Here is a 144,179-nt window from a genome sequence, read left to right as displayed (position 1 = left end):
ATTCAACAAGAGAAAGCAATAGGAAATGGAAAGATGATCCTTTGAACACCAAATCTATTCAAGTGAAATAGGAAAGGAGATAATTAAAAGAGGAGGAAAAGAGGAAGTAGGATGAGTTGCTTAGGAAGCAGCATGAAGAAGAAGAGGAAAGAAGGAGATAAGGAGAGGAACAACAAAGGCAGTCCTAGGAGGAAGAAGCAACACAGAGACTGGAGGAAGAACAATTGACTTAGGAGATAGAGGAAGAGTTGGAGGAAGAGGATACCATCCATGATGAACTAGGTTCTCCAGAAGAACCTCCTCTCACGGGTGGTCATCTCCCATTCAGTGAAATCGGAATAACACCTCCACCTGAAGATAAAGTCATGGATATGTGCATTGTCATGTTTGATCAGCTTAAGAAGAGGATCATGCAGCAGAAGCGTAGATACTTCCCAAATGATCCTCAGAACCTAGTCTAAGTATCTATAGAGAAGGTGATAACTTCCAATACCAGAAGGAATCTTAGGGCAATCATGGTGGCAAATCTTGCTTTTTTTGCAACAGTGCATAACAATTTTGAATATCTATTAAATGAGAATGCATGATTAAGGAGAAATCTAGTCGCAGTGAAGCAACAGGCGGAACACCTTGTTGTAGAGAATTAATAGTTATCTTCGCAGAGCTTCAACATAGTAGAGTGGCAGTCATCCATGAAGGAGGAACTAGGGCCATTGTAGGACACCATGGCACGATTGTATGATGAGAAGATACTTCTACAACAAGTGGTGGCTCCCCTTGTTGGCATTAAAAGGAAAGAGAAAGAAGTCTTGAAGCTCTTGAAAGTGGAAAGCATAACAGTTGATCAACTTCAAGAATGGGCTGCCAAGTATCTGAATGCTCTCTCATAGTTGGTTAAGAAAGACAGGATTGTCATTGAAATGGATTAAGTACAGCTGAGACTCCACCATCAGAACTACAACCATCTTGGAGAACAAGTGACTAACACCATTGCCACTTATGGTTGTTTGCACAATGGGTTTGAGTCTCTAGCACAAAAACATGGGATGCCTTTAGTAGGATCACTTGAAGAAATTAGAGGTAGGGAAATCATCTTCCAAGAGATCAGGCAATATATAGAACATATCAAGCAAGCATTAGAATAAGAAGGCTTGGAGATCACCAAAGACATTATTCTACAATATGCCATCGCACTAGTCAAAGCTCACATGAAACTCTCATGGCTATGGAATAATGTACAATCAAGCTCCAAGACCATACTAACAGAGGCACTAGAGGTGAAAATGTGATATGCAACGGACTTGCTGTTTTGGGTCAGAGTCATCTCCATGGAGTTCAAAGCATAGCACACATACATCACCAATGAGCTCCATGAGGAAGCAATTGATTTGCCAATTTGAGAAGACTTTGTCCTGTTGACCACTAGAGTGGCACCTGATGATTATATGAAGACTCCATGCCCAAGGATGATCCAGAGGACACTTGTACCATCAGATATCATCAGTGAACAGAGTTTTTTAACTCTACTTCTATCTTCTCATCATCTTTCTTATACCCAGATTCCACACCCTGCAGGGAATTGTAATAAGTGATATTAATAATGATGAGTTTTTGAATCTGTATCAGGACTAGGATGTTGGGACTCGATCAACAAACGAGTACACCTTGGAGTGTTTTCTTTTATCCGATTAATTATCCCTTCTTTTTTAGAGGCGGATAATTTTCTAGGTTTTTTCACTCATTTTTTACCCCAAAGCCGGGGTGACAGTTTGAAGGTTGAGCCCCTAACACATCTTAGTGTTTAGAGTTGATGTATACCACCATACTAGATCACACAAAAAATTTCGTAGAATTTGGCTAAGTCTAAGTAGGATTTTTTAATAATTAAAAATTTCTAGCAAAACGGAATTTTTTAATTATTTTCTATGTAATGGTATAAATAAGTGGCCTTAGGAAATGTCTGGGGCATGTGACTACTCGAAATTCATCCTCAGAGGCCTAGCATTATTTTAGGGCCCACTTTGGTGGTAAAAAATTGACTTATGGTCCCTCAAAAGCCGATTTTTCAAATGACAATAGGAAAAATGAGGAAAAAAATTCAAAAGAATTAATAATTGGAAAAATTTATAAATTTTTCCAAAGTCAAAATAAGTCAAATTTTGACATGGAAATTATGTGGAGAGTCAAGGGTGATGTAGCAGCAATGTGGGGCCCACCACATGAAGCCACAAAGAAAGTCAAAGTTCCAAGTCAAATAAAGTCAAAGAGGGCCCACGTTGAGTTTATGAGCCACATCGAATTGTTAAAAGTGGTGATTTATTTCAAAAGGACGAGAAACTCAAAATATTAAAGGTGGACACATTAAACTAGTTCCAAAATTAAGGGGGGACAATAAAAGTGACATGGCAGATCTTGTCCCCACTTAAAATCACACATTGGCAATTTGTTAGTGGAGTACGCATCAGCCAATTTCAACGAATGCACAGGCAGTTAAAGAAGCATACGTAGAGCTAGAGACTCATGGATTAGTGGGGGACAACACCACCATGTGTTAAGAGTTTGTCCCCATTCATTGGCACACATTGTAACACATGTAGTTGACAGCCAACAAGGGGGACTATGCTGCCAGTTTAAACAGTGAATGCAGCCTTCAATTCAGCCTGCTAGAGAGCACGTAAAGAAGACTTTAGTGCACACGTAGCTCAAGAAAAGACAAGTATATGTGGCAAAAAATTAAAGACGGGTTTGGAGGAAGTTGTCTCCTCTCATCTCTACTTTTTTACACGCATGTAAGCAACACATGTTTGAAAGCTTCCACACAGTCACCATAACAGCTACACGCAGATCTTCTACAACAGCTTACACAGCAGTTGGTTGGCTTGACTGTTTGAGGTGTCAACAGTAGTTTAGAGGCAGCCAAACACACAACAGATTTGAAGATATTTGATGGACAGTCAAGGAGTCAAGGTTGCCACCTACAACCAGTCATCTTGCCACTTGTGATTTGATTTTCTACATTAGGATTGTCAATCCATCTCCACTTGTCATTGGAGTTTTCCTTGGGATCAGCCATTTTCTTATTTATAGGAGTCTTGAGCTCTCATTTGAGGATATATAGAACGAGTTGTTGGGCTTGCGGAGACTCTGCTGGATTTTGTATTCATCTTTCATATAAATAAATAAAAGTCTTTGGGGTTACTAGCTTCTCTTGTGGTGCATTCTTTGGTTGAAGAGGTATACCTGCGTCATTTGATGTTATTATTCATTTGATCTTTCATTCCTATCTAGTTGCTTTTTTTGTGCATTTGCCTGAGGGCGTTATTGTCTAGGGAGGAGAGATTTGCAGCTATATCAAATCTCCTTTGGGCATGGTATATTTTGTGCTCTTGTTGTAGCTTGTTATTTTCAGTTGAATGACAAGCTCAACTTGGTCTCTATATGCCAAGTCTCTTTTGCACTAACAATTGGTTTGCATGCATTTTTGTGTTCAAAGGTTATGTTGCCAACTCTATTGGAGTGTGAGGACTTCTTCGGTTGGAATAGTCACCTCCAAGGATATCAAAGATCCCACAAGTTGTTCAAGCCAACAATCTCATAAGACATCAAGAGATTTATTTAAGAGGGGGTTTCATGAGCCCTTTGCTTCTTTTCTATCTTGAAAAAATATCATATATTTTATTCTTTCATTTGTGTGCATATTGGTTTTATCTAGCATTTGAGGCCCTATTTCTTTTGCATGCTAACTCTTTTGCTTGCTTTCCTACAGGTGTTCTTGGAGGCAATTCAAGTTTGAAGAAAGAGAGTTGAAGCATAAGCTAAGTAACCCTTTTCCATTTGGAAACCCAAGTCCAAGGTTATTTGGGCTTTCATTTGAAAGCATTTCACTTCATTCTAAGCAAAAAAAAACAATTTCATTTCTTAAAGAGCAATACTTTGAAGGCACTGGTTGTTTATGTATTTCATGCTTATCTTATGTGTTTATGGTTATTGCTCATATCAGGTTTGCTTATAAATCTTAAAGAAATAATCTATTTAACTCTAACAATTCTCCTAGAAACTCACATCTTTTTTAACTTAACTTTTCATTAGGGACCACCCCCCTTAGCTAACCTAGGAGATAGCTCAAACAGAGAGAGTCAGGATTAGTGTGACAACCCCTTCTTTGAGTTCCCTGCCACCAACCACACCTTGTGGGGTTAAAGGCTTTTCTCACTGACTTGTAGGTAGGTGTAGGTGGCAGGGTCAACATCTTTGGCGCCGCTGCCAGGGACAAGCTTTCTTGTACCTGGGAAATCGACTAACCTTTTGGTTTTAGCATTTTTGAACTTTAGATTTAGATTCTTGCTCAAGTGGCGACTCCACTCAATCCAAATTTTGCAAGAGTCTCTACTAGGAGAAATTCAAGTGGTCTAGTTAGCCCCTCTCCTGATCCTGAAAGGGTTTTTAGAGAGAGGTTGAATAGACTTTCTCATAGTAGAGCTCTTGCTAGTCTTGGGCAAGAGGCTATTTCTGATATTCATTTGCTTTTTCAAGAACAAGTAGAGCCTAGCATCATGAATGATCTTTTTGCTCCTTGTGACTTCACTAACATAAATGGCTATCCTCACAATATCCCTGACAAGGCTATTGAAAAGTTGCCTTCCTTTCAAGGTAACAATGCCATTAGTGCTACATCACATGTGAAAAATTTTAATGTTTGTATCTTTAAATGGTGCAACACTGCTAATTATGAGGATGTGAAGATGAGGCTTTTTGTTTTATCTTTAGAAGAGGATGCTCTTGATTGGCTCACTAAGCAACCTGCTAACTCATGTAACTCTTTACAAGCCATTCTAACTGCTTTTTTAAAGAAGTTTGGAGAGAAGAAGGAAAATATGCATTTGATCAATGCCATTAGCAACACGAAGAAAAATGAGAATGAGACCATGGAGGAGTTTAACAAGAGATTCAATGAATTAGTAAAAATCATGCTTGCTACTGTTAAACCTCCTGATGAATTTCTTTTATGCTCATATCTAGATGCTTTTGGGGTTGACATTGCCTATGAGTTGAGGAGGAAGGAGCCTACGAAGTGTAGCTCAATCTGAAGCCTTGAAGATAGAAAGGGCTAGAAAGCAATCAGGAAAATCTGAAATTCTTGGTTTCAATAGAGGGCCATCGAAACTGAATGATTCCAAAGGCAAGGCCAAAGAAGAGACTACACATGATCCTATTAAGGAGTTAACCCAACTCATCAAGAGTATGGAGGCAAATCACACCAGTCAAATGAATGCTATCCAAAATCGATTAGTGGCCATGGAAAGAAATCAAGGTGGGAGATTCCCAAATAGAGGAAATGATAGATGGCAAAAGAGAGGACCTCCCAATGACCATAGGCCACCTAATCCACTCGAGTCTACAAACTTAGTTGATGATTCCATGCCTTATTGTAGACCTTGCGATGACATACATGATGAACTCACTTGTCCTTATGCAAGAAGGATCCTAGAAGGAGATATGATGGGAACAAGTGAACAAATCAATGTAGTTGGAAAAGAGCATCATTTGTCCTTGGAAAATTGGATGGGAGTTATGGAGAGTAGTCAAAAGGTAAATAAAAAGTCTCCATCCTCATATAGTATAAATAATTTTGAAGATTTGGATAGGATGACTGAATTATATGGAGAGAAGGCTTCATCAACTCAAATTTTAGAGATAGCCAAGAATAAGGAAAGGGGAAAGAATAAAGAAAGAAATCATAGTAAAACTTTCACTCCACCCACATCGAAGTTGAATATTGAATCGGGAGGATGGATTAATAATGCTAAGATTTTAGTTCCTGTCACTGAAATCATGAAGATTCCCTCCCAAAGATATAAATTGTTGAAAGCCATTGATGCTCCCAATGGAAAAGAAATGTCTAATTTTTCTAAGGATAGATATGAGGATACCCCTATCACTCTGCAAAGTAGTGATATGTGTAGAGATAATAGAGACCAACAACCTTTTTTCATAATTATGTTGGTCAATGGAATGCTTTTACACAATTGTATGTTTGACTCTGGGGCATCATCTTGTGTCATGACTAAGAAAGTCATGAATCAGTTAAATTTGAGGATTTCTAGACCCTACCACAACATTTGTGCAATGGATTCAAAGATCATTAAAGTGTGTGGTTTGATAAAAGATCTTCAAGTCCACTTAGTTGTACATCCTGACGTTATGATCACCATGGATATTGTGGTGATTGATGTGCCTAATGCTTGGCAGATGTTATTGTCTAGAAAGTGGGGAGCTGATATTGGGGGTAGTTTGCAAATGGATTTAAGTTATGCTACCATCCCTAATAGTGAGGGAATCATGGTTAGATTGGATAGGGAATTGGAGAGAAAGTTTCATATAGAAAATCCCAAGGAGCCTCATAATGAAATTGTGTATGAATCTGATAACTTGGGAAACTATGTTATCCTGGCTAATTATTTTCCTCCTTTGGAGGAGGAGGTTGATTGTAAAAAAGATGGAGTTTGGCACATGAATTTTGATGGTGCCCATTCTAGGTATGGTAAGGGTGTTGGAATTGTCCTTACCTCCCCTCTTGGTCACATATTCAAGTTTGCCTATAGATTGGAATTCGATGCAACCAACAATGTAGCAGAGTATGAGGCTCTATTGTTGGGTCTTGAGTTGGCAAAAGACTTGAGGATAAAGTTGCTTAGTATCAAGGGGGATTCTAATCTAGTCATTCTTCAAACTAAGAATCAATTTGCATGCAAGAATGATAGATTAAAGAAGTATCGAAATGTTGTTTGGGATAATATGGAATATTTTGATGCATTAGACCTTCAAGCAATTCCTAGGGAAGGAAATAAACAAGCTGATGAGCTGGTTGTTGCTGCATCTACATTTCAGCTTGGAGAGAACTTGGTGGACGATAAAATTAAGATGGAAATTATCTTTAGGCCATCAGTTTTTGATAATCTAAAGCATTGGCAAATCTTTAATGATGAAAGCCAAGTGGTTTGTTTTTTAAATAACATGGAGGAATTTTCTGAATTTAAGGCTGGCTACAAAGAGAAAGGATGTGATTATGAGGAGTGTAATGTGGTAACAAATCCCACTCCTAGTGAACATGTAGCCTTGGAGCAAGGGTTTGACAAACATGATGCATCAAAGAGAAAAGATGATAAGAAAATTGACCCAGGGGAATTCATTGAAGTGAATATTGGTACCCCTCATGACCCAAAGGTTATTAAAATAGGCAAGGGTACCAATGAGCAAGAAAGGAAGAATTTGATAAATTTACTTCATGAATATAGAGATGTTTTGGCTTTTTCATATGATGAGTTGAAAGGTTATAGGGAAGATGTTATGGAACATACTATCCCTCTTAAGGATGAAAATGCCAAACCCTTTAGGCAGAAACTTAGGCAAATCAATCCTAGGTTAGCCCCCTTAGTACAAAAGGAATTGCAAAAGATGCTTCAGGCTAGTATTATTGCTCACACTAGGCATTCCACATGGTGTTCAAACTTGGTTATTGTGAGGAAGAAGAATGGATCAATCAGGCTATGTGTAGACTTTCGAAATCTTAATTTAGCCTGTAAAAAAGATAATTACCCTTTACCTAATATGGAAACATTATTGCAAAGGGTAACAGGATCTGGAATGATGTCTTTGTTAGATGGATTTTCAGGATACAACCAAGTCTTGGTGAAGAAGGAGGATAGACATAAGACAACATTCACCACACCATGGGGTACTTTTGAATATTTGAGGATGCCTTTTGGATTAAAGAATGTTGGAGCAACTTTTCAAAGGGCTATGGACTATGCCTTTAAGGGTCTAATTGGGAAATTTATTGAGATCTATCAAGATGATTTAACTATTTTTTCTAAAAATGAAATTTCCCATATAAGCCACCTAAGGAAAATTTTTGATAGGTGTAGAGAGTACTGAATATCCTTAAATCCTGCTAAATCTATTTTTGGAGTGACTGAAGGGAAGTTGCTTGGTCACATCATTTCAAAGGATGGGATCAAGATTGACCCTGAAAGAGTTGAGGCTATTCAAAAGATTCCTTTGCCTCATAATATTAAAACCCTTCAATCCTTCTTAGGAAAGATTAATTTTCTTAGAAGGTTCATTTCAAATTATGTTGAGATTGTCAAACCCATCCAAACCCTCTTAAAGAAAGATGTTAAGTTTGTTTGGGGAAATGAGGGTAGAAAAGGCTTTCGAGAAATAAAGGATTCTATTATCAAAGCACCTGTTCTAATAAGCCCTAATTATTCGAAGGAGTTTTTAATTTTCTCTTTTGCATCCGAAGACACTATTGTTGGGGTGTTGCTTCAAAAGAATAATGAAGGGCATGAGCAGCCTATTGCTTTTATGAGTAGGTCCCTTCAAGGGTCTGAGTTGAAGTATAGCACCATGGAGAAGCAAGCTTATGCTTTAGTCAAGTCTCTTAAACAGTTCAGAGTTTATGTGGGGTATTCTAGGATAATTGCATTTGTTCCCCACTCTGCTGTAAAGGATATTTTAGTCCAAGTTGATTGCTTAGGAACTCGAGCTAGGTGGGTCTCAAAGATTCAGGAGTACGATTTGGATATTAGACCTATCAAGCTTGTGAAAGGCTAGGGATGGGCCAAAATCTTGACTGAAGGAAATGAGAAAGCGATAGGAATGATTTGGAATTAACTTCATCAGAACTTCAAAGATTGGGTCAACTTGAATGGTATAAAGACATTATTTATTATTTGCAAAATTTGTCATGTCCTAACCATTTAGTTGGCCATAAGAGAAGAGCATTAAGGCTTAGAGCAACTAAATATTGCATTATGAAGGATGGTCTGGGTTGGAGAAATCCGAAGGGGGTAATACTTAGGTGTGATGATGAAGTTGAAGCCAAAAAGCTTCAGTCTGAGTTTCATTCACGATTTTGTGGAGGGCATTATGTTGCTAAGACTACTACCCACAAAATCTTGAGAGTTGGTTATTTTTGGCCTTCTGTTTTTGTTGATGTGCACAAGTATGTTAGAGGTTGCCAAGCTTGTCAACTATTCGCTGGGAAGTATAAGTTAACCTCTTTTCCTCTTCAGCCTGTGGTCATGGAGGCTCCCTTTCAACATTGGGGGCTAGATTTTATAGGGAAATTTAATGAAAATTCGAGTAATGGCTACTCATGGATTATAACTGCCACTGATTATTTTACTAAATGGGTAGAGGCCATCCCTACAAAACACGCCACCGACAAAGTAGTGATAGATTTTCTTGAAGATAAGATTATCACTTGTTTTGGTGTCCTTGCCAAGATTACCACCGACAATGCCAAGGCTTTTAGCTCTGCTGAATTCTCATCATTTTGCTTTAAGTATGGCATTGTTTTATCCCATTCATCAAACTACTATCCTCAGGGTAATAGCTTAGCAGAGTCTAGTAATAATAATTTTATAACCATAATCAAGAAGATAGTAGGGGATAACAAACAGGCATGGGATAGTAAAATTAAATATGCTTTATGGGCTGATAGGATTACAAAGAAGAGGTCTACTGGGAACAGTCCCTTTGAGTTAGTTTATGGCTTGGATGTTACCCTTCCTGTGCATTTGAGGTTATCAGCTTACCAATTGCTACAAAGTTTTACATCTGATAAAGATGTTGTGCAATGCGAGATTGACCAAATTGTAGAATTGGATGAAACCAGAAGAAGAGCATTTGAGCATTGTTTTAAAAATCAATCTAAAGTAAAAAGAAATTTTGACAAATCATCTAGGAATAAAATGTTTTCCAACAATGATATGGTTTTGCTGGGATCGCAGGAATGAAAAGCCAGGAAATCATGGTAAGTTTGATAGTTTGTGGCTTGGACCATACATTATCAGGGAAGCAACTGGACAAAATTCCTAACATTTGAGCACTTTGGTTGGAGAACCACTCAAGTTACCTGTGAATGGCCAATTGCTCAAATTGTTTTTGAAGATTCTTCAACGAAAATCACATAGAGAAACATTAGTCGACGCGTTTCGAACCAACCAATGTGGTTCATCGTCAGGACAAGTTAAATATTGTTCTACAAAGAAAATATCTGATGCCATGGGGCATCTTTTTGTATCATATTTCTAACCCTATCTCATGTCATTTTTGTTTAATTAGTTTTATTTCATGATAAATTGTCATTTATGCTCCTAGAATAAATTTACATTTCTTCGTTCTGTATTTTATTTCATTTGATGATATTTTGAATGGACACTGTTGATATATCTCTTTTGTAGGTTGATGCAGATTCCAGGTTCTTGCACACTATCACTTTGTATCTAGCATGCATCACCATATGGAGCCAAATGTTGACCATTGGAGTGGCACCTAATGATTATATGAAGACTCCATGCCCAAGGATGATCAAGAGGACACTTGTACCATCAAATATCATCAGTCAATAGAGTTTTTAAACTCTACTTCTATCTTCTCATCATCTTTCTTATACCCAGATTCCACACCCTGCGGGGAATTGTAATAAGTGATACTATTAATGATGAGTTTTTGAATCTGTAACAGGCCTAGGATGTTGGGACTCAATCAGCAAATGAGTACACCTTGGAGTGTTTTTTTTATCCAGTTAATTATCCCTTTTTTTTCAGAGGCGGATAATTTTCTAGGTTTTTTCACTCATTTTTTACCCCAATTTGGCTAAGTCTAAGTAGGATTTTTTAATAATTAAAAATTTCCCGCAAAATGAGATTTTTTTAATTATTTTCTATGTAATGGTATAAATAAGTGGCCTTAGGAAATGTCTGGGGCGTGGGACTGCTTGAAATTCATCCTCAGAGGCCCAACATTATTTTAGGGCCCACTTTGGCAGTCAAAAAATGACTTATGGTCCCTCAAAAGCCGATTTTTCAAATGACAATAGCAAAAATGAGGAAAAAATTCAAAAGAATGAATAATTGGAAAAAATTATAAATTTTTCCAAAGTCAAAATAAGTCAAACTTTGACATGGAAATAATGTGGAGAGTCAAGGGTGATGTAGTAGCAATGTGGGGCCCACCACCTAAAGCCACAAAGAAAGTCAAAGTTCCAAGTCAAATAAAGTCAAAGAGGGCCCACGTTGAGTTTATGAGCCACATCGAATTGTTAATAGTGGTGATTTATTTCAAAAGGACGAGAAACTCAAAATATTAAAGTTGGACACATTAAACTGGTTCCAAAATTAAGGGGGGACAATAAAAATGACATGGCAAACCTTGTCGCCACTTAAAATCACACATTGGCAATTTGTTAGTGGAGTACACATAAGCAAATTTCATCTAATGCACACGCAGTTAAAGAAGCATACGTAGAGCCAGAGACTCATGGATTAGTGGGGGACAACACCGCCATGTGTTAAGAGTTTGTCCCCATTCATTGGCACACATTGTAACACATGTAGTTGACAGCCAACAAGGGGGACTATGCTGCCAGTTTAAACAGTGAATGCAACCTTCAATTCAGCCTGCTAGAGAGCACGTAAAGAAGACTTTAGTGCACACGCAGCTCAAGAAAAGACAAGTATATGTGGCAGAAAATTAAACACAGGTTTGGAGGAAGTTGTCTCCTCTCATCTCTACTTTTTTACACGCATGTAAGCAGCACATGTTTGAAAGCTTCCACACAGTCACCATAACAGCTACACGCAGATCTTCTACAACAGCTTACATAGCAGTTGGTTGGCTTGACTGTTTGAGGTGTCAACAGCAGTTTAGAGGCAGCCAAACACACAACAGATTTGAAGATATTCGATGGACAGTCAAGGAGTCAAGTTTGCCACCTACAGCCAGTCATCTTGCCACTTGTGATTTGATTTTCTACATTGGGATTGTCAATCCATCTCCACTTGTCATTGGAATTTTCCTTGGGATCATCTCCCATTTTCTTATTTATAGGAGTCTTGAGCTCTCATTTGAGGATATATAGAATGAGTTGTTGGGCTTGTGGAGACTCTGCTAGATTTTGTATTCATCTTTCATATAAATAAATAAAAGTCTTTGGGGTTACTAGCTTCTCTTGTGGTGCATTCTTTGGTTGATGAGGTATACCTGTGTCATTTGATGTTATTATTCATTTGATTTTACATTGCTATCTAGTTGTTTTTTTTGTGCATTTGCCTGAGGGCATTATTGTCTAGGGAGGAGAGATTTGCAACTATCTCAAATCTCCTTTGGGCTTGGTATATTTTGTGCTCTTGTTGTAGCTTGTTATTTTCAGTTGAATGACAAGCTCAACTTGGTCTCTATATGCCAAGTCTCTTTTGCACTAACAATTGGTTTGCAGGCATTTTTGTGTTCAAAGGATAGGTTGCCAACTCTATTGGAGTGTGAGGACTTCTTCGGTTGGAATAGTCACCTCCAAGGATATCAAAGATCCCACAAGTTGTTCAAGCCAACAATCTCATAAGACATCAAGAGATTTATTTAAGAGGGGGTTTCATGAGCCCTTTGCTTCTTTTCTATCTTGAAAAAATATCATATATTTTCTTCTTTCATTTGTGTGCATATTGGTTTTATCTAGCATTTGAGGCCCTATTTCTTTTGCATGCTAACTCTTTTGCTTGCTTTCCTACAGGTGTTCTTGGAGGCAATTCAAGTTTGAAGAAAGAGAGCTGAAGCATAAGCTAAGTAACCCTTTTCCATTTGGAAACCCAAGTCCAAGGTTATTTGGGCTTTCATTTGAAAGCATTTCACTTCATTCTAAGCAAAAAAAAAAAAACAATTTCATTTCTTAAAGAGCAATACTTTGAAGGCACTGGTTGTTTATGTATTTCATGCTTATCTTATGTGTTTATGGTTATTGCTCATATCAGGTTTGCTTATAAATCTTAAAGAAATAATCTATTTAACTCTAACAATTCTCCTAGAAACTCACATCTTTTTTAACTTAACTTTTCATTAGGGACCACCCCCCTTAGCTAACCTAGGAGATAGCTCAAATAGAGAGAGTCGGGATTAATGTGACAACCCCTTCTCTGAGTTCCCTGCCACCAACCACACCTTGTGGGGTTAAAGGCTTTTCTCACTGACTTGTAGGTAGGTGTAGGCAATAGGGTCAACATGTCCTATTATCAATTTTGTCCCATATAGTCATTGTCTCATAGGTAATTTGTCTTTTGTAATAAGTTGTATGTAATGAAGTCCAAGGGGCACATGTGGAAAAAAGCCACGTATGGAAGGTAATAAGTCATGTAAAAAATATGAAAAGCCATAGGAGTTGGAGAGTCATGAGGAAGCTCAAAAGTCATTGTCAATTGTTATAAATAACTCTTCATAACTCTAGCTAAGGGCTTGGATTCCTGGATTCTTGCCTTGGCTTCTCTTGTAGTACATAGGAGATATATCATTATTTGAAGACGCAAGTTATGGCTTTATGTTCCATTATTGGATCTAGTGCTTCATCTATGTAACAATGTACTTGGGACCTTTCATTTATAATCAGAAGCTCTATGAGCCAACACTTCTTCATACATGTATCGTGGACGTAGTAGGACTACTCTTGTTATGTTTACGATATATGTTGGTTTAATTACATACTAAGTTATTGAACTATTTTTTTGCTTAGCTATGGTCATCGTTGAATAAGTGTTGTTATAGATTTCATGATTGTTTTTTATTATGTAGACTAATCTGTAGGTAATCATCAAATGTTTCTCTTCATTCCCGAGTCCCCCTTTAGGATAGTACTACTACTTTTCTAACCAGAGGCTTGTTCTCCTTTACCAGTCATGGAAGTTCCCCATGCACTTTACATTTGGTGTCTCACAAATCTCACATACTTTCTACCCCAAAAAGGTGTTGCAGTTTCTTGTGTGCGTTTTGCAGCTAAGGCATATCTATGAAACTTTTCCAATGGTAGTTATACCATACAGTGGGATGGGACTCCTACACCAAACAATGTGAAGTTTAATTGGGACTTCACATTGGGGAGACCCCTTACATGTTGGCGACATCCAACACTGTCAACACCTACACATTTCAAAGGTCTCTTAGGTCATGTATGAATAGGAAGAGTCTTCTAATTTGTCAGTTGTAACACATTGGTGACAAGAGGAAGGAGTTCACTATCTTTTTCATTTTTCTTTTTCTTGTTTGGAATTTTACTACTACTAAGGAAGAGTAGTATTGTTGTGGAATTGATGCTCATGATGATGAAATTTGCTGGTTTATGAGGTATTATGTGTTTTTATGAGATTGGTTTTAAGTTTTCATCTTTTAATATTTGTTTAACATTGAAATGTTATGTATTTTCTTGAGGTATTATCATGGCATGTTAGCACCTGGGTGGATCTTAAATATTGAATGCTAGTAGAAAGGCCCTAGTTGATAGTGAATCCCATAAGTTCCTTCATTCTCTTAAACCCTAGAATTCTAGTCACCATTTTCATGTGTGTTGGGAATTCATTTTTAGGACTTTTCCAATCGATGAGTGGCATTGAAACCCTAGATCTACTTAGACTTCATTGCCAAACAAGAAATAAGAACTAATCCTATTTTTCTCCATTCTCCTTACCTATTTATCTTCAAACCCTAACTAGGTCACTTGACCTAATCTTAAACTTAAAACCCTAAAAAATATGTACAATATAGAAAAACCCTAAAATAGACCTTGCAAACCCTAGGTGTTATCTCTTTATCTATCCCTTGGCAACATTTAAACCTAATTACTACTAAAATAAGGTCATCCAACCTTACTTATAGGGTTTTAACCAAGAAACTACAAGTTTCAACTATTAAAATTCAAATTTGATCCATCCCCTTGTTCCCAAACATTCTTGGTGTGCATTTATTTGAGGCACACAAACCCTACCTTTTACCCTATCAAATCCATGGAATTTGGAGCATTCTTGAACAACATACATATATATGTGTGTGTGTGAAACAACAAAAATATTTGACGGCATTAATGTTACCTATGAGTAAAAAAATACTCTAAAAGTTAAATAATTCAATTTGGCCTTGAAATTGAGGTTGGGCATGCATTTTTGTGAAGCAAGGCAAAATTGCCTTGCTTCACAAAAATGCATGCCCAGGCTTCAATTCCTTGCCAATCTGAATGATTCAAATTTTATACTATTTAATTACTAATTTTACACACTAATTTGCTTCTATTAAGTTTGTGTCATTCACAAATTGTTTACACCTTTGGTGAGACATCGTAAACTACGATTGTTACAACACTTTCATTTACATTAATTTTTACCTTCATATTTGTAAATTAGAAGAAAAGAAATAGCTATATTAATGTTACTTATGAGTAAAAAAATACTCTCCAAGTTGAATCATTTAATTTGGCCTTGAAATGAAGGTTGGACGTGCATTTTTGTAAAGCAAGCCAAAATGGACTTGCTTCACTAGAATCCACGCTCAATCTTCATTTATTGGCCAATCTCATTGATTGAAGTTGTAAATTGTTTATTTAATTATTTTGCACACTTTTACATTGTTATATCTTTACTTTAAGCTTAAATATTTATACTTCAGATTTCGTACAACATTATAAGTTTTGCTTCGACTTTCCTTATGTGAAAGTTGTGTATAAGCGGGAAACATAGTTATGTTGATAATTTGTCAAACAGGATGCAAGGTTATATCCTAAGGTTAGGAATTGTCCAGTCATGCCACATTTCATATTTCATTACCAAGAGTGTAATTGGTTTGGCTTAGGAGTGCATATTTGTTCCAACTGTGATTATTGGAAGGCATGATTAATTTTATTTTGGCAGACTTAGATTTTAGTGTATAGCATTTCCTTTATGAAAATGACTATGATATGTTGCATAAAATTGTTTTATATTTAGGTTGGAATGATCATTATCGCATAGGCAATTAAGTATAGGTCTTGTTGTACATTTATTTGAGGCACACAAACCTTTACTTTAACACTACAAAATCGATCCAATTTGGCATATTCTTGCACAACACAAATTTCTATGTGAATAATTCATGTTAATTATGAGAAAAAAGTACTCTCCAATCTGAATCATTCAATTTGGCCTTGTAATGAAGGATGGGCATGCATTTTTGTGAAGTAGGCCAAAATTGTCTTACTTCACTAAAATACATGTCAAGGCTTCATTTATTGGCCAATCTTATTGATTCAAATTGTAGATTGTTTATTTAATTATTTTACACACTTTTGAATTATTATATGTTTATTTTGATCATTAAATAATTCTACTTCATATTTCATACAACATTCAAAGTTTTGCTTCAACTTGTATTATGTGAAAGTTGTGTATATGTTTTGCTTCAACTTGCATTGTTATTTGTTAGACTTGATGCAAGGTTATATTCTAAGGTTAGGTATTGTATAATTATGTAGAATTTATGGATGGTATTGCACTCCTCAAAAGCTCAATCAACTCTCTGATATCTTAGGCTTTAGCTGTGAAAAGGACTGGAAGACTTTTAAATACCTTGGTATTCCAATATCTCTGAAAGGGACCACTACTAAAGACTAGCATAACATAGTTTCAAAAATCATAAAAAAGAAATGGTTTCCTAGGGTGTTAGTTTGCTAAATTTGGTTGGCAGAGTGGTCTTGATAAAATCCACCCTGTCTGCTTTGTATATATTCTAGGGCTCAATCCTCTTTTCCCCTAAAGGAATCTTGGATCAGATTAGTAGGTGTATAAGAATTTTTTTGTGGAAAGGTGGAAAAAACAATGAAAAAAATTCAACTTAGTTAATTGGAGCATGATTAAAATCTCAAAAGAGGAAGGGGGTCTCGGTTTAAAGGACCCTGTTCGCATGTAATTAGCTTTAGGTAAACCTAGTTTGGATACTATTAACATAACCCTCTAAATGGTGGTCCCAAGTTCTACAAATGAAATATCTCCCTTTCCTTAAAGAGATCCTTCAACAGTACATCAAGAACACAAGATGGCTTCCATAAGTGCTAAGATCATCTTCACAAAGTCTTCCGACAAGATCACAAATGAAAGGTTCATCCTCTCACTATACCACATAATCAATCAGATCTTGAACCAATACATATGCCACAGATCTCAGAGAAATATATAAGATATCAAACCAATATATATGCCATAGATATCAGAGAAATAGATTAGATCTCAAACCAATATATATGCCACAAACCTTAGAGAAATAGATCAAATCTCAAACCAATATATATGCCACAGATCTCAGACTTCAGATCATAAGTATTAAGAGTATATCTTGAACCTCTGACTTCATATCACAAGTATACTGAGCAAATCTTTAATCACTGATTTCAGATCATAAATGTAATGAGAAAATCTTACAAAGCTTGGACCACTTAACATAGAAGAGCATATAAGTAATGTATGTGTGTTTGAATTACATCATCAGGAGAGAAAATTAACCTATCTATATAGCGATCATGTGATCTGAATGAGAGAGTTTTGAGAACTCTAGGGAATAACAATTAAGTGATTTCTCTTATATTAGTAACTGCTTGTGAATGTTTTTTACTTCTTTAGATTAGGATCTCCTTTTAGTTAGGTTATTAGTGTTCTTCTTCATCAGTCATCTACCAATTCATAAACCATAAACAGACACAGAATATAGGCTATCAGGCAGGGCCAAAACCTCTCCCACTTGAGAGGAAAACTTGAACAAATTCTTCTTCTTAAAGAGATTCCAATTGATGAATACCAAGATCAAGACCCTTGACCTATTTGCCACTCCAAGACCAAGACACAAGATCCTTAGTTAATGATAGTCAACCTTCTGCTCCTTCCTCCTTCTTGGCTTCTTCTTCAACCTTGGCTTCCTTCTACTTTAGACATTTGACCTTCTTGAATTAGGCTCGCAATCTTTGTCCTTAATTTAGAACATTATTGACTAGCCCTTCTTCCACTTTGGCTCCCTAGGAGGACTGCACTTCTCCTCGGCTTCTACTACTACAACAGACTTCTCCTCGACCTTCACTACTGCAATAGACGTCTCCTCAAACTTTACTGCTGCAACAAAATTCTCCTTGTCCTTTCCTATTGCAACAAACTTCTAGCATGTATAAAGTTTTTCTTCTCTTAAAACAATCCCAAAAATTACCCTAATAACCTCGCTCTTCTTTCTTCGATACTTTGTAGGTTGGGAGGCTTCTCCTTTTACCCTTTTTGCACTTCTATTTAATGTCATTGTTCCACTGACATTATGTCTCATAAGTGATGTCGAGCAACCCTATTTATAGTTGTTTCCTCCTTAAATAAGCCGACATGACTGCAAGTTGGGTCGACGTGTCATTTGATGGAGATATAATTATCCTTCTTGAAGCTGACTTGAGGAGGAGACTTTGCTTGGTCTTGAAGGGCCTTCCTATATATTTAATTACTCATACAAAAGTGTAATATGCCGAAGAAGGGTCCTTCATACATGATATAGAATCAAATTGACTTTTATGACTAGGTGACAAAACCTAAAGGCTCACAATGGGAGCCATCACTAAAACAAAATTCCTTGCTCATGAAACCCATGAGACAAGCATTACAATAATTTTATTTGTCTTCTTTTTATCAATTACATAAAATCATAATTACACATGTCATAATGAAGACCAAACCTAGTTACACTTTTCAAGAATTTTTACAAGAAATGAGGGAGCAAAATAGGACATTAAACATGAAGCTAAAAAGGAAGCTAAAGTGGGCACTAAAAACAATGCCATAACGAGGAGAAAAATAGTACGATACACAAGAAGCTGTACATGAAGCTATATCAGGACCTAAAGAAGAGGTCAAACTGGGCATTTACATTGCCACTAACGTCGATGATATTTAGTGCCAACTAACTGTGATCGACGAAAAAAAGGCCAAAAATAGTGCCATCCCCATAAATAACATCGAGTTTTTCAAAAAGGTGGAGAAAAATACACTAAATAGTTAGTGGAAGTGAAAAAGGGAGATAAAGAGGAAGCTAATCACAAGGATTTATTGTAGTGACTGAAGAGATTGTTGAAGGAACCAACACGAATATGAGAGGAAGATATAGGCAGAGAGGCAAAAAGTCTACAGAGGAACCTCCAACCTCCACACCTAGGACTTGGTCGAGTTCATATTCCACTCAAAGGAAGATAAATGCTACATCAAGTGGGAGACTGAGTAATGATAGGCTCTCGGGTGGCGGAGACGAGCAGGAGCCCCCTTGCAAATTCACCCCAAAGATAGCACACACAACTCAATCAACCAAAGTCAAAGGTCACAAAGAAACACCAAGCATAGAAGAAATTATGGACATGGAAGTTGAGAGCAGTAGACCACCTGATTGGGTTACTACCCTTTTAGCTGAAAATCAAATAATAATGGAACAAATTGTTGAGGAAGTCATCACTTTCAATGACCGCCCTATCACATTGGAAAATGCAAGCTATAACAAAGGTAGTAAAAAAATGAAAGTTGAAAGAGTAAAGGTTCATAACAAAAAGGTTATTGATCAAATATAAAGGGATATTGATGTCTATGAAGTTGGAGTCATTGGCCTCATTGAGTTACATGAAAGAACTAGAGAGTCATTGAAACATTGTTATGGAACAAGAAGCTAAAATCATGAGGCTCAAAAGAAGAATAAAAGAGCTAGAAGAAGCTTTAAATCTAGTTCCTTTTTATGACCCCACTTGTAGTACAAGCACCAACATAAACAATTTATACCTTTGACACACCCCATAGATTTAAGAGAGTGGCTCGCCTCCAAAATAGTGTAAAATAGTGTATTATGAGTAATATAAGCAAAATATTGAAAATTATTGAAGATGCATGGGAAGTAGCTTCCCATATGAGGAATTTAGCACAAAGAATTAGATGATGTGTTGACTAGGTTAAAAATGACCATAGGCATGACAAGCATTTCATGGATAATGACTTATCTACTTTTATTTAGAAGGTTGATTCACTCTATGAAATACATAGAAGAGAGCAAAACTCCTAGGGGCTAAACGAATGAAGCAGATCAAAGTTGGATGGCATGCAAAAATCAGAGTAGTAGAAGCGATTGTTTTTTAATCTAACAGGATAAATGATAGAAGAGGTGATGCCTTTTTGAAGGCCCTTAAAATTATTGATGATTGGTAGGGTCCACACTTTACAAATGACGTTGGTTTAATTACGAAGGACGAGTTAACAACTAGATTAAACACTTTAAAAGAGTTAATGGGAGCAGACTTTGATAATATAATTGATTTTACCGAGGAGAAAATTACCAAATGATTAGTTAATTTTGCTAATGTCGATGAAGATCATGTTGTTTCGATTATGCAATTGGACGAGGAGACTCAAGAAATTGAGGAGGAGATATTCAACCAACGTGTCAAAATGGACATTGTAGCTCCTCCGATGAAAGATTACATTCAAAATTTCCTAAAGCAATTCCTCCAAGAAATCATTAATCCAAGTTGACTATCAACCAATTATGTTAATGACTTCACAAACAACAATAAATGGCAACTGAAATTTCAAGAATAATGATCCATCCTTTCACATTTTCTGAGTGTTCTTAAATATTGGAGTGTTTGCTTTTCTTCTTTCCAGTCTTTGATTATTCAACTTTTTTTATTGTGTAATGTATGATTTAAGATGATCATTGACTGTAGTTTCTCGTTTTCCTTCCAGGTGCCTTATTTACATTACGGTTCATAAGAGCCCAATCCCAATCCTTGTTGAGAAGAATGCATTTACTTTTTCAATTAAGTATCAAAATTTTGATATAAAAAATGGGCATTATTTAATATCTAAATTAGGGGTTTGGGTACCTATTTTCCATTCTAGTTCTAGTACTTTGGTAGCAATACTACTATGTTGTTTTATTGTTTGATTACTCCATTCGAGTATAGTCTTCATGTTTGATATGTTCTCACTTTGTTAAACAATGTTGAGAAGAATTTTGAGACAATGTTTTTTATGAAATCTTGTATTGGTTTGAATCTTATTCCATTGGTCAGAAGTTTTGAGTTTGTTAAACAATGTTGTGAAGAATTTTTATAACATTTTGTATGAAATCTTGTATCTCTCTCAATGATATTGCGTTGGCCAACAATATTAATTGAACATGAATTTTTCAAGTTCTACTTACAGAAAATGAACTTGGATTTTGATGTTTCCTGGTATCATAGTGTGGCAAGGTGATGTAGTTGTATAAGGAAACTGCTTACAAAAATCACTTAGTTTGATGGTTGTTGGTAATCATGGTTTTCATATTTACATAAGTTTCTATTTCTATCTTTGTTAATTCACAATGTCATTGGAATTGTGATTTCTCCGTGTGTTATGGGCAAGTAGATAGAAAAATTGATGGGTTATAATTTGACTTACTAAATTTGCTAAATTTGTTGTATGATGTTAGAAGGAATGCTTATTATGTCACTTTCTAGTTTCTTGTTTTTTATGATATGATAATTCTTGTATAGTTGGGTATTTTCATTCTTGGTAGTTGCCAGCAATTTCTATGTGGTTTCCCTATGATATGTTTGGAAGTTATATATATGAAAATTATTGTCTGGTTTCCACTTAATGTATTTAGAAGCTCTGTGTATGAAAATTACTTGTTACACACGTTAAATTATTAATGAAAGTCAGAAAGTTGTTTAGTTTCGAGTTCCAAAATTCTTTCTTCTAAATGAGAAATAAAGTCTGCTTTGATACATAATTATTGAAGTAAAAATTTCTGTTAGTTGTGAAAATGAGACTTGATAATAACCTATATTTCCTTGAATAATGTCAAGTTGTATAAGTCTTCTACAATCACATTTTAACCTCAAAATTTTATAAACAATTTTGGAAAAATCAACGATTAAAGGTTTTTAGTCCTTTTAGATAGCTTGAAAATTTAAATTCCAGTAAGTAATTTCTTTCTATTAGTTACTTGGATTCTTATTATTTGTTGACATAATCCAAATATACAGAGATTGTTTGTTGATAGATGTAGAAGCTAGTCCTTGCCTTTACAGCATGATTAACATATTGATCCAGTAATAATGGAGATCCATATACATAGTGATAATTGTAATTAGTAGGGTCGAATTCCACTGGTGTGAAAGCAATGTGTTGCTTGCTTTGCAAACCATTTCTCCCACACAACAATCGTAGGTCAAGGATTTCTATGTCATTTAAACAGTTTCATGTCCACAGGATTGCATGTAAGCACTTACAAGTTAACAATAAGACAATGGGGCGTTGTTAACAATAACTGCAAGATAGGAAATTCTTAGGATAAATGGAAAATTTGGCATTGCACAAACATAGCTTTATAGTGTGTTCCTCGAAATCATGCCCTAAGTCCCTCGCTTCAAAAACCTTACCAACTTTAACACAATTACCTAAGAAGACATGCATTTTTACAAGATTATGTGTCATTGCATTTAAACTTTGTGTGAAGTTGAAGTTTGTACAAATGAGAACTCCTACGATTTGAAATCTGTTTGAAACAAAGACATGCGCGAAACTAAAGTATGTGTGGAACTGTGAAGATAAAAAGGTAAGTTCCATTGTTCCGCACAAGGTGAACCCAAAAACAAATATTGAATCAATCATATTGGAAAAATGACAAAGATTTTATTTCCTACCTTACCCTTCTTCTCTATGTTTTGCCTATGTTTAAAACCATTAATTTATGGTTTTTCCTCATGTATACAATTTATAGTTATATCCTTTTGAAACATTGCAAAAAACACAAAAAAATTAAGTCATTATGTGTTACATGTTGTACACTTTTCCTATGATCCCTCTTCTAGAACAATTACATAGTGATATGGCTTCTAACTTTAAGCAATTTGATTCCTGAAGAGTGTGATCACAACCTCGATCACCTGTTGATTGACTGACAACATTCAAAGTTTCAACATTTTAATTTTCTAGTTACTAAAAATAAAAAATAAAATAGCGAAATACCTTGTGTCTTTTTATGTGTCTATATTGAAGAAAAATCTGGTCAAAATGTATGAAAATTGGGATAAAGGAGGGAAAGTGAAACCAAAATAGTCTTTAACTTGACACATGTATTACCTCCGCACATGCCTTCCCTTCGCACATCCCTTTCACTAGTTTAAGTTTTATGGCAAGATGACAATCCCACATTTTGTATAGAAGTTCCTAATAAAAATGTGGACTCCTCTCATTTTTATTTCTTATCGTATCATTCCTCTATATCTTATGCCTATGTTTAAAACCCACTTTTTATGGCTTTTCCTTATATGTATAAAACCCATGGTTATTTCCTTTTGAAACATTGCAAAAAAACAAAATAAATAATTGATTCTCTTACATGTTGTACACTTTTCTCATTAACGATGCCTCACTCTCCTGTTGTTAAGGTTTAAAATCTTACATGTAGTCCCACAGTGACACGTGAGTATTTAAGTTAAATAACATAGCAACTTTCATCTCCCTCCATTTGTTAGTCCACAAATCACGATTCTCGACACTTCTAAATCACACACTACAATAACACATCAGTGAATCACTTCCATGATGACTTGGCTTTAAACTCCACATTTAACACTGCCAGGCGTTCTTATCATGGGATAACAAATCACTAGTTGGCATACAATATCTATAACAGTGGCAATGGGAATCTCAAAATTAGTTAAAAGGTGAAGAACATTGATTTTTGCGTATCCTTTGACAAATTTGTTTCCTTATCCTGCCATGCCACTTTCACAAACTGTTACAAATACAACCAACATCTCACACCACGAACTAGCATTAATTGTATTTAATTACCTGTAATCATGTGATTAGACCTTAAGTCTCCAATTACCAAAGTCACTTTTGCAAGTATATTGTCTTTTCAAGGTTCATTGTTCTCATCAACGTATAGTTAGGATGCCACCTTGCATGTAATGTACATCATTTGAGTGCTTAATGATGTTTATTTAGAAATGATATATCTCGATTGCCTTGTTTGCAAATTTTAACTTCATTCTATTCTTCTTTATGAACTTAGCACTCTCACTCTGCGAATTTTCACAAAGCTGGAAACGTGGGCAAGCAACTTAAGAAGATACATAAAGCCCCACAACCAATAGTAGAAGACCCAGATGATAAGAATCCTAACTCTGGCCAGCGATCTGATACTGTCATTATAAAAATAAACGTTGCCACCTCTTCCTAGTATAACATGCATAAACTGCTCGAGGATGAAATTGAAAGAAGTTCAGAAGAAATAAAGCTAGGTGAGCCCACTCCTGGTACCTCTTTGCACGATGTGGCAAAGTCAACCCTGCATAAAATTGTTGCACAAACCATAATTCTTCTACATATACATGATTTTTTAGGTTTTAAATCATGTAGGCGTGCCTATGTATTCCATATGCAATGCTGGAGGCACAATTATGGGCTCTTTTCATCCCAAAAGCCTTCAAGTTATGTATAAACTTCTTGAGCCAAAACTCTAATACAATGCAAAATCCATACATGAATTCAGTCAAAAAGAATGTGTTGAGTTTAAAAGGAATATGTATGAATTTATTAAACCCTAGAGGATTAATGAACGAAGATTCAACGAAGAATCTTCCATACAATATATCATTGCCCCGTTAAATACAAAACAAGCATTTGGTGCCTCTATGCTTTGCAGGTTTACGGCAAAAAAAGAGTTAACACATTTTCCTTTATAATGGGTTTTGCTCATTCAGAGGGCTTCATAAGGTTTTTCTTTCAATTGGGCAACTATCCTCTCTGACAATATATGTAAGCATGTTAGCACTTTCAGAGTTTCTAAGACTGATAAATTCAATCCTCCCTTTTATATTTCATCCTATATTATGGATGTCATTTGATTTTCAACTTCTTTTCCTACCATGGAATGGAAATGGACACCCTCTAAGCCACTCCCCATTCACATTTACCATTCAAAACTTTGGGAAGAAAATTATGGTGACCACTTCTATGCCATCTGCCATTTTGTTATAATTCCCATTTATGAAAAGTTGTTTCGCTCAAAACCTCATTGAATCTTGAAAGAGGCAAAACTTAGCTTTGGTCTAATTGGTGATTAGTTTTTTGAAGAATTCTTCTCTTATCTGAGAATATATGTTTGTCAAGGAGCACCACATGCCTTGGCCCTTTTTTTCATGACAAATTAATCTATAAAGAGATATCTTACTAGATAGTCGACACAATCTATGACCTACATAAAAACTCTAAGAGAATTTGGCCTATTTTTTCCCATACGAATTGGTATTTATACCTTAGAAAACATTGCACATGCCAAGAAAGAATTATTGACTTTCAATGTCATTAAGTTAGCCCAAATTCCTTTAAATCATGATGACCCTTTAGGGATTGTAAGTAACCATTGTGTTAGAGTCGTTGTGAGAAAGTATTTATATGAAAAAGTCTCCCTATGATGATATCTTTCACAGAGTCCAGTCTTATGAGTAGGCTTGCTAGAAGGCTTGAGAAATTTCTCCTGATCAGTACCAACATTTTCTTGCATTCATAAAAGAAAGAAAGGAATTATTTCCTTTGACTTTACAAAAATCAACTGGGGAAGCTCATACTGCAGAAGCCTCTTCATCTGAAACTCTTGTAGTCATCCCTAACAAAGGTTTAGAAGACATTGAATAAGTGTTTGTAGAAGTTGTTGATGACCTCCTTAAAAAGGGCATTATTGAAAAAGGTGTCACTGCAATCAAAATGCATGAGCAAATACATGTATTCTTAACAACTACAACAAGTGTTCCTTGACAACACAAAGTTACCAAAGCTCCTCCTTAGACTTCCACTCTTAAGCAACATGCTCAACAATGGTTAGATACCCATTTCCATACCAAGACTAGTTTGGTTGCCTCCAAAGTCTTGTTGGAAACTTCTATTAGTATTGTTCCCACTAACAGTTCATAGGAATTCCTAAAAAATACAACAAGTGTTCATGTGCAACACAAAGTACTCGAAGCTCCTCTAGAGACTTCCACTCCTAAGAAACATGTTCAACAACAATCATATACCCTTATCCATACCGAGACTGGCCTGGTGACCTCCAAAGTCTTATTGAAAAATCCCATTACTACTGTTTCTGGTAATAGTTCACAGGAAAAAATATTGGTCAATTCACTATCACCAATAGAAATTGATTATATATCTCCATTAGATTTATATTTCAACCCACAAAAGGACATTGTCATTAAAAGAAGCATAAAGAAGAGAATAACTGACGAAACATAAGTTCCTTCATAGGCAGTATGGGATGGCTCACAATTGAATGAAAAACAAGTAGTTCAAAAATTAGCTCACCCTATCAGAGTATACAGAAATGCCAATGTTTGCCATGTTACAAATCTGACGAAGATTCTAAAGCAAAAGGATGTTATAATCTTGGAAGTGGAACAATAATTGTGACAATAAGGAAATCAATTTCGAGTGCAGCTAAACTGTGAGAATATGAAGCTGAAAAACAACACATTAAGAAGATGGAGGAGTTGCACTAGAAATTGAAAAAGGAGACTGATAGACTACAACAACAAAATGATGCTCAATTGTTTGAATTGCAATTGAAAATTAAGAAAGCAACCAATAATGTAGTCAATTTGGAAAAGTTTAGACAAGAAGTCATTGCTATCAATCAACAATCCCTCCATTTATAGGAGCCGTTTTGTAATAAGCTAAGTCTAGCTCAAGCTCATTAGAACCTCACAAATAAATTGTTGAATAATATGATTGATAATGAAATAAAGTATGAGGAGGCAGATAAGCAACTCACTGAGCTCATTGTTTGGTAGAATAATGACAAGAGAACCAACCTCAACCTACCTCGAATTACTATAATACAAAAGAAAACAATCTTAAAAGCCTGAAAGGATCACTTGCATAGGTCTAAGGAACTGATTAAAATTGCTCGACAAAGTTGTTCTCGATTGATGCATTCTACAATGTAGATAGTTAAAGATATAGGATTAGAATCAAAGACTTCAAAGGACAAGTCACTAGAAGTAGATGCACTGAAAAAGAAGGCAAATGACTACAAACAAGAACATTAAAGTAAAATTGCACAAATTCAATACATTGACCTAGATTGCATTTGGAGATATTTGGTCAAACCACATAGTTATTTTCTAATGGCCAAATTAGTTATTGAAAGAATAATGAAAGAATTGCTAGCTATTGAGGCACATGTATTTGAGTGCCAAGCCAATGTGCAACTCAATCCTCCTATGTAGCTTGCATACCACCAATAGCTTGCATACCACCAATAGATCTATTCACAATGACAATCTTCCAATCAAGCTTCTCTAAGCATTAGCCTGATCGACCGAAGGCTTATTTTATTTGAAAAAAAAAAATCCTTTTACTTTCCCATTTTTATATTTTTAAGTTCTTAAGTTCGTAAAACTTAGAGAGTATCTTTATTCTATATTTTGTAATATCGTTTAAACAACAAGATGACTTTGAACAAGGAGTTCTGGTTTTTCAAGAAAGTAGACTTCACACCGTTGAAAGATTCATATTTTATTTATTTATTTATGGGCCATTGTGATTGATAGTGTATGATTGAAATTAGTTGCGAGTGATTAATTACTTTTGTAGTTTAAGCATTAAGACAATAATATGTGTGTGAATGTTGTGTTTGAGGGAATTATATTTTCATTTACAGTTGTTTTCTTTCAACCACTAAATTGGGTAGATCTACACTGTTTTGCTAGTTACGTGATTCATGTGAATTTGAAACAAATTTACTGCTTTTGGCTTCATGTTTATGTTGCATGTTTTTCATCCATATGCTATGTTTCTTTTTGCATGTGTTTTAGGTGCATATACTCTACAACAAAATTTGTAACTAGTCCATTATGAACAAATTGCAACCAGGGACTCGCTGCTTTGCAACTATTTCCCTTGTTTTTGTTTTGTTTTGTTTTTAAACAATGAGAAAACTTATCATAATTCAATTGTCAAACAAACAATGAGGATAACGGTCACTGGTTGCTATCCACAAATGTAGGCTGACACATCACTATTATTCAAGGAAAACCACACTAACTGGAATTATCCATTGGTGGTCCTAAGGGGGTAGACTTTCACTCCTGCTAGATGCCTTTGGGTCTTGGGCCGTTAACCTATTTCCTTATGTCAGAGGAAGATGAGCTATTAACCTATTTCCTTATGTCAGAGGAAGATGAGCTGTTAACCTATTTCCTTATGTCAGAGGAAAATGAGCTCTTAGCCAAGCAGAAACACTTTTAGGGAATACTCCAATCCTTTTTATTTAATAAGTATCATATTATGTAAAATAATTAGTTAATTATTTATAAAAAAAACATTTTTCATTTTGTCAAATATTTTTAAATCTCAAATTATTATGTGAAAATCCTCAAATTGTTAAAGCTAATATTCACAAGTGGGTGGGCTAATTTTCTATACTTTTTCCAAAAAAAAAAGGATTAGACAACTTCCATTTATATAAAATTATTAAAAATTTAAATATTTTTACAAAAATACCAAACATTTTATAATTAGATATGAAGCACTAATAAAATTTGCCAAAATTTCTAAACTTTGGAAAAAAAAATCGCCAAAGAATTCTAAACTTTGAAAAAATAAATTTATCCCTAAATTTCTCTCTATTTCGTTTTTGAAAAAAACAAATTCATAATTATTCTCTATTTTCATATTTAAAAAATACGAATTCATAATTAATCAAAGCAATTTTAAATATAACTCCAAAACTATAATACGCAAATATTTTAACAACTCAACTAATTACCTGTAATAGAGAATACAAAGTTTAGGTAACCGCAATGTAAAATAAAATGTTTAATTAATAGAGAAATTTGAAATTGTGATGTTTATGGTCCAAATGATTCCACGCACTCTCAGGTTCTGAAAGTCTTGAAAACTTACATCTAAATTAGTTTCTCGTTTCTACTAGATGGGCAGACAAATCCTCGCTGTAGATTAATCATTCCCTCGGGTCATTTCTTCATCTGAACTGATCATGGAGGCCTGCGCCAGCGTAGTCCCTACAATCTTCTTTAGAAATTCAACAAAGCAATATCTAAATCCAAGCTGCCCATCTACTCATTCAGCCATTTTCAACAAGAATAGTCTTTCAACTTCACCATGTTGCTTTCTTTGCAGTTGTTCTTCAGCGTCTCATTTGGTGTCAAGGCGGAGAGTACAGACTGTAAAACCCATTGGGGCTTTGAGCAGTTCAAGAGGAAGTCTCTCGGCATCATTGGACTCGGTAGGCACATCATCTAGCCTATGGATGCCCAGACCGGAGGACCTAGATACAACCAATATGCTTCTCAGACAGAGGATTGTCTTTTTGGGCTCCCAGGTTTGTTTCTCAGCTCCCTGTATCATTAGGTTTTCCAGAAGAAAAAATCGCTTCTCAGATGAAATGGTCAAGTGGGTTTGTGACAATTTCTGCAACACAAAGCAACCCACATCCCGATTCAACACAACACATTGTAGGCCCTAGCAACTTGGGTATTCTGAAACCTTATGAGTGACATTGTCAGTTCATGGTCTAGAGCTCAATTCCCATGCAAACAATTTAATTGCATACATAAGGTAGAGCTCAATTCCCATGCAAACAATTTAATTGCATACATAAGTTGGGGCTCAAAACTATTTGCGAAATGCTACATGTAATTTTTGGATTACCCAGATGGCAATTTTGGTTGGATTCGCATTTCACCTGTAGGGATGCTTTAAGGCTTCAACCCATGGATGGATGTTTTCTGCAATGATTCTATCCGGTCATAATTCTGGGTTTTGTCTGGTTGGTTGCATTTGCTAAATTATTTCCATGTAGTCATCCTATTGCATATACACAACATGGCTCTTGATAGCATGGTTCGATGCCATCTCTATGGCAAAAGGTGAATGTGCTGGACGATTTAAAATTGCTACTTTATTGCCTTGGAGTATCTGAGCTTATTGCAGCCACTTTTGGTTGTTGATGTTGTGGGCAGGTAGATGATGTGAGTGCAGATTTTATTATTAGTCAACTCTTGCTTTTGGATTTGGAAGACTCAACGAAAGACATAAAATTATTCATCAATTCTCCAGGAGGTTCTGTTACTGCAGGTATACAAGGCTTTTTATTCAGTTTAATTTTATACCATACCATTTCTTTAAAGTTTTATGTTTATTTTTAAACAGAAACAAAATATTTTAACACAATTTGCTCAAGATTACGGAAGAGCCATCTCTGGTTATACCCATAGGGTGTTTTACATCTCATACCCAAAACTCTTTGGATTTCATTGCTGTACTTCTTTAAACTTGTTTCTAAAATTTAACATCTGACTTCCTAACCTGCTTAAGAGATCTATTCCTGCGATTCTCATCAAAACTTTTTTTGAATTAACAGACAATTTGAGCTTGCTAGTGATTGTGGCCGTCTGGAGGCTGCTTTCAACAAGTTTAAAGTAGTTACACATACATCAGACATTTTCCACAATTTTCAGTATTCGTCACTCAAGTATATGGCAATGCCAGCATAATTTCGTTACCTTGTTTGCTTCTTGCAGCTTATCACTTGTGCGATGTGAACTAATGAGGAAACTATAAGTCTTATATTTTGGTACTGGCTACTTTTCAACCATATCAATGATCATCATAAAACATCAAAGTATTTTGCATTTACCTTCCTGACAATACCCGATAACATAATCCATATACCGTGAGTGAAAAGAGTGATCGAATCCTCCTTTGGAAATTTTCCAAGTGTATTATCTGTCAGCACAGAAGTTGTCGCAAGGTTGTTCTAATTTATGACATGTCAAGTTACATAGTACAACTTGAAATGGCAGCGGTTGGATCCTTTAATTGAAGCCTCCAGAATATAGGTGCTGCTTCCTGTGCCTCTTATTCATGATGAAGCTTTTTGAGGAATTCAGCATATGAGACAGCAAGCTCTGGCCCAACCAGTGATTTATCAGTTCCCCAAGAACTTTAATATTTTTTTTTTTTCTGAATTTGACTAATTCTATTATCATACAAAAACAAGTTTACAAAGTAGAGTACAAAGGGCAAGGCTTAAGGATATGTGCTTATCAGCCCTGGCCTTGCCCACTTATCAGTGCCAAAATTGAAGGGATTCAAAATTGGGCATATCGCTGAATCACTGCCGACACTGTTACATGACATAGATGGATGGAACATAGACAGACACGAAGACACCAGGGCCATGGAGTAGCCCGGACAAAGACACATAGACAACTGGACAATGACAATTGACATTTGGACAATTACAAATGACACTGGAACAATATAGCCGACATAATGACCGAGAACAGGCTGCCATATAGCTGAATTACATAACAAGATCCCAACAGAAACAGAAATTACCAGAACGAGTTCAGTCTTCATCAGTGTTGTGGCGTGCCTCAACAATCCTGTACCCGAAATGAAGCGAAGTCTCAGAATCAGAAAGTTGGATGATCTGATCTGGGTTGCTTTTACGGGCCAACATGCTCGGACCAGGCGGTGAAGCAGCAGCATGCATCGACGGGCCGGCATTCAGGTCAAGATTAGTATCGGGGCAGCCCAGGCCTTTTCCATGTGCGCGCCGAGGCTCCATCCTTTCCTGCTCAGGATCACGCTCAGGCAGAGGCAATCCTATTTCTGCACCGACCGGAGGGCAGGCAATTGGAGAGTCTTCTCTGCTGGAGCGCTGCCCCTCTGGCAGAGGGTCGACTTCCATATTCTCATTATCACCAGGTTCAACAGTAATAGACACAATTAAAGTGGAATTGATTTGAGGGCAGGGGAGCCGATACCGGATCGTGGGGAACTCCCTCTGCCTTTCTTCCGCGATTGGGCTGCTTACCATGTACCTCCCCTCCTCATCGTTGCTGTCCTGAAACCACCGAGGTCGCGAGGTAACTTCAATGGAGGAGGAGGGGGAATAATAATCATCTCTCGGAGGAGCTCTACCCTGAATCCCACCCCTTCGGCTGCCCATTCTCGGCCTGTCCCTTGGCATTGTAACTCTCCTGCTAATTCCAGGCCTCCAAGCTTCAGCAGAGGTCAGAGCACCCACCGGCTTCCAGAACGAACCCCAGCACCAGGTCTTGACGCCACCCTCGAGAAACAAATTCGTTAACACGAACCAGCACCGAGAACCCACCCCAACATCACACATTAGCACCCAGAAACAATCCCAACAGCACGAGACAGCCAATCCCGGCAGCCTCCAGGCCTTGGTTCCTCCCAGGAACAAACACCAGCGCCAGGCTTTGACTCTCCCTCCGAGAACCAACCTCGGCAACAAGAACTAGCACCGAGACCCCTTCTCTACTACACGAACCAGCACCCAGAAACAATTCCAGCAGCAAGAACCCACCCTTGGAGACAAACTCGACAGCAAAAACCAGCCCCAACTCCAGAGACTACCTCCAGTCTCCCAAACCCAGCGCCGAGAATTCGCTTCCGTCTCGCAGTCACAGCTCCAAGAGCTACCCTCCGTCAGCTCTGCATTCTTCTTGCCATGCTCACAGACATTCCTCAGACGTGCCATCCTTCGCAGTTTAAACTTCCTCACCATCCTGTCGCTCAACTGCCTCCCTCGAGCCGAGTAGACAGGCATTAATGCCTTCTCCCCTGCGCAATTAATCTTGTTAATATCCCTCCACGAGTGGTACAGCCAGGGTCCGTGGGCGTGCCATCTGCCCACGTGATGGCGCGTGCCATCCCTTCGCCCTTTATACACCCGCATCCGGGAAATAACTTTAATATTTAGAGCACAATCTCTGTGGTTATTGTTGCCGAGAAATAAATCCATCTCAAGCATTTATTCCAGAAGTTTCCTTGCCTCTTCCAACTTTCCTCTATACAAAGTCCATCAATAAGGTCATTGTAGCTAAAGAGATTGGCACAGTTCCTCTCTGTTACACCCTAATATAGCATATTATATTTGATGCAGTTGAAGACCTTGCTTATGCAGGCTGCACCAGCAGTATGTTGGCTATTGAGCCATACTTTGTCATATGGAGGCCTATGTATCAATGATGGTCATTCAGTTGGCATTATCTTTATTTGTGACAAACAGGTGCAGGGTTGTCTGATGGAGCATTATGGTTTACTGGGGGGATTATGGTTTGTGCACACTCTTTCCTTTACACTTTCCTAGTGACTTTGTCTACCACCTTTGGGAGGGTGCCAAGGTATCTTGAGGAGAAGTGTCTATTTGCAGACTTGATTATTGTTGCATCCCCTTAGAGCACTTTTCCATAGAGTTGATGTTTTCTTCCTTAAAGGGGTGTCTTGAGTCTTGACTATATTGTGCTTATTATTTTCATTATTGGCAAGTTCACCTATCAAGAAGTGTGTTTCTCTTGCATACAGTTTTATATTGATATAGCCTCCAAAGGGCTATAGTAGATTGTACTGCATGGTTCATGGTTCATCTCTGCTTGATGGTGTGAACACCCTAGATGATATTGGTAGTTTGATGGTGATGTGGCATTATTTGAGTGGTTGATTGCTTAATGGAGTAAAGCGCTCCGCCGATCCCTTTGTTGGCATCTTTGGCACATGTTTTGAGGCACGAGGATCCTCTATACACAATGCTCTAGGTCGCTTCATATGTAGAGCCATGGCTAAGAGACTTGTTAATGGTATTGGTACATGGGTTCACATGGTAGGAAATGGTTTATGCATTGATTTACTTTTAGATCCAACCACCTTGCAAGAGGAGGTCTAACCACTTTGCACACTCTTCTAGGTCACCTCATCCTTTTGCCCATGGTTTTAGAGTGGATTGATGTTAGTATCACATCGTTTCAAATGGTTTCTCTTGGTTTTGGGAGGCTTCTTTCTTATTATATTGGAGAACATCTTAGCCTCATTGCATAATCTTTTAGGGCAAATTGTTTAGGATATTTCTTGTAGGAGATGTGTTGCTACATGTGTATCTAACCACTTTGGTACATGTATTGAGGTTCCCAACTCTCTAAGGAGGTTGTAACAACTATGTGGACTTCCTCGAGAGAATGCCCTAGCTATTTTCGGCATGGTGTTAGTCTTCCAATATAATCGACTCCTTGATCTTAGTGAAGTGCTTCACTATTTGGTCCTTTGGCACATTTGTTAAGGATGGTGAAACTAAGATAGCACATTTATCTAGGTCACCCATCTCTTGAAGGATTATTTTATTGGTGGCAACTCTAGATCCTGTTGGAAATGTAACTAGTTTCGGTCTTCATGATTGTTGTTGTGCTCATTTCAATATTTATCTTATGTAACAAACAAAAAGAAGAAATGAAAAAGACGTTATTTCAAAGCATGGGTTTCATGCTTTTTATTGATGGTCTTCTAGGTAAAAGCATGTTCTTCATGCTTCTAGGGTTTGTTAGGTCATAGGATATATTGTCACGAGTCAAGAGAGTCAACATCATGTTTATAAGACCCTTTCGGGCAAAATATATCTTGTAAAAGAATTTATTTTGAGTCTAGAAAGTCTTGGAAACCTCCAAAGTACAAGTCGGCCCTGGCAGCTTCAAGTCGGCCTAAAGAAGGGAATTCGACCCCTTGGAAAGGCTATATAAAGGAGCAGATTCGACCTCATTTAGCACTAACTCACTCATAAGTTTGATCTCAAGAGAAGAAGTTCGATCTAAGGCTAGAAGAGGCAAGAAAGGAGCGAAGGTCTAGAAGGAAAAAGGAATCCAAGAAGTCAAGGAAAAACATGTTTTTGGGCTCTATCTCTCTCACACGTGCGAAGTTCTAAGGTTTCTACAGCTACAAAGGAGGCCAAAATTGTAGGTCTGAGTTGCAGTAGGACGAGTTGCTATATCAAGTTGTTGGGGAAAGGAAATAATCTATTTTGATCTCATAGACCTTGGGAGGATTTGTCTTGCTCAAAGAAGGATCTCTTGAAGAAGCTGGATTAGGGTTTCTGCAACAATTGCAGAACGAAGTTGCAGGACGAAGTTGGAGAATGAAGTTCCAAGGTCAAAGTTGTGGTCAAAGTTGCAGTTAGAAGCTAGTTGATGCATGATTGAGCTTTGTTGATTTGAAGGGCTGACTTGTTACTTGGAGGAGGACTTGGTCTAGGGGTTTGGGACTTGATTGTCTCATTTGAAGCAGTTTCTATAAGAAGAGAAGAGTTTTGCTGGGTTTTCCCCTTGGAGGGGTTTTGCCTTGGTGTGGAGCCTAATGTTTGTGTCCACTATCTTTACTGTTTTGCTCTTGATATTTGTTTGATGAAAAGATCTAATAAAGAAACGCAATCATAATAATAAGGTTCAAAAGCAAGTATTAAGGTTAAGGAAAATTGGAATTAATAGCTGCCACTTCGCATTTTCCAACATGGTATTAGAGCTAAAGTGAACACGAAGGCAATTGGAAGGATCATCTTGTGGACACAAGAAGAGTTTACTAAGGGAAGAAGGAAGACCTATTGATCTAGAAAAAGGGTCTCATCAAAGGGAAACCTGAAGAGGAAGACTACAAGAAGGTTGCTATTCGCTTTTGAGAAAAGGATCTAGTTGAAGGCTCATTCGAAGACCTCCATGAAGGAAGCATCAAAGGATTTTGGTATCATCACTTTTGGAAGCCACCATTGAAGTCTATTTGAAGATCTTGAAAGCCTCAAGATAGTTGGAGACATCATTAGAAAGAGAAGACTCTTAATCATCAAGTAAGTATCATATTGTTACTCTATGTCTGAATCTACAGGTCATATGGGTTCTTTTTGCAAGGAAAGCAATAAGCTCATTGGCTCATCAAATTTCCTAGCATGGAAGAAAAGGATTGACCTGACACTTACAAAACATGAAGTAATGGAATATGTTATTGGTGAAATTACTGAACCTAGCAAAGACAAGACTCAAGAACTAGCAAAGTACAAGAAAGGAGAAGTAAGGGCACAAAGGATCATTGTTGAATCCATTAAGGATCCTCTTGTTCCATTTGTTGCAAATTTGAAAACTTCTAAGGCTATGTATGACAAGCTAGTGAATTTTTACTCTGTAAGTACATCAGGACAAAAGATGTCTTTGAGGAATAAATTATATAGAATGAAGAAATCAAAGGATGAGGGCATGGCATCCTTTCTAATGAAGATCTCTCAATTAAGAGATCACTTGCAGGGGCTTGGAGAAACAAATTTTGTGTTATGTCCTTGACGAATTGAGGACAAATAGGACTCATTAGCCTATCCATCCTTGTAGGCTATAGTCCTCCTAAAAGGGGAAAACCCCAAAAATACCCATTGCTGGGCAAGTTTTGGGGCAACTAGGCGAAAAACTTGGAATTGGGGTTTTGAATAAGATTTACTCAACTATTTATGAAGATGAAAGTTGAAACCCCTCAAGGAAGCCTATAAATAGAGATGGATTGGATTCATTTTGAGCATAATTATGAAACATATATTGATTTGTTGAGCATTAGCTCTGAGGGTTTTAAGGCCCCAATTTCTGTTGTCAATTTCGGTGGTGAGAGATTCCACCCTAGTTGACCAATACTTCCTTTTATTCTTTGTTCATTGCACAAGTCTGGCCTGTGGTAGTGAGTTTCCTTGGTTACGTTCTGTTGCAGGAGCTTTGAAGGGCGACGAATCTCTTCCCTCCTTTGATCTGGGCATAGAAGCAAAGCTTAAGGAGCAATGAGGGTTTTCTTTGCTTTTTGGGATTATTACAGGGGCAAGAATCATATTCTGTTTTGATTCGGAAGAATTGAGCATTATCTAAACCAATTTTGCGAACATTGGCATCGAGATAAAATCGACAAGGGTCTGGAAAACCAAAAAATCGGTAAAAATCAGCAAACATTGGCAAAATCAAGATACCATCGAAATATCGATAAAAATTTGCAAACATCGGCTATGCCAAAAAATCGTGATTTTGAGATAAAATCAGGATGTTATCTAGATGTTCACAACACTAATCTAAACCCTAATTGTGACACAAAAGTCAACCAAATAACCAACAAGGATCCTCAACACAGCGAAAACCCTTGAGGGTCAATTGGAGTGTGAATCTATGTGTCTGCAAGCAGGGGCAACTTGATTACTCAATGGACTTGTAGTAAGGTGTGAACACCTATTTCTGGGCAGGATTGGCTGGATTGTTTAGCGAAATTACAATAGCAATATCGTCCCAATTCTGAGCACGCTAAAGGATCTGTTTTGAAGCAAATGGAGTCCATAGCTTAATTCAAGGGGTGATGTAATTTCATTTATACAGAAGCCAAAACTATACGCACTTGGAAAACATGTCGATACAGTCCAATGAAGGTTGGTATTGTCTCATAGTTTGGGTCCCATAGTAGGTGCATCACAGTGATAGGAGAAAGGGCTAATTAAGTGCAGTCGGGTTTGAAGATTCGAACGCACTTGGAAACACATTGATTCAGTGCAGTTCGGGTCACACAACAAAAGCATCGCAGTAAAAGGAGTAAAGGCTAAGAGTCGTAATTGATACTTCCAGGAGCCTGACCTACACAATAATTGATAGCAATCCAGATTCGTAAGGAGTAGTAGTTTTGTGTGTTGATTGACCAATACAGTGCACAATGCCTTTGTAAACTGTTCAAGATTCAATATTGCATTTTGGATTGCGGCATTGTGTTAAATACAATATTGAACTCAGATTTTTATCTTCATTGCTGAAACATTGAATAACTCTGTACTGCACTACTGGGTTTTTTGCTTGAAAGTTTTGAATTAAAATTTTTTCAGATGGTTTTGTTCCATTATTGAGAAACTGAAACTGTTCTATTGTTTGTATTAATTACTGTTTGGGAATAAACTCTGCCGAAACCCTAATGTCCTAAAAACCCTAGGGTAAAATTACCCTAGCCTATTACAATGACCCAAACTGGACTTGTTGTTGCTCAAATTGTATAGGCGACTGCAACAACAATCAGGTCGGGGGCTGTCACTCTAACCCCCTACCTCTCTGTTCTAGTTGTCTCCCAACAACAAGCTATGGGGGGTGGTGCCTATGAAAAGACCCGTCAGCAACCAACAAGTCTGGGAGACACAACTGAATGGCCTCGCAACTTTGTTAATTTTAGCAAGTTTAAGGATTAGATTAAATTATCTTGAAAGACTAGTGCCTTTAATGGAGTCAAATACTTGCTTAATATGAATTATTCACCAACTAACCAGATGAACAATCACTGCCTTAGGATGCTTCACTATCCTAAATGAGATGCAACACCTAAAGTCTAAGTGAAATGCATAATCTTGATTAATTTTAAGTTAGATTCCTAACTAGATGAGTCCTTTCCCTTCGCTGTTTTGGAGCTAGTCTCTAGGGTAGGTTGTGGAGAGAAACCAAGGGGAAGCAAGCTATGACTTGATTAACAATCCCTTCCCTTCAGTTCTAACCACTCGATGCCTCCAGCGCTGCAGAGACTGTGGCTCTGATGACTGCAAGGTCAACATGTTAACCACTAAAGAGGGTCTAAACTTTGCAAGCTAGATGAGAAAGGTGATCCTAAGAGTCTTTCAACCAAGCTTATGCTTGGAGGTAATTTATTTAAATGCAAGTCTAATCCTAGAATGCAAATGCAGGATGAAAGATTACTTTCAGTAAGATTTTTAAATGTCTTCAGCACTTAGAGACAAATTTAAAATGATATTAGAACAGTGAAGTACTTCAATATATAATGACAATCTTCACTAAAAGAGGAAGTGCTCAATGAAACAAGATAGAAGGCGCCAAAATATAATTGCTCATGAAACAACCATAAACACAATGTTTCAACAATGCTAGGATGACAATTAGATAATGACCAACAACAATAGAGTGCCAATGTGTTAATTAGATGCAAGAAAGAGAGAGAGATTAAACACAATTAGCGATTCCTCATTTCACGATTATGACTATCAATTGACTTGATTAGTAAGAGTGTAAACTTTAGATATGAAACTCACTTGCAAGTACAAAATATTAGTTACACTTATCACAAAAGATATTTCCATAAGAAATGCTATGAGCACAAGAAAAACATGTAACCAACTATCTTTAGCAATGACAGTAAGAGATGTTCCTTAAAACCAATGTCACAATGATGTTGGCTATCAATAATCCATAAGATGTTCTTTAGAGCAATTAGTCAATATCAATCCAATTTTAACCTTTAGAGCACTTATGTTCATTAATTAGATTTGTCGATTATGTTCTTGAAACAAGAAAGAGCACTTAAATGCAAAATGCTGATGCAAAAGATGACAAGGCACTAATGATTCTTTTGACCAAAATTTAAGCCCAAATGACTTCAATCATTAATGCTTATGAATTAGATGAGTTCTTTAATGATCTTTAGTCTTTAGTGCAATTTATCACTGCTGCAACCTCGTATTCAGAGGACTGCAAATTTGTATCAGACCTTGCTGTTAGAAAATCAGAAAGGCAGAAAGATTTTCTTATGTTGATAGTTACTTGTGATATTCTTGTGTTCTTATTAACTTTCTTATGTTCTTATTTTATCTTTGTTTCATCAAGCAATTATCAAAAGCAAAACATGAAGATCAGGGACACCAGATGTAGGCGGACAACTAGGGCTAAAACCCCTATATAGGGGAAAACCCAGTCAAGAACTCTTCCTTCAGTAATTCAAATTGAGATGGACCAAGACCCTAGACCAATAGACCTTCCTCCTCCACCAAGTCATCCTTCCAGGACGATGTAGTAGTCTTCTTCTTATCTACCAACTTCTTCCCAACAACAATCTAGCAATTCGACTTCCAATTGCAAAATTTCGACCCCCAGCAGCGGAATTTCGACCTCCCAGTTATTGCAGAATTTCAGCCCCCTTCCAGCAGCTGCATAGCTTCACACATGTGGGAAAGAGAGAGAAAATTTCGACTTCTTATGCTTGTGAGAGAGCTCCGTCTCCTTAGCTATTCTTCTTCCTCTTCTTCCTTGAAATTCACACTTTTTCTGGCCCCAGAAGTTGTAGATCGAACTTGTTGAGTGTGAGTGACAAATAAGGTTGAGTTGTTGCCTTTATATAGTGATTATGTTGCCCAGATTTAGGCCGACTTGTCCAATTTGAGGCCGACTTGGCGGAGGAGGCCTAGAAGACTAATTTCAATATAAAATAATTTTTTTTCTTGACAAATAATTCCCAAGTGTTGAGAAATCTAGGGCATCATTAGTTAGGAGATTTCTCTTCTTGATAATTGCTTGTGATATACTTCTTGGATTATGATCTTCTCTTCGTTATGTTATTATTGTGTTCTTTTCATCAAGACAATTACCAAATAAACAATAGAAGGCAAGGGACACAGTGTGTAGGCTTGTTAGCGAGGGCTAAAACCTCACTCTTTGAGAGGAAAACCTAATAAGAAATTCTTCTTACAAATCTTCAATTGACAAATACCAAGACCATGACAAAGACCCTTGACTTTAGTGTTCTCCCAAGACCAAGTCACTAACCTCTTCTTCAATGATGCTTTTCCTCTTCTTGTTCTTGACTTCCTTTCTCTTCTCGGTCTGTATTCCTCCCTTCTTGATCTCGACTTCCTTTGATTCTTGGTCTCTTCTTGTAGGCTTGCCACCCTACCACAAAAACCCTAGATTATCTTCTCTTCCTTTATAGTCTCTACAAGAGAGAGACTTCTTGCACCTTGACTCGACTTCTCCTAGCGAGGCTCTATACCCAAACAATAATCACCTCAAAGTGACAACAACTCCTTCGACTTCTTCTGGATACCTTCAATTCTGCTATCTTTGCACGTGGGAGGACAAACTAACCCAAAAACAATGCTTGACTATCTTCGCTATCCTTCCTCTTTGCTGCGCTGATATGGAGGCTTCTTTTGGTGTATATTTCACACTTCTTTCTCGACTTGCTTCACCGAATTCGTTATCTCCAAATGAGGCCGAGTATGGGTATATACAAGTTTGTTCATGACCTCTAGGCCGACATGATCTCTTGGAGGGAAGCTAACTTCATCTTCTAGATACATCTCTTTGTTGTAGGCCGACATCATGAGGATTAGTGACAAGGTCTTGGAGGATGACTTTACATAGACAAGTGTGACTCTTTACATGACTTCATTACATGACAATGACTCTTTATGACTAGATGACAAAAATCCTAAAGGATTTCAATGGGACCTTGACTCAAAAATAAAACCTGTTGCTCATGAAACCCATGATGCAAGCATTACAATAATTTTATTTTTCTTCTTTACATCTCTTTACATAAAAGCACAATTACATGTCATCATGAAGATCGAACCTAGTTACACTTTTCAACACCAAGAAGGGTTTTTTACATTATGACATGGAAAATGACACTTGACACAAACCCTAGAAGCCTGCAATGGAGACTTTGACCTAAAAATAATTGACCCAAGCATGAAACCCATGTTTTAATAAGTCAATTTTAATAATAATAAAATTTCATTTTTCTTTCTTTTGACAAATACATTATAGTGTGACTTAAATACATTTATGAAGACCGAATCTAGTTACATTTTTCAATACTCCTTCTTAACTAGGGAGGTATTCATAATTACAGCCATATAGAGGTGCATGGAAGATCTTCAATATGGACTATGAAGAGTTTAGGCACACTTAGTGCCATGGATTAGATACCTAACTAGGGTTTTCTATCCGAGTGGGACTAAGATGGACCCAAGCTTTCAACCACTCTAGCTACCATTAGGCTTACTTGCTAACCATCAACACTGGGATCTAGGTGCGTATCCAAGGTCAGAGTTCCATGACCAACGCCATCCTCCCTCTTCGGGATCTAGACATCAACACATAGGCCAGCCAGATGTCCTCCCAAGCATCCACCATTAGATGCTCCAACTCTCCTCATCAAACTGGATATATCCATTTGTCCAAGCATGCTTCTAGAGTGTTCAACCTTTTTATGGAGAGATTTACCTGTATAAACACAAACCCCAATCAATAATATACTTTCAAATATCCATACAGGTAAACGCAAACCTTCGTGGTCTTCATTCATTTAGATGCTGCTTATATCATCATCAAGTTATCCATATATAATTTGTCGAAAGCTTTCTTCTTATTTCATTTCTTCAGCAACACCAAATACATCCTTTAGATCTATTCAAGTCTTTTGTTTGCAACTTCATATTCAACAATAGTACTTTTTCTTACTTCAGGGTATTCATTGTCATAATATGCCCTCCTTCTTAGTTGGGGAGATATACCTTGATTCAGACTCCCTCTTAACTTTTAGGGAGATCAACCACTTCCTGCTTCTATAACATTAGAGAACCTTTCACGACTTCATTTCTTCATACAGTATCAAGGTCATCTTGATATATAGCTTCCTTCATCATGCTTATACGAACATTTTCATCATCTTGAAGATTATGCAACTGCAACACTTTAATAGCAAGTGCAACCAAATATATGGTAGGATTAATTACTGATATCACGACTTTGTGTCTCTAAGATGGAATCTAGGGTTTGTAAGGGATCATAGTAGAATCTGTCACATATCATTGAAAGTAATATTGAAGCCCCAGAAACAATGAGACTGATATCTTGATTGAGTTGCTAATGTAGTCTAGGGTTTATGACAAAACCCTAGCAAAAGGGAGTGTACGTAACTTTTGTTGTTTCTGGGGCTTCAATATTACTTTCAATGATATGTGACAGATTCTACTATGATCCCTTACAAACCCTAGATTCCATCTTAGAGACACAAAGTCGTAGATATCAGTAATTAATCCTACCATGCATCTAACGGTTCAACAATGTTAGACTTTACTTAGGTTTGATGCAAACCCTAGACTAAATCATATCGAAAACAATATCATCATGTCCTAGAATATCAATCTCTACTAGGGCTTTGTTACAAACCCTAGAATTTACATGAGCAACAACAATTAGGTTATCATACTCGTATATACATATCTAGGATGCATTTCTCATCAATATTTACTAGGTAAACCCAAGACACAAACATCAATACATCAAATTTAGATATACAACAATTTTATTTAGAATAGGGTTTTGGTCATACAAACAAATATACACATAGGGTTTCATCCTATGACCTTATCTTACTTATAAACCCTAAAGGTCTAGGGCTTCATTTAAACATTAACAACAAACCGTAAAGGACTAGGGTTTTTGTTATAACAATACCAAGACTCTAAACAAGAGAATATAATTTCTAGACTTCATCATTAACCCTAAGTAGACTAGGGTTTCATAACTATAGACATACCCTTAGGTTAGGGTTTTATAGAGAACCTTTTAGGGTTCCATACGAATGATCAAAATATAATGAGGGTAGATTCAATCTAATGATTAATCACCCAAACAAGAATCTCTTATGATTCAAAACCTTAGACATAACGATGTTAGTAATGTAGAGCAAAATTTAAAAGAAGAATGACCATATCTTTATATAAAGAGATCTTTGTAACAAAGCTTATAGGCTAAGACATACCTTGGGTTGTTTCTTAACAAACCTTGTAGGACATCAATGCTTGAAGGGTTTCAATAGAACTTCTTTCATGCTTAAAGTTTATCCTTTGAAGTCTTTTCCATAATCCTTGAGCAATTGGCAAGCTTTCCTAGCCAAGGAAAAATATAAAGAGAAAGTTTATTAGCATATAATACAAACACACCTTGATAAGAGAGGGAAACCAAACATAAAAGATAAGACAAGGAGTAAGATACTTATCTTTGGTAAAATGGTGAGGGCTCCCTCTTAATCCAATCTTGAGGGATAACTACAACTTTATCAAAATAAAAGGTGTTCTAACAAGACCTGTTAGACCTACAAATTCTAGAGATCAAAACATAAAGGAAAACAATTCAAAACTTAGAATAGAAGACCAAGGGAGGATATGTGTAAGGGAGGGCTTAGTAGTATAAGTCCTTGACTTTCTTCTTAGATGAGGCTTCATCAACGACATTTGCTTGATCCCTATTTCTTTTCTTATTTCTTGGATTCTCAGGACAATGACTTTGGTAATGTCCCATCTTGTGGCAACTGTAACATTTAACATTAGATAGGTCCATCTTCTTCGTTGGTCCTTTGAACTTCTTGAAGGTTCCCTTCTTTTTGTGATGAGTAGAGTAAGCATTCGACGTGTTTTCTTTGTCATTCTCCTTTTCGTTGTTTACCATCGATATTTTGGCTTCTTCTTGACTACATGCATTCCACATTTGTTCAAATGTTGGCATATCCTTCCAACTGTTGAGTCTTGATGCAAAGGCACTCCAAGATTTAGGTAGTCCTAGAAGAGCAGTAATTACGAGCTCCTTTTCTGGGACAACTTCATCTATTGCTTGGAGTTCATCCCTGATTCTAGATATCCTTATAAAGTATGATGAAACAATATCATCATTTGTCATCTTAACAGTTCTTAGTTCATTCTTGAGGCTTGCTATTTGACCAATGTTCTTGATTGTGAATAACTTGGAGAGAGCCTCATACATTTCTTGAGCGGAATTTATGTTTGATATGTATGGAATTAAGTTATCCTTAACTCCATCCACTATTAGATTCATAGCCACGATTTCAAGTTCTCTAAACTTCACTTTATCTGCATTACTTGATTCATCAGTAGGCTTCTTGACTCTTCCTTGAACAAGATCTAAAACTTTATTCTTTTCGAGAATGAGATCTATTCTCTTTTTCCAGGCCCTGTAGTTGGAGGCTCCTTCTAGTTTGTTCTCTGCCTTCATTGAGTTTGTCATGTTGATATCTTCTATTTCTAACCTTGAAACTCCTTATTCTCCTTTCAATAGATCTTCAGGCTGCCTTTTCCTTCCTTCTTTCACCTTAGCTTTGATACCATGTTAGAAAATCAGAAAGGCAAAAAGATTTTCTTATGTTGATAATTACTTGTGATATTCTTATGTTCTTATTAACTTTCTTATGTTCTTCTTTTATCTTTGTTTCATCAAGCAATTATCAAAAGCAAAAAATGAAGATTAGGGACACCCGATGTAGGCGGACAACCAGGGCTAAAACCCCTACATAGGGGAAGACCAGTCAAGAACTCTTCCTTTAGTAATTCAAATTGAAATGGACCAAGACCCTAGACCAATAGACCTTCCTCCTCCACCAAGTTCGCCTTCCAAGATGATGTAGTAGTCTTCTTCTTATCTACCAACTTTTGCCCAACAACAATCTAGCAATTTGACTTCCAGTTGCAAAATTACAGAGCTTCAAATGTGTGGGAAAGAGAGAAATTTTCGACTTCTTGTGCTTGTGAGGGACCTCCTTCTCCTTAACTATCCTTCTTCCTCTTCTTCCTTGAAATTCACACTTTTTATGGCCCCAGAAGTTGCAGATCGAACTTGTTGAGTGTGAGTGACAAATAAGGTCGAGTTACTGCCTTTATATAGTGATTTTGCTGCCCAGATTTAGGCCGCCTTGTCCAGTGTGAAGCCGATTTGGTGGGAGAGGCCTAGAAGACTAATTTTAATATAAAATAAATTTCTTTCTTGACAAATAATTCCCAAGAAGGGTTTTTTACATTATGACATGGACAAGGACACTCTACACAAACCCTAGAAGCCTACAATGGAGGCTTTGACTTAAAAATAATTGACCCAAGCCTGAAACCCATGCTTTAAGAAGTCAATTTTAATAATAATAAAATTTCATTTTTCTTTCTTTTGATAGATACATTATATTATGACTTAAATACATTTATGAAGATCGAACTTAGTTACATTCTTCAACACTTGCAATTATTATATCAACACTTAGGTAACAATGCAAGATGTCAAGAATGAGCTGGAAAATTGAAACAAGAGACCTTCCAACGATTTCCAATTAGTTTTATAGGCTATAGATCAGATATTTAACATTCAGATCAGGCCCTTAAATAGCATATATCAGACCTATATCAACTCAGAAATTCAGTGATTCAGTCCTCCAAAAGTAAACAAGATACCCAAATAACCAATGCCAAATGAACTCCAATGATTGGATAATGAAGCTAAGTGATTGTTAATTGATCTTGGGTCACTTTTAATGTTTTTTGTATGACTGAATAGATGGCTATAGTAAAACAAAGAAGTAGATGAGGGATAGAGAAGCAAACCAAGAGGCCTAAGGGCCTACTTGAGGGCTAGAAGGCTTGGAGTTCACTTCTACTTCTTGCAACCACAATGTTAGCAAGAAAATCGTTGCTAATAAGGCCACAACACTCCAAGGAAAGCCTCCTAGAGGCAGCAAGAAGCCTTAGGGGCTGTGGCTAAGGGAAAAAGAGCAAAGGAGGGGGGTCGAGGGGTGTTTGGGGCTGCGACACCCTTAGGAGGCAGTCGCAGGGAAAAGAGGGAGGGCAAAGGGCCTAAAAAGGCCTCAAGGGCTCACGACTAGGGCAGAGGAGGAGGATGGCTAGGCCTAAGGGCCTAATTTTTTTTCAAAACCCCTGCAAATCACAAAAAAATGCTAATGATCACTTCAAAATGTTGGACGGCTTCCCTTCTCTAGTTGGATGTTGCGTTGCTGGAAGTTGAGGAAGCTAGATCTTACCCTCAAGGGCTTAGATCAACCTTTGCTTGGATGAGTAGCTTAGAAAAAGCCGTTGTTTCAAACCTGTTACACACCATTTTGTGGGTGATATCCCTAGGAGAATGTTTTTTCTCCAAGATGGTCCTCAGTTAACAACGAACAACCCCTTGCGGCCACCAACTAGCTCATTGTGCCATTACTTTGCCACCTGAGCCAACCATGTGGTCCCTCGCCCATCTGCCATGATCGTATGTTTGAAGGTGGGCCTCCCAAACCTAAAGGTATGCCTTGTCATTTGGTAGTTGAGTATTGTAGTTTGCTTATCATGGACACTTCTGGGCATAAATTAATGGGGGGATTCAACAGAAAGAATGGGTTAGGTCTGTGCCCTTGTCCCCTAGACCCCTTTTGGATATTAACCTTGCATTCTAGTTCTATGGGATCTTTGTTACTGACCATTTGGCTTTAGGTATGGTATTCCATGGGAAACCCCGATTTTGGTTGTGTGCTCCCGCTCCCTTATCCACTTATATTACCCTCTTTCCACTCATTATTACCCCATTAATCATTTATCCCACCTGGGTCCACATTCCCCCACTGGGTCCAAATAGGGTTAGCTTGCCCCTTCCCATTGCGCACACCTTGGGTCAGGCCTAGAATGATGCCCTGAAGGTTGATGCAGCTAAAAAGAAAGATAAAAAGCATATATGGCCACATTCAACAGGAATATGTACCACAAAATGCAAAAGTTGGCCGGGACAAACACATTTAGCACGTGGGAAAAAGTCAATACATGAGCTCTACCTCATTATCATGGCCTTCACCCTAGTTCCTACAGGTTCTATGAGCCTCCTTCATCATATAGGAAGCCATGATTGTCCCAACCCCCGGTGAGCAATGAACTGCCCTACCTTAAAAGGGGGCATTCACTGCTATATCTTATGCTTCATGCTCTTACCCCTTGAGCCCCGAGCAATTAAATCAAAGAAAAACATAAAAAGGCAAAGGGCATATAAAGAAGGGTGGAAAAATCAACGCCGAGGCACCTCATGTACCACGATTGCTCCATCCTATACATTATAAACCCAAGTGCGGGCTTCCCTTTTATTAGCTACCCTTGTACTCTAGAATGTGGCCCATTGCTGCCCCTTCTCATCCCTTATTTCATTCACCTACCTGTCATATGCCACCACCTTTTGAGTGGTGTACCTTGAACATATTATCCCCTTTAGAAGTGGAAATCACCTAATAGGATACTTGGTTAACCCCATTTGGAGTTTAGGAGACATTGGCACATCCCGAAGCTCATTATGGAAGGGCAGGCCATTATGAAGTCCCCACCTGTGGTCCATGATTGGTAAGCTCATTTACTCGATTTTTTTAATGACTTGTGGTACTGGAAGGCTAGGGGACGCATTGGATCTTATGTAGGATTGCAGATGGTCTCCATCTTGGGTTTGGTCTCCAAATACGGGGCTCTAATCCTCCAGAGGGCTCCATTGGCACATGTAGGGTGTGCGTTGAGAGCCATGGGTCTCCACAATAGCAGATAGCACTCCATGTATCCTCACAATCATTCAGAGATTGCTCATGGTTCACTTATTTGACGAGGAAGATGCACTTGATCCATCATGCCCAGCGGGCCCCAGATTTGCACCATACACTTGGCAGATGATCTAGTACTTGCACGATTATGTGGCATCACCTACACCATCATCCTAGCCCTTGCAGGTGATCTACAGGCATCTTCAATTTGTTTGGAGACCCATGGGGGCACATGCCCACATGTCATTTGGAGCACCACAGGTTATTACAAGGGGCCAACCCCTTGTCCACTACTTTTGAGGGTCCTACTCTTCATTATGGCACCCATGGACCTCATTAGGCCTCTTAGAGGACCCTACGATATGCATAGATTATTACTTGACCTCTTGAGAAGGTTATTCTTTCATTCATGAGCTAGTTTGGCAGGGTTGTCACCAAAAGTTGGATTATTAGAATATTATTTTATTTTTGGGGCTTATGTTGGCCAAGGAGGCTAATTCGAACTCCTCATTAGTGTATAAATACAAGTGAGATGAGTTCATTATTTCATCATCACTTTGGATTGGACCTTTTCTCTCTCTGAGAATTTCACACTTTTCTAGAGGATGAATTGGAGCTTTATGGATGAATTTTGATGTGTGGATATTGGTCTATCTTATCTTGGAGCTTCTCATTTTTCAATTGTGGATGGTTGGATATATTCTGTTACATGCTTTTAATGTTATTCTTGTTTTACTTTGTCATATACATTGGAATGAGATTTTCGCTATTTTTAGGGCTAATTGCTGCGTGCATTCACTGCTTTAAATTGTGGGATTTTGTCTCGATTATAACATCTCTCAATGTATGGGCCATGTAATGCGAACGAAATCTCCTAGGGGTAATTCTATCAACAAATTGACCTTGATAAGCCATCTCCTTTACACATTGAAGTAGTGTTGATAATATCGCCGAAATATCGGCGATATTCGTAAATATCGCGATATTTTCGGCGAGCCGAAATATCGCCGAGAAAATATCACGATATTTTCGGCTCCCAAAAATATCGTGATATTTCGGCAAAATATCGCGCGACGATCCAAAATATCGCCCAACGACAGTCAAAAATTTCCGCGCGGGTTATAAAAGTCCGATTTTGGTTTTCAATCATTTTCATTTCTGATTGCTGGAGAAGGAAGGGGAGAGCTATGTGCTTGCTGCCAAGGAGGGTTTGAGCGTTCCATAGCTATTATCGCCACCAACAACGAAGATTTCATTGATCTAAGCTTCAAGAACAGTGAGACAATTTCATTTCTTCCATTAACAGGTATGTTCAAATAAACCCCTATTTTAATGAATTTTTTGTTAGTTTTAGGATTGTTCTTGCTTGCCTATTTGCCTACAATCATTTTGCTTGATTTTTTTTTCCATTTGAAAAGATTTTCATGCCCATGAGCAAATGCAAGGGTTTTAAGTTTTTAAGTTTTCAAGTTTTCTCCATATTTGGAGAGCAAACTCCATTTTTTTTGAGTTCATAGCTGCAGAGGCTATTTATTAATTTTATTATATATTAGGGGTTCATCTCTATAAAATTTCTTCACCTTAGAAATTAGTTTCTTATTGTGCAATGTGAAGTTGTGAACAGTGAGGTAGGTTTACCGTTTGCCTATTTCTAAAAGTAAATTCTATGTATGAATTTATGAAATTTCAAATGAATTTATGAATTTTCAATTTTCAATTCACATTGCAAAATTGCAAATTTGCAAATAATGTAGCAAAAAAACTGTTTTGTAAAATGATGTGGTTATTAGTATTACTTATTAAGTTACTAATTCCAATTTTTTTTTGGTGCCCTAGGTTTGAGTTAGCCCACTACAAAATACAAATATGCCAAAAGCCTTGGACCCATTTTGGGAGTATGGGAACCCTGATGGTGGGACAAATCGTGCATATCTTACATGCAAATTGTGTGGGACCAGGATGACAGGTGGGGTTACACGACTGAAATACCATCTTGCTAGACTCAGTGGACATGATGTTGGGGTTTGTACAGTTTCTAGTCTGGAGCTTATACAAAAAGCTCTTGAGGCAATTGATGAAAAGGACAGAAAGAAGGAAGAGGTAGAAAGAAACAAAGCTAAACGTGCAGGTAGATCTTTCGGGATATCTTCTCCTGATTTTGATGTTGAGGGTAGTGGCCCTAGTGGGAGGGGCTCCACAGCTGGCACACCATCACATGCTACTGCTAGTGCGACTGCGAGGTCATCATTTTTTGTTCCACGAACAGGACCTGGAGCACAACCTGGCATAAAATCGCTTGTTAAAAAGAAGGAGAAGCAAGAAGCAGATAGAGTCATGGGGAGGTGTATTTTCTGGAGCGACTTACCTCTCAGCATCACCAAAACCAATCCATTTTGGCAGCCAATGTGTGATGCTATTGCTGTTGTGGGCCCAGGGTACAAAAGTGCCACATATGAGGAGTTGCGGGGGCCAATTCTTCAAGCAGAAAAGCAGGACATCAACTCTAGATTGGCGGAGTTGAAAAAGACATGGGAAGTTACTGGATGCACAATGATGTCTGATGGTTGGACAGATAGGAAGGGTAGGACCCTTCTAAATTTCTTGGTACATTGTCCTAAAGGTACCATGTTTATTAAATCGTTGGATGCATCAGAACATATCAAAGATGCAACAACGATATGTGAGTTGTTAGATGGGTTCATTCGGGAGATTGGTGTGCAGAATGTGGTGCAAGTCATAACAGACAATGCAACTAATTATGTGTTTGCCGGCAAAATGCTTATGGAGAGGCATCCCACATTGTTCTGTACTCTGTGTGCAACACATTGTCTCGATTTGTTGCTTGAGGATATGGGGAAACTCTCCTTCATCAAGAAGGCAGTTGATATGGCTAGGAGCATCCCCAAGTTTATTTATAACCATGCTTTTGTTCTTAGCCTCATGAGGAGGTTCACTAGAAACAAGGAGTTGCGGTGTCCTGCCATCACACGTTTTTCCACAAACTTTATTACTCTTCAGTCTTTGCTTCGATGTCAGTTCGAGTTGAAGCAAATGTTTGTGTCTGATGATTGGCGTAATTGTAGATACAACAGGAGACATGACGGGAAAGCCATTGCAAAAATGGTGTACTCTGAGACATTTTGGCATGGAGTAGAAGAAGCATGTGCAGTTAGTGAACCTATAGTAAAGGTTCTTAGATTGGTGGATGGGGAGAAGCCTGCAATGGCTTATTTGTATGAGGGCATGGATAGGGCCAAGGAGGCCATTCGTTCCTATTATGCAGACAAGGGTTCTGTTGGCCTTGATAGGCAGATGATGTTATGGGATGTGATTGATAGTCGGTGGACAGGGATGCTTCATCGACCCATTCATGCAGCAGCACTCTTCCTCAACCCCGCATTTTCATACAAATGAAACTTTGATTTTCATGGCGAGGTGATGGAAGCGCTCCATTCCTGTATTCAGAGGATGGTACCTGATCCTGAGCTTCGTAGCAAAATCAATCGCGAGATACAGTCTTATCGGGATTGTGTTGGCCTATTTGGCTTTGATGATGCTATTAGGGAAAGGACCCTCTTCATGCCACGTAAGTGACAAGTCATCACTCATTAGAAATTAGAATTTTCAATTTAGAATTTCCTTACTTATAATTCAATTTTTTTTAAATTCAATTATGTAACTTTTATTTCAAAGTTTAATTATGTTTTAAGTTTTTGAATTTTTTATTTCATTATGTTGTTGTAGATATTTGGTGGCGAAAGCTATGGTGCAAGGGCACCAAATTTGCAGAAATTGGCTATACGAATCTTGAGTCAAACAGGTAGCTCTTCAGGGTGTGAGCGCAATTGGAGTGTATTTGAGAAAATACATGCCAAAAAGCGCAACAGGTATAACTTTGAGCTCAAGCCTTTAGTTGAGCAATTACACTTATTGTAATTTTTAATTTTTAATTTATGACCTTCAAGTGTCAAGAGTCAAGAGTCAAGACTCATTATTTTTTTTTGACACTCTTACAGGTTGGAGTTCGCACGCCTCAACGATTTGGTGTATGTGCATTACAACATCCGACTTCGAGTGAGGCAAATAGAATCACCAATGGATCCAGATGCCATTTCCTTAGACAATATTGATGTATTGTCTCCATGGAGGGTGGAGTCTGAGGAGCCCATCTTGGAGGAGTCACCTTCATGGTTAGAGCCAGTGGCAGATGATCCATTAGAACAGGGGTAGCAAGAGGAGGACTCGGAGTCGGAGGAGCAGCAGCCCTCAGAGGAGGAGCAGGAGGAGGAGGAGGAGGACACTGCAGGAGCATCAGCATCAACACCATCTGCTATAGATATAGGAGAGCATAGCCCCATACCTAGCACTCATTATTTGACATTAGGTGCAGAGGCAGGGTCAGGGCCTTCTACTACTAGGGGCAGGCCTGGCAAACAACCCATCATGTTTTCCCGTAAAAGGGGGAGAGGGCAGTGATTTCAGATAGATAGCTGCTAGTTTTATTTGTTATGTTACATATAACTCATGATGATGAGATACTTTTATATATGTGATGTTATTTTGTATTGGTTCTCCACATTTGAGTCCTTGAATGGACAATTATCAGGGATCAACAGGATTTGGTGTCGCCTTTGATGTATCATTTCTATTTGACATCATATATATCAGTGTTTTCTTCATATTTATGTGCCAATGTGTTTATTTCATGTTGTTATTGCTTTATATGTTTAAAAATCTGAAAAAAATGAATATATTATGCATTTTTTATGCTTGCCGATATTTGCCGATATTTTGCCGATATTTTCACCAATATTGTCGATAAGATATTTTCTGGACCGTCGCCGATATTTTCCCAATACCGATATTAGCAAAACTGCATTGAAGTATAAAAGCTGCAAGAATGCTTCTCTTTAACTTAGAAGGCTAGCGAAGTGGTTGAGGCCTCCTTGATTGTGAATCAAAGATCCTCACTCATATTCATCATAGACTCCATTCTCCCAAGACTAAGGCACTGATCTACCAAGAGGTGGTCACCTAAAATCATATCTTTTCACCTTTTCCCAGGTCTAGCCAAGTTGGGTCACCTAGGGCATCATTTTCCTGGCAAACTACCCATCCAAAAAGTTCGATCTCTTAGGGTCTCCTGTGTTGGTGTTTCCTCAAGACCTCCTCCAAATTTGAGGCCATTCCAATGGTGGAGTTGTGAGAAAAGCCAAGCCCTAGCTTCGAGATCAAACTTTGCCCTAGCATCCCCAAAGGCTAGTACCTTATTGGATCAATTCAAACCTTTAAGTGGATATTCTTTCTTTGATCCATTTCCATACCTTGTCCAGGTTAGGGACATCATTGGTTGCCATACTCTTCTCCCCTACCCTAGATTGGGTCCACTTGGTCCCATGTGGTCCCGTTCCTTTGAAAAGACAATTCTTCAAGAACCATCCGGGATACCAATTTCAACAAGGATTTTAGGGATTGAGAAATTCCTTCACAATTCATATCCCATAAACCTAACCCTTAAATCCTCCCTTCCTTTCCATAGAAGACATTGTACCTTGCTTAGAAAGCAAGCAAGCTTTATCTTTATAAATTTTCCGGCAAAAAGATTATTTGGGTCACTCCACATCCTTTCATTGACTTATCCTTCATCGGTGACTCCATAATATACCGAGTCTCCTCCCATCGGTGAAAGTCTGTAAATAGAAGGGAGCCTTAGCTAAGGTTACAGTGGGTTAAGTCTCCATTTGTTGCCCTTGGCCTAGCATTTGCCCTTTATGGATTCCCCTTAGATCCCCTGCTAGTTTGAGCGGTAATAAAACCCTTGAGCTATCCCCTGCACACATGAATAAAAGAATTCCAAACCCCAAATATATATACAAAAATTTAAAACCCCAAATACCCAAGTGTTGCAAAATAACAAGGGGTAGAAAAATAATTTACAAAATATTTACAAATGTACAATATTTACAAAATTAAATTACAAGCTCTTATTAGCACATAAATTCTTTTTAGCTCAATATCAAATAAAAATTTTGATTTTTTTTTAATAAATGAAAATGGATGAATAATTTCGAAAGATAGATTGGCCAAAACCCTTCTGCAAAATTAATTACCACAATGAAATCTTAGAGCCGAAACCAGTTCAGCTCTTCCCCATAACCTGTGAACTTGGAGCCCAAGGGTTAGCGTACTTGTAAATCTCTATAATTTTCTCAAGATAAAATTGTTAGATCATGTGGTGAATCAGATCACACAAGATAGCATGTACCAATTGAATGTTCTTATCACCGACAAATGAAATAACAATTTATAAAAAAAATTATTTAGCACAATATAAGATAACACACACTACAGATCAGTAGAAGAAGAACACCATGAACTGAACCCCAAAGTCTTTCTATTATGATAAAAAATGTTCCCAGCAGAGCAATAACTCAATCCTAGCATTACAAAATTTTTCTCATCCACAAATCATCCTTGAAAATAGAAGCCTAATAACTTTTTTCTATAGAGAAACTCCTCCAAGTGGAAAATAATGACTAGTGGCTTGATCACCGTCAAAATAATTTTGACCGTTGAAAATAACTTGATCATCTTTTAATCTCCATCGTCGAATATTTAATTTTGAGGAAAAAATCGATTTTTTCTTAAAAACCACTTTTAATTAATTCAAAAATTAATATTTTGGATTAAATTCCTAAAAAGATTGACTTTGACTTAACCACTAAGGTCCAAGGGCTCAAATTTTCTTAAAATATCCCTTTTTCCCATGGTGGGGGACCTCGAAAAATTTGACTTTCCTTTGACCCACGAATTTTTTTATTATTTTTCTAGTGTTTCACGGGGATGCATCCCCCCCACCTGGGAATCGCAATTCCTCGCTCCCTTGCACTCCGGGGACTTGGGGTTGTTTCCCGACGCTCCCAAAAATAGGGTACACATGGAAACCAAGGTTGCACGAAATGGGGAAACGGGTACGAGTTTCCGAAACAGGAAGCGATACGAAACGTGACCTTCCCAAATTTTGGAAACGGGGAAACGTGAATATATATATATATATATATATATATATATATATATTAGGACATTTAAGAAATATGTGCAATCATAAAGCATATATGATACATTTTAATTTATTACATTATGATAAAATTGTCAATTGTCAATGCATAAACTATAAGTATCTAAATTTACACCACATTTACTCATGAATAATCACATAATGAAAATAGAAATATCCAAAATCAGCCACGAGAAATTTCTAATTTTTTGTCTCGTGCTTGATTGGGAGTCTCCTCCTACATAGTCGAATGACCTTAGTGCTCTTGATTAAATACAAGTTTCATACCCTAGTACCCTACATTCTGTTGATTATTGGGAGTCTCCCCTGCATAGAGGGCTTTGTTCTTTCGATTAAATACAAGTTCCATACCCTAGTACATGATAAAATCCAATGGAAACATTGCAATCACCCCAATCCTGAAATCCTGAAAAACAGATAAGTCTGCTGGATTTTGAGTGAGATCTAAAATTCTACTTTCTCCATATGAAATCCAATGAGGGCGAAACCACTCTCAAACATCCTGAGTCATTTCATGGTAATGTTAAAAATTTAAGTAAAAGGATGAAAATGAAAAATAAAGGAGAATATCACTTTTACTTTAAGAATTTAACATTACCATGAACTGCATATCAACACTAGGGCAAAAGTTCACTTTTATAACTTTAGACAGGCATCTGGAAGCAACTAGAAGTCACTAGGCTAACGTAACAATAGATTACAAAACAAATAAAAAAATTAAAAATTAAAAAAAACACAAGTAAATGCTGAAACGTGGGTCGTACGGCCCTGAAACGCGTTTCAGGTCGTACTGGCCACATTTCAGTTTCGTGAAACGTGGCAGTACGGCCTGAAACGCGTTTCAGGGCCGTACCAAACGCGTTTCAGCGTTTCGTACCCGTTTCCGTACGGAAACGCCCTCCTACCCCACGTTTCGTGCAACATAGATGGAAACTCCAAAGGGGGTCATTTCCTCAAAAAAGGGGTTGTTTCCTAAAAAAAGGGTTGTTTCCGAGCAAAAAAGGGGTCGATTCCGACCTAACAACCAAGGTAATATTATTTACATTTATCCAATCTATTCCCCTCTTACAATCCTAATCGCAATGATCTAAGACCCCAAATTCTATTCGATAACTTTCGCAGGCGTTTGGTTCATGCATTGTCACTTGGAGGTTCACACGAGTTGGGGATTGAAAATAACATGGGTTTTGCTAGATGGAAATACCCCAAATCAATCTCTGTCTCCACCTCCTTTAGATCTTCTAGCATGCTATATCTCAATACACCACTGATGCTTCTACTAATGGCTCAAACATGCTGGTATTTATGGAAACATATATGTACGTGGACTTAATCTAAGTTGTTAAAAATGAGAAGCAGTTAATTTTCTCAAATCGTGGATAGGAAAGGACCATATATTAGTGCAACAGTGATGTTGTGTCCCAACTTCGTCGATATTGACTTGATGACGTGAATGATAATACTGATTTTGTTCTGACTTTCCCATTCTCATGGTTGCGAGCCGCAATACATGTTGTTTCATGGGACATAATTTATGTAAACCCGACAATTTTCTAAATTTCCATGCAGTCAATTTTGTTGAACATGCTAACACATCGCAGTCATATTTTGAATTTTAAGAAATGCAAAAAACTATAAAAGTTCTCATTTATGCAACATTTATTGACACTAATTTTAATAAGCTAAAACTAACATTATGTTAACTTTTTAACTATAGAAATTTGAATCTTGATGTATCAGACTTGACTTTTATTTCAATATTCAGTATTCACAGTTGGAACTTCAATATGGTTTAAACTTTTATTTTCATTTTACATTGTTATAGTTACATGTATGATTGTATCATGCTTTTCGTTTTAAATTTGTCCCAGTTATATGATTCATCGATTTATCCTAAATGTTCTAAGTCATTATATAATGATAAAGACAGTTAAATTATAAAATTTCAATGATATATTTATAAGTTTTTAGTATTTTTATTTTATTATTTTTGTCAGGGTCCCTTGTGTTAAAGTCTCCGACGCCCCCCCCATGTTTCTTGAAAATTGGTGGGGGCTTTTGCATAGGCTGCTCCTGCGTATCCCTGCTCCCTCGCTCTCACATCCCAGAAACTTGCTGGAGCATTGCTATTTTCCACATGGAAATAAATTAATTTCTCTATAATTATTTTTTGACTCAAAATTAATTAATTTTCTAGCTTAAGATTTTAATTTAATTTAGCCAGAAAAATTAATTAATTGACTTTAGAGGGGATTTGATAATTTTTCCACCCTCAAATATTTTAGCCATGGTGTCTGATTGCGAGAGACCATGCACTAAAATATTTTTACATCAAATAATTACAAATTCAACCCTTAGAAGGGAAAATACACATTTAGACTAGACCCTTAATAATTTAACCAATTTTGCGACACAATATGATTTAGTATGAAACCAAGTGTGCTTGTAATAAAATAATTTAGCCATGGTTTTTGACTGTGAGGAACCATGCACTAAAATTATTCCCAAGCACACTTTTGTTGAGAAATCTAGGGCATAGTAATTATGCGATTTCTCTTCTATTAGTAACTGCTTGTAAGTGATTTTTACTTCTTTAGATTAGGATGTTCTTTTACTTAGGTTATTAGTGTTCTTCTTCATCAAACAACTACCAATGCATAAACCATAAAGAGACAAGAGACACAAAATATAGGCGCTCAGCTAGGGCCAAAACCTCTTACTCTTTGAGAGGAAAACCTGAACAAATTCTTCTCCTTATAGAGATTCCAATTGACAAATACCAAAACCAAGACCCTTGATCTATTTGCCACTCCAAGACCAAGACACAAGATCCTTAGTCAATGACAGTCAACCTTCTGCTCCTTCATCTAGACTTTTTCATCAACCTTGGCTTGTTTTAGATTTTCGACGTTCTTCCACTTCAGCACCCTAGGAGGATTGCACCACTGTTGCAGCAAACTTCTCCTCTTCTCGACCTTCACTGCTACAATATATTAACTTCCTGCCTTCTTCCACTTCAGCTCCTTACTGCTGCAACAAACTTCATCCTTACTGCTGTAACAAACTAATAGTAACAAAATTCTAGTAACAAACTTCTTTTCGTCCTTACTGCTATAACAAAATTCTAGTATGGATAGGTGTTTTCTGTCCTTGAAACAGTCCCATAAAGTACCCTAAGAACCTCGCTCTTCCTGTCCTTTACTTTGTTGGTTATGAGAGGCTTCTATCTCCCTTTCTCGCACTTCTGTCCACTGCAGACCATCACATAAAACTTCATCGAAATCTGCCTTCTGAAATGAGGCCAAGCTGCCTATAAATAGTTGTTTGCCTCTGTTTATGAGCCGGCATGTCCTTTGGGGAATTTACATTATTTTTTTTGAAGCCGACATCAGGGGGATACTTTGCTTGGTCTTGGAGGGCTATTTATACTTATCTAATGACTCGTATAAAATGTAGTATGCCCAAGAAGGGTCCTTCATACATGACATAGACTCAAATTAACTTGTATGACAAATCCTAAAGGCTCTCAATGGGAGCCATCACTAAAAATAAAATTCCTTGCTCATGAAACCCATGAGACAAGCATAATAATAATTTTAGTTTTCTTCTTTTCATCAATTACATAAAATCACAATTACAAATGTCATTGCCTAGTTACTTTTCAACACTCCCTCTTAATTAGGGAGGTATTCATAATGGTACTTGGTCATTCTCAATCTGAAGAATTTCTCATAAGAGTCAAATTGGTAACCCTTTTGTTTAGCATCATATCAACCAACATTGTCACATAGCAAGGCCTTGACTAACACCTCTATCTCTCCACTAGATCTAAGCACAATGATCACTAGACGAATGATGTATAGACACTCATAATTGTCTCTCTCGGAACATACCCCACCGGGTTCTCAGGGTGTGTTCCACCAAGACTATTCTTTTCTTGGATTCCCAGTCCTCAAAGAATATCGGTCCTTAACGACTACTCTTACCTTGGATGCCGTAATACATTCTCAAAGAGTATCATATGCCAAATGTTTACCCAATCCTCCATTCTGTCTTCTCAAGTGAAGACAAGAATGGTGTGTCTATCTCTCCCTCTTAATTATGGACGACATATCTATTCCAATAAAGGAATGTATCAAAGCTCCCCTCTTGGCTCAGGAATTTCCAAGTTTCTTCCAAGTAAGAAACTTGTTTCTAGGCTCCCTCTTAATTAGGGGCCTACAACAGCTTCTCGGGTGGAAATGATGGGACAACCAACTGCTTGAAGAACTCCTCTTCACGATGTCATGAACTTATTTTCGTTATCTAGGAGTCTTCATGTTTGGGACTTCTACATAAGGCATTGACCATCCATCACTTTCATTCTTGAGTCAGCCATGTCATCATCGGAAAGTGATCCATAGTCCATATCTGGCCTTCCTTCATGCCATGTTGCTTTCTTCATGCCATGTTTACTTAAGGATCTTTCATCCCACTAACATGTGCATAAGTGGTGGAAGACATCCATAGATATTCCCTCAACAACCCTGCATAAACCCATCCAGATATTTGTTCAAAAATAAAGGAATGAATATTAACATTACCTTTGTGATGGTCTTTCATCACAACATCTTCTAGTTTGCATCAACATCCTGCATACATATCGACACATCTCCCAAAGCTATATATTGTCAAGGGTCTCTTTCAGACTCCATCAGAGTCTTCATATCTTCCATGGAGATATCCTAGTCAAATCTTCTTGGTCTTTCGGATGTTGATTGCCTTTACCATGGTTGCATATTCCATGATCTCTTCCTTCCTTTCTTCACACATTTCATTTTGAGGAGCTTTCAATCAAAGTTCCTTAATTGTAGTCAACCACCTCATATTTCATATGAGGACATATTATGTTGATTTTATCTAGTGAATGTGTGACCCATGCATTCCTGCATCCCCTTGAGGGAGGAGATCCTTTCTTTTGATCATGCTCTTAAGATAGAGCATTGGTTCATGATACCTGTAACCATATGACATGACTTCCACAATATCAAATGTAAGCATACATACCTCATTTTTCCTTTGGGTCATCTAGACTTCCTGCAACAACTTCCTTGATTGAAAGAGCTTCAATCCCTTGATCTGCTTCATTTTTATGTCATCATACCATCATCCCATGAATTCCACAAGATTGGAATTCTTGATGAAACACTTGCTTTTCCTCATGATCGGTGAACCTTTCAATGAAGATTCCATCAGAGAATCTTGAGGATCTAAAGTATCCCCATCAACAGATGTTTCCTTTTGACAGATGTATGATGAACCTTGTACTAGATGACCTTGCCACTTATGTTTCCAATGAGATTCCCAAGAGCTATATCCTTGACTTCCAAATCCTCTTTCGTGCTTCTTTATGATGATGTCCCAAGCTCTTGCTTTCAATGCTTCTATGATGCCTTCATACATCCCATTTAGTGAATCATGATAGCCATATATTACAACAGAAGACTTAGGAATTTGAGAAGAACTTAGGTGAGGAAGACTATCTCAGTAATAGAGATCTCTTACTTCCTCTTTCTTGAACTTCTTTTTTCAGCTTCTTTTACTTCTTTGGCGGTATGGGCTTCTTCTCTTCCTCTTTTGTTGTCCTTCTTGACCTTAGGACAATCTCTTTTGTAGTGCCCATATTCTTGACACCCATAGCATTGAATCTTAGACATGTCCCTTTTCTTTTTCCAAGAACCAAACTTTCCAAATTTTCCTTTTCTTCTTGTCATTGTAGCATAAGCTTGACTTTGCTCACCTGCTCCCACATCAGATTTGGCCTTTAGTCTAGATTCTTCAATCTTGCATAGTGACCATAGATCCTGGAATGGAGTAGCTTCTTTCTTCCCATAAATACTTGAAGTAAAGTTACCCCACTCCTCCGGTAGTGCATTTAATACAACTATAGTCATTTCACTGTCATACATGACTTCTCCCAAACCTTGTAGTTGATCCGGATCTTAGATATCCTCATAAAGTTTGAGGCTATTCCATCTTCCCTAGACATCTTCAACTTGTAGAGTTCTTGCCTTAATGAGATGACTTCTCCAACAATGCTTACATAATACAACTCTACTAGTTTGTCATAGATTTCTTTTGAAGTTTCGAGTTTAGATCAATGTGGAAAAAGTCGAAGTCGGCATTAATTCGGCAAGGGTCCAAAAGTTGAAAAACTCGTCAAAGTCGGGAGTTTTTTGAAAAAGTCAGCAAAATTATAAAAACACAAAATTATTCATTTATTTTTTATTTTTTTTAACATCTAGAGTATCCACAACATCAAATAAATGCATTTCCACATAAACATGTAAAGAAAGCTAATATATAATATGTATATGAAGTCTAGTGCTACATCACATATCAAAATAGTGAATCAACTCCTGAATTTTGAGTCCTGTTTGAGTCTCAACTCTCAAGAGTCAAAATATCAACAAAAAATATAATAAATGTATATCATGAGTCATCTAAAAGTCATCAAGTAATTAGTCACTAAGATCCTCTTCCCCTTTTAATTTTTGTTTCCGCTAATTGTATTAAGAAATAAGTCATGCTTCAGTAGATTGTAATTTGCTTGGGTAATAAGGTGTCAGGTGGTAGGTCCAATGAAAATTAACAGTGAGTATCACAGTAGATGTGAAAATTAACGCTTGGTGACTCCAAGCTGCTTATTTTCTGAGAAAACAGTAGATGTCAGATTACTAACCTAGCCTTGGCATCTATTATTCAAAAACTCTTGGAGGTAAAATCCACTTCTAATACATAACCTTTCCCCACATTTACAGGTAGTTCACCACTAAAGAAGATTCCATTTCAAAATGTGCTCTCATTGCAGGAAGGATCTTTACTGTCACAAGATTTCACAGGTACTTTGTTCCTGTATGAAAAATGGGTTCTTTTATGAGGCACTGGTTTTGTTTTTTTGGACAGGTTGTTGCTGTTTGATCTTCATGACCTCCTCTTTGTTGTTTCTTTTGGAAGCATTCAACAACTGTAACAATGTTTTTGATGGTGTAGGGTTCTTTCTACGTAAGACTGTTGTATGCCTGTCCTTTTGGTACTTTTGTAATCTTTTGAAGGGGTAGTGGCTGTTAGAGTCTGGATCACTGAAAGTCTGGAGGCTTAGCCAATGTATACTTTGCTTTCTAACTAGAAATATGAAGTATAAAGATTTGTTTTCCCTTGGAAAACAAAAACATATCTGAACCTCAAAACTAACAGATTACAAATGAGACTGCTATGCTCGCAAGAAGTATGACAAACAATACAAATGCAATAACTTGAAAATGCATGGATGGAAGCTTCAATTTACAGTTTTTTCACCTTTGTGGCCTCTTTATCCGCGGCCTGGGAAGGAAGGCTGACTTTTTGGGTCGACTCACAATTAAATCGGGAGTATAACGAAAAAATCGCGATTTTTTCCTTTGTGAAAAAGTCGCCAAAAAGTTGGGGGATTAAATCGTTTAGTTCAAAAAATCGCGTTTTTAGGATTAAATGAAAATCGTGATTTTTTGCAGACTTTTTCCACACTGGTTTAGATACATATGGGATGAGGGGATCCTTGATGGATTCTAGGAGAATCCTTTGAGCCCTAACTTCCCCTTTCATATACTTGGCAAGAGCTTGAGCATCTTCCTCTCCTGGTTTCATGATTGATCCTTTGACATGTTCTATCACCTCATTTTCAATGAGATTCAGATCTGTCCTTTTCTTCCATGCAAGATAGTTTGAAGCCCCAACCAATTTGTTGCTTCCTTGCAAAAAGACATTTTGACAGATTCAGACGTGGACATAAATATACTTACCTGATAGGATGCTCCTTCTTCTCGCTGCTCTCTTGATGTTGATGATGATATAGAGGATAAAAAGCTTCTCCTTGATGACGGTAGTTTTCTTCAAGAATGATCCTTGATCCCACAGAGAGTGAGATGACACTGCCTTTTGATCCAGCTTCCTTTGGACAAATAGTATTCAAAACACTTTAACTTGAGTAGATGTAGGATTTTGGTCTTCTCCCTTTTGATGGTGATTCCAATACTTCTTTGTAGACTTCTTTGATCTAGGGTTTTGACTTCAAGATGATCTTTGCTTTGATGCCTTCCTTGAGATTTGATCCTTGAGTGTCCCTTGATAAGATGCCCTTCCTTGACTTAGTCACCTTAGCTCTGATACCATGTTGAGAAATCTAGGGCATAGTAATTATGTGATTTCTCTTCTATTAGTAACTGCTTGTGAGTGCTTTTTACTTCTTTAGATTAGGATCTTCTTTTACTTAGGTTATTAGTGTTCTTCTTCATCAAACAACTACCAATGCATAAACCATAAAGAGACAAGAGACACAAAATATAGGCTATCAACCAGGGCCAAAACCTCTCACTCTTTGAGAGGAAAACCCGAACAAATTCTTCTTCTTATAGAGATTCCAATTGACGAATACCAAGACCAAGACCCTTGACCTATCTGCCACTCCAAGACCAAGACACAAGATCCTTAGTCAATGATAGTCAACCTTCTGCTCCTTCCTCCTTCTCGACTTCTTCTTCAACCTTGGCTTGCTTTAGACTTTCGACCTTCTTCCACTTCAGCTCCCTAGGAGGACTGCACCACTGCTGCAACAAACTTCTCCTCTCCTCGGCCTTCACTGCTGCAATATATTAACTTTCAGCCTTCTTCCACTTCATCTCCCTACTGCTGCAACAAACTTCGTCCTTACTGCTGTAACAAACTTCTAGTAACAGACTTCTTTTCATCCTTACTGCTGTAACAAAATTCTAGTACGGATAGGTGTTTTCTGCCCTTGAAACAATCCTATGAAGTGCCCTAAGAACCTTGCTCTTCCTGTCCTTTACTTCGCTGGTTATGAGAGGCTTCTATCTCCCTTTCTCACACTTTTGTCCACTGCAGACCATCACAAAAAACTTCACCGAAATCTGCCTTTTGAAATGAGGTCGAGCTGCCTATAAATAGTTGTTTGCCTTTGTATATGAGCCGACATGTCCTTTGGGGAATTTACATTATTTTTTTTGAAGCCGACATGAGGAGGATACTTTGCTTGGTCTTGGAGGGCTATTTATACTTATCTAATGACTCATATAAAATGTAGTATGCCCAAGAAGGGTCCTTCATACATGACATAGACTCAAATTGACTTTTATGACAAATCCTAAAGGCTCTCAATGGGAGCCATTACTAAAAATAAAATTCCTTGCTCATGAAACCCATGAGACAAGCATATTAATAATTTTAGTTTTCTTTTTTCATCAATTACATAAAATTACAATTACACATGTCATTATGAAGACCAACCCTAGTTAATTTTTCAACAAATTTTACAATAGACTCGATAACACTAGGACTCACCTAAGACCTTGTCAACAAATTCCACCCTAGCTTTGGGGTTTAAGCTGGAAGAAAAACTCCACCAATTATGTGTGTTAACAAACACACGTAATTCAGGGAGGTTAAAAAGACTTCCTAGGATGAAATTCTTTGCCAAAATCAGAGGCTTATCTAGGTGTTGTTGCATAATTAAATGGTCATACTAGCATCATTTACAATAAAACTTGCAGAAATTGGTTTTACAATGGTATAATCATGCTGGTTGATGATTTTGATCTTTGAATAATTCTCTTAACTTCCTCGTACATTTCTTTCTTGGAATGTTGACAAAATTGTAGATAACAAGACTGAATTGATGTGTTTCTAAGTGCGTTTGAATCTTCAAACCCGACTTCACTCGATTAACTCTTTCTCCTATTACTGCGATGCACCTACTGTGGGACTCGAACTATGAGACAATACCAACCTTTGCTGGACTGTATCGACTTGTGTTCCAAGTGCATATAGTTTTGACTTCTGCAAAAATGAAATTACGTCACCCATTGAATTAAGCTACAAACTCCATTTGCTTTAGAACAACCCCTTTGGCGTGCTAAGAATTGGGATAATATTGCTATTATAATTTTGCTGAACAATCTAGCTGATCCTGCCCAAAAATAGGTGTTTGCCCCTTACTACAATTTCGTTGAGTAATCAAGCCGCCCCTGCTTTCAGACACATAGATTCACACTCCATTTGACCCTTGGGGGTTTCCCCTGCGCTGAGGATCCTCACTGTTAATTTGGTTGACTTCCGTGCCATGATTAGGATTTAGATCATGCTCAATTCTTTCGAATCAAAACAAAATATGATTCTTGCCCCTGTAATAATCCCGAAAAGCCAAGAAAACCATTGCTGCTCCTTAAGCTTCTCTTCCATGCCCAAATCAAAAGAGTGAAGAGATTCACTGTCCTTCAAAGCTCCTGCAACAGAACGTAACCAAGGAAATTCGCTACCACAGGCTAGACTTGTGCGATGAACAAAGAGAAAAAGGAAGTATTGGTCAACTAGGGTGGATTAACTTACCACCAAAATTGACAGGAGAAATTGGGGTCTTAAAACTCTTAGAGCTAATGCTCAACAAATTAATAAATGTTCCACATTGATGCTCAAAATGAATCCAATCCTTCTTTATTTATAGGCTTCCTTGAGGGGTTTCATCTTCATAAATGGTTGAGTAAATCTTACTCAAAACCCCAATTATGGGTTTTTCACCCAGCTGCCCCAAAACTTGTTCAACATTGGGTACTTTCGGGGTTTTCTCCCTTTTAGGAGGACTATAGCCTACGGGGATGAATAAGCTAATAAGTCCTATTTGTCCTCAATTCGTTGAGGACATTACACAAAAATTGTACCCGACGAAGCAATAGTTCTAATATAAGTGTACTTGACAATTGGAGCAACTTTCTTGTCATGATCCTCTCCCTCTATCTGGGAGAACCTTCTATTCTCAATTTTTGCTTGGTGCTTGTTTATGCTACCATTTGTTGCATTCCAGATCTTGTAGATTCATTTAGAAGTTACCATTGATTTCCCTTTGGCACAATCTAGGTATGCTTCAAGTTCGCTGATATGCCTACTTCCTCTGAGCTCAGATTTCATCTAGTATAATATCTCTCAACACAAGTCCTCTTGTCACAAGCTTTGCGTTGTTCTTCCATTCTTTTCATCTATTGCCAGAACCTTTAGTGTCCTTCATTATGTACCTGCAATCCTCACTAGGAGGCCAGGGAAGAACAATTACAACCAAGCAAATAATTCAAAGACAAGAGACTAATTAATAGTAAAATAATAATAATAGTAATAATCAAACAAGAGATATAAAATACTTATCTTTTGAGTATTATAGGGAATGTCAACTCCCTCTCTATCTTAACTCCTTTGCATCCATTTTGCAACTTTGTCATCCTTGTTCTCATCTTGATGTCATTCCCTACTTGCTAGGGTTATGGTTTCTTCTTTCAGTGGGAACATTTATCTAGGTTCAATCCTAAGGTTTTGTCCATAAATCGTAAACCTTTCTTGTCCAAGCCTATTTTGCCTACTAGGGTTTACAAACCCTAGATATTCAAATATCCAAAACCCTAGAACACATGTGATGATATTTATCATTGTCATCAAATAGGCAAACATGTCAAGATCAATGATGTTCCAATGAGGTAATAGATCTATATCATAAATGATATTTTTCACAGATCAACTACACATCAAATTTGACTTTTTCAACCCAAGAGCTTATCTTTCATCATTGGAACACTTCCAAATGAGTCATTTTTCTGAAGAGGAACTTGGCCTTATAATCTTGTCATGTCCAACGAACCCGTTTCATCAAGGTATGCTTTCTTCAAGTATATGATAGTGACAATGATCTTTTTCCTCATTTAAATGTAGACTCCAAGACTCGGCATCCATATTTCAATATAAGTCATACCTTTTGCAATCTTTGAAACTTCAACATCTTGCCTTTTGCAATATCATCAAATGTTCAGTACTGTGTGCGTTTTGCTTTGAGCAACAATCTGATTTGAGATACATCCATTGCTTCACATCTTTCAACAGATCAATATAAGGCATTTGCACCTTCAACATTTAATACACAGGTCATGATGCCAAACATTCAGTTTGATTCAACTTGACTTCAGGATTCCAAATATTTTCGGTACAAGGCATTTGGTTCATTCCTTTTAATTAGCCTTTTAGGGTCATCAAATTTTGAACCATAGACATCGCATCTTGACTTGTTCCTAGAGTAAGATCTTAAATAGATCAAACTTAGTCCTATCAGCCTAATACAAGGCTTTTTCCACAAGCACATTCAAAGCTTTCATTCCTTTTAGCTGAATTAAAAACTTTGATCAACGATACATACCTTACACAAGTGGACTTCTTATAGCTTCACTGGTCTCATACTCATCTTTGAACGTCTTCATCATTGTTAACAAATTTGGTGATTGATACATACCTTTTATTTCGCAGACTCATAGCATCAATGGTCTCTTTGAGGATCAAGCTTCATTTTTATCATAGAACATTTGTATTTTGCAGAGTCATGTTTGCTAGGTGACCAAAACAACCCTTCAATAGTTCATTCTTGTCATCTTTTGCTAGCATAATTCCAGACAGATATTTCAAGGCTTCCTTTTGGTTGCTTGCACCAAAATTGCATTGGCTTAACTTCTCAAGGGAACAAGAAGCTTGGCTTCTTCAAACTGGAGAGATCTCAGCCAATTTGTTCTTCTTCACATAGCAGAGATTAGGCTTCTTTGTTACTGTGTATGCTACGATAAGGTTCTGTTGAAAATGTAGCGATGGAAGGTCTTCTGGCTTGTGTCTTAGCCAGTGAAGACCTCAAACTAGTCTTTCTCTAGCATGAATCTAGCATGAATGCGAGTTCATGAGATAGAATTCAGTTACAGTGAGTTGATTTCCAGTTTACTGGAATGGTCATCAAGTTTGCATGTGTAGTGTTGGAGCTTCAATTCGTTGGAGTCTTCTTCAGTTAGACTACAGGATGAGGGGGCAGTGAGAAGTTCAATTAGGCTGAGTTAAGACTTTAGAGATAAATGAAGAAAGGACGAATTGAGTCCTCAGTTAACTTGAATAAACGTAGAGGAGATCAAGGAGCAACTCGAGCTAGTTAACTGAGAGCTAGTCCAAGTGTAACTGGGACTTGCTCCAGTTAACTAGCAAAGGAAACTCGTGACACTAGTGTGAACTGGTATTCGACTAGGCCTCCTTGCATGCGTTGAATTCTATTGAGAAAGAGAAGGATGAAGGCACAAAATAATTGATCATTTGTTGTCATGAAGCAGGGCATTAGTTGAGGAGCAAGAGTGCACATTGGTTGAGGGGCAAGGATCAGGATTCACAGAGCGAGTCGAGACTACCTTCAGCAGAGAACAATTTTGTGTAGGGCCAAGATCAAGTGCAGGGCCAAGAGCAGTGACCAAGAGTAGGCCGAAAACAATTGTAGCGCTGAGAATAGTGAGGAGAAGCCTAGCACTTTCTCAGTGACAAATTGCTGGTTGCAGTAGCAGCACATTGAATTGTAATATATCCATTTGCTCAAAGAACAATCAATAAAAGACCACAACAAAGAAAGTAGGTTTTCCCATTTGGTTTTCTTGGGTAAAACGCTGGTGTCAATTTTGTGTGCATGTGTCTTTATCGTAAGTATTTTTATGCTGCTTATTGAATGTTAAGAAACTTTGTATCGCAGTGAAAGTTAAACTTGGTTTCAATTTTCAGTTGCCTTGATTTTCAGTGGATTCATCTAAGTAGTTGTGGAGTTTCAAGAAAATTAACATGGTATGAGAGTCACGTTTTGTATAAAAACCAAGCACTAGGATTGTTCAGTCAGTGAAGGGCGCAACTCAGTTAGTAGGCTTGCGCTAGAGTTTGAAGAGCAATATCTTGGACAGCAGTATTTGGATAGCATCATGTTGTTCCGAGGACTAAGGGTGGATCACTGTTTAGAGGGAGCCTTTAACTTCTGCTCATGGAGGGAGCAAATCTCATTAGTGTCGGAAGAAAATGGGATGCTAGATTTTGCGAAGAACCCACAAACTGTGCCCACAGATGCCCAACAGTTGATCCAGCATAACAAGAATGACACCAAGGCCAGGAGGATCATTCTTGAGGGGGTAAAAGACCACATTATCCCTCATCTCCATGGGAAGATGCACCAAATGATATGTGGAAAGCCATCTTTGTTAGAAATACTGAGAGTGGGGTGAATCAATATTTCTTATTATTTTACACAATTGGTTAGTTTATTATCTTAATCATTCAGAGCATTAAGATAAACTGAAACTTCATCATATCAAATAGACAATACACAAAAGATTTTGTCGTCCAAACAAGCTTTGTATTATGTATGATTTACATACAACAATTTACCAGCCGAGCTGGAAGGAAGTACAACTGTATAAGACTCCCCAATACCTAAAGATGTTTGTAGACAAGGTCTGCAGGAGACTTTGGCCTCCTTTACAAACAACCAATCACTGCTGCTCCACAACTGCTTCCCACTTCAACTACCACTGCTGCTATCTGCTACACTCATTGTCTGCAACCACCGCTTCTGCTGCTATCACTGTCTGCTGCTCATTGCTGCCTACTACCTTTGCTGCTGCTAACATTACTGAATCATTAATCACACTCTGTCCTGACAGTGACACATATGCTTCTGTCAAATCCTAACAGTACATGACAATTTTTGCTCAACTATGACAAACCCTATTGCTGTCAACTGTTATCAACACAAGTTGCATATGATATGACTCGTGATCATACAAGGGACAATCTTTGCAATAAATTCACTGTAAAGTCCTGCCTCATTAACCGATTCTATCATAGACATTAAGCACTCAGCCAACCCAAACAAACTGCAAACAAATCACAAGCAAATTCTGAATGCTGCATTCATGACATAACCTGGTCACATATCAGACTGTCATAAGTGTGCTTCAGCTGCTGTCGTTATTAACTTATTACACAGGTATGCTTAAGACTATCTAACAATGCTACTCAACTACTTTTAATGACTGTATAAATGGTTGAATATATCCCCAGGTCAAAGGTATCCAGTAAGTAGCCCATCAAATAGTGAGATACAAAATTGCTGAGATCATGGGATGGGTGGCTTCCACAATCGTTCGATTCTTCCTTTCGGCAACACCATTCTGCTCAAGACTGTATGGAACAATTGTCTCCCTATGAATGCCAGCCTCTGCAAAATTCATTGAATTCAATTGATTCATATTCAGTTCTATAGTCGGTTTTCAACGTCTTGATCTTCTTCCCTGTTTGATTTTCCACCAATGCCTTGAAAGAATGAAACCATTTGAACACTTCATCCTTCCTCTTCAAGAAATAGATCTTTGTTTTGCATGAGTAGTCATCCACAAATATTGCATAGTATATGTATCCTCCCATTGAGGTTACGGGCAGGGCACCAGATAGTTCAGAATGGACCAATTGAATAATAACAATGATCTTTCTTTCACTAGAAGGGAATGGTCCCTTTGTATGTTTCTCAGTTGCACACACTTGACAAATTCTTTCATGGTTCATATTAAAGTCGGGCATCCCTGTGACCATCTTCCTTATGTAAGGCTTTGTAATGTAAGTGGGCAAATCTTCGGTGCCATAATTCACATTGAAGAGAAGTATCACTCGCCAAAGCTCCCAAAGGACTTCCACCAACTTGATAGAGACCATCAACCCTAAATCCAAGAGTAAATGCATCTTTAGGGTTTCTATGCCAAATACGTACCTTTCCATCAATGAATGCTACCTTGAAGCCTTTATCTTCCATCGCAGAAATAGATACCAAGTTCTTCTTCAAATCAGGCACATACAACACTTCTTGTAGATGAATGGTTTGACCTTGATTCAAGTGAAGAGTGACAATACCTATCCCTTTCACAGGGTAGGTGGCATTATCTCCAAGTATGATCTTTAGATTAGTTTTCTTTTCAACCAAATTTGAGAGGGCCTCCTTGTATCCAGTGAAGTGCCTTGAGGCTCCACTATCAATCAACCAATGATCCAAAGTATTTGAAGGAGATGTAGTAGATAGAGATGAAATAAGATAAAAATCATCTTGTTTTTCTACAACATTACTTTCATTATACCTGACATTTCTTGTCCTTCTGGGAGGTCAACCATTTCCATTTCGAGCAGCGGGAGCATTCCTTTTTCCTTTGTTGTTGAACCTGTTGTTCCTTTAGCTGCCATTGCCTCTGAAATTGTTGTTGTTGTTGTCATCATCCCTTGGAGAATTCTTCGTGCGAGGACACTTTCTAACATAGTGGCTGAACCTGTTGCAATTATAACACATTCATTTTCTTCTTTCTTTGAATCCCTTCTTAGATCCTTGACCCTGTCTCCTTGGACCAACATTATTCTTTCTTTTCGCATGAGCGGAGAAGGTAGTAGGTTCATTTCCATTGGAGGACTTATCTCTCTCCATCATCCTTGTCTCCTCTTGAGTGCATCTAGCTAATAATTCATCAAAACCAGGTATCCTGTCATTGTTGAGAATGGTGGTGGTAAATACATCCCATGGTCTTGAAAGATCTCCAAGTGCAATGAGAGTGAGCTTCCTGTCAGCAATAACTTCTCCAATAGGTATTAGGTCATTCTTGATTTGAGTTATTCTCATGAAGTAGGATTTAATAGACTCCCCTTTATCCATCTTGATATCCTTCAACTTGTTCTTGAGAAAGAGGATTTGACTTGCATTGTTCACTTTGAACATCCCAACTAGCTTATCATATATTTCCTTAGAAGTTCCCAAATAAAAAATATAGGCAACCAAATGCTTTTGAATAGAGTCAATCAAAATTTTCTTAGCTTTGACCTCACCTTTTCTATACTTTGTCTTAGCAGCAGTCGATGCATTTGAAGGAGGCTCTACCACTTTTCCCTGCACATAGTCCAAAACTTCATGCTCTTCCAAAATCAGGTCCAAAGTCGTCTTCCAAGCATGATAATAAGATTTGTCATTGAGCTTGTCCTCAATCTTGAAGTAGGATGTAGAAGCCATTGAGACTTGTCCAATAATCTCGTCCAACAGATCTCTTAGTGATTGCTTTTCTCTCTTGCTTGGGCTTTGTCTTCACTTGGGCTCTGTTTCCATGTTAATTTTAGTTAACAATGGTATGTTCTATGCTTGCAACAATTTGGAGGTCTTACAGGGAAAAACCCTAAGATGGGGTAAACCCTTTGATCAATTCTTCTTACTATAAATATCAAATGTTCAACATAGAGAGAGAGAGAGTACAATAAAGTCAAAATTGACTTGCCAAATCACTGTCCAAAAATAACCCAGTCAAATCTGCAATTTGTCCTTAGTAAACAACAGTCAAACAACAATAATGTGTGCTCTAACCAATCAATCGTCAAGGGTCAAAACAGTCCCTTAGCAGCTCGGTCAAAGGTCATCCAACTTGGCCTCCTTAGCTGGTCAAACAGTGGTCAAAATAGTCCACTTTTGAGCAGTCAAACTTGGTCAACGCATAGAAGAAGCCGGTAGTCAAAGTCTGCAATTAGTCTGTGGTTAAAGTGCCCAAACTTCCTTTATTTTTGTGCCCTCCAATGCAGCCTAGAGAAACAAAAAGAATCCCAAGAAAAACGCTGTCAAAATTAGTCAAACAACCCTTGGTCAATGCTAGTCAAACCGTGCATCAGATCTGAAATTCGGCCTTCTGAAATTTGTCCACCTTTCTGCCACACGTGTGAGGAGAAGATCTGCCCAATGAGGTTTACGAATCAATCAGATGAGGAGAGAGAAGAATATGTTGAGTTTATGAGGCGCCAAATGAGGTTGGAGGGCTCTTTTATTTATACAAGTGGTTGAGGGTCAAAAGACATGTCCATTGGGCTTCATGAGCCTACATGATGATGTGGCTAACCTTGACAATTTACACATTAATGGGCTTCACTTCACAAACACATTTTTCCTTGTCCAAATTTAATGATCTTTAAGTCGATTTTGGTCCTTTCAAAAAGAGGAATTCAATGCAATAATTATCTCCATCAAATGAGCTGTCGAAAGTGGAATTTGGCCCTAGTTGCCAATTTTAACACCTTTCTTGGAAGTTATATCTTCAATGAAACGACAAATGCTTATCCAATCCTCTGTCATTCTCTCTTCATCATTTGAAGGGGAGAATGCAAATGTGATATCAAAAATCTCTCCCTCTCAAATGGAGAGGACGTCCCTATTCTTCCTTAATCTTGTGAATAGAACCTTGCTCCTTATTCAAGGAGACTCCTTTTGCTTCCTCTCAAAACTAGAGGGGATTCCAGACTTCCGTTTAGAGTGGGGAAGTTAACAACTTATAGTTTGTTTTCATCAGAGAATCAACTACTAGTTTTCCATAGCTACATGGCTCCCTCTTTCCTTCGCATCTCTTGTATTGAGCTTGCTTTCTTTCGAGGTATAATGGAGCCCTCTCTTCTCTAGTGACAGGATCCAGGTCTTCTCTCTTGCTCATCACTTTCTTCTTTGATATGAAGGCATTGCATTGAGCCTTCCCAAACTTCCAACGGATCATAACTTCCTTAGGAAAGTGATCTTCTTTGACCTTCAGGTTATCTCCTCGTACAACTACCTCTTTAATTCCAAGATGGACTCATCTTGTTTTCATAGTTGCCAGGGACCAGATATTGAGCTTCCCTCAATATTTCTTCATTCATACATTTAAACTTGCCTCAACTGCCATCTTATATTCCTGCAACACCTTTTCTCGGTAGCCAAAAACATGTTAGCCAGATAACCAAACCATAAATGAAATAGACTTACCTCACCATGGTGACCTTCTCATATCATCAACATCCTCATCGACCATCTCCACTTGAACTTTCCTTCTTGCATCAGAGTGCCCAAGGATCGAACTTGATTACCAAGTTATAACTTTTTCTTCTGGAGATTATGCCAGATGTTAAACTTATCATATACATATTCTTAGAGAAAGTCCTAATTTCTTTATACATAGTAAGTCAAATCTTATTCCAGCATCATAAACACTTAAGCATAACTTTCATAACCAACTTTCTTTCACCAGATTCTTATATATATGAATCTTTATCCAAAGTTAAACATACATTCCTATGCTTTCATCCAATCATCTAGTTATCCATATAAAAACTTTACATCCTGACCCATTGCAACCTTTCATCCCTTTTGTTATGTAAAAAATTAGTTAGTCTTTAATTTTAGATTTATTATTTAATTTTAGGATTAATTAGACGAAAGGGCACGATCATAAGATCATGCCCTTTCCCCAAAGGGTGCCCGTGGCAGTATTTAAGCCAGGAAACCCCATTGTAAAAGACATCATCTGTAATTTCATCTCTTAATAAAGTATTTATTCATATATAATCTGCGTATCATAAGTTTTTCCGCTACATTGGTATCAGAGGAAGATGAAAAATCTAATGTGGAAATGCAAAGGATAAAAGAGGGTAAATGTAAACGCTGTGGTGAGAAGTGGGACCCCAAACATAGATGTGTTAAAGGAAAAGAACCAAAAAACCTATATAATTGTGAAGCAACCAATGACTCAAACAGTGAAGATTCTGACATAGAAGAAACAGGAGATGCCCCAGAATTCTCACCAGAATTAGATGACGAAAGTATTCCGCAAGTTTCGTTATCAGCCATGACAGGTATATCACAACCTCAGACTCTAAAGTTAAAGGGACACATTAAGAAGAACAACGTGGTGGTTCTCATTGACTCTGGTAGCACACACAATTTTTTGGATGCAACCATGGCCAAGAGACTTAATATTTTTTCATTTCCCTTACCAAGCATGAAGGTAATGGTAGCAGACGGTAAGAGGATTGAAAAAGTGGGGAAATGTCATAAGGTTAAATTGCAAATTCAAGACTTCAGTTTAGAGTCTTCGTTTTTCACAGTACCATTAGGAGGAGTAGATGTAGTCTTAGGTGTCCAATGGTTACGAACCTTAGGTACTTATGCCGCTAACCACCAAGTACAATTTATAAAATTCAAATGGGGAGGTCAAAAGTACAAATTACATGGGTTCCAAGCACCAGAAAATCAAATTGTATCATCATCTCAGATGATGAAGATGATTCGAAGAGGAGCACCTGCTTACGTAGTACAATGTCACCAGTTAGAGATGTTATCTGCAAATATGACTAGAGAAGAGTCACCAGAGATACAAGATTTGATTCGGAAGCATGAAAAAGTATTTCAAGACCTACCTATGAAGATGCCACCTAACAGGGAAATTGAGCATACAATAGAAGTCAAGGCAGGGTCAGACCCTGTCAACATCAAGCCATACCGATATCCACATCACCAAAAAACGGAACTTGACAGATTAATCCAAGACCTTTTAAAGTGTGCGACCTTGATCATCTTAGAATATCTGATCAAGTGGAAGGACTTACCCGAAGAAGACGCTTTCTGGGAGAATGAATCATCCTTCAACAACATCCGTCGTTACTTATGCTTTGAGGACAAAGCATTCTTTCGAGAGGAAGGCAATGTTATGTAAAAAATTAGTTAGTCTTTAATTTTAGATTTATTATTTAATTTTAGGATTAATTAGACGAAAGGGCACGATCATAAGATCATGCCCTTTCCCCAAAGGGTGCCCGTGGCAGTATTTAAGCCAGGAAACCCCATTGTAAAAGACATCATCTGTAATTTCATCTCTTAATAAAGTATTTATTCATATATAATCTGCGTATCATAAGTTTTTCCGCTACACCTTTTTACTAGCATGTTTCCACATTACAAAGAATACATACTATTTTTGTCATAATGCTTTTCATAAGGACTTATTAATATAATGGTCATTCCCAAATCTCAATGATCCCCTAAAGCAAGATGACAACCTCTAATATAGTGAGATAATATCTGGATGAACAATATGCAAAATGGTCTAACATTCTATCTTAGATGATCTCTACACAACAACTTAATCATGTAAATTCCAAAACGTGCTACTATCATATGCTTCTATCTTATGATGCTTATGCAGAAATACGAACTTGACAATCAGTGAACCTTCTTTAGTAGTTAAGATCCTTCACTTCTTCCTTCTTTGCCTTCTTCTTAGGTTCTCCCACGACTTCGACTACATGAGCTTCACTCCTATCCTTTTTCTTATTGTTCTGCTGATTTGGATAGTCCCTTTTATGATGTCCAAACTCTTGACACTTGAAGCATTTCACCTTGGACATATTTTTCTTCTTGGACTTTCCAAACTTTCCTTTCTTCATCTTCTTGACTCGAGCTAGAAAGGCTTGAGACTGCTCATCTGATCCAATGTCATCCTTGACCTTGATCCTTGATTAGTATGCATTGTGCCCACAACTCATTGAAGGGAGTTGAATCTTTCTTGGAGTAGATGCTTGTTGCAAAGATGCTCCATTCTAGTGGCAATGCATTCAGTACACGAATGGTTATTTCAGAATCAATGATTGCTTCCCCAAGTCCTTGCAGATGGTCTCTTAATTGATTTCTTCATTCTGTACAACTTGTTCCTCAACGACATCTTTTGACCTGTTGTACTTACCGAATATAAATTCACTAGCTTGTCATACATGGCCTTGGAAGTCTTCAAATTCGCAACAATTGGAACAAGAGAATCCTTGATTGATTCAGCTATGATCCTTTGAGCTCTTACTTCCCCTTTCTTGTATTTTGTTCTTTCTTGTGTCTTATCTTTCTTCGGTCCAGTAACTTCCCCTGTAACATATCCCATTACATCTTGCTTTGTGAGTATCAAGTCAATTATTTTCTTCCATGCTAGATAGTTTGAAGCTCCAATGAGCTTATTGCTCTCCTTGCAGAAAGCACCTACATGACTTGAAGATTCAACCATTATGAGATAGTGTGATACTTACTTGAATAGCATATCCAACCTTCTTGATGTCTATTAGACCTTCAAAGAGTTCTTGATGATGCCCTTGAAAGATGTTCCTTAGGATTCCTCCACTAACAACTTCCAAGATTGATGCTTTTCCCAAGTAGATTTCTTCTTGTGAGATCCACACCCTTCTTGCGAGATTGATGTAGTCTTGATCTTCTTAAGTGTAGAAACCCTAGATCAGAAGGTCTTCTACCAACGAGCCTTTGGCTAGATCCCTTCAAGAGACAATCTTCTTCTTTTAGGCCTTGAGAGCTTCCTTGATCAACAATTCCTTCAAGTGTCCTTTCGACTGCCTTCCTTGCTCACCTTAGCTCAACTTCGACCTGCCAGCTTCTACAACTTCAACTTCCCAACTTTTGCTACTCGACCTGCAACTTTGGCCTTGCTACTTCGTCCCTACAACTTCTTAGAAACCCTAATGCAACCTCCTTTTGAGACCTACTTAGAGCAAGATAGCTCTCCCAAGGTCAACGAGGTCTAGACAAGGGTTTTCCCTCTTCTAGCTATAGATTTTGTAGTTTGTCCTCTAGCAAATCGAACTTGCAATTTCGGCCTCCTGCTACAACCTAGAGACCCTAGACTTTTTCACGTGTGAGAGAGATAGAACCCAAAATTAAGAAATTTCGTCCTTCTTCCTCTTCCTTGACCTTTGCTCTCCTTCTTGCAGCTTCCCAACTTCAGATCGAACTCCTTCTCTTGTTGATCAAACTTGTGAGTGAGTTATTCCAAATGAGGTTGAACTACTTCCTTTTATAGCCTTCTCAAGGGGTCAAATTTCTTCCTTTAGGCCGATCTGAGGATCCCAGGGCCGACTTGTACTCTTGGAGATTCCAGGACTTTCTAGACTCAAAAATAATTATTTTTTACAATTTACAAATTGCCCAGAAGGGTCTTATAATCATGATGTTGACTCCTTTTATTCATGACTATAAATCCTAAGACTTAACAAACCCTAGAAACACGAAGAATATGCTTTTACCTAAAAGACCATCAATAATAAGCATGAAACCCATGCTTTAATAATAATAATTTTCTTTCTTCTTTTCTTGTTTCTTACATAGGACACATATTGAATTGAGTACAACAATTATGAAGACCGAAACTAGCTACATTTCTCAACAATACTTTGCGTCCTCCTCGTCTCATTGAAATAGGCTGAGATAGCTCTCCCAAGGTCAACGTGGTCTAGATAAGGGTTTTCCTTCTTCCAGCTATAGATTTTGCACTTCTTCCTCCAGCAACTCGAACTTGCAATTTCGGCCTCCTACTGCAGCTAAGAAACCCCAAACTTCCGCACATGTGAGAGAGAGAACCCAGAAACAAGAAATTTTGTCCCTCTTCCTTGACCTTTTCTCTCCTTCTTGCAGCTTCCCAGCTTCAAATGAAACTCTTTCTCTTGTAGATCGAATTTGTGAGTGAGTGATCCCAAATGAGGTTGAACTACTTCCTTTTATAGCCTTATCAAGGGGTTGAATTCCTTCCTTTAGGTTGACTTGAGGATCCCAGGTCCGACTTGTACTCTTGGAGATTCCAAGACTTTCTAGACTCAAAAATAATTCTTTTTACAATTTACAAATTGCCCTGAAGGGTCTTATAATCATGATGTTGACTCCTTTGATTCATGACAATAAATCCTAAGACCTAACAAACCCTAGAAGCACGAAGAACATGCTTTTACCTAAAAGACCATCAATAATGAGCATGAAACCCATGCTTTAATAATAATAATTTTCTTTCTTCTTTTCTTGTTTGTTACATATTACACATATTGAAATTGGTACAACAATTATGAAGACCGGAACTAGTTACATTTCTCAACAATACTCTACGTCCTCCTCGTCTCACTGAAATAGGCTGAGACCTTTCAACCTATCTTTAACTCAGAGTTCGACCTTCTTCAAGGATGCTTCAGCTTTTGGAATATTATCACGTCAGACAGATCTTTGGTATATAGTTTTTCCTGCAAACTGTGATAAGGAACTAAGATTCCTTTTCTCTACAACAGACCCTTGACCTTCTCACAAAGTGGATCACTGTTATTTCTTCTAAAAACTTCGGCCTACTTGAGGATATTAACTACTGCATTGACCCTTTAATGTTCTTACTCATACACAAGACAGATTCTCCATTTGTCAGGAGGATAGATCAAAGATTTTTGCTCCTTTTACAACATAATGCTGATGATAGATTAAGCCCTAGATAATAACTTGAAGTAAACTGCTTCTTTTAGGGCTGCTCTTTCATCCAAGCTCTGATACCATGTTGAGTTTTGTAGAGTCTTCTATATTGATAATTACTTCAAATACTTCAAATTTTTTTCACATTCTTATCCATTATTCCATCATTAAGCAATTACACAGAAGACATCAACAATATAGTATCTATGACAGAAGGATCATGAAGAGATGGCCACACAAAGAAACACAAGAGTTTACCCTGGGAAAACCCACATGGGGAAAAACCCAGCAACCTTTTCCTTAGAGAAATCATCAAGTTCAACAGAGATACATCAGTCAAATACAAGGTCAAACAGACCAACAATTTAGCTAGGTCAAACCTGGTTCACTGCCTCCTAGTCTAGTCATATCACAGTCCAATAACTTTGGCCTGCTCCTGTATCCATCAACTTATTTATACCCAGAAGTTCGGTCCTGCAACAGAGATAACAATTTTGGCCTTCCTTAGAATGATCTGCTTCAGTTTGTGCTCTTTGCTTGACTCAGACTTGCCCTTCGCTAGCCTCAGATTTTTGTTTGCTTGCTTCAGACCTTAGTCCTCTTGCCTTCGTCCTTTGTCCTATTTTCTGATCTCAGATATATTCCTTTGCTGCCTCAGATAGGCTAAACTTGCTTGTCTCAGACAGATCCGAATTGCTTGCTTGGAGGGAGGTCGAATGGCACATATTTATAGTCTTTTGCTGGGCCGAATGGGTGCCTCTTAGGTTGGGGTTGACTTGACTAGGAGGAGGGCCGACTTGGCTTCTTGGAGCCAAAAATTCAAATTATATATATATATATATATATATATATATATCTATATATATATATATATATATATATATATATATTTTTTTTTTTTTTTTCTATTAAAAACCGACATGAAGAACATGTCAAGTATTTTTCTCTTTTGTCAATAGCATGAAGAACATGCTTTATAAATACATCAATGGTTAAAATAATAATTATGAAGACTGACCATAGCTACAAAAATTCAACACATATTTGCCTTTACCTGTAGGGTTCTTCAAAGGAGGGAGTGTTTAACATGAAGAGCTATAGAATGAGCTTCAGTCCATTTCCACTGTCCTTTGTGTAGCTGTTTTGCAGTTGCTGCCTTTTCTATGGCACATCCTTGCCCTTTACATTTCCGAAAAGATTGTAATAGTTTAGTAGACTCAATCTTTCTGGGACACTAATACACTATGAAATAGTTTCTGAGATATGAGGTTGTAGGTGAACCTTGCCTTCTGTAATATTTAATCCCAGAAATTCAATGTCTTCTTTAATCAGTTACATTGTCTTTTGACAAGACATTACCATTTTCTTGGACTAGTCTTAAATTTTGTGTCCTTCTAGTGAAGATGAATAAATTAACATGCCGTCTATATCAGTGTTGTTAAAATCGCGATTTGCGAGTTTATCCCCCAGCCACTTAAATCGCGATTTTTATCCCAAAAAATCGCGGCTTTTTTTTTATACCGATTTTTTCGGAAAAAATCGCGTTTTTTTGAAAAAATCGCGATTTTTTCCATAAAAATCGCAGAGGCGCGGGGCAGCGGGCTTTTAATAGGCAAAAACGATTTTTTTTTATGTCATTATGCTGTCGCCGCGCGGAGGAGGAGGAGAAGAGGTGAGGGAGAGGAGCTGAAGGGTTTCCGTCGAATTTGGGAGCGAATCCAAGTGTTTTTAGGAGAAATCCAAGACAAGATCACCAATTTGTCCATAAAAAAGGTATGTAGATTAATTTTTTTTTGTTTTGCTTCTATAAAAACTTTGTTTTTCATTGTTTTTAAAGAATTTTTTGTAATTTTTCATTGATTTGGGATGGGTAATTTGTTATGACTATGAGAACCAATTTTTTATTTTTATTTTCTCATTTTTTTTAAACATTGTTTATTTTTTTTGAATTTTCATTGTTTTTTGGCATTTGCCATTGGCATTTGGTTGGGTAACTTGGGTTTGGAAATTGGGATTTTGGAAATAATTAACTTGTAATTTTGTAAATGCTAAATTGTAATTTGTATTATGTAATCCTAAATTCCTATTTCCTAATCCTTATTTTTCCATAGGTTTGCAAATTCAAAATTCAAAAACAAACATGCCAAGGAAATTGGATCCTTTCTGGGAATATGGTGAACCTAAAACTCCGAATGATAGACAAAACTTGTATTGCAAGTTGTGTGGAAAGGAGATATTCGGGGGGGTGTACAGGTTGAAGTTCCACCTTGCACAAATCCCTGGACATGATGTGGGGCCCTGTCTAAATACAAATCCTGAAATTATCCAAAGAGCCATGAGAGCATTGGGAGAATTAGAGCACACTAGAGAGGCCAAAGAAGAACTCAAAAGGCAACTAAAAAGGTCAGCTGAAGGAAGTGGGCCAAGTGGCACTGGTTCTACTGCAGCGTCAGTCAATCCGGTAGCTGTATCATCATATTTTGTTCCTCGAACCACACCTGGTTCACAACCAACTATCGGTTCAATGCTAAAAAGAACTGAAAAAGAACAAGCTGACAGGTTGATGACAAAATTTCTCCTCTGGAGTGATATTCCTTTCAGCATTGTAAGGAATAATCCATTTTTCCAACCTACTGTTGATGCTATTGCCAGTGTTGGCCCGGGGTACAAAATCCCTTCTCTTCATGATTTCAGAGGCCGGCTTCTTCAAGATGAAAAGCGTGACTGCACCCAAAGATTGGAGGATTTTAGGGCATCATGGGCACAAACAGGATGCACTGTTATGTCAGATGGTTGGACTGACCAAAAGGGGAGAACCCTTATAAACTTCTTGGTTAGTTGTCCCAAGGGGACTATGTTTATCAAATCTATTGATGCAACTCATCAAATCAAAGATGCAAGAACTTTATGTGATTTGCTGGATGTGTTTATTTTGGAGGTGGGTGCAAAAAATGTTGTCCAAGTCATAACGGACAATGCTGCAAATTATGTTGCTGCTGGTAGAATGCTTATGGACAGGCATCCTACTTTATTTTGGACACCTTGTGCTGCCCATTGTATTGATTTGATGTTAGAGGACATAGGGAAAATTCCCTTTGTCAAAGATATTGTTGACTCATCAAAAAGCATCACAAAATTTATTTACAATCACACATCTGTGCTTAGCTTGATGAGAAAATGCACCAACAACAAAGAGTTGGTGCGCCCCGCCATTACACGGTTTGCGACGAGTTTCATATCTCTTCAATCCCTCTTGAATTCTATGTGGGATTTGAAGAGAATGTTTCTTTCAGAGGAGTGGCGTGCGTCGTCAATGAGCCGCAAACCAGAAGGAGAGGCCGTGTGCAGACTAGTTTCATACCAGGAAGACTTCTGGGCGGGAGTGCAGGAGGTGTGCGCTGTTACTGAACCTTTGGTAAAGGTTCTTCGGTTGGTTGATGGTGAGAAGCCCGCAATGGGCTATTTGTATGAAGCCATGGACAGGGCCAAAGAAGCCATTCGGTCCTACTATGATGATAAGGGAGATGATGGGTTTCAGAGACAACTCCTTCTATGGGAAGTGATTAATGAGCGATGGAACAACACACTCCATCGTCCCATTCATGCTGCTGTGCTTTTCCTGAACCCTGCATTTTCTTATGCATGTGGGTTTGATTTTGATGCTGAGGTCGTGGAAGGATTATTAACCTGTGTCCAGAAGATGGTGAGATCTCCAGAACAACGTATAGAGATCTCTAGACAAATTGAGACATATAAGATGTCAGGTGGCACATTTGGCTTTGAGATGGCTGTCACTGATAGGACGATTAAAATGCCAGGTATTTTTTAGTTTGTACTTTGTAACTTTGTTTCAAATTTCATTGTCTCTTCAAATTCCATTTTTTTCTTATGTTTATTTAAAATTTTATTTGTAATTTTGTTGTAGACGCATGGTGGAAGATGTATGGTGGCAGAGTACCCCTTTTGCAAAAGCTTGCCGTACGCATCCTCAGCCAAACATGCAGCTCCTCAGGATGTGAGCGCAATTGGAGTGTATTTGAAAAAATACACAACAAGAAGCGCAATAGGTTAACACTTAACATTTAAAATATTGCAAATTTCCAAATAAATTTTTGAATTCATTAAAGTTTTAAACAATATTTTTTTTATAATATTAATTATTAATTATTATTTCATGAACTTTGTACAGGTTGGAGTCCCATAGACTTAATGACATGGTCTATGTCTACTACAATCTTCGATTGTGGGTGAGACAACTAGAGAGGACACCTGATACGGAAGCCATCTCATTGGATGGGATTGACACCACTGCTGAATGGAGGGTTGAGACCGAGAGGCCTCTCATGGATCCCACTGATGATTGGTTAGTGCAGGATGAGGGGGAGGAGGAGGGGGAGGAGGAGGTGACACCTCTCATGGATCCCACTGATGATTGGTTAGTGCAGGAGGAGGAGGAGGAGCAGGTGGAGGAGGAGGAGCAGGAGGAGGAGGTGACACCGCCTACCCGGGCTACCACTACCACCAGTAGAGGACGTGGTCTCCGTCTACCTCAGCCTCCTGTAGCTGCTACTACTAGTTCTTCAGCTTCTAGAGCACGTCAGACTCCACTGCCATTTCCACCAGCACAGGCACCAGCTTCTACATCTAGAGGGAAAGAGAAAGTTGTGCCATTTTCTCGCAAGAGGGGCAGAGGAAATCAATAGGATTAGACTTTCATTTTATTGTATATGACATTATGACATGATGAGATACATTATCATATTTTTTGTTGATATTTTGAGGCTGAGTTGGGACTCAGGACTTACTATTCAGGACATGATTCAATGTTATGTGTGATTTTAGCGCTAGAAATGATATTAAACATCTTATATATTAGTTTTTTTATCATATTTATGTGTCAATGTATTTATTTTATGTTGTAGATGGTTTAGATATTAAAAAAATTGAAAAAAAATGAAAAAAAATGAATATTTTTGTGCCAAACGCTTTTTTCCCGCTTTTGCCGATTTTTTCCACTTTTTTCCCGGCGCCGATTAAATCCCGCTCGCGCTTTTAACAACATTGGTCTATATACACATGAATAAAAGAATAGAAGGGGCAAAAAGTGTTGTGCATCCAGCACTGGAAGTAAGCTGGGCCATTGCATATTTGAGCTAGCATTACTAGCCACACAAATTGTCCTTGGGGAGTGCCGAAAGCTGTTATGTGGATATGTTTTGGGGCAGTTCTGGTTTGATAGAATCCACTTTTTGCAATCAAACTTGCTATATAAACTGCGCTTCCTATCAAATGGCTTAAGGATTATCTTTATGTGGCATGGGATGTCAAAACTTGACAGTAATTTCATTTAGTGGTTTATAGTTAATAACCATTGTCTTTTTCCTCTAATCGGTTTCACTGTGTTTATTAACCATAAATGTTGGACTAGTGTATTGCATATAGGCCGATGAGTTTATATTCAAGAGCTTGTGCAGTGCTGCTTCCATATTCTTCTCGTATTCAGGGTTTATGGGCCTAACTTTTCCATAAGATTTTCCTCCTGGAATAATATTTATCTCATAGTATTGTTTGGAAAAGTTCCAGAAGGCTCGGGAATCTAGACAAAATTTTTCTGAACTCTCTCCTCGAGGGATGTTATTTGGTGTCAATGTTTTGGCATTTGCTCTCTAAGTTTTTTTCTTGTGCATTCCCTCTTTAGAGCAAGTTGTCCATGGTGTTCTGAAATCATTTCAAGCTCTTGTTCAAACTCCTCATCCTCAAGCTCATTTCTAAGCTGGTTTGCAAGTTCAGAAATTTCTTCATCTGTGGGTTTTGAACAAGGTTCTTAATTCTAAATTCAAAAAAAATTTGGGCACACTGGCTATAAAGGGAACTTTGTTTTTATAGCCACTATAATTACTAAACTCAATATAGTTTTCTACATTCTTGATTGCATGTGTTCGGGGCAGTACAGAGAATTGTTTGCCTGTTCAGAAATAGCAGTGGATACTAGGAAAGGGATATAATAAATGCTTGTATGTTCCTAAATCTACTGGCAATTCACAACTATGGTATTATGTAGATTTGTGAATCAGGCGACCAAAGGAAGTTATTGGTTTATCCAACTTTAGAATACATCTCGAAGAATGCATGTCTCCTGTATCATATTATAAGTACACCCTGTATCAAACAAAAAGGGCATTTTTACCAGTTTATTTACAATCTGTCCATCTTGTTATAGTCCATTTGATGTGAATGGCTGATTATTTATTTGCACTTGATTTACTGGTCTGAGTTTTTTGAGAGATAATTTTCTTCTAGGCTCTAATACCATGTGTGTTCTTGGCACATATTCGTTCTCTTCATTTTTCTTTAATGATATTGCTTTCTCTCCATATTTAATAGTGTAATATGGCTAATAAAGGCATCTTGTCAATGGACAAAGGATATTCTTTCCATTGCTGAATGCACAGAAGTATTCCAGAGCAATTCTACAACCTTTTTGGCAAGCCACAACCATTCTGGTAAGTGACAACGGTTCGAGAAAACCCATTTCAAACTTTGTAGAGCACCTTTGAGCATACATTTGAACAATCCATTCGTTGGAGGGATGAGTAGACACAGAGCACATTCAAAGGCATACACTCAAGGGTTAAACAGTCTTTTTAGCAAAAATACAGTCAAGAGGAAATTGTGGTTTGCAGATATCTCTCATAAGTGAAAACTAAACATTACATTCCTTTTATATAAGGGATAAATGAATTTCAAGGCAAATTGCCCTAGCTGCATGAGGATCACTCCCGAGAGTTGGAGACAATGTTGCACGAAGCGGGGACGTGGAAGCGTCATTCCCCAAAAATCTAGGAAGCGAAGCGTCTACTATATATATATATTTATATTTTTTTTGCATTTATATTAAAAAACATCCAATATACCAAATTAGTTGTAGAAGATATGGAAGCATGCATATTTGTACATAAATCAAGATAGATGTGTCATTCATTGTACATTAATGGTTAATTATTCGAGCATCGACCATCTAGAATCTAGATTCTTCTCCTCTTGTGTAGCCTTTGCCTCTACCTTGATTGTCTAGGGATATTAGTCAACATTGCCCAATTTTGATCAAGCTACCTATAATCCAAGCCTTGAAATATGGTAGAAAAATCTAAACATGCTTGATCGATGATTTTAACTTGATTGAAAGGTAATTTTTTGCTAAGGGTATGACAAAGGAGTTCAACAATTAACACCACCAACACTAGGGTACATAGAGGGCTTGGTGCTCTTGATTAAATGCTAATCACATACCCTCATACATGATATAATCTAATGAAATGCCACATTCCCATTGATTATGAATTCTTGAAAACTGTTAATTTTGCTGAATTTGAATAGAATATGAAATTCTATTTTCTCCATCTGAAGTCCGATGAGGCTGGAACCACTCTCAAACATCCTGAGTCATTTCGTGGTAATGTTAAAAATGTAAGTAAAAATGACATTCTCGTCACTTTTACTTTAAGAATTTAACATTACCATGAGGAAGCATCTAGGAAGCATCTAAGGAGCATCAAGGCAGCACCTTGGGAGTGTCCGAGAAGCCCTAACCCAACTTAAGTCAAAGAAAAAATAAAAAAAAATATTTAGAACCCTGTGGAACCGCTCGTCTCCCTTCTGATCCGTGTCCGAGCCGTCGCAGATCCGTCGTCGGATTTGCGGATCGGGCCGACACAGTTCCGAATTTCCAGGAACCGTTTTCGTTGACTCGATCCATAGTTCCGAAATTCCGAACCGCGGATTTGACGACGGATCCGTACGGGACGCGATTCTCGGTTTGTATCCTTTGGGGTGGGGGGCGTTTTGTGCAACGCTGGTTGGAGAGCCCATTCTTATTGTTTCATGAGTTCCAATGGATTTGAAACTTGTACGAGATGCTCTAAAAGCACGAGGAACAATTCTGAAAGCTTTGGGAGATTAGTGAGAGCCTTTAGGTGATGGGCAAGCCACTCTGTATGTTGTTCCCACGACATTCCATGAGTTCTTGGTAGCGTGGGGACTGCATTAGCCTTGTTTTGGCACGTTTCTCTTCTAGGTTACAACATCACACCTATCCAACTAGACCCACACACTACCAACTATGATGGATGTTCCGTTATGAATCTGCACATTTGTGTGTTTTGTTGATTTTTTGTAGCATTAGGAGGTATTCCCGCATGCCAAAAGGCCTCCCATGTCAGCCAAGGAAAATTATGAAAAATTAAAATTAAATTATTATATTTTTGGACTTCATGTAGGCTGCAAAGTGACAAGTCAACCCCACAAATGAATGGTTGTTACTGTTGGTCAAAACCCACCCATTTGACAAATATAAATACACAGAGACTACCTCATTTTGACCTCACACAATAACATATCTTCTGAAGCAGACATAGAGAGGACGAGATTAAAAGGCGAATTGACCAAATATTTGAAGCTTGACTAGAGTTGACCATTGACCTGCTGTTTGATTGAGTTGATTGGCTGTATTTGACTGAGATTTCTGGTTGATTTTGACCGTAATTACAAGCTGACTTTGATTGTAGAAAAGAGGCCAAGTTTGACCACAGTACAGGATAGTTTGACTGTGGGTTTTATTGCAGGGGTCAACCACAGGTCTGAGTTGACCACAAGGGTCAACTGCAGGTCCAAAGTTGAACACAGGAGATAGGTTGACCAGACCAAAGGTGACCAGAAGTAACTATTTTTGGGGGTTTGACTAGCGTTGACTAAGCTGGAATTTTGACCAGGTTTGATTGGTTTCTTGGACTTCGATTTTAGCACAAATTTCTAGAATTTTTTGAATTGTAAATATTGCTGATGAACAATTTCTCCTTAGAATAAAAGTTGTTGGGTTTTTCCTGTTGAATTTCCACGATCTTGGGTCTAGTATAGAATCTTAGAATCTCTGACGCTACTTAACCAAGAATCTCAACAAAAACTACTTTGCACAGTGGAAAATATAGAGCAGTAAATCACACATGCACAAATATAGACAACTTTTTACAAAATATTGTACAAATATGTACAACCCAATCTTCGTTATATTAAACCAATCTGAATAATACAACAACCTATGGAATACAAGATACACTGACAATCACGTTGCAGTCTCTATATCATATCTTGTCCTGCTGATCCTTCGCTCCCGTTACGCTGCCGGTCCTTCTCTCCCGTTCTGCTACTGGTCCTTTGCTCCCGTTCTGCTCTCTAGTTGCCCCTTAGTCCATCTAAGGACAACACATAGAGTCTCCAGGAGGGTTGCCACCTATCTTTGCTGCAAGTCGCTTCTGTTACAATGAACACGGGTTGATCCAATATGCTCTCTAGGCTGGCCAATACATGAGCTCCAATTTGCCTTCTAGTAGCCTGTTTCGTCCATCAATTAGTTGCACATAGGCTCCAAACTTCACCCAATCACACAACAATCAATGTCCTTGTATGCTGCTCTAGGGCTACACGCTGCCCTCCACCAGTCCAATGGCACCCAACACTTCACTACAAGATTTGGTCCTAGTTGAGGTCTCCAACTGCGCAAGTCAACCTCAACACACGGCTCCCACAGTTGCAAACAATTCTGATCCAAAACTGGTTAGTCCTTTGACCCAACACAAGACAAGCTTAAATCCAAGTCTGTTGTACCACAACTGTCCTTAATTGTTCCTGGTTAGGGCACCTGACACGCTGTAACAACCCTATTAAATACCCACACAGTCCCTTAATAGATGCGAGCTACCTCCAAATGTATCCTCTACCTCCACACTAAAGTTTTGGGCACTAATAGCCCTCAAACAACCCTACACATGCCTTTTCTGAGGTGTTAAGGCCCGCGACCTACCACACCAACCTTCCTGTACCCACGACCTACTCAAAATAGAGATACATTACCACAAATCATGCCCCAACAGACCTGCGTCTTACCTTTGCATACTCTGCCTGCCTGTAGGTGAAAAACAACCCTTCTACAGTCATGAAAAGGCTCCTACGCAGCCTTTCTCCTTCACTGAAGTGACCTCCTACGTGCAACCCAAACAAGCCAAGTTTCCTATGCTCCTTTTCTGCCTTGCGTTGCATGGATGGATGAGCCAAATGAGACACACTCAGCTTGTATTTATACCACATACAAGGGCTTCTTCAAAACGTCATCATAGGGCTTGACAACCTGTCACAAGGCTTATTAACATCAAGTTGACCTTGACCTTGTGCCACTATGCCCACACATAACTTTCAAAAATTCATATCTCCATTTCTACAACTTAGAATTGTATGATTTTCGATACGTCGGATTCATCTCAACGAGTACTATCATCCTCATCCATCACATGTTGAAATGTGTCCATGGTTTTGGCCCAAATCACGATGGGTACAAAACCCCAACCTTGGGTTCCAAGCCCACAAGTGACTCTTGTGGTGCTCCACCCTCCAAATCTTGAACCCTAGGGCTTGGAGTACCTCTTAAGCTACTCAAAAATCAACATTTCCCAAGGTTTGGATTTCCCATGGTAAAGCTTGTTGTCTCTATTGTGTATGGCTGTCTCTTTTTGATCTTACTGTTTTCATTGCATTTATGTTGAGATTTTGTGTATAATTGCTTAATGATATATGTGACATAAGATAACTTGATTGGAAATCATTGGAAAGTAATTATCATATCAGAAGATCAGTTTTCACCTGTGCATTATTATAGAAAATTCAACATGGAATCAGAGCTTTGATAACAGAACAACCATTGAAGTATCTTAAAGAGGTTGAGTTTAGGAGAAGCCAAGTACAAGAAGAATGAGGCTTGATCTGAGCCAAAATTTCGGCCCTCCAAAGGCCTATTTGGACCGAGTTTTTAAGGCAGCCAAGAAGCTTGTTTAGGGCATAGGAGGTGGCAAATTGACAGCAGAAGGAAGGCTGAATTTTGATGGATGTTGAGGTTAGATTACAGAGGTCATTAAGGGCTTGCTTAGAGGGAAATTTGAGGACCTCTTGTGATGCATTTTAAGGGAATTTGAAGGGCTGATTAAGGTTGGTTGCATGGCACCTCCAAGGGCAGAACTCAGGAGCCAAGGAGGTATTCTAAGGTGGAAAAAAGTTTGACAAGCATGACTACACTTCTTACAAATTAATTTGAGTCTGGGGATAATCCATTTATGTGGAATGACTCGAGTTTCGAGATTACACTTTAGACATTCTATAATATGGATGATAACATTTTTTCAAGCATGACATGGGGTGTGATGACAAGCACAAACCTACATTTGACACATAATCAAACCCTTGTTTATTGTCCACATTAGATATTGCTAACTTGATCATTTGGAATTTAACTAAGTACACCTCTCTGATTCATGCACCAAGTAAGATACTCTAGAGCCAAAGGGAGCTGAAGAGAAAGGCTCCTTCACCTACTTTTATAAAGCAAGAAAAGAGCCTATCATAACACTTGTATGGTACAAGAGTTGGAAGACTTAGGGTTTGTAAACCCTAGAAGACTTGGAAGTTACAACTTATATTGAAATATTGGATGAAAAAGTCCCAAGGTTTGTGAGATAAAACCCTAAAGCAAGACTAAAGTGTTGGATGCAAGTGGAGTTGGTGTGATGCATACTTGGTTTATCTCCTTGATAGCATGAGGATGACTTGATATTGATTCTAGCTTGTTGTTGAGCCCTTGGTGTGGCTAGATAACTCAATGAATCCACAAAATGAAGAAACCCTAGCTCTTATGTAGAAAAAGAAAGCAACATGCGTCAACAATTGATGTTGAGGATGGGGATGAGCATCTATCTCAGAAGAAGACAAGGAATCCAAGCTTGATGAGATTGCAAATTAACTTCATTGATTTTTGCAAGGAGGCAAGGATCAAGAGGGAGTCGACAATTCCGTACAACTCACAGTAGTTTAATCAAAAGATAAGTAATTCATATCTTTCTCCCTTGATTATTATTATTTTTATTAAGTCAAACTCTTGTCTTTTTTTTTTTTTGAAATAGCCTTGATATTTCTTTCTTACTTCCATTAAGAATTTTATTTTTCCATGACCTCTTGAATGAGGTTTACAGAAAAACAAGTCCATTGCGAACACTGTCATTACATAGGTGGCAACGTTAAGAAGTATAAGGCAAGGTTGTGAAAAGAGGGTTCTTCCAATAAGAGGGAGTGGACTACGAGAAATTATTTTCTCGTCACAGATGATCATATTCCTAAGAATGTTTGGAAGAAATTGCACAAATTAACATCCAGGATCGTGTCCGACAATAGGAAGAGTTTCCAGTTCCAAGGGAATCGACAGTCAGACAAAGTAGGAGTAACCTTCCAAGAAAATGTCATGGGATTGAGAATGTAAGACTAGATGCTTAGAGACAAAAGATCTCTAGGAGCAGTGTGTCTTTCCAGAGGAGACCATAGCAGAAGGACTTGTTTACAAAAGGGAGCAACTATAGCAGAAGGACATGCTTGCAGAGGGAGCAGAAGTGGTAGGCAGATTTACTTCCGTGACAGAGGGAGTTAGCCTTAGAGATTGAAATGTATAATTTTGGCCAGATACACTATATTTCTTGGTATTTGAGATTTAGATTTGGTGAATCCCACTATGTACAAGCAGTTGATTAGATTCGTGAAGTACCTGGTTAACACCAGGCCAGATATTTGCTTTGCAGTGAACATCTTGAACTAGTTTATGGTTGAGTTGAGGCATATATAGTGGATAATAACAAAGCATGTGGTACCTATGTTGTACAATTGGATGTGGTCTAAGATATGTCTCATGAGGTGAAGTGAGTCTTTGTAGGAATATCACAAGTCATGAAGCAATGAGGCTTCAGAAGCCAGAAGGACATGGTCGGGTCACTTCATTCAAGACATGATGCAAAGAGGAGCAATAGAGCTCCAATACATATCCACAAATGAGTATATTGTGGACAAAGACGAGCTTAGTTTGATGCTGAATGTCTCCTTCATTGGAAAGGAATGATGAGGTCTTCGCAGGATTGGGCTAATCATCTCCTGAAGCCCTAAAATACATTGGTTGGAAGGACTTTCACCAAGAAGAGATGAATACATTCACCTTTGAAGTCAAAAGGACTTGGCTGCTAGAAGGACCTGGCTAGGCCATAAAAAACTTAGACCAGAAACGTGAATGGCCCAAGGCAAGTACAAGGGAAAATGTAGGATACATCAACTCTAAAGCTAGAAGGACTTGGCTAGGTCGACCAAAGGTGAATGTCCCATGGAAATTATAGGATTGGGCATGTCTTCTCCTTAGAAGCTAGAAGGAATTGGTTATGTTGACTGAAGGAGATAGATGTAATTCACCTTTGAAGCCAGAAGGACTTAGCTAGTTCGTAAAGAACTTTGACCAGAAAGGTGAATGGTTCACGGTTAAATTTTGTCCAGAGAAGCTAAGAAAACTTGGATGCCAGAAAGACCTGGCTAGGTCATGACTAGAGGAGATTGATACATTTGCCTAAGGAGCCATAAAGGACTTTGGCCAAAAGCCTTGGATGCTTACATATGAGAGAGTTAACATTGCCCACTCTAGGATGGAATTATTTTATAGACATGCATCAACATGACAAGCTCATGAACCTTTCTTAAGGAAGGAGAAATTTCAGCAAGGGAATTCCATTGCAGAGAATAGCTCCCTTGCTAAGAGGGAGTGTTGATTTTTTGTAGCATTGGGAGGGATTCCTGCATGCTAAAAGGTCTCCCAAGTCGGCGAAGGAAAATTATGAAAAATTAAAATTAAATTATTATATTTTTGGGCTTCATGTAGGCCCCAAAGTGTCAAGTCGACCCCACAAATGAATGGGTGTAAATACACAAAGAGACTACTTCATTTCGACCTCACACAACAACATATCTTCTGAAGCAACTGCACAGAGGAGCAGATTAAAGGACGAATTGACCAAGTTTGACCATATCTAAAGCTTGATTTGAGTTGACCATTGACTTTCTATTTGATCGAGTTGACTGACTGTATTGGATCGAGATTTCTTGCTGACTTTGACTGCAGTTACAGGCTAACTTTGACCACAGAAAAGAGGTCGAGTTTGACCACAGTAAAGGAAAGTTTGACTGTAGGTTCGACAACAAGGGTCAACCACAGGTGATTGTAGGGGTCAACTGCAGGTTTGAAGTTGATTGCAAGAGATTGGTTGACTAGGCCGAAAGTTGACCAGAAGGAACTATTTTTTGGGGTTTGACCAACGTTGACCAAGTTGGAAGTTTGACGAGGTTTGATTGGTATCTTGGACTTGGATTTTAGCACAGGTTTCTAGAATGTTTTTGAATTGTAAATATTGTTGAAGAACAATATCTCCTTAGAAGAAAAGTTGTTGGGTTTTTCCCAAGGTTGGGTTTGCCTAGGGTAAATTTTGTTGTCTCTATTGTGCATGTTTGTCTCTTTATGATCCTACCATTTTCATTGCATTACTGTTGAAATTTTCTGTTTATAATTGCTTAATGATATATGTGACATAAGATAACTTGATTGGAAATCATTGGAAAGTAATTATCAGATTAGAAGATCACTTTCTACTGTTGATTTTCTTAGTGCAATTAGGGTTAGTACAATATTTTTGAAATTCTGATAATTACTTTTGATTTAGATCTTCTTTTAACTTATTCCAATAGATCATTCAACAATTAACTTCAGAAATTCAATCATAAAGAACAATGGAACAATAGAGATCACAACTCACAGAAGAACCTACCAAGATTTAGATTTAGATTTACCCTAGGAAAACCCACCAAGTGGAAAAACCCAACAACTTTTTTCAATAGAGAAATTCTTCTGGTTCAATGAGAGACACACCTAGATCTATGGTCAAATCTGGTCTTCTCCTCCAATTCAAGTCACCCAAACTGATCCTACACTTTGCTCTGCCTGTCTGACCTAAAATTTCAGCCTTCCTGCAATAGCTAGTTGCCCTAGAATTTTGGCCCTACAATAGTTGCCCTAGTTACCATAAATTTTGGCCTGCTGCAATAGTTGCCCTTGAAAAATGCGAACCAGAGAGAGAGAGAGAGAGATCAATCCACACGTCCGAGTTGCTAGAGAGAGAGAGAGAGAAGAGAGAAAACTCAACCTTATTCTTCGTCCTACTTTGTCCTTCTTGTCCTTCGCTTGCTTGCCCAGAATTGTCTTTGTGTGAGAGAATGCAAATTACCAAATGGAGGAGGTCAAGTTGCCTTTATATAGTAGTCAATCTTTGGGTGAATGGACGTGTCTCTTGTCCAGAGCCAACTTGTCTTGGAAGGAAGCCGACTTGTTACTTTTGGAGCCAAAATTTTCATTTCAAAAATTCAAATTTTCATCTTTAAAAAGTCGCAATGGGACTTTGATTCAAAATAATTTATCCTTTGACTCAAGCATTTATAAATATGCTTTACAATGATAAATACAATTACATCAAGTGACCAAATGTACATTATGAAGACTGACCATAGTTACAAATTCAACACTCCCTCTTAACTAGGGAGGTATTCATAATCACTATCATAGATGTTCTCAAATTGAACAAATTTCTCTAAAGAAAAGATTATCCATCTTTATCAATATCATCATCTATCATCAACATCCGCTAGTGGCCATATCTGGGGCGGCACCAAACCCATGGCAATGTCATCAACAAAACAGGATTCACTCCTCCAACGTGATTGGTCCTCAAATCCCATGTCCTCTACCTAGGCCAAAACGCTGAGACCCTCAACTAGCAAGCACTCACTCACTCTTCCTAGTGAGCACTCTAGGCCAAGACCTCACTCAACCCCTTTTTGGTTGGTGATCGGGTTTAGACACTAAAAGGACCTCACTTCACTCTACTTGGTGTGTGATTAGGGTCCAAGACCTCACTGCACCCTTTTAATGTGTGATCAGGGCAATGTTGCAAACGTCGCGATTGGGATTAAATCGATGAGGGTTCGAAATCGGAAAAAAAATCGTAAAAAGAGGGAAAAAATCGATAAAAATCGACAAAAAATCGGCGAATACAAAAATATTCTTTTTTTTTTTCAATTTTTTTAATATATAGTGTCCACAACATAAAATAAATACATTGACACATAAATATGAAAAAAGAACTAACATATAAGATGTGTAATATCATGTCTAGTGCTACATCACACATAATAGTGAATCATGTCCTAAATACTAAGTTTGGAGTCCCAACTCAACCTCCAAATATCAACAAAAAATATAATAATGTATCTCATATCATGAGTCATAATATCGTATACAATGAAATGAACCAGATAATTAATACTATTGATTTCCTCTGCCCCTCTTGCGAGAAAATGTAACAACTTTCCCTCTAGATGAAGAAGGCAGTGGGGTTGGCAGTGGACTTTGTTGTGCTCTAGAAGCTGAAGAACTAGGAGCTATAGGAGGTAGACCACGTCCTCTACTAGTGACAGGGGTAGGTGGTGTCACCTCCTCCTCCTGTTGCTCCTTCTCCTCCTCTTCCCCCTCCACTACCTCTTGCTCTAACCAATCCGGGGCCGACTCCATGATAGGCTTCTTGGCCTCAACCCTCCATGCAACAGTGGTGTCAATCCCATCCAATGAGATGACCTACACATCAGATGTCCTCTCAAGTTGCCTCACCCACAATTGAAGATTGTAGTAGACGTAGACCATGTCATTAAGTCGTTGGGACTCCAACCTGTACAAGGGTCATAAATTAATAATTATAAAAAATTATTATTTAATGAATTCAAAATATTAATTGGAATATTTTAACCTGTTGCGCTTCTTGGTGTGTATTTTTTCAAATACACTCCAGTTGTGCTCACATCCCGAGGAGCTACATATTTGGCTGAGCACTCGAATGGCAAACCTTTGGAGATTGGGTACTCTGCCACTGCAGCTTCTCCACCATGCATTTATAACAAATAATATAAACATAAGAAAAAAATGAAATTTGAAAGTTGAAGCAAAGTATGAACTTGAAGAGACAATGAATTTTGAAACAAACTAAAGATTACTTGCCATTTTAGTCTTCCTATCATGGATAGCCATATCAAAGCTAAATGTGCCCCCTGCCATCTTGTGTATCTCCATTTCTTTGGATATTTTAGCACGTTCTACTAGAGATGGCACCATCTTCTGAATGCAAGTGAAGAATCCATCCATGACATCAACATCAAATAAGAAACCACAGGAGTAAGAAAATGCAGGGTTCAGGTAGATGGCTAGAACACGAATGGGATGATGGAGAGTGTATTGTTCCATCGCTCATCAATCACGTCCCATATGAGTTGTTTTTTCTCAAACCCCTCATCCCCCTTATTGTCATTGTAGCTGCGAATGGATTCTTTGGTCCTATACATGGCCTCATACAAGTAGTCCATTGCGGGATTGTCTCCATCAACTAATTGAAGAACCTTTACCAAAGGTTCAATAATGTTACACACCTGCATATGGCCTTTCCCTCTGGTTTATGGCTATATGACAAAGCACACCACTCCTCTGAAAGAAACATTCTCTTCATATCCCACATAGAATTCAGGAGGGATTGAAGAGATATGAAACTAGTGGCAAACCGTGTAATGGCAGGGCACACCAACTCCTTGTTGATGAATGTTCTCATAAAATGAAGCACAAAGGCATGCTTATATATAAATTTTGTAATGTGTTTTGATGATTCAACAATATCCTTGACAAAAGGAATTTTTGTCTGTTATGACTTGGACAACATGTTGTGGACCCACCTCCTGAATGAACACATCCAACAAATCACATAATAATCGTGCATATTTGATATGTGCAGATGCATCAACATATTTCATAAACATTGTTCCTTTGGGACAATTAACCAAAAAGTTAATAAGACTTCTACCCTTTTGATCGGTCCAACCATCTGACATCACAGTGCATCCTATGTGTGTCCATGATCCCTTAAACTCCTCCAATCTCTTAGTGCAACCAACTTTTTCATTATGAAGAATCCGCCCTCTAAAGTCATCATATGAAGGGGCTTTGTACCCTGGGTCAACAATAGCAATAACATCAATTGTGGGCTGGAAAAATGGATTATTCCTTCTCCCTTTTTTTAAGAATTGACGTGACAAATAGTTGTGCACCAAGTGCGGTTCTTGTTACTGCTCAAACTGGCAGGGGACCTAAAGGGAAAATACTAGGCCAAGGATAACAAATGGATACTTAGCCCATCGTCACCTCAACTAAGGTTCCCTTCTATTTACGGACTTTCACCAATGGGAGGAGACCCGGTATATTGTGGAGTCACCGATGAAGGATAAATCAATGAAATAATGTGACCCTAATAATCCCTTTCCTGGAAGAGTTAGAAAGATGAGGCTTGCTTGCTTCAAGGGTTAGCTTTATGGGATATGACTCATGAAGGAACTTCCCAATCCCTAAAATGCCTATTATAATTGGTATCTCAGATGGTTCTTAAAGAGTTATCTCTTCAAAGGAATAGGACCACAGGGACCAAATGGACCCGGTATAGGTTACGGGGAATGAATATAGCAACCACTGATGTTCTTACCCTAGACAAGGAAAGGGCCAAAAAAAGAATTTTCACTTGAAGGTGTTAATTTGACCTTTTGAGGTACTAGCCTTAGGGATGCTAAGGCAAATTTTGATCCTGAAGCTAGGCTTGGCTTTTCTCCCAACTGCACTGTTGTAATGGCTTCAAATTTGGAGGAGAGCTTGAGGAAAGGCTAGCGCAGGAGACCCTAGGAGATCAAATTTTTTGGAGGGTTAGCTTGTCCGGAAATTGATGCCATAGGTACCCCAACTTGGCAAGACTTGGAAGGAGATGAAAGAATGTGGTTTTTGGTGACCACCTTTTGGTAGATTAGTGCCTTAATCTTTGGGAGAATGGAGTCTATGATGAATATAAGTAGGATTTCTTGGTTCCCAGTGAAGGAGGCCTCAAGACCACTTCGCTAGCCTTCTAGTCCAAGGAGAAGCAATATTGCAACTTTTATACTTTGATGTACAAAGGGAATGGCTTATTAAGGTCAAATTCTTTGATAGAATTATCTCTAGGAGATTTCGTTCATATTACATGGCCCATACATTGAGAGATGCTATAATAGAGACAAAATTCCACAATTTTAAGCAGTAAATGCATGCAACAATTAGCCCTAGAACAACGAAAATCCCAGTCCAATGTATATGACAAAGTAAAACAAGAATAACATTAAAAGCATTTACTTATGTGTAATAGAATATATCCAACCGTTCACAATTGACAAGAGAGAAGCTCCAAGAGAAGATAGACCAATATCCACACATCAAAATTCATCCATAAAGCTCCAATTCATCCTCTAGAAAAAGGTGCGAAAATCTCAGGAGAGAGAAAAGATCCAATCCAAAGTGATGATGAGAAAATAAGCTCATCACTTGTATTTATACACAAATTAGGAGTTCTAATTAGCCTCCTTGGCCTACATAAGCCCCAAAAATAAAATAATGTTTTAATAATTCAACTTTTGGTGACAAGCCCACCAAACTAGCTCATAAATGAACGAGTAAGCCTCTCAAGAGGTCAAATAATAATCTGTGCGTGTCGTAGGGCCCTCTAAGAGGCCTGATGAGGTCCATGGGTGCCACAATGATGAATAGGACCCTCAAAAGCAGTGGACAAGGGGTTGGCCCTTTGTAATAACTTGTGGTGCTCCAAATGACATGTGGGGGCACACAAGTGTCCTCATGGGTCCCAAAACAAGTCAAAGATGCTTGTAGATCACCCACAAGGGCTAGGATGATGGTGTAGGTGATGCCACATCTTCGTGCAAGTCCTGGATCATCTGTCAAGTGTATGGTGCAAATCTGGGGCTAGCTGGGCATAATGGATCAGGTGCATCTTCCTCGTTCAATAAGTGAACCACGAGCAATATCTGAATGACTATGGGGATCCATGGAGTGTTGTCTGCTGCTGTGGAGGCCCATGGCTCTCAACGCACACCCTACATGTGCCAATGTAGCCCTTTGGAGGATTAGGACCCCGTATAGGGAGACCAAACCCAAGATGGAGACCATCTGCAATCCTGCATAAGATCCAATGCGTCCCCTAGCCTTCCAGTACAACAAGTCATTAGAGAAATTGAGTAAATGAACTTACCAATCATGGACCATAGGTGGGGACTTCATAATGGCCTGCCCTTCCATAATGGGCTTCGGGATGTGTCAATGTCTCCTAAACTCCAAATGGGGTTAACCAATAATCCTATTAGGTGGTTTCTACTTCTAAAGGGGATAATATAGTCAAGGTACATCCTTCAAAAGGTGGTGGCATGTGGCAAATAGGTGAATGAAATAGGGGATGAGGAGTGGCAACCTTGGGTCACATGCTGGGGTACAAGGATAGCTAATAAGACGGAAGCCCACACTTGGGTTTATAACGTGTAAGAGGGAGCAATCATGGTACATGAGGTGTCCCAACCTTGATTTTTACACCCTTCTTTATATGCCTTTTATGATTTTCTTGACTAACTGCTCGGGGCTCAACGGGTAAGAGCATGATGTATAAGATATAGCAGTGAATACCCACTTTTAAGGTGGGGTGGTTCATTGCCCACCAGGCAATGTTGCACGAAGCGGGAGCGAAGCGGAAGCGGAAGCGGAAGCGCGGAAGCGTCATTTTCCAAAAATCTAGGAAGCGAAGCGTCCGCGGAAGCGTCTGCTATATATATATATATTTTTTTATATTTTTTTGCATTTATACTCAAAACAAACATCCCAAATACCAAATTAATTGTAGAAGACATGAAAACATGCATATTTTTGCATAAATCAAGATAGATATGGCATCCATGATTCCATTGTAGTTACTAGTATGTACAACAATCATCTATATTCTAGCTATTACAAACATACATCAAATTTTTAAGCATATTATAAAACATAAAACATTTAAGCATATTATAAAACATAAAACATAGAGCATATTATGATTTATCTAGCAAGTGAGCAACTGTCAACATTTGTCATGTCCAAAATTCAAATAATAATGTTTACAAAATATGTCACTTGGTCACCGCCAAGCCAAAAAGGTTCAAAATTCAAATTCACAAGTCTACAAGTCTAATGAGTAATCTATGACAAAAAGTAGTAGATTGTGAATATATCTATTAATCTCTCCTCCTTCCACCACGAATAGAACGTGGTGGCGGGCCTCCACGTGGTGGCAATGAAGAAGATGGTGCCTCTGGAAGTCGTGGCACTGAAACTGATGAAGAAGAACCCCCTGCTGTTGGTGTTGAACCATGGAACCTAGGAACCAGATGAGGGAGCATCTGCTATATTTATATTTTTTTTTGCTTTCATTTGTCACCCTAACCCAAGGTGGACCCACCCCCAACAAGCAAACTCACCTAAAATTTAAAAAAAAATTGAAAAAAAAAACGATTTTCTAAATGCTTTTCCGGAAGCTTTTCTGGAAGCGTCTGGGAAGCGCCTGGGAAGCGTCTGGGAAGCGCCTGGGAAGCGCCTGGGAAGCGCGCTTCGGAAGCGCCAGCGCTTCCAAATTTCCAGGAAGCGTCTAAAAATTTCGGAAGCGCGCTTTCGGCCAAGCTTCCTAGGCGCTTTCGTACGGGACGCGCTTCGGGGCTTGGAACCGGGGGGGGGGGGGGGGGGGGGGCGCTTCGTGCAACACTGCCACCAGGGGTTGGGACAATCATGGGTTCCTATATGATGAAGGAGGCTCATAGAACCTGTAGGAACCAACGCGATGGCCACGATGATGGGGTAGAGCTCATGTATTGGCTTTTGCCCACGTGCTAAATGTGTTTTCCTGACCATCTTTTGCATTTTGTGGTACAATTCCCTGTTGAATGCTTTTGTCTTTCTTTTTGGCTGCATCAGCTTTTGGGCTTTATTCCAGGCCATGACCCAAGGTGTGGGCAAGGGGATGGGGCATGCTAACCCTATGTGAACCCAGTGGAGAAATGTGTACCCAGGTGGGAGAAATGATGATTGGGGAAATAATGAGTGGAAAGAGGGTAACATAAGCAGATAAGGGAGCGGGACCACGCAACCAAAATCGGGGTTTCCCATGAAATACCATCCCTAAAGCCAAATGGTTAGTAAAAGAGATCCCACGGGACTAGAATACAAGGTTAATACCCAAAAGGGGTCTAGGGGATATAGGCACAGACCTAGCCCATTCTTTCCACCGAATCCCCCCATTAATTCATGCTCAGAAGTGTCCATGATAAGAAAACTACAATACTCAATTACCAAATGACAAGGCATACCTTTAGGTTCGGGATCCCCACCTTCAAACATATGATCATGGCAGATGGGCGAGGGACCACATGGTTGGCTCAGGTGGTAGAGAAATGGCACAATGAGCTAGCTGGTGGTTGCAAGGGGCTGCTTGCTACCGGCTGAAGGACCATCTTGGAGAAAAAAATTATCCTATGGATATTACCCACAAAATGGTGGGTAACAGTTCTAGGAACAAGAAATGATGAGGTAGCTATGGGGTTGGGTGTAGATGTTGATGGTGAAGAAGAACCAGTACTACCCTCACGATCGCCTCTTGATCTTGCCACTCCACCCCTTGCTATTTGACTCTTCAGAGTTGCCTTGGACAGTTTGGTTGTCTCTATTTCTTACAATGATTTAAGGCTCTTCGGATGATTTATGGATTTGTATTTGGGCAAGGCCCTACCTCATGTCTAGAAATTTGTGCAAGGTGGAACTTCAATCTATATACCTCCCTGTCATATGATGTCCACATAACTTGCAAGTCAAATTTGATCTATCAAACCCTCCATCAGGTTCACCAAATTGCCACAGAGGGTCCAATTTCCTTGGAATATTTGTAACTTTGTTGAATATTGAGTTTTAATGTAAGATTAAAATTTGAAGTTTGAACCTAGGGCACAAGAAGAATTGCAAGTTAAACAAATGAAATTAAATTTTACATACAACATTTTGAATTTTTGACCAAAAAAAACCCTTAATTCAATACAAAAATAATGGCAAAAAAATACATTCAAACCCAAGCAAAAATCATGGAAAAAAACTAGGGCACAAGAAGAAATTAAACAAATAAAACTAACAATCAAGATTTTGCATTTTTGACCCAAAAAACCCTCTCCACTAAATGCAACAAAAATGACAAAAAAACACGCTCAAATCCAAGCAAAAATGATGGAAAATATATGGGTGATAGAAACCCAAGCAAAAACAAGCAAAACAAAAAAAATAGGGCCAAATTTGGAGCCCATACCTGAAAATCACACTTTGTTGAAGATGGTCCAAACTTGATTTTTTTTGCTTGGGATGCTAAATTCCTTCACTTTTCTCCTTTCTTGCCCTTGTAGATGAGTTCTCCTCCTCCTTAGCTCTCACTCTCGCCCTCTGTTTGCAAAATGAAAAAAACCAAAATTTATCTTTAAAACTCGTTGTTGTCGCAACCCACGATTTTTACTGGCTGAGTCGCGATTTTTCGTAAAAATTACGATAAAATCGTGATTTTTTCAGATTGAAGAAATCGTCGATTTTATCGGTCGATTAAATCGCCTCCTTTAAAAAAGCGCGATTTTTTGAAAACATCGTGATATTTGCAACATTGGATCAGAGTCTAGGACCTCACTCCATTCTTGGTGTGTGATCAGGGTCCTCCTCCAAGAGACACTCACTCAACACTGCCTGTTGAGCCCTCTAGGTCTCCTGGACCCATTCTCCCTTTCAGGAGAATGTCCATCCGTGCTGCAGACATATCAACACTCCCTCTCAACGAGAAGGGTAATCTGCACAAGACCTAACTTATCTCTGAAGTACACGAACTTGTCTCTCAACAACGGCTTTGTCAGAATATCAACTATCTACTCATTGGTGGAGATGAACTCGAGCCTTATTGCTCTCTTCTACACCATGTCAGGGATGTAGTGGTACTTGATCTCAATATGCTTCGATCTGTCTTGGATTTTCTGAAAGCTTCACACAACTTTGATTATCGCAATGTATCACTGTTGGTTCCAACTCTTGGCTGAATTGTCCTACAAACAAATTTTTGAGCCATATTCTGCTTCAACAATGTTGAGTGCAATTGACCTCTTCTTCCTGCTCATCCATGATATCATAGCAGATCCCAAATTGAAGCATACTCTTGAGGTACTCTTCCTATCTTCAACACTTCTTGGCCAATCAACATCTGTACATCCCGGAAGTTGTACATCCTCGTTTGCAACAAATATCAAGCCATAATTCACTGTACCACACAAATATCTCAAGATGTGCTTTGCTACAATCCAATGCTCATCTCTCGGTTCAACCTGGAACTGAGTCAAAGTGTTCAAAACAAAGCTTATGTCTGTCCTGGTGTTAACCAAATACATCAACGAACGAATCAACCATCGATACATAGATGGATCTACAAATATGGAGTCGGAGCCTCTTAACTTCTTCAGGTTAATCACCATGGGAGTCTCCATAGATTTTCAGTCCATCATACCAAATCTGGGAAGGATCTCTAAACATACTTTCCTTTATCAAGGAAGACTTCACAAGGTTTCTGCCATACTTTTAATCCCAAGTAATAGGGCATCAACCCAAGATCCTTCATATCGAATTGAGAAGCCAACGACTTCTTGCATTGAATGATAAGAGGCTCGACACCTGTTAGAAACAAGTCATCAACATATAATAATAAGATCACAAGTGCATTCTTCACAACCTTAAAGTAAAGGTTTGGATCGGCTTCACTCTTGGTAAATCCCAGTCTCGTCAGATAGCTGTCAATACGAGCATACCAAGCTCTTGGAGCTTGCTTGAGTCCATACAAGGCCTTCTTTAACCTGCAAACATGAGATTCCTTTCCATATACCTCAAAGCCTTGAGGTTGCTCTATGTACACCTCTTCCTCAATCACACCATTGAGGAAAGTAGTCTTCACATCCATCTGGTGCAATTTCCATCCCAACGAAGCAACAAGAGAAATGATGGATCTAATGGAGGTGTACTTGACAACTAGAACAAAGGTCTCATCATAGTCCTCTCCCTCTTCTGGGAGAGACCTCTAGCCACGAATCATGCCTTGTATTTGTCAATACTACCATCTACAACATGTCTGATCTTGTATATCCATTTGGAAGTCACCATTGACTTCCCTTCAGGCCTTGGCACAATCTCCCAAGGGTATTGGTCTTGGTCTAGAGGTCTTGGAATTCATCATTTAGAGAATCTATAAGAAGAGGAGAGATTTGTGGGTTTTCCTCTCAAGTGGAGAGGTTTTGGCCCTGGCTTGCAACCTACATCTTGTGTTCTTGTATACTTTTGATCTTCATGTTTTTGGTAGTTGTTTGATGATAAGAACAACATAAGAGAAGAAACTAATAATTAAGAAAAAGTAAAAATACATCACAAGCAGTTATCAAGTATAAGAGAAATCATCCTAATTGCAGCCCTATAGATTTCTCAACATGGTATCAAAGCTAAGGTTGACAAAGGGCATGATGAAGATCACTACATCTTTGAAGAAGTCATTGAAGCAGTTCTCTATGATGGCAAGTCACCTCAAGCAAGGCATCAAAGCATTTTGGAATCTCCTATTATCTATAAAGAGTCATATGACCAAGACTTCTACTACAAAAGATGAAGGGTTATTCTCAGCACTTACAGGTACGTTTGAAGATGAAAACATATGGGTAATTGACAGTGGAGCATCCAGACATATGACAAGTGAGCACAAACAACTAAAGGCCCTATCAAGAGGAAAATCTTCCTACTCCGTTGAACTTGGAGACGAGAAGAGCTATCCTATAAGAGGATTGGGTCAACTTCACTGGCGCTGGAAAATGGAGGAAACATACATCTCAACAACATTTTATTTGTACTAGGTTTGCAATAGAATTTACTTTCTATTCCATGTCTAGAAGGTAAGGGAGATATAATCACTTTTATAGATGGAAATGTTATGGTATGGGATAAAGGCTCTAGCATCAACAATGCAAAAGTCATTGGGATTCGTGAAGGAAAAATCTACAGGTTACTTACCCCTCTCTCTCAAGCCTTGGTTCACATTGAAGTTAGCCCATGTGAGCTTTGGCATAGAAGGTTTGGACACCTTCACTACAAAATCTTACCAACTCTAAACTCAATGGTGAATGGCATCCCTGAACTTAAGGAGGATCATGAAGGAGTGTGCAAGGGATGTGCATTAGGTAAAAATGTTAAGAAACCATTTGGAAGTAGTGCTTCAAGATCAAAAGAAATCTTGGATCTCATTCACTCCGATGTCTGTGGTCGTATGTCTACAAAGTCTCTTGGAAGTCATCTATATTACATAACCTTCATTGATGACCATTCAAGGAAAACTTGGATCTATTTGTTGAAGTCCAAGGATGAAGTACGTAGGGCTATAAATAATTTAGTCAAATATTTACCTTAAACGTAATATGAAACCTGTTATAAGAATTTAACCAGCATTTGTAATATCATAATTTATCAGTTTGATGTTGAGTACCTACTTGGGTTTATGTGGTTGAAGATGCTTCTGATTTGCTCCTGCTCCCGCTCTCGTTACCAAAAGACCAAAACCTCCCAGCCAAACTGGGTACAACTTAGGTATTCAGTCCCAGAATGCGTCTCAATTGATGCAATCTGGTCCCTTGTGCCTAAAACTTAAGAACAATTGAGGCTCCTCCTCTCAGTATGTAAGACTTTCTCAAAATTTCCTCCTCTCAGTCCCCCATTTTCCTCAAGATTCCCCTCCTCTTATTTCACTGCCCACCGCCTTCCTCCCATCTCCGTGTCTTTGTTTTTGTAATGTGGAACTTTACATAAAATAAAATTTCATTTGATTTTTATGGATTTTATTTGAATATGTAGGATTTGATTTGATTAAAGTTTATATTATTTTAATAAATTACTTTAATTTATTTAGTTTATAATTTTACTTTAATTTATATTATTATTTTATTAATTTTAATTTTAAATATAATTTGCAAATTAAAATTAACATTTTCTTTTAATTAAGGATTTATCATATATATGTATTTAAGGTGGTATATGTATTACATATCTAATTTGATATATTCATTATATTCTGGTGAGGTAGGGATTTATTTCGATAATCAATTCATTACCTTAATTTAGACATTTCCCTGTATTAACCAGCATATATATAGTGCGATACATGCGGGTCCATGCATACGTAGCTATTGTATGGATGTCTCGTATGTATGCTAATATTCATATTTTGTTTGTAATTGTAGGTGGGCCTTTACAAAGTATTAGAAAAATTTCAAGAATTCAAAGCAAAAGTAGAAAATACTACAAAAAGAAGGATAAAGGTACTAAAATCTATCAATGGAGGAGAATACACTTCAAAGGAGATCATAGCTTTCTGTAAGGAGGCTGGAATTAAGAGGGAGCTGATAATTCCATATAATCTAGAGCAAAATGGAGTAGCAGAATGAAAGAATCGCTCAATTGAAGAAAGTGTTAGAGCCATGTTACATGATCAAGACTTGCCTAAATTTATGTGGGGTGAAGCAACCAAAACTATTGTCTACATTCAAAATCGAAGTCCTCACAAATCACTAGACAACATGACTCCTGAGGAAGCATTCACTAGGAAGAAACTGTGTGTAGACCATCTCTAGATATTTGGTTGTCCTGTCTACATTCACATTCCGAAAGATAAAAGAAGTTGGATCCTACAAGCATGAAGGGTATATTTGTTGGTTATAGTAACACTTCAAAGGCATATAGGATCTACATAAAGGAAGGGCACTAAATTGAAGTAAGTCGAAATGTGATCTTTGATGAAAGTATTGCATTCAAGAAATCTAAATATCTCTCGATTGACTTTGATGATGAAGAACTTCTGATATTTGAAGAATGTCCTAGGGAGGAAGAGGATTCAAATCATGAAGAAGAAGGTTCCGGTGAACCTGTGCGACAAATCATCATCTGTGGAAATAGAAAGAGACCTAATTGGTTGAAGTCTACTCTTCTAGATATGGAAGGACATGGAGCAACCAAGGGTACGTAGAGGGAAAAGTAAGAAGCCTAAAAGATATTCAGGGTATGCAACCTATATGACAAAGTTAATTGAAGTAGAACCATCCACCTTTGAAGATGTTGTCAATCATCAAGAATGGAAAGATGCTATGAATGAAGAATATCAATCAATAATGAAGAATGGAGTTTGGGAAATCGTTCCTAGGCTGAAAAACAAATCTGCGGTGACTTCCAAGTGTCTCTACAAGATTAAACATGCAACAGATGGAAGTATTGATAAATATAAGACAAGATTTGTGGCTAGGGGTTTCTCCCAACAAGAAGGCATCGATTATGAAGAGACATTTGCACCTACAGCTAGGTATACAACTATATGATCATTGGTCTCTTTGGTAACATTGATGGGATGGAACATCCATCAAATGGATGTCAAGACAACATTCTTGAACGGTATTATCGATGAAGAAGTCTATATAGAAAAACCCTTGTGATTTGAAGTGAATGATAGAGAGACTCACATTTGTAGGTTTAAGAAGGCACTTTATGGCCTTAAGTAAGCTCGAAGGGCTTGGTATGCAAAGATGGACGCATATCTACAAATATTGGGCTTCTCGAAGAGTTTTGCTGATTTGAATTTCTATATCAAGGTAGTGAAGGATGAACCCCTAATCTTTCCTTTGTATGTGGATGATCTTCTCATAATGGGTGTGGAAGGTTGTATTCAAGAGTGCAAGAGTAATAGGCCGCAAAATTCGATATGAAGGATCTACGACTGATGCACTATTACTTGGGGTTGGAAGTTTGGCAAGGACCAAATGAGATATATCTAGGTCAAGGAAAATATGTCATTAAGATGCTGCAGAGGTTTGACATGATGGATTGCAAACCTATGACAACCCCCATGATCACAAATTTGAAGAGGCTAAGAAGTTTTGATTCAAGCCCCGTGGATCCTACAAGGTATAGGAAATTGGTTGGCTCTCTGATGTATTTGGTGAATACTTGACAAAACATTTGTTTTGCAGTGAATATTCTCAATCAGTTCTAGATAGAGCCCAAGTATGACCATTGGATAGTAGCCAAACATACACTAAGATATCTGCGAGGAACAATCCCTTACTTCCTGAAGTATGATAGAAAGAATGATGTCCAATTGATTGGATATACAAATTCTGATTGGGGAGGCGGTGAGATAGATGGAAGAAGCACTACTGGAGGATGTTTTAGTTTGGGATCCACTATGATATTATGGATGAGTAGAAAGTAAGAGTAAATTGCTTTGAGTAGTCCTAAGGCTGAATACACTGCAACACGTGAAGTAAGCAGAGAAGCTGTCTGGTTGAGAACGCTGCTATCCAACGTATTTGAAGGACCAGTAGACCCTATGATTATACAGTGTGATAACACAAGTTGCATAAGGTTGTTTGAAGACCCAGTGTTCCATGGAAAGGCAAAGCACATAAATAGCAAGTATCATTACATACGAAAGTTGGTGCAAGATGGAGTGTTGCAGCTATAATATATCTCCACCGATGAGCAGGTAGCTGACATTTTGACAAAATCTCTTCCTAATAAGAAGCTTGTGTATTTGAGAGACAAACTTGGATTGGTTGATATATCCTCCCTAGTTGAGAGGGAGAGATAGACACATCATTCTTGTCTTCACTTTGTGAAGAAAGAATGGAGGATTGGGTAAGCATCTAGTTTTCGATACTCTTTGAGGATGAGGTAGGGCATCCAATAGGTAAGAGTAGTCGAAGAGGAAATTCCTTGAGGATGTGTTATTCCAAGACAAGAATTGTCCTAAAAGGACATACCCTTTGAACACCCAGGTGGGGTATGTGCCTTGAGAGACAATGATTATGGTGTCTATCAGTTGTTTGTCTTGCCAACATTGTGCTCTGATCTTATGGAGAGATAGAGTTGTTAGTCAAGGCCTTGCTATGTGACAATGTTGGTTGGTATGATGAGATGCAATGAGATAAGTTGAAATAATAGCTTATGAGATGGCTTACCAATTCGACTCTTCTTATGAGATCTCTTCAATATGAGAATGTCCATGTACCATTATGAATACCTCCCTAGTTAGGAGGGAGTGTTGAAATATGTAACTAGCTAAGTCACCTGACACAGGCATTTGGGATTCGGGATTCGTGGTGTCGGATTCAGAGTCGTTGACCCCCCGAAACAGGACACGTAGGATTCGTTATATATTATTTTATTAATATATATATATATATATATATATATAAAATTATAAATATATATTAAAAATTAAAAATAAAAAATAAAAAATTATATATAAATTAAAAATTATATATATATTGCTGACTGTAAAATTCCCTTTCCTTCAGTTTTCATAAATTTCAACAATTTCTGGGTTTGTGTTAAAGTTTGTAGAATGATATAAGCACGATTAAGCAAGAACAATAATAACTAGAATTCTGGAACTTTCACAATTGTGAGAATTACATTTCAGTTGGGTTTATAAATGAAGGAACAGTGGAACCTGATTTGTGGCATGAAATATATATCAGTTTCTATCGTTGATGATGTGAAAACCCGTCCTTCTTCAGCATTCTGAACTCAGCAAAAGGTGGCAAGGATCGACCCGCTTCAGTGCACTGTGTTCCCCCGGACTTGGCAAATGCCCCGGCTAACCTTATTGCTCACACCAACGCACATATCAATGCTTTTGAACAATGAATTCAGTGTTGCTGTAGACAAATTTTGGGTTTATTTTTTTATTTTTTCTTTTGACAGAAGCTCAAATTGGCCTGCGCCTTTCCCCACATGCATTTCCAATCGAATCCCTTTGTGGTTAAGTCGATTGGTGTAAATTTTGTCTCATGACAATGTGCGCTGACCAAAATGAAACTCAACGATATACTCGCCGTCAACAAATTCGGCCCTGTGGCCTCTCGCAACTGCTTTTTCCACAACCGGCTTCGGTCTGCGCAAAACTTGATTTCTAATTTGCACGACTTTCCTTCATCGTTGCAATGACGGTAGGTTCGGTGACACAGCCGCCGCCCAATTCCGCTTGACACGATGTCAAAAATCGTGACACGCTGGTGAATTTCGTGACACGCTTGGGATTCGACGTGTCATGTTTTTTGGACACGATTTTCGGGCGAATCGTGTTCGACATGCCGGATTCAGATTCGTGGACCTTATATAACGAATCCGGTTACTTAGGTAACTAGGTTCGATCTTCATAAATATGAAATGTACTCTTGATCTTGTATATTGCAATGTTCCACCAAGACTCCGGGATGGGGAGACGCGGGTGCGGGGAGACGCACAAGGGGGATGTGTGGGAGTACCCTCAAATTTTAGGGAAATTTAGGGGGGACGGGGGGACGTCGAGGTATATAATTTTTTTTAATATATATATATATATATATTTCAAATTCATATTCAATAATGAAAGCATAAATACAATGATACATACACAATTGAATTAAGTAATGAAATACATTGATCCATACTCATCATCCTTACTAATACATACATGATTCATCCATAGACCATGAGATTCAATAATGAAATACTCTGATACATATTCATCATTCATTATTCACCATTCTAGAATCTACATTGATTTAAAAGTTAAATTCATCATTCATCACTCTAGATTCTAAATTGATTTAAAATTAAAATTGATCATTCATCATTCTAGAATCTAATTAGTACTAAGCAAAATAGACTATAATAGATACTGAAATCTAAAGACTGGAATAGTAAATTGATATAACTAAACTCAAAAACAGTGGAGTGATGAGTCTAAAAGTCACTCTAAAGTACATAGAGGGCTTGGTGCTCTTGATTAAATACTAATTCCATACCCTTGTACATGATAAAATGCAATGGAAACATTGCAATCCATCGAATCCTGAATTCCTGAAAAATTGTTAAGTCTGCTAGATTTTGAGTGAGATCTAAAATTCTACTTTCTCCATATGAAATCCAATGAGGTCAGAACCACTCTCAAACATCTTGAGTCATTTCATGGTAATGTTAAAAATTTAAGTAAAAGGATGAAAATGAAAGATAAAGGAGAATGTCACTTTTACTTTAAGAATTTAACATTACCATGAATTGCATAGCATTAGTAGGCAATATGATCAAATACTAGGTTTCCCCTGTCATTAATCATTGTTTACAAGCCAATTTAAGGGGGGACGCCTAGGCGTCCCCCTTTTGGGGAGTCGCGTCCCCCACACTGGAGAAACGTCCCCCCTTGCGTCTCCCCACGTCTCCCCAAAATTGGGATGTGGGGAAACGTTTCCCCAGACGTCCCCCCGTCCTGGGTGTGTGGGGTGCGAGGGGTGCGCGCACCCGACCCTAGGGGACGCGTCCCCGTGGAACATTGGTATATTGTAAAAAGAAAGAAAAATTATTATTGTTATTTTTGTAGCATTGGTTTCATGCTCAAGGTCATTTTATTTAGAGGTAAAGCACCCATTGAGTGCTTCTAGGGTTTGTCCTAGTGTCAAGAAGTCAATAGAGTCATTATAATATTAGGAAGACCCCGTAGGGAATATTGTAACATGTCAAAAGAATTACTTTTGTATTTAAAGTGTCAAAACACCCCTCCAAGACCAAGTCAGCCTGGCAGCTAAGAAGTCGACCTCATTAGGGCATGTAGTCCTCCTTGGTATCCTATATATAGGAGGGAACTCAACCTCCTATGGACACTCACTCACTTCTCATCATCTAAGTAAAGAAGAGGCAGGAGAAAGGCAAGCGAAGAAGGATAGAAGGAAGAAGGACGAAGGTTTTGGATTGTTTCTCCCTCACACACACATGTGAATACAAGGCTAGGGTTTTGCAGCTGCAAGGTCGAAGTTGTGAAAGTCGTAGAAAGAAAGTCGAACAAAGGACTTCTAGGTTGCCTACAAGCACCAAAAGGAGAAGCAACTCATGTCAAGGACAAAGGAAGCCTTGGAAGCCCTAAATTTGCTCACACGTGTGAAAGCAACAACTGTTGCAAGGGCCGAAAATTTCAAATCTGCAGTGGAGGCCGAAATTTTGGAGTTGGAGGTTGAAGTTGTGCAGTTGGAAGAGATTGACTAGGTTTGACTTGGATAGAAAAAGCACATCATCAAGAAGTTGTGGCTTGGTCTTGGAAGGGTATTGGTCTTGGAATTCGTCATTTGAAGAATCTGTAAGAAGAGAAGAGATTTGTGGGTTTTCCTCTCAAGTGGAAAGGTTTTGGCCCTGGCTTGCAGCCTACATCTTGTGTTCTTGTGTACTTTTGATTTTCATGTATTGGTCTTCGTTTAGAGGTCTTGGAATTCGTCATTTGAAGAATCTATAAGAAGAGAAGAGATTTGTGGGTTTTCCTCTCAAGTGGAAAGGTTTTGGCCCTGGCTTGTAGCCTACATCTTGTGTTCTTGTGTACTTTTGATCTTCATGTTTTTGGTAGTTATTTGATGATAAAAACAACATAATAATAAGAGAAGAAGCTAATAATCAAGAAAAGTAAAAATACATCACAAGTAGTTATCACATATAAGAGAAATCATCCTAATTGTAGCCTTATAGATTTCTCAACATGCTCAAGCTTGTTCCTTTTATCCTTAGGAACATGAATGTATATAGGAAACCCAAAGATTATGATGTGCTTGACCTCTAGCTTCCTTTTAGAGAAGGTTTCCTCAGGAGTCATATTTTCCGGAACTTTATGAGGACTTCTATTTTGAATGTACACAATTGTTTTTGATGCTTCTCCCCATAAGAACAACGACATGTCCAAATCATGCATCATGACTTTGGAAATTTTTTTAATCGAACTGTTCTTTCATTCTGCGACACGATTTTGTTGTGGATTATAGGGGACACGTAGCTCCCTCTTAATCCCAGCTTGCTTGTAGAAAGCACAAGCTCCTTTGAGGTGGATTATCCTCCATTGTCAAATCTTAGCATCTTGATCTTCTTGCCTGTCAAATTTTCCTCTTCAGCTTTAAATTCTTGGAACTTGTCGAATACTTCATCTTTGGTCTTTAAGAGATATATCCATGTCTAATGGGGGAAGTCATTAATGAATTTCACATAGTATAGTTAACCATCAAGCGATTTTACAGGCATTAGACCACATACATCATAATGAATCAAGTCCAAAGCTTCCTTAGATCTGTTGTCACTGTTTGGAAATGGTTTCTTGATGTTCTTTCTGTTGCACCCATGTTTTCAACATTCCAATGAAGTAGGATCCAAAAGCTTGAAGGAAAATTTTCAAAGATCAAAATCATCAGCGAACAATTCTTATGTTATTGTAAACACATTATGCAAGTTTGTAATGTAATTAATGCTAGTACGACTATAAATTATGTAACAACTTAGGTAAGTCTACGATTTTGGCGACGGATTTCATCTTAGGAGGTTTTGCATCTCACTGATTATCTGTGTTTCTAAACACGAATGGTTGACAATGTTTTTCCCTCTAACCTCACCCCAAAGCTAGGGTGGGATTTATCGTCGAAGTCTTAGGTGAGTCATAGTGTTTTAGTCGAGTCTTTTGTAAAAGTGAATTGGGAATAATTTAAGCTATCTAGCTAAAATATTTTATTACAAATCACTTGGTCTACTACATCATAATGTCACAGAATTGGGTAAATTTTATGAAGGTTTATAACGAATGGTATTCCCCCTTTGAGAGTTGAATTCGTAAAATCTTATGTGAAAAATATTTTAGTGCATGGTCCCTCATACTTAGACACTATTGCTAAAATATTTGAGGGTGGGAAAATAATTAATTCCCTCGTGAGTCAATTAATTATTTTTTCTGGCAAAAATAAAATTAAATCCTACACTAGAAAATTAATTAATTTAGAGTCTGTTGACCACTACATGTCAACGACTCATAGCAGTACACCCCCTTTTTTCGAAAAAGGGATAAAGCCTGATGGATGTGTCCGTGCCATCTAGCTATCATTTTCAGTCTGACTTCCAAGATGTTATGTAAACCCATTCTGCATGTGTATAATTTAAATAATCTCAGTAGACCCGCGTCATGTATGTAACAACCTAAGTAAACCTACCTTTCTAGTGACGATTTCCATTCTAGGAGGTTTTTGTCTCACGATTCATTTTCGGATGATCAATAGAGTTTTTGCCCCCAGTCTTACCCCAAAGTTGGAATGGATTTTGTCGCTAGGATCTTAGGCGAGTTTTAGTGTTCTAGATCGAGTCTATGTAAAAGTAATTTGGGAATGATCTTAACTATTTGGTTAGATTATTTTATTACAAATTGCTTGGTCTGCTGGATTATACTTGTGTCGCAGAAATGGGTAGTCTGTGAGGATCTGTAACGAATGGGTTTTCCCCCTTGCGATGTAAAAAATATGTAAATCATGATGTAGAATGTCTAGTGCATGGTCCCTCATAATTAGAAAACCAAGGTTAAACATTTGAGGGTTGGAAAAATAATTTATTCTTTCATAGGTTAATAAATTAAATTTCGAGCCCAAAATTAATTAAAATCCTAAGCCATAAATTTAATTAATTCTAAGTCTTAGGTAAATTTAAAATTTTCAAAGGCAAAATTCGTCGGTTCTAAAAAATTAAATTTTAAGAGGTCCTGTGACTAAGGTAAATTAATTATTTTGATCAATTTTAGACTTTGGATCCCTAGGGGTTAAGTCAAAGTCATTTTTTTGGGAAATTAACTCAAAAATTATATTTTTGAGTTAATTAAAATGCATTTAAATGAAAATTTGAATTTCCTCAAAAATAAAATATTTTGACAAATGAGATTAAAAGATATTTTGATCTCTATCAACGATCGAGATTACTTTGACGAGGATCACTCAAACTAGCCGTTGGAGGATTTATCTTTAAATAGGAGGTCATTTGTCAATCGATCCATCTGATCTCTGAGTCGTGTGCTAAGCAAGAAGCTCTTGTGTAATCTTTTTTCTGGATAATAAAGAAAGACTTTGGGGTTAAATTTTGCTGGTGTTACTCTTCATGGGAATGCTATAAGATGTTTTATTTCATGCATAATTTTTTCTAAAGCCATTGATGATAGCTTCTAAAGAGTGATCTGAGCACAGGTATCTTGTTTAGTTTGCTAGGGTTTGAATAATAATTTTAATTTTGAATGTAATAGTAGGTATCTCTATTTGTCTAAATTTAATTATTATTTTTTCGCTCTATTTTTAATGGCTGGATCGAGTTTTGCAAGGAAATCTTGAGATAGATTATCAGGCGTTAGGGGATAGTCTTCAGTTGGACCAGCCAACTCTCGATCTGTATTTCCTGAAGAGCCCAGCTAAATAAGCTCCGAGCTTATCATAAGATTTTCGTTTTGTGATGCATGAGGGTTTCAAGCTAGTACCTCCATTCAATTTTTATTTTTTATTTTTAAATTTCTGTGCAGCATAATAATAGATCTGGCTAATTAGAGCCTTTAGTTTGTAAATATTATATTTTCCCAGACATGGGTTTTCATGGGTTTTTAATTTCATCATTATATATGTTGTTTGGGTGTTTTCTTTTTGTTGTGCAACTACAAATATGAAGATAAATTTTTATTTAAAGCTATATTTAGGCCCTGGAGGGTAAGATTTGGCCTCAAATTTATTTTGCAGGGACATTATTCAAAGTTTTTCATAGTCTGAGGGTTTTAAAATTTAGATCTAGGGATTTCATGAGTTTTTTTCCTGAAAGGAAAATTGAAACAAAAGTATATTGGTTTAACATATTTCTTGGGCTACCATATTTTTCTGTCTACTGCCTTTTCGAACCCTCTTCTTTGCTGTGTTTTTGCTACCCTCTCGCTGCAAATTTCGAAATTTTCCCTCTTGCATCTCCTCAACTCTCCACGACCTTCATTTTCTTTCTGCCTGTGCATTGATCTGTCTTTGCTACTCCCTTGAACCTGCACTTCGTATCCCTTCAAAACCTGCATCTCTCCCTACACTACAACAGCTCCTTCAACCTGTGGTTTTTTTATTTGTTGCTCTCTCCTCTATTTCGTTGCTAGTTTCTCCCACGGATCCCTTCTCCTTGCTTTCAAGCTACATCCCTCATCGCTACTCGAAGCTCTTTCGCAACTTATCCTTGTCCCTTTGCGCTGCCTTTCCTCCCTGCAAGCAAACACATCCTTGCAAACCTCCACTCTCAGCCGTCGAACCTACGTCATTTCCTTTCCTCGCAAACTTGCAAGCGTTGCGTCCTTTGTTGCCTACAATAAACCCTTGCTCCACCATTGTCGTCGTTGTTTTCTCTTCATTCGTCGCCCTGCAGGCAAACATAAACATAACTTTCGATTTCCTTTGTTTTTTGTTTTATTTTACTTTAGGTTTAGTTTCTTAGGATTTTCTAAATTCGATTTTATGTTATTTAGTTTGCTTTGATATTTTTTTGTTTTTCTTAAAAAGAGATCTAAAAACAAAAATTTTGATTTTTAACTTTGATTTTTTATTTTATTTACAATTTCATTTTATTTCTGCTTTTCTTTTTCATTTTTGATATTTGTTATGACATTTTGATTTTTCTCGAAAACCAAAAAAAAGAAAAAAATTTATAAAAAAATTCTTTTTCCGTTTTCATTAATGTGACTTTGATTTTTCTAAAAGGAATTAAATCAAAAGACTTTGCGCTTTCACATTAATTTTTTTTTAATTTTTATGTGGCCTTGACCCATTAAAAGTTTAATTCATTAAGTCTTTTGGGTTTTTTTTTTTTTTGTACATTTGTCACATTAAAAAATTTAATTAATCATTTACTACATTAAATTTGCTTCGTAAAACTTAACACATTAAAAATTTGCCTAAGGAATGTTTTTTTTTTCTTCTAAAGTTCCTTCTGTTGTCTTTTTGTTTTAGGGGCAAAATTTAAAGGGAAAATTTTGTGGTATTGACATTTTTTATTTCTCTATAGTCAAAACACGCTTAGATAATTTTTTAAAATCGTCTCTAAGATTGACTATAGAAGAACGACAAATTTTTCTAGATTTGGGTCACTAAAGAAAAATCATTTTAAGTCTAATATTGTGAATTGCTTAGCACTTGAATTTCACGGTTCTTCAACGTATTAAGATCTTTCGAAATTTAATTGCTAGAATATTTTGCATCTATTGAGATTGATCATTATATTAATTGCTTGAATTATTTGATGTTCATTGCATGTTAAATATTTCCAGTAATTATCAAAGTACTCTATCATAGAATTGTGATAAATTGCGTATCTTTTGTTCCTCAGCTGAGTATTTTGTTGGCTAAAGAAGCTTTTGTTCTCTTTGAGCTATCACTGTATCAAAAAAAATTTGAAGTAAGCTCGTGGTTTAATTGTGATATTTTAAGGGGTTTATCTTTAAGTCTTCATCTAGTAAAGTGAACATTTCATTTTGGTGATTAAGGGCCTTTGCGATACAAGTGTTTCTAATCCTCGAGTCTAACTTCATTTCATCATATCGTGCATATTAAGTTAGTTTTGCATAATTAAAATTTACTTCCAAGCATAAACTTGGTCGATAGAGAGATAGGTACCCATCAATCTTTGCTTGAGAAGCCTGCTTTTAATAGTACTTAAAACGATGACCTTGTAGTGGTTAGAGCCACAACTCTCTGCAGCACCGAAGGCACGGGGTATGTTAGATTTTCTGGAGAGTTATCATTAATCACACCTTAGTGTGCTTCACCTTATCTTCTCTCTACCAATTACTACGAAATCAGGCTCAATATAGAAATGATTGAAGGGTTTAAACTTAGATAGGCATTCAACTAAAATTAACCAATATTCTTGCATCTCACACTAGTTTTAGGATCTGCATTTCATATAAGATAGTCATTCATCTAAGCAACAGTTGCTAATTGATTACTTGGTCTTAATTTTCCTAGCAAGACTGTTGACTCCGTAAGGCACTGATATCAATTGTTTAAATTTAATCAAATCCTATAAGTCTTGCGAAATCTTGATCAAGTATTTGGTCGTTTTACTGTCTCCCAAACTGGTTGGTTCCCAACTAAGTTTTTCTTCATTCCATTTCCATAGGGTCTACCCCCCTTAGTAAGTTATAGGGAGATGACTTAAACGGAGAGATTGGGGATCATGGTGATAGCCCCGATCTGAGCCGTTGTCGCAGTGCTTAGACATTTTGTGCAACAACAGAGTCAAAATTGAAATGTTAGAGAAATTAATTTCTCGAAGTGAAAAATTTCGTGGGTCTAAAAGAAGTTAATTTTTTGATGTCCCCACCAAGGAAATATTGGAAATTTCAAGAAAATTTGGACCTTTGGACCTTGGTGGTTAAGTCAAAGTCAATTTTTTGAGGAAATTAGTTCAAAATAATTATTTTTGAACTAATAAAAAATGCATTTTATGATAAATTCGAAAATACATCAAAAATAAATATTTTCGACGACAGAGATTAAAAGTTGATCAAGGATTTATCAATGGTCGAGAATATTTTGACAGGGTTCAAGCCAACTAGTCGTTATTTTCCACTTGGAGGGATTTCTACATAAATAAAAGGCATTTTGCTTCTATTCTTCACGATGATGGTGACTCTAGTCTAAATGTAATTTTGTAATGCTGATGTGAAGCCATTGTTTTGTTGGGAACGCTTGAAATCTATAATAAAAGACTTTGGGGTTCAATATATGGTGTCTTTGTTTCATTGATTTGTGGTGTGTGTTGGGCATGTGCTTTCCCATTTTGTGCTTCAATATCATATAATTATTATTTCATTTGTAGATGATACGAACATTCTATTAGTAAGTTTTGGGCTTAGCTTAGGTGATCTGATTCGTTGTATGAGCTAACAATTTTCTCTTAAGAAATATATAGAGTTTACAAATTCCTCAGCCCTTGGGCTCCAAGTTCACAGACTGTGGACAAAGGATGACTTTGTTTGGGCACCAGGAATTTATGTGGGTTTCTTACTTTGCAAAGGTTGTGGTTAACACCTATTTTTTGAAATACATCAAGCTATTGTCATTATCATAAAAAAATTACTCTTCAAGAATTCTCTCAAGCATTGTACATTTTTATATTTGTAAATATTTTTTTGTAAATTATTTTTCTAACCCTAGTATTTTAAATCCTAACCCATTTTAATTTTTGTATAGTTTTGGGGTTTTGAAATATATATATTGGGTATTTGGGTTTCTATTCTAAATTTGTTTCAGGATTGAGGAAGAAATTGACATTGGAGACCTCATAAACCCTAAACTTCTAGGGTTGTCAAGCTATTTATGTAGGTTGCTTATTTTTAAATCAGGGAAGAAACCCATTTTCTGAAGGCCTTAGCCTTTACCCAACCTAAAAGGCTAGTGTTTGGTACCTATTTTGCAAGCATTAAGAAGGCCATACACCCTACAAGGGCTAGATCTCATTGCAAACAAGGGTTTCTTCAAAGGATTGACATTTTATCTCTAACAATTTGTTTTGCAGCGATTTTGGGGTTAACATTGTGTTTTCAGGTGGTCACTTTCATTGGAAGTCTTCCTAGCCATCTACAAGGACCCAAGGCCTCTTGGTTTGCTCTCTAACCTTCTTATTTCACCTCTGCCCTAAAATTGAATTCTGAAGTAATTTATGACAGCAGTATAATTAAGGTCTAAACACACTTTTTATATGCCTAAGTTCATCAATAAATCACCTAAGACATTTATAATTAACCTAAAGTTGAATTTGAGTGCATAGAAGTGTTTTTTTGTGGGTTGTTGGGTAATTTTCAGATTTGATCTGTTTGCTACAGCCACCTAAAAACACTTGCAGCAATCATAAAGGTCTGATCTTTGGGTTTTGAGCTAACATATTTTGAGTGCAAGTGATTTCTCTCACATCTCTAAACTTGGCATAGGCCATTAGGCCTTGGGGTTTGCTTCTATTGTTTTTATCTCTCATTTTAATTGATTGCATAATTTATATCAGATCTGATATATTGATATAATAGTGGCATAATCATCATAATACAAGCCTAAAGAACTCACACATTAAACTAATAACTCATACAAGACATCAAAATAAATTACAAGGGTTTGATCTATCAATTTTATTGTTTTATGTTGGTTGTCATATAATTTTCAAGGTCTGATCTGAAATTTTCAGGTCTGATATAATTGTTACAGCAGTGTATTCAGGGCATAAATACACATAAAATAAGCCTAAATTCATTAACATGTCACTTAAGGCATTGAACATTAATCTCGTGGTTAAATTGATTGCATATAACCTATTTTTGAGGACTATTGGGCAATTTCCAGATCTGATATATTTGCTACAACCATTGATGCAGTTATATAAACTAAATAAGAATCATCAAATTTGACTGAAGATCATCTAAAAATCACTCAAATTAATTAGCTAACCATTGGAACTTATTTGGCATTAATATTTAGGCACCTTGTTGGTTTATTAAACATTGAATCACTAATTTTCTGAGTTATTATAGATCTGATATACATTATTTTGAATTATGATCTGAGCATAATAAATTTGCTCTATAGTGTCTAAGTAGTCCTATAATCAAGTGAATATCATTGGAAGTTAAATGCATTGATTTTCTAGCTTATCTTTGGCATTTTGCATCACTTCTTGACTGCTGATATAAAATTGCAGACCTCTAAATACAAGGTTGTAGCGATAATAAATCACATATAAGTCTCTAAAATTGGGTAAGGAAATTTTACAATTCATAATCATTCATGGTTGAAGTGATTTGGGCTTAATTTTAGTCATTGGCATCTTTTACACTCTTGCATTCACACAAGTGCTCTAATCAAGTTGATAAGTGTTTAATTGGCTAATTGCTCTAAGTGACATTGTGGATTAATGCTCTTAATTTCTCATTGTCATTTTGTCATTGAGTGGATTCATTGCTCATTGTTAAATTGGATATCTCTTGTGGATGCTATTTTGGTCGTAATTGTGATAAGAGATTTAAATTTCTCTGTTGTATCTAAGTGGCATATTAGTGATTTATTGATTATAATTTTGGAGATTGTTAATTGTCTTAAGTAGCATTAATCTTGTCTTTGAGCAATTGTCTATTTATATTACTGCCGCATTTCTCCAACACTGTTAAACTTGAACACTTTCTCTTGTGGATGAGATTTTATTCATTTATTGTTTAAGTACCTTATTGTTCTTAATTGAAAATCATTGTCATTAAGTACTTAACAAATTAAGTAATCTCACCTTAAGAGCATTTATCTCTTGCACTTGCATACTAGGGATAGCCTCTTGCATTAATAATTTACCTCCAAGCATAAGCTTGGTTGATAGAGAATAGGACCACCTTTTTCAATTTAGCTTGAGGGGCTTAGCACATCTTTAGTGGTTAACACGGTGAACTTGCAATCGTCAGAGCCATGGTCTCTATAGCGTTGGAGGGATAGCCTCTTGCATTAATAATTTACCTCCAAGCATAAGCTTGGTTGATAGAGAATAGGACCACCTTTCTCAATTTAGCTCGAGGGGCTTAGCACCTCTTTAGTGGTTAACACGGTGACCTTGCAGTCGTCAAAGCCATGGTCTCTGTAGTGTTGGAGGCATCAGGTGGTTAGAACACAAGGGGAGGTATCATTAATCAAGCCTTTGCTTGCTTCCCGTTGGCTTCTATCCCACAACCTACTCTAGAGACTAGTTCCAAAATAGTTAAGAGGAAGGTTACACTTAGAATAGGCATCTAACTTAAAATCAACCAAGATTTTACATTTAATCTAGCTTGTAGGATTTGCATTTCATCTAGAATAGTCAAGCATCCAAGCAACGATTGTTCATCTGGCTACTTGACATCAAATTGATAATAAGCAAGAAGTTGACTCCATAGGGCATTGGTCTCACATTAAAATCTAATTTAATCTTTAAGCCTTGCTAAATTTAACCAAGTATGTAGGCCATTCAATCGTGTCTCCTAGACTTGTTGGTTGCCAACTTGTCCTTCATCTTCACATTTCCATAGGGACTACCCCCCATAGCCTGCTGTTGGGAAACAACTAGAACGGAGAGGTCGGGGATCAAAGTGACAGCCCCCGACCTGAGTCGTTGTCACAGTGTCTGTACAACCTGAGCAACAACACTTCCCAAGAGCACAACATTTGCACACACCATCATTCTTTATCTGTAGTTTAGGAACCCCTGACACTATTTGAATTAGCTCAAACAATGCTCTAAAATTAAGATGTCCATACCTTCTATGCGATAGTTCACTTGGATTTATCTCATTATGTACTAGTGCTTGATCTGGTTGACTCACAACTCTATATAGCCTTTTGTCACAAATCCCAATAACCCTAACATTATCTATATTAGATCCCTTGGACCAAACGAGTACTTTGCCATCCGCAAAAGAAACTCTATCTCCTTTATCTTCTAAACAAGAAATAGAGACAAGATTCTTTCTCAAACACAGTACATAAAGAACATTGTTGAGATGTACATTGTTACCATATTCCAGCTCTATCCAACTCCTTTGATTGCATAGTTGTTGTTGTCTCCCAATTCAACTCTTTGAGACAACATCTTTTCTATAATGCTTGAAAGATTCCCACGCGTTGTGGTCATGTGCCTTGATGCTCCACTATCTACCAACCGCATATCATCATCATCTGCAAGGGAACCTGTCAAGACTCAAAGCAGAATAGTAAAAGAAATTCTTATCACCTTTGGGCTTCTTTGGTTTTATATCTTCAACATTTCTTGTGGAAACATGTTACTTCCCATTTTTCTTCTTGTTATTAGCCATGTTAGGACGATCTCTCTTGAAATGCCCATATTCCTGACAACCATAACATTGGATCTTTGATAAGTCTTTCTTCTTCTTACAGGAAGAAGATCATTTTCCTGACTTCTTGTGTTGAGGTCCAAACTTCTTTCCCTTGTTCTTGAAGTGAGTTGCAAGGGTTTGAACTTCTTCATCCTGACGATCTCTAGTCATCAATCTTGCTTCTTGAGCACAAGATGTCCATAGTTGTTCAAATGTAGGAGCTTCCTTCCAACTGCTTATACCTGTTGCAAAAGCATCCCATGATCTAGGAAGACCATTGAGTGTTGTAATTACTAGTTCTTGATCAGGGATGGATTCTCCAATTGCTTGAATTTGATCTCTTATTTGGGAAATCCTTACGAAGTAAGAAGCCATAGTGTCGTCATTAGTCATCCTTGTATTTTGGAGTTCATTCTTCAAGCTCATTGATTAACCAACATTCTTGATAGTGTAGAGATTCATTAGGGCATCGTACATCTTCTTTGAGTATCAAGTTTTGCAATGTAGGGAACCAAATGATCCCTAATGGAGTCTACTATAATACTCATAGCATTGATGTCATCTTCCTTGAATTTTTCTTTCCCTACTTCATTAGTTGGTTCAGTAACCTTCCCTGTAATGATATCCAAAACCTTGTTCTTGGCAAGAAGAATGTCTATTCTAACTTTCCAAGCTTTGAAGTTTGATGCTCCCTCTAGCTTGTTTTCAGATTTCATAGCCATATAAACCAAACTATGAGAAGGACTTGAATAAAATGCTTTCTAGGGTTTCGTCAACATGATCTCAATGTTCCCTTCTTCCTTCACCAAAGCTTTGATACCATGTTGATTCTCTTAGTGCAATTAGGCTTAACACACTATTTTTGAAATTCGGATAATTACTTTTGATGTAAATCTTCTTTTAATTTATTCCAATATATCATTCACCAATTATACTAGAAAATTCAACCATAAAGAACAGTGGAACAATAGAGATCACAACACACAAAAGAAGACAAGATTTACCCAGGGAAATCCCACAAAGGGGAAAATCCCAACAACCTTTTAAATTCTTCTTGTTCAATGAGAAACATACCTAGAACTATGGTCAAATCTGGTCGTCTCCTCTTACGCGGAATTTCGGCCTTCTTGCAATAGCCAGTTGCCCTAGAATTTTGGCCCTACAATAGTTTCCCTAGTTACCCAAAAATTCCGGCCCCCTGCAACAATTGCCCCAAAAATATGTGAACTGCAGAGAGAGATATCAATCCACATGTGCGAGTTGCTAGAGAGAGAGAGAAGAGAGAAAACTTGACATTCTTCTTCGTCTTTTGCTTGCTTGCCCAAAACTGCCTTTGTGTGAGAGAATGTGAATTTCCAAATGGAGGAGGTCGAGCTGCCTTTATATAGTAGTTTGTCTTGGGTGAATGGACATGTCTCTTGGCCAAGGCTGACTTGACTTGGAGGGAAGTCGACTTGTCACTTTTGGAGCCAAAATTTTCATTTCAAAAATTCAAATTTTCATCTTTAAAAAGTTGCAATGGGACTTTGACTCAAAATAAATTTTCTTTTGACTCAAGCATTTATAAATATGCTTTACAATGATAAATACAATTACATCAAGTGACCAAATGTACATTATGAAGACCGACCATAGTTACAAATTCAACATCTACTATGCATTATTGTAGAAAATTCAACATGTTTTGCACTCATGGAGTCCTGGTTGGGTCATTTATTTGCAAGTTTAATAGTTGTTTTGTTTTCCAGAGGTGTATGAGGTCCTTTGTTTTAATGGTTGTTCCATCTAGAGTCTAATCAATACCTTCACTTTATGTTTTTATTTTCATTTGTTGTCAATGGTTCCATGTCGGTTTACATTTTCAAGGAGTTTTAAAATTTGTTTATGTATTGGGTTAAATGGGCCTTTTATAATAATATATATTGACCATTGTTATAAGGAAAAAAACACTAATTATTTGGTCAAATTCCTTCTTATAACATTGATATTAAACATACAGTTTTATATCAATAATATTTTATGCATACTAGCATTAAGCCCTTACTAATATTAATAGCTATCAATGGTCACAAATATTTTGAAGAACATTAGAGAGCTCCCTATTGCATGTGGCTTCCCCGTCTTTATATGTATGTATTTTTGTATTTTTTAATATAGATTACTATCATTCCCAACCTGCCATTTCCTACAAATTTGGGGGGAACTTTTAGCTGTTCCTGACACTCGCACCTGTGCTTGGGATGTTTCTGTATTCCTAACCTGTCATTTCCTAAAAATTTGGTGAAACCTTTAGCTGTTTAGACCCTTGTACTCCTGTTTTGAATGTTTCTGCATTCTGAAAAAGTGTGCAACGTAGCAAATTTCCCTTCTATCTTAAAGGAAATGAGATTTATTCAATTCAGCCGAATTTAATTGATGAATACGAATGAATTTGTTCACCGTGCCTTTTGAATTAGGTGAATTTTGAACTTAATGGTTGAAACTCGCTAAATGTGGTGATTTAGGGTACAACTTGTCTCTGCCCAGATTACAAGTACTTTGCAAGAATTAGGGTCATATTGTCAATTTCCGCAACCAAAAAAATTACACTTGAAGGTTTTATATGTAGGGGCTTTGAATCCTGGATCAACAAGGGAAATTACATCAATCATCAACTTCCAGTAAGGGCTTTGAACCCAATTGAAAGGAAGGCCAGGATAGTATCAGAAATTGACAAGAACTTTTCCTGCCTTGGTATGCCCATTCTTCTTCCAATCTGCGCTCTCCAAGCTACTTTAAGAGCTAGGTGGGGGAGTGGGGGACGGGAGAGGGGTGCTAAAAAAGTGTAATATCACCTCCAATGCTAGGATAAGTGGAGATAGGAGGACATTTAAGGTCAAGGTTGCGGCCAATGCTCATGCACAAAACTTTCACTTGTACCTATTGTTGTGGATGGAATTTGCGATTCTGTAGAGGGGGTGTATCTAAGTATGACCACCCCATTGCTGCAATTGCAACTACTATTTTGTCTTTTTTTTCAGATTTTAGACTTCTGCTACTAGTTTCTTGTTGCAAATAGGTTTCTAAATCCATCACATTCATAAATGTTTGTAATCGACCTTTCGAACCAATAACTATGGTTCATCTTCAAGATGGAAGATAGATGTGAAAGACTAATCATGCTAAAGGTTCTAATAAATAGGTAAAAGAAATGCAAAAAGGAAGACCCGACTAAAAACCCTAAAAGGAAAAAAACGAAAGTTATTCTATTTTTTTTAGATTGGGAATGTTTATAAGATGGCCATGATATGATTTATTAGAAAGATTAATAATTAATGTAATATAATTCATATAGGGTTTTATGTAGGGTATTTTTATTTATAAACTAACTGTGATATTATTTAGTAAAGATGTATATTAATGTAAAATATTTTTTTATAAATGTAAATTAATTAATAATGATGTTTATATTGTAATATGATATGTTGATGTTGTAATATTAATGTATAAGGAGTTTTATTAATTAATATTATATATAATGTGTTTATATAATATAATGAGTTGCATTATATATATAATAATGTTATATAGCATATTAATAATGTAAAATTTTTAATTAATAATAAATTAGGAGCCTTAAGGGAAGGGGGGTTGGTAAGAGATTGATTTGGATGTTAAAGTGGGAATCCAGTTCTCACTTATATTCCATCCTTCATCTCTATTAAGGTTATTAGGATGTTTACTAATTTCTATAGCCTCCCTAAATTTCCTATGGAAATAGTGATCGATTTTAGCTAGGATGCGGGTCTTTTCAATACAAATTTGATGTTTGGTTTTATTGGAATGATTTGCTAAAGTAGACGTTTTGGAACAACCATGTTTTATGTCAGTGGAATGCTCTAAGATTCTAGTATTGATTGACCGATCAATTTCCCCAACATATGGTTTTCCACAAGAACAAGGAATTAAATAAGCTCCTTTTTGGCACTTAGGGTCTAATGGATCTTTTATAGAATCAAGGTAACTATGAATGGTGTGTAAAGGTTTGAATGTGGCCATAATGTTATTCTTTCTTAGGATGTAGGCTATCTTGTCATTGGTCCCTAAAATGTATGGGATGTTCACTTTACCAACAATACTATCCATATTTTTAGTATTTCTAGGAGCCTTAATGGCTTGATGTCTATTGTACCCATTCTTTAAGAACTCATTTATAAGATGTGCCTTTGTTGGCATTACGGAGGGCCTTAATGGCTTGATGTCTATTGTACCCATTCTTTAAGAACACGTTTATAAGATGTGCCTTTGTTGGCATTACGGAGGGCCTTAATGGCTTGATGTCTATTGCACCCATTCTTTAAGAACACATTGTGCCTTTGTTGGCATTACGGAGGGCCTTAATGGCTTGATGTCTACTGCACCCATTCTTCAAGAACACGTTTATAAGATGTGCCTTTGTTGGCATTACGGAGGGCCTTAATGGCTTGATGTCTATTGCACCCATTCTTTAAGAACATGTTTATAAGATGTGTCTTTGTTGGCATTACGGAGGGCCTTAATGGCTTGATGTCTATTGCACCCGTTCTTTAAGAACACGTTTATAAGATGTGCCTTTGTTGGCTTTACGGAGGGCCTTAATTGCTTGATGTCTATTGCACCCATTCTTTAAGAACACGTTTATAAGAGGTGCCTTTGTTGGCATTACAGAGGGCCTTAATGGCTTGATGTCTATTGCACCCATTCTCTAAGAACAAGTTTATATGATGTGCCTTTGTTGGCATTATGGAGGGCCTTAATGGCTTGATGTCTATTGCACCCATTCTCTAAGAATGCGTTTATAAGATGTGCCTTTGTTGGCATTACGGAGGGCCTTAATGGATTGATGTCTATTGCACCCATTCTCTAAGAACACGTTTATAAGATGTGCCTTTGTTGGCATTACGGAGGGCCTTAATGGCTTGATGTCTATTGCACCCATTCTCTAAGAACACATTTATAAGATGTGCCTTTGTTGCCATTGTGGAGGGCCTTAACGGCTTGATGTCTATTGCACCCATTCTCTAAGAACACGTTTATAAGATGTGCCTTTGTTGGCATTGCGGAGAGCCTTAATGGCTTGATGTCTATTGCATCGATTCTCTAAGAACACGTTTATAAGATGTGCCTTTGTTGGCATTGCGGAGAGCCTTAATGGCTTGATGTCTATTGCACCCATTCTTAACAACACGTTTATAAGATGTGCCTTTGTTGGCATTAAGGAGAGCCTTAATGGCTTGATGTCTATTGCACCCATTCTTTAAGAACACGTTTATAAGATGTGCCTTTGTTGGCATTAAGGAGAGCCTTAATGGCTTATATGTCTATTGCACCCATTCTTTAAGAACACATTTATAAGATGTGCCTTTGTTGGCATTACAAAGAGCCTTTGCTTGCGTATATTTTGTCCTTATTAGTTTTAGCTTCATTAAAGGCATCAGAAGGCCAAGTTTGCTTGTTATTTGACATCCTATTCTGAGACGCAACTGTAAGAAATTACGATGTCTAGTAGTGAGCTACAGCATATGTACAGCTTGGGTCCGAAAAAGACATGTTGTAATTGTATCTGTGATTAATTTGTAATAAGCTCTTTGGAAATTAGCAATATTCCTCACACAATCATTTGAGAAATGATTATTATTGATTGCTGAAATATCTAAAAAATTGCTCTGCAACAAACTACCTTTCTCCCTATTGTAAATGGGAACTAAGAAAAGTGTATTTACTATTATCACTTCCAAGTTCCAATGCTAAGATAAGTGGAAATAGGAGGACATTTGGGTTCAAGGTTAGGGCCATGCTCATGCACAAAACTTTCGCTTGTACCTAAGTATGAGCATCCCATTGCTGCAATTGCAACTGCTATTTTTTCCTTATTAGTTTTAGCTTCATTAAAGGCATCTAAGACCAGGTTCGCTTGTTGTTTGACATCCTAGTCTGAGACACAACTGTAAGAAATTACGTCTCGTAGTGAGCAATAGCATATATACAGGCTACAGCTTGGGTCTGAACAAGACATTGTTGGAATCGTATCTGTGATTAATTGTAATAAGCGCTTTGGAAATTAGCAATCTTCCTCACACAATCATTTGAGGAATGATTATTATTGATTGCTGAAATATCTAAAAAAATTGCTCTGCAACAAACTACCTTTCTCCCTATTATAAATGGGAACTAAGTTACTAACCCAGTTCATACCATAAAATCATGAAGGCACTATTGAGATAGTTACTTAAAGAACTATAATAGAAATGAGAATTATGTTGAGAATTATAGTTCAGACAAGAACCTCCACACAGGTTCAGTGTCACCATGCAAAACATATTTCAAGATTTTTTTGAAAGTAATTCTATTTTAGTAAAAGTAACTATCTGTAATTCATTTTAGAAAAAAGTGAAGGTTTTATGCTGTTGAATTTAAAAGTGTATTTCATGCATGACTCTATATCAATCTTAAATATAGATTCTCTGCTAAGAGTATAAAGACGGGGCAAGGTAGAGGCTTTCATCACACATGAGAAGTTGAGCAGGTTGACTAACAGAGAGAGAGAGAGAGTATGTACTATCAGTAAGATCAGTGGAAAATTCCTCATTTATTGCAAACTCTCTCTTCCAATTGATGCTCCAAACCCTGTTATTTATATGATGTCCCACGTGTTGTCGAGGAAGCTGTTATTCCATCTATGGTTTGGAGGATAAATGAATGGGTGGCTTGTAATACACACCTAGTGGGGGAATAGTATTATTAAATGTCTCTACTTGTAACTATACTAAGATTTAACGATTGGTCCTAATGAATAATCGCGGTGTAGAGTTTTCTCTTGGGAAAGGGCACAAGAATGATCTAAATTCTCAGCCACCATTATTGTACCATTCACCAGTTGAGTTATTTTCTTTGACTTCGAGCGCATTGCAAAATGACATTTCTATGTATTTGTATTTTGTTTGAATGTTTACCATTGGCTCACTTTTCATTCCTACCTTTTTGTATTGAATGTGTGGTATTGGTTTAAAAAGAGATGATCCATTAAGTTCTCATTTTCATTAAAGTCCATATAGAATCTAGATCTAAATTGTTTTAATGATTTGATTGTCTGAACGAGGTTGGTTCCCATTTATAACGGGGAGAAAAGTAGTTTTTCATAGAGCACTTTTCTAGATCTGATAATTAGATGCCTCAAGTAAGGATATCTTAGTTTTCTCTGTAATCTGGAAAACTTTTCCCTGCCATTTCTAGCATTTCTTATTTTCCGTGTTGCTATCCAGGGATGGGAATATATGATGCTATGAAATTATGCAAGGCAGATATCTCAACTGTTTGTTTTGGACTTGCTGCATCAATGGGAGCATTTCTACTAGCTTCTGGAACAAGAGGCAAGAGATTTTGCATGCCAAATGCTAAAGTGATGATCCATCAACCGTTGGGTGGAGGCGGCGGTTCAGTAAGTTTATTGCCTGGAGTGATTTGTAACATATTTTTTTTTTAACAAGGTCAAGTTTATGCATTTGCATGGATATCATTTTGATGTATCTTATAGAATTGATCTTCTCAATTACATAGGCTCTCCAATAACAATTGGTTTATCCATGGGACGCAAGTATACAGGTTGGGAACAGCTGAAACATGTTAATCTCTTGAAGAAAATTGAGTGTTTAAAAATAAATATTGGTTGAAGGATCTTATATTGTTTGACTAAATAAGCATTAGCTGGAATATGTGAGAATTCTTTCTTTTTTCTCCTTAAAAGGAAAAACCTTGCAAGGAAACCCAAAGGATGCTTCCTCACATTTGTGGATGACATCTGTAGAAGACTCATCAGCATAGACTAATGCACCTAATGCAGGGAATACAAACTGGGCACCTGCTGGCATGGAACTAGTGAAATGCCCAATAACTTTGGTAACAAAAGTAAAATAGTGTGGAAATTCTTTCTGAACAACTTATTATGTTTATTTTTTGGTCTTTTGTGATTGCATGAAATGGAAAATACTAGAGTTGGGCAATGAAAAATTGAATATTCCAAACATGTGGCCTGGATAATACCAGGCTAATAGGCTTGGATCAGTTCTGTTTCCTGCTCATTCTGGGCATTGCATATTTTTTCAGGCTGCTTTATTTCTCATGCCATTGTCAAGCTGATTACAATGCTGCTGTTGGTTTTGGGTGGTGGTTAAATGGTTGAAATTCTGCTGTCCATGGCAGACTTTACCTCAAGGCTAATTGGTGTCCTATTTATTTCCATATAATTGGGAATAAAGTTTTTGGTACGATAATGCTTGCAACTTTTGTTAGATTCAGATTTGATATGTGATCACCTTTTATAGCTTGAAAGGATTCACAATTGTGGTGTAAGGTAACTGTCTTAAAAGATTTGAATTGATACCTGATGCATATCATAGTCACCATAGGCAGATATGGATACTATATGATATGGAAAAATATGTATCTGGAAAAATCCAATATGGATAGATATGTGAGTATATACATCACACAAATACAAAAAACATGCGTTTTTTTTTACAATTTTAGGAAAATTTAAAATATAGTTGGACAAAATTAAAGATTTTGTGCCATAAAGTTACTCAGATTTTATGCTATAAAGATGGATGAAATCATGATTTTGGGTGTCTTTTTAAATTTGAATGGTAATTTTAAGTCTTTTTTTAGGTTTCTTGAATTTGTGTCGTATCTGTTAGAAAATATGACCACATCCATTGTGGTACAGGATATGATGTATCCAAGCCCAGATGTGGATTTGTCTGGTACCTATGGTGGATGTCATGGCTTCTGAGGTTTTATTTTAATGAAGTTTCTATACTTTCTGCTCTACATATTATTATTTTTTCAACTAACAAAATTGTTAACATGCCATTATTCCCTTCTGCTTTATCATTGAATAAAGATGGAACTTTGTTCCAAGTTCAGGAATTTTCACTTTTTATTGCAAATGCTGGCTTACTGGGCAAATGCCTGCATAAAAATGCAAATTAAATGGCAAATTGTGAAAGGTGTGGCATTGATGTTGATCAACTTGTGATACAAAAGTCTGATATCACTCAATATGAATTTTCTTTTTGCAGGCTATAGAGATGGCACTGCAGGCCAAAGAACTGATGTACCACAAAATTAAATTAACAAAAATAATGTCTCGTCTCACTAACAAATCAGAGGAGCAGGTGTGTTTTGTATCTTGAAATGCAGTATATTATTTCATATGTAAAATTGTATGTATTTTGTGCTAAATATTAATGCCTGTCCACTAGCTGCTTTATGAACAGGATTAAATTTCTTTCTTTGCAAGTATTTTCTGAGGAGGTCCAATTCTAATTTCAGAAGTATTGTTATTGCATTGGCTGCAGGTTGCACAAGATACAGATCGGGATTATTTTTTGAATCCATGGGAAGCTGTTGAGTATGGCCTTGTTGATGCTGTTATGGATGATGGAAAACCTGGTTTGGTTGCTCCAATAGGAGACACGAAACCACCATCTAATATTGAAATGTGGCACTATTGGTCATCTGAAGATTGGAAGCAAAAAAAGCGTTTACCCTCAGAAGAGTATCTCATACAGAAAGGAACAGAGGAAGGTTCCTTAGAAAGCAGTGGCAAAAACGATTCTAAGCAACCAAATGAAGGAGCAGTAGCAGTTTGAAGTTGAACCGCTGAGATCATTAATTGTTTTCTAAACCTTCTTGACACTTGTTCTTGAACTGTTACTTTTTCCAACCATATTGAGTGAAACCCCAAGCTATAATTCAATCACCTTTATGACTTCTAGTCAACAAGTTGAGCTCTTATCCTTCAATATTGCTTTGTGTGCTTGTCAAAGGGATCTGACTCATTTATAAACCTCTAATTGGAATATATAATGCCATGTGTCCCTTTTGCCAATTGAATCGCATTAATAATACCTAAGGTTCCTTTCTGGTCTTAGTTTGGGAAATTCTAGTGCATACCAATCTGTACTAATGCTTTGCAAGAACTTCTTTGGGTTAGCTATATGTATTTCTACATTGTGAAGATTTATTCATTTGGGAGAAGGATTAATTTTTATGTTTACATGATCAAAGCAGTCATGTTTTATCAACTCCAAATGTCACATCTACATAATATGACTAAAGTATCCTTGATAGTTTGTAGATGTGCTTAAATTGGTCACAATAGTTCATGCCAGTATTGTTCATTTTTTGAATTGGGAGATGGATTGGTTTTCTGGTACCACTCACACATCCTATTAATTTTCCCCTTTGATTACAGCCCGCAGCATTTAGAAGATGATTAAATGTTCAAAGTAGGGCTTAAGCTAGATTCTCCTTTGATCACAGCCTGCAGCATTTAGAAGATAGTTAAATGTTCAAAGTAGGGCTTAAGCTAGATTGATGGTTTTGAGGTCACTTCTTCTGATACAATGTTGGACATCGAGAAATTTAAATTTAAAGCCTCTTTAAAGGCCACCTTTTCCATAAATAGATTAGTTTTATTGAAATATAGTTAATACGATGGCCATTTCTATAGTGTGGGGATGAAGAGAAAAATACCACTTTGACTTGCTCTTAGTGATCGACTTGCTGCAACCATGATTCAGTATGGTTTGTGCCCTGAGAATACTATTCTCTGGATGATATTGCAAACCACAATTTGGTTGAGTTTTGTTCAGGAAAAATGGCATGTGTTATCAGCTGCCAATCGTCTTATGTCTGGCTGCTGGTGTGATGAAAGTGTCTTGGCTTCAGCTCAAGGTTACTTGGGAGCGGGGAGCGACAATTTCAAAAGCTCCTGGTTCGGGAGCGAATTTTATATAATATATATTTTTATATTTTTTTGATGCATATATGTCAATGAAGCATGTAGAATGATGAATTAGATATACAAAACATAAAAACATAGATTGAACCATATAACACCAAGCATCTAGAAGTTATAATTTTCATCAACCACATCCAGAAGTTAGTAACATACAGAACATAAAGTCTCATGATTCATCAATCTTAAAGTTTCAAGCTTTCAAAATTCAATACATAACATTTATCATCATTGATCACCAAAATTATATAAAAATTCTAACATGAAATGAAATGTTATAAAATGAAATGAAACAACTTTCAACTTTCACAAAGCATCATATTTAGAATTCATTACCAATGAGTTATAATTGCCAACTTCAAACTTCAAACTTAAATTGTCATATATTGTTTACAAAAAATATCATAATAAATATGAAAGAGTCAACTATTATAAAAACTACTAGAAACTAGAAAAGACAAGTAAATCGACTATCTATTGCTAATGCTTGGGCCTCTTGTCGCCACGAGAAATGCCTAATTTTCTAGTCTTGTTGGAAAATCAAGATCTTTGTCATTAATATCACCCTCTAAGCACTAACATAAGATAGAAAAAACAAAGCATGTCAAGTCAAGATTTTGTTTGAGTGATGGGTACATTTTTAGTAGGATTATGATAGAGGAGTTCGACAACCAATGTCATTAACATCAAGGTACATAGAGGGATTGGTGCTCTTGATTAAATACAAGTTCCATACCCTAATACATGACAAAAGCCAAATGGGAACATTGCAATTCCCCCAATCCTGAAATTCTGAAAATTGATAAGTCTTTTGGATTATGAATGAAATCTAAAATTCTACTTTCTCCATATGAAATCCAATGAGGTTGGAACCACTCTTAAACACCCTGAGTCATTTCATGATAATGTTAAAAATTTAAATAAACTGATAAAAATGAAGATCAAGGAGAATGTCACTTTTACTTTAAGAATTTAACATTACCATGAATCGCATATCAATACTAGGGCCATAGGCCTGACCATTAGGCTGCCCCACTAAAAAAATATAGTTTCTTTGAAAAAAATTGCACTTGAAATGTTTTTGCAAACAAAAATTTGCAAAAAGGGCTAGGGAGCGAAAATTTTGCTCTAGGTATCACCCCCAAAATTTGCTCCCGAAGGGAGCGGGTTCGGGGGGGGGGGAGCCGCTCCCCCGCAACCCTGCTTCAGTTGAAACCACACCTTGTTTGGATGGTGTTGGTGCCTATTTTTCAATTTCTAAGATGAACAACTATATGAGCAAATCAAGTTTTTCCAATGTCTATTGTCGTGGATGCAAAGAAAGAAACTATCTATTTTAATGTGACATCAAAATTTCCTAGCATTTTCCTTGATGACAAATGGTCTCACAACCACCTTAGTCTTCTCATAGTTGCAAGGCTAGAATTTGAAGTTCTAATTGCTCAAAATTGTCTTTGATAGTTAACAGTGTAGTTATAGTGGTTGGGGTACTACATGGAACCTCTTATGGGTTCTCTTATGGTTATGCAAGGTAATGTTAAGATTTCAACTCAATCCCTATCTCAATACAACCACAATCATTTAGTGAGGTTCTCAAGCAGTGTGAAGCTCTCATCACCCTTAGAAGATATATTAGTACTTGCCAAGCAAAGATAGCTTTTTGGTAGATATGTCTGAGATCCAAGAGTTGAGCATAAAATTGATGGGTGTCTTGGAATCCTTGGGGGACCTCAAGGAACATACTCACTTGTGTATTTAATAACCTTTAGCCATCACAAGTGTTTGTGTTAGGGATTTTTCATTGTGTATTTAATAACCTTTAGCCATCGCAAGTGTTTGTGTTAGGGATTTTTCATCATATATTCAATAACTACAAAGCAAATAAGTACATCCTAGAAAGATGCCCTTGGTTTTGTTGCATTGTATGGCTCTTCTTAAGGATTGGTTTCCAACAGTTCATAATGGAAAGATGCGTACAGATACCACTTTAGCATGGGCGGGGCTCAAATCTTCTATACATTTGAGCTAGTGGGTCTCATAGAGAGTAATACTAAATATAGGAAATTATATAGATAAGTTTGGACTATGAGAATACAACCTTCCGGAAGTTGGACATTTGACAATAGTGTGCCTGAAATTATTCATAGAGTGGAGAAAAAAGAGGAGTTTAACATCAAATGTGACTCGAATTTAAGTCATCATGTATGTGTTGGTGTGGGTTTTAGTGTGGAGTTAGGTTTTTGAGTTGCAGAGGTACAAAAACACATTATAGCTTTTTGGGAAGACTAATATGAGACAAAAATGTCAAAAAACCGTAATAAACTTATCAATTTCACCTAAACATAATCAAATTAGCAAAGTGAACATGAATTGGATGCGTAATTTACCATTTTAGAAGCAAATTACCGGAAACAACATGGCCTCTTAATTTGTTAGTAATTTGATTCAACAACATAAGTCTATTATATGTAAGTTTTCCCTATGTCATGGCTCTATCCAAACCTTGGATTTATAACTTGAGAACCATCACTCTATCCATCCATCATTTAAATGCATGATAGTTTTGATGCATTATTATGGGTGAGAGGTGATGGGAGATTCTATATGCTCAACACTCTCATCACCCATCGTCTAGGCTTTTCCCTAAGCATTTATGTGCTATTGGGACCACCCGTTTTATTTAGACATGGCTGCGTAGGTTACAAAGCTTGTTCCCTGTGAGTTCTGCAAGCATTAGATGAATGTTCCATTCAACTCATGGAAATGACTTTGTAAAACCATATAATATATGAGTTGCAACTAATTTTTTTTACTCTTTCAATGATGTTCGGTTAAATGTTGAAGAGTAGTGAAATTAGGGTAATAACAATCACCCCCTTGATGTGTGAGATTATGAACATTTCATATTGTGAAAAGACATCATGTTTTCTTAAAGCAAGTGTTGGAAAACTAGGAGATGAGAGAGAGATTGTGAAGGAGGGAGCATTGTGCAAGAAGAAAGGTACATATCACCTACTTAACAAATAAGAAGATGATTGAAATAGAAATACATTTATATAAATGAGATACACATTTCAAGATGATTGAAATAGAAATACATCTATATAAATGAGATATGCATTTCATATTGGCAAAATTATTGAAGTAAAGTACATGGTGAGATCATGGTGATAGAGACTAGATTTAAATACATTTGGAAAATGAATGTTGCTTCCATTTGTAAGTAGATTTGAATAGTGCAAAACTTTCCACACATATGAAGATATCCTCAATTATTGAGGAAGAGATTTCATTGACATGTGATGGAAAAATGGTGTCGAGTGGGATCAAGAATTGTAATATAAGAGCGTGGGGTTGAACATATAGGGAGTCACTTAAGGGTATGTTTTCATGAGAGCTTTGAGAGCTTCGGTGTTGGAAAAAATAAAGTCACCAACTTAATTAGAACTTGATTGAGTTTTTGTTTTAAAAGGTTGTATTTAATGTTGATTTTTAAAAGTGGTGATGCAACATCACCTTTTTCTCATTTCAAGGTTAAAATTCACATACTTTTCAACCATGACATTAAAAACCAAATATCATAGTTATGAAACACATAAAAAAACACTCTAACATGTAAAAGTGGTGTTGCAACATTACTCTTTTTTTAGAATTCAAATTCCAACATTTTTCAACCATGATATTAAAGACCAAATATCATGACTAAAAAAACACTAAAAAAATCAACACCTAAATTTTTTCTACCATTTTTTCTTTTTGTCTTTTTCAAATATATCTTTTCAAATTTGTTTGATTTTTATTTTATTTTTGGGTTAGAGTTATAAAGGCCCTTTGAAATTAAAAAACATAAAATCAACTGTAAATTTAAAAGTGGTATCATATGATATTTTTTTAGCATTAATTTATTATTTTCTTAATAATTTACTTTTGAAAATTTTAAATGGGGGAAAAATTGTAAATAAATATTTTTTAGGGGCAAACTCAAACACACTTTTTCATCTTAAAAATTAAAGGGAAAAATAAAATTAAGAGGAATTTTTTTAATAAAAAAAACAAAGTAAATTTCAAAATAATATAAAACTTGCCCACATGGCGTAGAATAGATGGTGATGGATGTATTGTTAAGGCATTGTGTGATGTGAATGTTGTTAGTTTGAAATTTCATGGGCAAAAATCCAGCCATGTTGAGGGCTGGTGTGGCCTACGCTAGATGTGATTCATCGATGATATGATTTTGACGACTTAGATGCCCTTGGATCACGGTTTTTCAAGCCAAAGATTAAAAATGCAGTCATCTCACAACTTAAAAAATAGTATATATATATATATATAAAATTTTAAAAACATAAAATATCAAACTAAAAATAAATAAATAAATAAACATTCCAAATAAAAATAATGTAGAAAATGTAAAAAAAAAGACAATAAATCTAAAAAATATAATTAAAAAAAATAAAGCAACGATGGAATGTGGGTTAGGGGTAGGGTTGGAATTTCAAAACAGACTGATTCGTCAAATTTGATGGTTTTCACACCTTCCCATTCATTTTCATAGTTTCAACAAAGAATCTTGACGGTTTTGCAAATTTTTATCTGTATTTGACAGGGAAATCACCCTACGACGAGCAATTTTCCTGTCAAATTCCATCCTTGGTCAAAGGTGATGCCTCGACATCCACGATATTGTTTTTAAATTTTAAATTTTTATTTATAAATATAAATATATTATTTTGTGTTTTTTTAATAAATTATTTTGATTTTGTTTTTTAAATCGTACATTTTTATTTTTCAACTTCAATTGTTTTTTAAATTGAATATTTTTTTTTCCACCCTTTTTTTTCTCTTTCCCATTTTATTTAAATTTGTTTTAGCTTCCTTTAAAATTTAGTTTTTTAATAAGTTTTATGGGTTTTTTTTAAGATATATTTTTAATTTTTTTTTTTTAAACAAAAAAATCTGTTTTTAATTATTATTATTTCTTAATTAAAGGTTTTTTTTGTGATTTTATTTACACTAATGATGATGTCATATACCATAGTTAAAAAAATGTTACAGTGTTAATGATCCATTGAAACTGAGGTCAAGTTGTCTTATGATAAGATTTCAAAATAAATTGCTTAGTAGAAACACTCTTTGGTTTAGGCGCTGAATTTTAAGGGTTTTTTGTACTCATGATAGTTCGTTTTTAATGCCATAGTTGAAAAACGTTGGGATTTAAACCCTAAAAATGGGTGATGTTGCATCGCCACTTTTGCATTTCAGTTTTTTTTATGCCTTTCAAAGTCGTGATATTTGGGTTTTAATGCCATGATTGAAAAATGTTGGAATTTTAGCCTTGAAATGAAAAAAAAAATGATGATATTGCATTACCACTTTTGCATCTTGGGGTGTATTTTCATATTTTTTACACAAAAATATGGGTTTTAAAAGCTAGAGTTCTTGCCTTGTGGTCACAATTCTTGTTAAGTTGGTAACTTTGTTAAAATAGCTCTACGTCTGAATGGTATTCAACTATTTTTGGAAAATTGTAATCTGTAATTCATATTGGCTAAAACATTTAATGAGTCATAAGAGAATCACTCATACTTGAGGAATCCAAAACCAAACATGCCCGAGTAATTTTTTATTAGAGTCGACAAATTGGAATTGACAATGCAAGAATGACTGTAGTCGAGCATGTGGGAAATGATTAGGTCATAGCGCAATGATGACTTTCTACCTGAATTGAGGCCTCCCATCTTTGATGTGAATTGACACCAAGGTACCTAAAGCCTTTAAACCAACCCCTAGAATAAAACGAATTGATGTTGATAGGGGACAATTTGCTAGAGACATGGAAGGTGAAATCCCATGAGACTAACATGAGGTGCAAATCATGAAATAACAGAAGTACTTATCTAACATTTCAACATGGGAAATGAGCTAGCCAATAAGAAGGAGACACAAGGATTCCTTTGTACCAAGCACAATGGTTTTCGATTCAGGTAGAAACCTTGAACCACATTGATATATCACAACTAGATGCGTTTAACGACTTTAAAGGTGAAGAATGTAGAAGGTGGGAAAGATGCCATGCATATGAGAAAAAAGTTAGATGACAAGGAGACTCATGGAGTGGGATGACAGGTTAAAAATAAATGTTAGGTGCAATGATTTCCAATTCTTGTGAGGAGGCTCATGGGTTATAGGAGTGAGATGTAGCAGACCAATATATTATGTAAATAAGAACAAACATGGTTAACTCAATACCAATGCTATTAACAACAATTCAAGCATTACTACCAAAACAATGAGAGTAAATTCTATGAATTGATGCTTCCCTAATTTTTATTTGTTGTTGTTTTGTAAATGTTTTTTGTATTTTGCTTTTACAATGACTAAAATAATTTGAATATATTATAAGCATAGAGATGGATGGTAATAATTAGGGGTGGGTCTCCTTTGAGGGGATAAATGAATGGAGGAATAAAATGTAGATGGTATATAAGTTATTGATAAGATTGGAAGCGCATGAAATGCAATGAAGCATTAACTCAATAAACCATAGAAAATGTGAACAACTTGGGATTTCTAGGTGAATAAGTCAACAAAATGGTCTGAAGAAATTATGAGGCTTTCCCTGTGACATGATAGACTATACAAGGTTCCAATCCAAAAGGGAAAAAGGAAACATGGGTACCAACATGCAATGGGATACTAAACCAATAAAACTTGTGAAGGGTGAGTACTACCAACTAACAAAATCTTATGCAACGTGAAGAAGTGATGTTCTTGTTGATGTAAAGGTGATGCCTAAAATCATATATAGGGGGAATCAAACAAGAAAATGCAACATATGAAGTGGGGAGATGATTTAGGGGGGACCAAACATGAAAAATACAACACAGACAAAGTTGATATGATGCCTAAATCCAGGTTTGAAGAAGTCTCCTTAAAAGGAATGGTAATGGACCATAGTTGAAATCAATCCTAAATGGATCCTAAATGAAACCTCTATACACATGAAACAAATACCATGGTGTGGAAATGCTCATGAAAACTTATGTAATAATGTAAACGATTCAAAAAATGAGGTTTGTGATTTCTCATACTAATGACATGAAGATGGTGGTAAAATCTCTCTAAGTACCTGTACATTAGAAATATGGAAACATGCAAATAGAGTTCTTAAATTGCTATTATGGCCAAAAGAAATTTAGGTCTAACCCTATATATAAGGTTGGGCACATAAAACTAGGATAATATGTTAGCAAGGAGTTCAATAGTCCACTAGAGAGTATGGATTTAATATTTGATGGGAAAAACTATTTCTATGCCATGGACGAGATGGAAGGGTGTGAACATTGTTGTAGTTTTGATGAATGTCCATGATAGGCCCAAGGCAATTATATGGCATAACTTGAGAAACATCTTCCCTTCCCATGTATTCATTCTCCAAAGAAATCTTATAAACACAAGTGTTTCTCATGAGTAAAAGGAGTCCAATGAATGTAAAATTACACTAAATAAGTGTATTCCAAGGTTGAGCCATTGTTATTCATGGCCACTCATTGGTATTGATGTTGGTAATTTCTTCCTTCAATAAGGGGGAAATTTTCTTTTGGCTACCATGAAAATCAAAGAGGAGGCCATCGTGAGATTAGATCTCCACCCTTGATCAAGAGAAGTTGTGATCTAATCTTAGCCCTTGATCTTAGGGATAGGTCTTTTCATCTTTATGGAGGACTAAAAAGGGGGGAAAGGAAAATGGAGGTTGATATTATTCTTCATGTGTAGATTTGGAGAAGAGGAGAGGAGGAGAGAAGAAGCTGAAGGAGAAGGTTGAGATAACATGCATATGCAGCAAGGAGAGACCATACAACAACCCAAATTTATAGGTTGAAAGTCTGGCATGTAAATCCATAAGGTACATGAGGTACAAAAATTTGATCCAGTGCATTTTTTGAGGTAGCCTCAACATGAATTTCGAGGGAATTTGGCCACATATATTGTTGGTTTGACAATGCAAATTTCGACGAGGAAATTGTTAAACTAAGGCACGAATTTCAAGGGCAAGAAGTGTGACTGTTGGCACGAATTTCAAGGTCCGTAAGTGCTTAATTGTGGCACATTATTTGAGGCAGAGAAGTTTGGATAGTGGCACATATTTCATTGGTAGAGGTGTTGGGTTGTGGCACGAATTTCTAGACAATAGCATGCTTTTCAAGGAGTTGGCCCAAATTTCTAAGAGGGAGATAAGTACCCTAGTTGTGCAATTAATGTTGTAAATTTCTCCTAGAAAAAGAAAATAAAAATCCTCTTCCTACTAGTTTACCTTCAAGGTTTTTCCAGGGTCTGATTGACCAAATATCAACGTCTAAATTTTGTTCATGCTTGTGAAATTTATCAGTTGATTTTTGAAATAGTGTTAGCTTCTAGTGTTTTAATTGCATTTATATTCAAGTTCAAATACCAACAATGAACAATGGGGTTTGGGCATTAAACATGATGTGCAAAACAAATTGAAACCGGGTGGGGCTACATGACACACATTTTCTACATGGTATCAGAGCACTAAGTGAATCTACAACTGATTAAGTGTGACCATCAAGCAGAAAACAACCGATATACCCAGAGATTTGTGGTTAAGTGGGAGAGTGGTTGTTCATTTTCAGTGTTGAGAAGTTGTGTTGGTTGAGAGGGTCAGATGGCTACTGGTTTGAGGGTGCATTTGAGAAATTTTGAGGTCTAAAATGGGACTCCTAAGGAATATTATAAAATAATAGTAGAAACAATAAAATGATATTAGATTAGATTACCTCATCAAGTTTTGGAGGGAAAAAGAAAAAAACTATTTTTTCAACTCGTATTTTTAAATTATCTCCCTACGATCTTACTTAAATTTCTAGCAGGAGCACTCATTGGATGTAGAATTTAATTTTGCATCCAAGGAGTACCCATGTTGCATACTTTTGATGGACTCTACTACACGAAAAATGTGAAATACCTGAAAAAAATGTTATTCCAATCATTTTTTTCCATGTATTTCACATTTTTCGTGTAACAGGATCCATTAAAAGTATGCAACATAGGTACTCATTGGATGAGGAATTGAATTACGCAACCAACGAGTGCTCCTGATCAAAATTTGAGTAAAACTGTAGGGAGATAAGTTGAAAATGCAAGTTAAAAAAGTAGTTTTTTTTTAATCTTTTTACTTTTTTACTCCAAAAATGGTGAATCATCCCCATGGTTGACATCATCATATTGAATCCTATTGGTTCTTATAAATTTGATTTTTGTTGTACATTTTTGTTTGGAGGCTCATTTTTTACCTCAAAATTTTTCTCTTGGAGTATAGATTGAGCTGGGTAGAAAATTTTGGCCCATGAAAGGAGTGGATGGTTTTGCAGCTTCAGGGTTTGAGTTGTGGGATTTTGTCGAGAGTGTAGTACAACCAACTATTGATCTTTTTCATCTAGAATAATTTAAAAGACACAATTTAAAGGCCAAGAGGATCTGTTTTGATGCAATTAAAGACCACCTTATACCTCATGTATCAAGGAAGAAGTTTTCCTATGAAATGTGGGATTCCCCGATAAAACTTTACAATAGCACCAATGAGAATAGGAATATGGTGTTATGTGAGAATATAAGGAACACCAAGATGACCAAGATGGACACAATGACCTCATACCTTACCAATATCACACAGGTGAGATGAGTTGGTTGTAGTGGGATAGGTTATCCTAGATGACCAATTAGTCAAAACAACTTTGAGTGGTTTTCCCAACAAGTGGGATGGATTTATTGATGGCATTGTGGATAGAGAGCATCTTCTAGAGTGGAGGATATGGATGATTTAATCCAAGAGGAGTGGCAAGAGTAGGAGCCATCATGGTGGTGTTGATGAGGAGGAGAATGTTTCCCTCACAGCCAAGGGAAAGAAGAAACCCAAGAAGGGGTCTGCTAGTGAGACCAAGTAGTAGAAGGGGAAACAGAGTACAAGATAAGTACATGAGAAAAGTGAGATGTTTTTCTTGTCAAAATATGGGTCACTATGTCTTTCAATGTTCTAATAATAAGGGGAATAAGAAGGGTGTTGCAACATTAGCCGAAGTGGATGAGTTTGCCACCATATTTGGCACATAGTTTTTGTTAGTGGTGATTCTAGCCACTAGTGTTACATCTCCTAGTGTTTGGTATGTGGAAAGTGGAGCTTCTCACCATATGAAAAGAGGAAGAGAGCACTTTACATGTCTTACATAGACTGGTATAGATTTGGAGATGATGCTTGGAGATGATTTCATTGTTAGAGCAGTAGGTGTAAGGACTATATCCTTTCAGAGGGAGTCACAACCTCCCTTGAAAGTGATGAAGGTCCTATATGTTCTAGGGATGAAGAATAATATGATTTTGGTTTCCAATATTAAGGACATGGGACATTTGATGGTGTTCTGAGATGGACAAGTACTCATTTATCCTAGGGGACCCAGTATCACTTTTGCTATAGTGATTGGAGTCCACCATGGGAGACTCAATAGGTTCATGTTTCAACCTACCATAGCCTTAGTGTCGACAACCAACAACAGTGATTTGTGTGAGTTATGGCATAGGATAATGAACCACTTGCACCATGGAGCATTCAGGGTACTAAGGGAGATAGTTACAAGTTTACCAAATTTCAATATTGAGAATCATGATGTGTCCAAGGGATGTGCTTTACGAAAGT

At 37.2% G+C, this 144,179-nt stretch overlaps 1 protein-coding gene across 1 annotated transcript; it reads left to right on the top strand.

The window, feature by feature from the left end:
* Positions 1 to 28,744: 28,744 nt before the first annotated feature.
* On the top strand, positions 28,745 to 132,724 carry CLPP3 (CLP protease proteolytic subunit 3). Its single transcript, XM_089420104.1, has 5 exons — positions 28,745 to 29,250; positions 29,891 to 30,005; positions 129,930 to 130,105; positions 131,745 to 131,840; positions 132,024 to 132,724. Exons 1-5 carry the CDS (start codon positions 28,906 to 28,908, stop codon positions 132,315 to 132,317), a joined length of 1,026 nt encoding a protein of 341 aa, XP_089276230.1. The 5' UTR covers positions 28,745 to 28,905; the 3' UTR covers positions 132,318 to 132,724.
* The last annotated feature ends 11,455 nt before the right edge of the window (positions 132,725 to 144,179 follow it).

The sequence above is a fragment of the Pinus tabuliformis genome, chromosome 4_1 (genome assembly GCF_031772625.1).
Source record: "Pinus tabuliformis cultivar Carrire ecotype Pingquan chromosome 4_1, CPIR1, whole genome shotgun sequence".
NCBI classification, from domain to species: Eukaryota; Viridiplantae; Streptophyta; class Pinopsida; order Pinales; family Pinaceae; genus Pinus; species Pinus tabuliformis.
Note: the sequence above shows the minus strand (reverse complement) of the source record. Positions and strands in the feature narration are given on the sequence as shown.

What these genes read in the sequence shown, in the direction of transcription:
- CLPP3 (XM_089420104.1), top strand. Translation starts at nt 28,906, where the DNA reads ATGGAGGCCTGCGCCAGCGTAGTCCCTACAATCTTCTTTAGAAATTCA. An exon ending in TTGTCTTTTTGGGCTCCCAG is followed by an intron (nt 29,251 to 29,890) that starts GTTTGTTTCTCA and finishes TGTTGTGGGCAG; the next exon opens with GTAGATGATGTGAGTGCAGA. An exon ending in AGGAGGTTCTGTTACTGCAG is followed by an intron (nt 30,006 to 129,929) that starts GTATACAAGGCT and finishes GTTGCTATCCAG; the next exon opens with GGATGGGAATATATGATGCT.